This window comes from Macrotis lagotis, chromosome 3, assembly GCF_037893015.1.
Source record: "Macrotis lagotis isolate mMagLag1 chromosome 3, bilby.v1.9.chrom.fasta, whole genome shotgun sequence".
Lineage (NCBI taxonomy): Eukaryota > Metazoa > Chordata > Mammalia > Peramelemorphia > Peramelidae > Macrotis > Macrotis lagotis.
This window is the reverse complement of record NC_133660.1, coordinates 294705748-294848738: the sequence shown is the minus strand read 5'-3', so window position 1 is coordinate 294848738 and position 142991 is coordinate 294705748. Positions and strand designations below refer to the sequence as shown.

At 44.5% G+C, this 142991-nt stretch overlaps 4 protein-coding genes across 10 annotated transcripts in view; 1 reads left to right on the top strand and 3 right to left on the bottom strand.

Annotated features, from left to right (window-relative positions):
* The window catches only part of APLNR (apelin receptor), a 3729-nt gene extending 3053 nt beyond the window's left edge, over positions 1-676 (bottom strand). For both annotated transcript variants that reach the window (XM_074227739.1, XM_074227738.1), the window contains exon 1: positions 1-676. This exon is cut by the window's left edge. In XM_074227739.1, coding sequence (XP_074083840.1) covers positions 1-285 — 285 coding nt within the window. In that variant the 5' untranslated portion in view covers positions 286-676.
* A 56380-nt stretch (positions 677-57056) lies between these two features.
* TNKS1BP1 (tankyrase 1 binding protein 1) lies at positions 57057-80503 on the bottom strand. 6 transcript variants are annotated; one of them, XM_074231511.1, is made up of 12 exons: positions 80109-80383; positions 79120-79227; positions 77244-77919; positions 75152-75233; positions 72597-73814; positions 69153-71350; positions 62736-63090; positions 62258-62405; positions 61761-61897; positions 61228-61385; positions 60723-60798; positions 57057-60137 (listed from the first exon to the last, which is right to left on the bottom strand). In XM_074231511.1, exons 2-11 carry the CDS (start codon positions 79211-79213, stop codon positions 60738-60740), a joined length of 5127 nt encoding a protein of 1708 aa, XP_074087612.1. In that variant the 5' UTR covers positions 79214-79227; positions 80109-80383; the 3' UTR covers positions 57057-60137; positions 60723-60737. The 6 variants fall into 6 exon arrangements, with proteins under 6 accessions (XP_074087612.1, XP_074087613.1, XP_074087611.1 ...); XM_074231512.1 differs by lacking the exon at positions 80109-80383 and adding an exon at positions 79462-79619; XM_074231510.1 differs by lacking the exon at positions 80109-80383 and adding an exon at positions 80469-80503 and having other exon boundaries at positions 57058-60137.
* A 410-nt stretch (positions 80504-80913) lies between these two features.
* SSRP1 (structure specific recognition protein 1) lies at positions 80914-91994 on the bottom strand. Its single transcript, XM_074231507.1, has 17 exons — positions 91871-91994; positions 91609-91710; positions 91093-91278; positions 88239-88344; positions 87860-88050; positions 87519-87749; positions 87267-87370; positions 87055-87183; positions 86272-86493; positions 85613-85685; positions 85032-85170; positions 84828-84873; positions 84061-84190; positions 83442-83612; positions 83243-83337; positions 82127-82310; positions 80914-81180 (listed from the first exon to the last, which is right to left on the bottom strand). Exons 2-17 carry the CDS (start codon positions 91660-91662, stop codon positions 81103-81105), a joined length of 2139 nt encoding a protein of 712 aa, XP_074087608.1. The 5' UTR covers positions 91663-91710; positions 91871-91994; the 3' UTR covers positions 80914-81102.
* Positions 91995-98778: 6784 nt separating this feature from the next.
* On the top strand, positions 98779-137670 carry P2RX3 (purinergic receptor P2X 3). Its single transcript, XM_074231508.1, has 12 exons — positions 98779-99097; positions 112242-112377; positions 113081-113152; positions 114105-114168; positions 115470-115563; positions 115931-116008; positions 119421-119562; positions 120680-120816; positions 134265-134358; positions 134782-134847; positions 135771-135848; positions 136631-137670. The coding sequence occupies exons 1-12, from the start codon at positions 98979-98981 to the stop codon at positions 136751-136753; spliced, it is 1203 nt and encodes a 400-aa protein (XP_074087609.1). The 5' UTR covers positions 98779-98978; the 3' UTR covers positions 136754-137670.
* Positions 137671-142991: the final 5321 nt, after the last annotated feature.

Below are 142991 nucleotides of genomic sequence, written 5' to 3'. Positions count from 1 at the left end.
GGTGTAGTCTAGGTAGGCGTAGGTGGCCCACAGGGGCAAGGTGACGACAAAGGTCAGGTCGGCCATGGCCAAGCTGGCAATGAAGGTGTCAGCCGAGCGGCGCTTCTCCCGGCTGCCCCGCAAGATGGTCCAGAGCACCAAGCCATTGCCAGTGGTGCCCAGGAGGAAAACCAGGATGTAGATGGCAGGGATGAGAGAGCCGGAGGATTTCCAGTCTGTGTACTCACATTCCAGGGTCTGGTTCTCCCCTTCATAGTAGTTGTCAAAGTCGGCTCTTTCTTCCATCCTGGGGTCCCCACCAGGCCGAAGGAGGTGCTGAAGGGCAGGAGACAGGAGGGCGAGCCCAGCCTGTGGGTGAGTCACCCCCTCAGCACTCTGGGTCCCTCAGCTTGGACTCAGCTCCCAGAGGCTTGGCTGCAGGGAATGATTCTTCAGTGGCTGGAGCCCTTCCGCATCTGTCCTTCCTTCCCTGGGCAAGGAGCTCGAGGGGCCAAATGCTGAGGCTCCAGAGCACCCCTGGATCTGAGCAAACTTGGCGAGACAACAGGCTCCCCCTCTTGCCTCTTCCTCTCTCCTCTCTCCTCTTTGCCTCCTGTCTAGTCAAGGCTCCCACAGATGTGGCCAGAATTTCCTTACTGCCTCCTGTTTCTGTCTCCTCCTTGGACAGCTGCTCCCTCCTCCCACCTCCAACTCAGCCCCTCACAAGTCAGCCTTAAGATCTTTAAATGAGACACCCCCTCCCTTTTTCCCTCCCTGTCACTGGGTAACCCCTGCTGTGCTGGGCAGAAGTTTTATCTTCAACTTTTGTACAAACTTCTCCCCACCGCTCCTTATCTGCCCCAGCCATCCCTTCTCCTTAACATTCTGCTCCCCGGTCATAGACACCCCTTCACACCTTTTCCTATTCCTAACACCCCTCTGTTTTCTCCCAACCCATCATCCTCCACTACCCCCACCCCTCTAAATTGGGGAAATTATGTAGATTCAATCCAGCCAGAGCCAGAAGGGAAGAAAAGGTCCAGGGGGAGGAGTGGGTGTGAGATTTCACAGGATCCTCCGAGGTTTCTGGCAAGCCTAGCTGCCCTCCTGGTTCAGCCCTTCTACCCCACTCCACCCCCATAGTCTGTTCTCCAGGGATTTGGCATTACCCCTAGCCCTGCCCTCACCACGGCAGAATCTATGGTGTGTACCAAAGACAAACTAGCGAGAGTCAAGAAGCTCCCTGTCCCTGGAGGCACCGCAGAGGTCGCCATAAGATGAGCACCATGAGAGACTTCTGAATGTAGAATGTAAACTGGGGGAGAGAACCTAGGATGGAAGGAAATAAGCTATGTGCTAAGTAAATCACTTTACACATATAATCTCATTTGAGCTTCACAACCACCTTGGGAGATAGGACTCTTATCCCAATTTTACAGCGGAGGAAACTGAGGCAGGTAGTGATTAAATGCCCTTCCCAGGGTCACACCTAGTAAGTATTGAACTCTTGATCTAGGTGGCTCCAAATCTTTATCCACTTCACCACCCAGCAGAACTAGACAATAGGATGTCAGAATTGGAGAAAACTTAGGACAAAAAGATGGAAGGGACCTCAGAACATAGAATTTTAGGGTTTAGAGAAACCTCAGAAGAAAGAATGGCAGAACATACAGAAAAGCCAAAAGAGACTAGGTTGGAATTTTAAAGCTTGGAAGTTTTCTAGTCCAATCTTTCATTTTACAAATGGGCAAACTAAGGCATGGGGCTTAAATGAGCTGCAAAAGGTCACACAGAGAGGGTAACAAGCAGAGCTAAGGTATGACCCCAGCTTGCCTTCAGATTCCACATGCTTTCCGTTAATGATGATGATGATGTTTTTGGTCCTTACTTCCCAAAGAAGACCATGACATCTTAAGGAGGTGATGCCATGACAAGCAAGTGAATTAAACTGAGTTGGGGGGGGGGGGCTGTGCTAAGTCACCAGCCTCACTTTCTCCTCTGGAGACATTTGGGTCCAGTAGCCAGATGTGGATCAGGATGACTGGAGATGGCCCTGGATGAGAGGCAGTCAGGGTGAAGTGACTTGCCGGAGGTAAATGAGACATGTCTGAGGTCAGATTTGAACTCAGGTCCTCCTGACTCCAAGGCTGGTACTCTATCCATTACCACCTAGCTGCCCTGCTTTCCATTAAACTGTTCTGCTGGCTATAGAACTTGGAGAAGCTGGGTGACTCGGTAGTTAGCCTGCTTCATCTGGAATCAGAAAGATCTATCTTCCTGAGTTCAAATCCAGTCTCACACATTTACTACCTGCGTGAACTTAGGCAAGTCACTTAATTATGTTTGCATCAGTTTCCTCATCTGTCAAAGGAGTTGGAGAAGGAAATAGAAAACTATCGCAGTATCTTTGCCAAGAAAATCCCTCCAAATGGAGTCACAAAGAGTCCAAAGGACTGAAATGACTGAACAACAATGTAAAATTTAGGTTATCAGAGCAGAAATGAACCTTGGAACATAGAACATGGAAGGTCAGAGGCAGAAGGATGAATATATCACTAAGAGTCCCTCTATCTCATCTTGGTCTCCAGATGTCCTTATGGACCAGGGAGGCTGGATTAAGTCAAAGAGTTTGCCAAGCGATCAACACAACAGGAAAATGAGGCATGAAGGGTGGATTCAAGAGGGTATGGCCACCTTCCAGGGCCAGGGTCCGAGAACTTCACCCTACCCAGACTGGTCAGTATTGAAGATCACTGGAAGTCAGAAGCACTGCTTCTGGGAGAGGAAGGGAATGAATAAAACTGGAATCTTTTGTCTGCTTCCTGTAGGAAGAGGTTTTTTTTTAAGAAATATTTTATTTATTTTGAATTTTATAATTTTCCCCCTAAGTTTGCTTCCCTCCCCCCACCCCCCACAGAAGGCAGTCTATTAGTCTTTACATTGTTTCCCTGGTATACATTGATCTAAGTTGAATGTGATGAGAGAGAAATCATATTCTTTAGGGAAAAAATAAAATACAAGAGATAGCAAAATTACATGCTAACTTTTAATTTTTTTAAAAAATTAAAGGTCTTTGGTCTTTGTGCAAACTCCACAATTCTTTCTCTGGATACAGATGGTATTCTCCATCGCAGGCAGCCCAAAACTGTCCCTGATTGTTGCACTGATGGAATGAGCAAGTCCATTAAGGTTGTCCATCACTCCCATGTTGCTATTAGGGTGTATAATGTTATGGTTCTGCTCATCTCACTCAGCCTCAGTAAGAAAAAGGGTTGGGTTTTTTTTAGATTTTTTTTTTTACAAGGCAATGGGGTTAAGTGGTTTACCCAAGGCCACACAGTTGGGTAATTATTAAGTGTCTGAGGTCAGATTTGTACTCAGGGACTCCTGACTCCAGGGCTGGTGCTCTATCCACTGTACCACCTAGCCTCCCCAAGAAAAAGTTTTTTTAATGAGAATTTCTGAAGGACAGTACAGGGGGAAGGGGTCAGAGGGCTGGAAAGAGCAGACTGAAGGTAAGAATGATGATGCTGATGGTATACCAAGACAAGTTGAAAACTGATATCTGCCCTTTTAGATCCCTCCTCCTCCACCTGGCTACCTCTAATTTACTCATTCATTCAGTTTGTCAGAGAAAAAGGGCAATTCTATCTGGTTTTTGTTGTTCAGTCATTTTCAGCCATGTCAATGCTTCATAATCACATTTGGGGTTCTCTTGACAAAGATTTTTGAGTGGTTTGCCATTTCTTTCTTCACTTCATTTGACAGATGAGGTAACTGAGACAAATAGGGTTAAGTGACCTGTCCAAAGTCACACAGCTAGTGTCTGAGGTCAGATTTGAACTCAGGAAGATGAGTCTTCCTGGGTCTAAGCCAGGCATGCTATTCACTGTACCACTTAGCTGCCCTCAATCTTTTCTTCCAATTATATACAATGTCTACCAATCACTTTTTTTTGCAAGGTTTTAAATTTTACAATTTTCCCCCTCCCTTCCTTCCCTCCCCAAACCCTCCCCAATCTGATATAGTCTTTACATTTGTTTCCAAGATATGCATAGATCACAACTGAATGTATTGAGAGGGAAAAAAAATATCCATACGGAAGAAAGAAGACATTAGAGATGGCAAAATTGTGTAATACATAAGACAACTTTTTAAAAATTGAAGATAATAGGGGTGGCTAGGTGGTGCAGTGGACAGAGCACCAGCCCCAGGTTCAGGAGGATCTGAGTTCAAATGTGACCTCAGACACTAAATAATTACCTATCTGTGTGACCTTGAGCAAGTCACTTAACCCCATTGCCTTGCAAAAAAAACAAAAAAAAATTGAAGATAATAATCTTTGGTTTTTGTTTAAACTCCATAGTTCCTTTACTGGATACAGATGGTATTTTCTATCATAGATCCCCTAAAATGGTCCCTGATCATTGCACTGATGGAGTGAGCAAGTCCATCAAGGTTGATCATCACCCCCATGTTGCTGTTAGGGTGGACAATGCTCTGGTTCTGCTCATCTCATAAGTTCATACAAGTCTTTCCAGGATTTTCTGAAATCCCATCCCTCCTGATTTCTTATACATCACATACATATACCACAATTTATTGAGCTGTTCCCCAATTGATGGACATCCCCTCGATTTCTAATTCTTAGCCACCACAAACAGAGCTGCTATGAATATTTTTTGTGCGAGTAGAGTTATTACCCTTTTTATGATCTCTTCAGTAGGGGTATTGCTAGATCAAAGGGTAAACATGGTTTTATTGCCCTTTGGGCATAGTTCCAGATTGTTCTCCAGAAAGGATGGATCGGTTCACAACTCCACCAACAATGCATTAGTGTCCCTTTCCCACAGCCCCTCCAACATTGATCATTATCATTTCTGGTCACATTAGCTACCCTCAATGTCATCTTATGGAGTTGAGTAAACTGAGGTTCAATCAGAAGAAGGAGTTAATCAAAGAGATCCAGCAAATCCATGATAGTGCAGAAGAAACACTTGTCTTGCATCATCTGTCCAACATTAGACTCAGTCTTGGGTTGTCTCTTGAACAGAACCCTCTAACGTGTCCAAAGCATGGTCCTAACCGTGGAGTTTACTCACCTTCCTTGGCTTTGAGGTCACGGTCAGTAACTCTGACTCAGTCAGATACAACTCCCAAGGTATCTTAGTTGAGAAAATGGGTGGCTGTGGGTATGTACCCTAAAACTGGTGTAAGAGGACTTAAGTTCTACTACTCATGATATATGTGGCTTGGAGCAAATCATTTCTTTTCTCCGGGCCTCAGTTTCCTATCTGAAAATGAATCAACAAGCTTTTTTAACAAGGCACTGTCTTAAGGTGTGACGAAGACAAAAAATGAAGTTGTCTGAATTCCAGGAACTTCCATTATCCCTGAAGAGAAGAAAGACACATATAATTATAAAATATATACAAGAGACATATACTTACTAGCTGTGTGACCTCGGGCATGTCACTTAACCCTGATTGTCTCACATCCAGGACCATCTGATTCATGTCTGGCCACTGGATCCAGAAGGCTCTGGAGGAAAAAGTGAGGCTGGTGACTTAGCATAGCACCCCCTTACTCAAATTCAAATCATAAGCTTGTCATGGCAACACTTCCCTGATGTCATGGTCTTCTTCGAGAATTTAGGACAAATTTTATCAGCCCAAGGGACATCCAAAACAATTCAAGATAATGAGGGCAGAGGTGGAAGAAAATAAGGAGTTAAGATAAGAATCTTATAGGAGGTAGTCCTTGGGCTGAACTTTTAAAAAAGCCAAAGATTATAAGGGACTTCGGAGACAAGGACAATATGCCTTCAATGGGTTGGGGATAACTAATATAAAGAAAAGGGTAGCTAGGTGGCACAGTGGATAGAGGACCAAGCCAAGAGTCAGGAAGACCTGAGTTCAATTTTGGCCTTACTAGCTGTGTGACCATGGGCAAGTCACTTCACCCTGTTTGCCTCAGTTTCCTTATCTATAAAATAAGCTGGAAAAGGAAAAGACAAGCAACTCTAGTATCTTTGTCAAGAAAACTCCAAATGGGATCATCCAGAGTCTGTCAGGACTTAAAGGACTGAACAATGCAAAGACAAATGAGGGGGGTCATTAGGCTTAATGGCCTCTAAGTTGCATTCTCAAAGTCAGTGATAGGTAGAGGAGAGTAATGGAAAGTGTACCACGTTTCAAGGCAGGAGAGCTGATTTTAATCCATATTGCCATCTATTAGCTGAATCCCCTTTACATCTTTAGGACTTGGTTTCCTCACCTAGAAAAACACAATAAAGATTCTTATGCTACTATGGTTTAGCAGTATTCTAAGACATAACATTGTATTTAAGAGGAAAATCAGGAAGAACGGGGATAGAGTCTCCCAACTTCTGTCACCTAATGGCATAGGGATCTTGAACCAATCACTTCACTTTATAGTGTCCCCAGGAAACTAAATTTCTAAGTGGGGGGGTCTCTACTGCTAGGAAAAAACCTCATCACCCAGCCTGATGAATCACTGTCAAAACTAAACCAATACTATTCCCACAACAAACACAGCCAATATTTTACCATAGTGTTGGGTAGTTGCAATTTGTTAACCAATTGATTGAACAACCAACTCTAAAGATGTTACAGAAAGGTCCTTATTTTTATCAGGAATGAATCCACACAGATGGATCCAAGACTTCTGGGGGGGGGGGGGGATAAGAGAGGCAGGGATACTTTCTATGTCTCAATCAAGGTTGATAAGTGAAGTTTTGTTCCAGGAAGGATTGCAATAATAACAATACAAGGGTGGAGCAGGGTGGGCAGACCAAGACCTGAGCCTTCCTTTGGGCTCACCCTTCCCTATTCCTTCAGAAACCTTCAAAAACAGAGAGATCCTAGCAGCAGGGAAGGTTAAACTCCTTGGAACAAAGGAAGTGGGGTGGGGGAGGATTCCAACAGAAGCAGTATCCTTCCCCTACCCCCTTCCCTTAAACCTGTCTTGGCTTGTTACCAGAAGGAGGTTGGAGCCTGGACCCTCCATGTGGTATGAAAGGATATGAATCCCATTTCCTAATCCTTCTAGCATTAGGGCTCCAGGCCCCAGAGGGGGTTAATGGATAAATGAGGCCTCCTAAGGAGCTGGAGTTGAGAAGAGGCTGGGAAGACACCATTTGAGGCAAAAGATGGAGAGAGTGATAATAAGATCTGGCCTCCAGCCAAGAGCAGTCTAGGATCACCCCCAGGAAAGCCATATGGTCTGCCCCCGTTAAGTCAGTCGTAACTTGGAACAAGGCAGAAATGGGTTTATTCTTTTTCCAATTCTTCAACCCTTCATCACAGTAGAGAATGAGCCTAGTAAAAGATGGTGGGGTCACAACGGGATGTGAATAAAGCAGCCCCTAGTCAAATCCCAGTTTTGGAGATTCCTTCCTGGGCGACCTGAGCCAATTGATTCTCCTCTCTGGGCCTTAGCTTCGTTGTCTGTAAAATAAAAGTGCTGGTCGACATTAGGATTGTTTGGTTTTAAGCTAAAGTTCAAGAATTCCAAGAGGCCTGTGAACTGGGAGGGAAAATGACATCTCTAGCTTTGCTAAGCTCTGAGATCATTTCCTTTCCTTATGAGTATCGGTCACAAAATAGGATTCTAAAAAGCAATTCCTAGGCTTCCCCAGACAAGGCCAAAGGGGCTCGTAAAAGAGCCTAAAATTCCATGATCCATAAACCTTTCAGTTCTGAACCCAATTATGCTATGACTTAAGATCATATTAAGCTGAAAGGGAGCTTGTCAGGCTGGGCCCAAACCCAAAACTCCCACCTGGTTTACAGATGAGGAAAGCGAGATTCTGAAAAACTGCCTGAGCTCGTTGGTCATTTCTCCCTATCATGCCCCCATCACACCTTAGGGAAATGGTGGTAAGTGTTAAGCTTGAGTCTCAGGACCTTTTGGTCACAGATAAAAGCAGGAGATGAGGGGGGAAAGGAAGCTTTTCCCATGAGGGAAGGTGAGAAAGCCTGAATCCTTGGTTGTGCAAAGGTAGGAAGGGATAGTAGAAGGCGCCCTGCACTTGGCAATGGGTACGACAGAGTTTAAGTGGTGTCTCTTCTACTTAGGCTCTTGAGCAAGTTGCTTAACCTTGAACCTCAGTCTCTTCGTCTTAAACAAGGATGATTAACCCATTTACTGCAAAGAGTTATGGAGCCGGGATGGGGAAAGCTTTGGAAACTTTAAAAATGTGAGCTCTTCTATCCATGGGGGTCCATTTGCAGACCTCCAACTGGAGAAGGCCACAGGATGCCAGCTCATAAAGGCCGGAGCAGAGATGAGCAGACCCAGAGTGTGTGGTTCCTGCTGGAGAGGGGGGGAGTCAAGAGCGTCCCGGCCTTGGTCCTCAGCCCGGCAGAGGGAGGCTCTGGGGTATTTTGAAGAGATGCCATCCATAAGCTACCTCAGATTTAGTAAAATACCAAGTATATGGTTGTGTTTACATTTGTGTAGGCACACATATACAAAAAGACAACCACCCTCAAAAGCACAAACGCAACAATGCATATGTATGTATGTGTGTGGTTGTGGCTGTCTTTTTAGATTTATGGATGTGGCTGTGCATCTATATTGGGATGTGGTGAGGTTGTGTTTACGTATGTAACTGTCCTTGTTTATATTGTGGTTGTATGTGGCTGTGCATATTTCTAGATGTGTTTTTATATGGAGGAGTTTGTATTTTGGCTTTCTGTTTGGGGGTATGGCCGGGTCTAGATTGGGTTAAATTCCTACATGGTGTGGTCTGTACTTGAGCATGGTATCGTTCTAGTCATGAGTGTGGCTGTATCATCCATTATGTCACCTTGTATGGGATAGTCACATTCATGAACATGGTTGTATCACACATTGTGTCACTGTGTGATTGTGTGAGGTTGTATGTCTGTAGTTGTAATGTGGTGCTTATGTACTTTTATGGGATATATGAGTGTGGACTTAGTGAGATTGTCACTTCCATTCATGTTTGTGTTTATATTTGGACCAGCCTGCCTGTCCCTTTGTTTTCATTATAAAATATACATTATTGGGGGGTTTGTGTATGTATGTGTGTATATATTTATGTATAAATACATAAATATAAATTGCTAAATAAATGTAAACATCTAAATATAAATGTGTCCATATAGTATACATCTATACATCCATGTGCTTGTTCTGGCTGTGTATGTGTGAGAGTCTGTGTGTGTGTGTGTGTTTGAGTGTGTGTGTGTCTCTGTGTGTGTCTGTATATATGTGTGTGAGTGTGTGTTTGTGTGTGAGTCTCTGTGTTTGAGTGCCTGTGTGTGTGTTTGAGTGTCTGTGTGTGTGAATCTGTGTGTTTGAGTGTCTGTGTGTCTGTCTGTGTGCATGTGAATCTGTGTGTTTCAGTGTGTGTGTCTGTGCATATATGTGTGTGAGTGTGTGTGAGTCTGTGTGTTTGAGTGTTTGTGTGTGTTTAAGTGTGTCTGTGTATGCATGTATGTCTGTGTGAATCAGTGTGTGTTTGAGTATGTGTGTGTTTCAGTGTCTGTGTGTGTTTCAGTGTCTGTGTGTCTATGTGTGTCTGTGTATATGTGTGTGAGTGTGTGTTTCTGTGTGAGTCTGTGTGTGTTTGAGTGTCTGTGTGTCTGTGTATGTGTGTGTCTGTGTGTTTGAGTATGTGTGTCTGTGTGTGAGTCTGTCTCTGTCTGTGTGTGTTTGAGTGTGTGTCTGTGTATACCTGTGAGTCTGTGTGTGTGTGTGCCCCTGTGTGCCGCCCTGTCATGGCAGCACCTGTACTTGGGGGCCGCCCCGCCACACGGCCGCTGTGGCGTGTGACCGGCCCCATGCGGCTCGGCGTCCTGTGTGCCCGCTCCGGGCGGCCAGAGCCCCAGCCGGCTGTCTCAGCGCACGTCCCCCGTTCTGTCTCTCTCTGAGTCTCTGTCTCTCCTTTCTCTTCTCTGTCTCTGTCTCTGTGTATCTCTCTATCTCTGTCTCTGACTCTATCTCAGTCACTATCTCATGTCTCTTCTCTTTCTCTTCTCTGTCTCTGTCAATGTGTCTATCTCTCTGTCTCTGCCTCTATCTCTGTCACTATCTCATGCCTCTTCTCTTTCTGTTCTCTGTCTCTGTGTCTCTGTGTGTCTCTATCTCTGTCTCTGCCTCTATCTCTGTCACTATCTCATTTCTCTTCTCTTTCTCTTCTGTCTCTGTCTCTGTGTGTCTATCTCTCAGTCTCTGCCTCTATCTCTGTCACCATCTCATGTCTCTTTCTCTTCTCTGTCTCTGTCTCTGTGTCTATCTCTCTGTCTCTGCCTCTATCTCTGTCACTATCTCATGTCTCTTTCTCTTCTGTCTCTGTCTCTGTGTGTCTATCTCTCAGTCTCTGCCTCTATCTCTGTCACCATCTCATGTCTCTTTCTCTTCTCTGTCTCTGTCTCTGTGTCTATCTCTCTGTCTCTGCCTCTATCTCTGTCACTATCTCATGTCTCTTTCTCTTCTGTCTCTGTCTCTGTGTGTCTATCTCTCAGTCTCTGCCTCTATCTCTGTCACCATCTCATGTCTCTTTCTCTTCTCTGTCTCTGTCTCTGTGTCTATCTCTCTGTCTCTGCCTCTATCTCTGTCACTATCTCATGTCTCTTCCCTTTCTCTTCTCTGTCTCTGTGTCTCTGTGTGTCTCTCTATCTCTGTCTCTGCTTCTATCTCTGTCACTATCTCATGTCTCTTCTCTTTCTCTTCTCTGTCTCTGTGTCTCTGTGTGTCTCTCTATCTCTCGGTCTCTGCCTCTATCTCTGTCACTATTTCATGTCTCTTCCCTTTCTCTTCTCTGTCTCTGTGTCTCTGTGTGTCTCTCTATCTCTGTCTCTGCTTCTATCTCTGTCACTATCTCATGTCTCTTCTCTTTCTCTTCTCTGTCTCTGTGTTTATCTATCTCTGTCTCTGCTTCTATCTCTATCACTATCTCATGTCTCTTCTCTTTCTCTTCTCTGTCTCTGTGTTTATCTATCTCTGTCTCTGCTTCTATCTCTATCACTATCTCATGTCTCTTCTCTTTCTCTTCTCTGTCTCTGTGTCTCTGTGTGTCTCTCTATCTCTCGGTCTCTGCCTCTATTTCTGTCACTATTTCATGTCTCTTCCCTTTCTCTTCTCTGTCTCTGTGTCTCTGTGTGTCTCTCTATCTCTTGGTCTCTGCCTCTATCTCTGTCACTATCTCATGTCTCTTCTCTTTCTCTTCTCTGTCTCTGTGTCTCTGTGTCTCTCTATCTCTCGATCTTTATCTCTGTCACTATCTCATGTCTCTTCTCTTTCTCTTCTCTGTCTCTGTCTCTGTGTTTCTCTATCTCTGTCTCTGCCTCTATCTCTGTCACTATCTCATGTCTCTTCTCTTTCTCTTCTGTCTCTGTCTCTGTGTGTCTCTATCTCTCATTCTCTGCCTCTATCTCTGTCACTATCTCATGTCTCTTCTCTTTCTCTTCTCTGTCTCTGTGTCTCTGTGTGTCTCTATCTCTCAGTCTCTGCCTCTATCTCTGTCACTATCTCATGTCTCTTCTCTTTCTCTTCTCTGTCTCTGTGTCTCTGTGTGTCTCTCTATCTCTCGATCTTTGCCTCTATCTCTGTCACTATCTTGTTTCTCTTCTCTTTCTCTTCTGTCTCTGTCTCTGTGTGTCTCTATCTCTTGGTCTCTGCCTCTATCTGTCACTATCTCATATCTCTTCTCTTTCTCTTCTCTGTCTCTGTGTCTCTGTGTGTCTCTTTATCTCTGTCTCTGCCTCTATCTCTGTCACTATCTCATGTCTCTTCTCTTTCTCTTCTGTCTCTGTCTCTGTGTGTCTCTATCTCTTGGTCTCTGCCTCTATCTGTCACTATCTCATATCTCTTCTCTTTCTCTTCTCTGTCTCTGTGTCTCTGTGTGTCTCTCTATCTCTCGGTCTCTGCCTCTATCTCTGTCACTATCTCATGTCTCTTCTCTTTCTCTTCTCTGTCTCTGTGTCTCTGTGTGTGTCTCTCTATCTCTCGGTCTCTGCCTCTATCTCTGTCACTATCTCATCTCTCTTCTCTTTCTCTTCTCTGTCTCTGTGCCTCTGTCACTCTCTTTGTGTTTTCCCCTTTCTCTTCTCACTCTTTTCTCTCTCTCCCCCTCAGTAACTGCTTAAAGAATCCATCCATTCCTTTTGAAAACCAAAGGCCCAGGGCGGCTAGGTGGCACAGTGGATGGAGCACCAGCCCTGGAGTCAGGAGGACCTGGATTCAAATGCGGCCTCAGACACTAGTGACCTAGCTGGGTGGCCACTCAACCCCACTGCCTTGCAAAAACTAAAAGAAAAAGGAAAAAAAAAACCCAAAGGCCCTGCTTCTCTAAGGCAACAGAGAAATTCCCACAATCCCAACATCTAAGGGCAAGAAACACAGAATGGAGACTTTCAGCCCTGGAAGGGATCTTAGAATTTCTGGTTTCCGATGGTAGAGCCAAGGGGCTCTCAGAATCCAATACGGAGCATGCCAGAGTTAGAGAAGACCTTAGAATATGGACCCTAGAAAGTCAGAGCACGTCAGAGCTGGAAAGAGGCTTGGGATCTAGAATTTGGACCATCAGCCCTCACTTAACGGAGGCCAACAGCAAGGTTCCACAGGCCCTTGTACAGTTAGCCAAGCTGGTTAGGTGCCCCAGCCTGGGACCTCCCGGTCACATACTAAAGACTACACCCCAACCCACCCCTACCTTTCCACAGATAGGGTGCCCCACAAACTCTGGCTACCCAGGAGGGAGGGGTGGCAAAGTTATTCTCCCCCGCCCCAACAGGACCCTTCGGCTCTAGGAGTGAGTGTGTCTTTGTTCAACTCAAAGGAGGTGTTTGGCAGCAGGCATCATGGGCAGGAAACAGAGAGGAGACAGGAAGGAAGGCAGGAAGAAGAGAAGGGGACCCAGCTCATACCCGGCCAGACTCCTGCTCAGGAGAATTATACAGTATTTCCAAAAATATTTACAGTGGCTTCAATTAATTAAGTCCTATATCTGCCTGACAATAGGAGGACGTGAGGACAAAGATCAACACAGGCGGCCGGCATGCTGGGCAGTCGAGATACAAGGGCCTGGATAAATGCGGCCCCTTAACCCATCAAAGCGACAGGCAGCTGGGAGAAAAGGATTAAGGGGCGAGGGCCAGGGCGGGGAAGCCGTAAACTCTGCAGGTGACCTGGGTGCACTTCCCAGATTTTATATTTATCCAACAAAATAATAAATTTGAAATGCTTTGCAGATCTTAAAGCATTATGTAAATGTAAGTTAGGATGATAATATTAACTTGAACGTGACTTCACTTTAGACCTCAGTTTCTTCAACTGCCAAGTGAGGCAACGAGCAAAAAGTTTTGGTTTCCAAGGTCTCTCCTGACTCTAAATCCTATGAATCTGTTGTGATACATCTGCTGGCCTGGGCCCCTCTGATCATCCCCTTGCAGGCTTCATGGGAAGACGTCACAAGGCCAGCTCCTGGACGGACTCCCCAATTACCCCCGTTACGTATGACATTCCAAAATGTTACCCAGGTGCGTTCTTCGAGCATTCCCAAGGACCTTCCTCTTCAGAACCAGAAGAATCCTGTTATCTTGGCTACATTAATCCCTTTAGAGAAGGATACAACTCACAGAATCCGAGTGATCCAGGAGGTTATTTTGACTGATCTTCCTAAGCATGAATACTTCTAATGACAGGGAGCTCACCGTCTAGAGGTAGCCGGTCTACAGTTAGAAAATTCTATTTATTTAAGGTTTTTCTTTCACTTGAGATGAAATTTGCTTCCTTATTTCTCTACTTCTACCTACTGGTCCTCTGAACGGCGGGAGCAGCAGCCCAGCCATCTCATTCCCCTGTCCAGCCATGATGGGGAAAATTGACTACTTAATAATAAACTTAATAATTCCCATAAGTTGATAAAATGCCTTGCACCCTGACAGGACAGGGCAATAAAGGTCAATTTACCCTTAATACTTCTCTCAAAATTCTCAAAGCTTTTACTTTTCTTTCCCCTATCATATCCAATCTTTGTCATCTTCTGAAATCATTAATGGTCAATGGAAATGACCATTTGGGACACCCAATTTTGAGAATCAAAAAAAAACTTTAGAACATAAAGAAAATAATGTCAGAGATGGAAGGAACCTTCAAACACAGAAGAGACTTTTGACTATAGAATGACAGAACTGGGTGGAAACTTCAGACAGATTAACAGGGTCAGGAAAGATCCGATAGCACAGAGTATGGATTGGCAGGACTGGAAGAGACATTAGAATAGAAAATGGTGGAGCTTGAGAGAATTTATCATGGGACAAAGGGCTGAGAGAGCCTTTCCCACACCAAATGTCAGAAGTAAGACCTTAAAATTTGGCTAATCCAGAGGCATCTTGTCAAATTTGACCTCAGTTTCTCCTGCCTGAGCCTAGGAAGCAGATTGAAATGTAAATGAGAAAGGTTTAAGAAAATAAGTAAGCTAAAAAAAAAGAAAAGAAGTAAGGGGAGGCTAGGTAGCTCAGTGGATAGAGCACCAGCCCTGGAGTCAGGAGGACCTGGGTCCAAATCCGGCCTCAGACCCTTAATAATTACCTAGCTGTGTGGCCTTGCCCAAGTCACTTAATTCCATTGCCTTGCAAAAACTAAAAAAGTAAAATAAAATAAAATAAATAAGTAAAATACAACACCACATGAATAATGTTAATTTGGATGTGCGAGAGACAATCTGGGTTCAGTGACTTGTCCGGGGTAACACAACTGAATTTGAATTTGAACTTAAGTCGTCCAGACTCCAGACTTAGTACTCCATCCACCACACCACCTAACTGCTTTTAAATTGGGATTTTTTAAGTCACTATGGACCCAAAGAAATCCATTTCTATTTGTGTTTGACATCACTGACTCTCATCTCATTTTGCAGCTGAGGATCATTGACTATATAATTTTCTTTCTAAGTGAATCTCACCAATTCAAATATAAATTTCTAAGGAACAAAGAACCAGGCTTTCTACTCTATATTCCCAGTGGCTGGACAGTTCAGTTAATGTTTTGACACCGAATGTATAGGCATGGGGTTGGGAAAGTCATCTTCCTGAGTTCAAATCTGGTCTCAGTCACTTATTAGCTATATGACCCTGGGCATGTCACATAATGCTGTTTGACTCAGTTTCCTCATCTGTAAAATGAGCTGAAGAAAAAAATGGCCCCCCTTTCCAGTATCTTTGCCAGGAAAATCCCAAATAGAGGTCATGAAGATTCAGATATAACTGAAAAGCTACTAAACAGCAAAACAAAACAAAAAACTTAGGTTGAACCTGCCTTCAAGTTCAGACATATGTGGAAATTTTTGCTATCGAGTGTACCCAAGTGGGGAGGGGGATGCCATTGTGTCAGACTTGGGCTTAATGATTCCAATTCATTAACAGGGGGATTTTGAGCACAGTAGGAGCTCAATAAAGTCTGAGTGAATGAAATTGGATGGAAATCTTTATGGATTTGAATTCAACAAGACCCTCAATGGTGTCAACTAAATATGACCTAGCTATGAGCCTTAGAGGGCATTGCTTCAGACGTGTACTAGGCTGAGAGACAGGAGATCCGGACTTTGGATATGGACTCCCTAGGCTCCCTCTCTGTATTGACACTGAGCTTTTTATGCCAAATTTAGCATGCCACCAAAAGAAAAGGGGCTCTGAAGTCAGCAGACCTTGTGACCTTGGATAAGCTACTTTCTCTCTATGGGCCTCAGTTTCCTCATCTGACCCTCTGGACTAGAATGGACTCAGAGGCAGCCTTGGCAATGCTGCCCTCTCGCGGTAATAGTGACTCAATACTGTTTGAGAGTCTAAGAGCTGAAAGGACTTTTTGTTCAGTCATTTTAGTCATGTCTGACTCTTGCAATCCCATTTGAGGGTGCTCTTGGCAAAGAAGAGTAGTTGGCCATTTGCTTCTCCAGTTCCTTTTATAAATGAAGAAACTGAAGAGAGTTAAGTGACTTGCTCAAGGTCACTCAGCCAGTCAGTCTTAAGATCAAATTTGAGCTCAGGTCTTCCTGACCCCTTTAGGAATCACCTAATCTGACTTCTTTGGACAGAGAAGAAAACTGAGGCCCGGGATGGAAATGCAATTTCACAATAGCTAGAAATAAACAGATGAGATGGGAATTTCTCATTTTGAAAACAAGGAGAAAAAGTTGGCTTCTGCCTACTCGTGCCAAACCAGCCCTCTCCAGTCTGCAGACTCAGCTGGTCTAGTCATTTGGCACAGTCTGAATCCTCAACCTACCCGCCTGATGGGTACATTAGAAAGAGTCTTGAATTTAGCATTTAAGACTTGGGTTCAAATTCTGACTTTGCCATTACCTGTGTAATTCACTTCATTTGTCTTTTAGTTTCCTCAGCTATAAAATGAGAGTTCAACCCTCCTGGCTCTACATGCACAACCATGATCCAATATGGTCCTCCAGGGCAATCTCATGGCTGTGGATTCTGAATATAATGAAACATCTTAAATAAGGTGGGGATTGAGAGATAGAAGAAATTAACTTTCTTACTAAAATGTAAAGAAAGATGTTGGAACAAGAAGCATCCTTTTAAAGAGTATTGGCCTGGGGCTGCTAGGTGGAGCAGTGGATAGAGCACCAGCCCTAGAGTTGAGTACCTGAGTTCAAATCTGACCTCAGACACTTAATAATGACCTAGCTGTGTGGCCTTGGGCAAGCCACTTAACCCCATTGCCTTGCAAAAAAAAAAAAAAACCCTAAAAAAAAGAGTACTGGCCATCTCTGTCCTTCACTGGTTAGTTGTGTCACGGAAAGAGCTATGACCTCGGGAGTCCTGGGAGGCACTGTTTCTAATCTTGGCACAACCACAACAATCATCCCTTCACTCCCCATCAAATCGGAAGATCAGACTAAACAAAAATCCTTTTCTAAAGTTCCAAGACTAGATTATGAATTAAGATACATAAAGGAGTCTTTGGAGTCAAAAGATCTGAGTTCAAATCTGGATCTGGTTCTTAAGACCCTTTTGGATCTTGACCAAGTTGCTTCATCTCTATGGGACTTGGTTTCCATAATTGTAAAATGAAATGGTTAAACGAAATGATCTCCCTTTCCGCTCTAAATCTATAATCCCATGAACCATGAGGACCAGACATCCAGATAAGGCTGCCCTCAAGTGGCATTTGATGTGTATTGGCCCTCCACCTCTGCTGCCTCCACCTCCCTGAAAATCATTCGGTTCTATCCCCACACATGCTTCCTAGCCTATCTCAGAACCTTGAATTGGTTGAATGAGGTAGAAAAAAGGAAAACTTTTCCTGAACCCCTTATGTAAGCTACGTCAGAGGACAAGGGTCAAGGACAAAGCCCTTCCCTTCAGAGAAATTGTATATTTTATGGGAATCTTCTCCCACTCCAACACATTTGGCCTCCGACATTTTTCCTCGGTCTCTTCATATCCTAATGGCCTCCCTGGAATACTCACTCTTAAGACGTAGAATTGAATGGGAAAGTAGGGAAAATAAATTCTACTGCATTCTTGGATTTTTATATGCCCCCAGATATAAAGAAAGTCAAGTTATAGAGATCAACTGGAGTATGTAGAGCTAGAGCTAGAGATAGAAATGGAAATAAAGAGATAGATAGATAGATGTGCAGATGCATGTGTGTGTGTGTGTGAGGATATGTACGTTTTACACATTCGTATATAAAAATGTGAATAGCTATTGTCTCCAGCCCAACCTGAGGCTACCAAACTCCTCAAGGACAGGAATGGCATCACTTTTGTCTTTGACAAAAGCATTTAGCACCCAGGCCAACACATAGCAGGCTCTCTATATTTGCTTATTAGAAGCAGCTAGATGGCACAATGAATAGAGTTTTAAACTTACCAGGAAAATTCCTCTTTCTGAGTTCAAATCTGACCTCAGACACTTCCTATCTATGTGACCCTGGGCAAGTTACTTCCCCCTATTTGCCTAAATTTCCTCATCTATGGGATGAACTGGTAAACACTCCAGTCTCTTGCCAAGAGAATCCCAAACAAGTCACAAAGAATCAGATACAACTCACCAAGAGCAGTTTTCTTACGGAGTGGTGGGCTATGCCAGACCTGCATAACCTTTTGTGTTGTGAACCCCTTTAGCAGTTTGGTGAAACCTTTTTCTCAGAATTTTTTAAAAATACATGGAATTACAAAGAAACAAATTACCTTGAAATAGAGGTTGTTGCTTTTTTTCATATCTAAGTGCAAGGACATCCACCCATGGAAATGCAAGTTAGTTCTGGTGATCTCCCTGGGAAAGAACTAACAGGGAAACCCCAGATGGATGGGGAGGGGGGGTTCTAGAGTTTTCTGTGTCTTCTTAGGACCATTTAGAGAAAAAATGGAGATTTTTGGCCTAAAAAAGAAAAACAACATATCTTTAAAGGCTTGTTGTATTGTAAGGAAAATGGAACAGATCAATCCAGAGGGTAAAACAATGAAAAATGCTCTCCAGAGAAGGAATGAATTCATAGCAAGTAGAGAACCCTAGCCTCAATGTGGAACGGGCTGCCTAGGGAAGCAATGAGATACCCGCTTGTCAGAGATCTTAGAAAGGTGATTGAGGCTCAACTATAATTCAGATTCTGGGTCACTCAGGTGCCTTTCTGTTCTCAGCCTGTACCTTTAACATTAGTCTACAGTCAATCCCAAAGGTTTTTCCCGCACAGGAGGGTCTGGAATGAATCTCCACCACTTTCCCTCCACTACTCAGCCCTACCCAGCCTCCTCTACCTCCATCCCATCAGGGAAACCTCGAGGATAGTGCCAGAGACTTCAGGACTAGCCTGGGTCCTGTCAATGTAAGCCAGAATCACAGAATTTTGTTATTATTATTATCAGCATGACGACGACTACTAATAATATGAGGATATCTTCCTGTGCTCTCTGTGTTGCCCATGTCAATTAGAAAAAGAGCTAACATTTATAAAGCACTTTAATTTTGCAAAGAGACGTGTAAATTATTCCATGTGATCCTCACCACAATCCCTCCGAGGTGGTTGAGAAATGTCAGGTGACTCGCCCAGATTCACATAGGGAGTAAGCGGATGGATCAGAATTTGAACTCGGATCTTCCTGGCTCCATGTCCAGATGTCCACCAAAGAATCATCAATTCAGAACTAGAATCGATCTCAGGACCCCGCTCTTCATTTTACAGATCAGGAAACTGAGTCCTAGGGAAGGGTGGAGGGGATAAATTTTGGATGCAGGACCTCTGGCTCCAGTAGAAAATGCCCTTTCCCTGGTGCCCACCAAGCCCCACTGTGGGTGTACTTTACCCAAGGATGGAACAGCCCTACCTGAATGCACCTGAGACATCCAAGTGGCCCAGCCCTTGCTATCAGCCCCCTCCTTGATGAGCTCATAGCGACACCTTGTGGCACATCCATGTCACACCAGCCTCGACTGGTCCTGTCCCTCCTTGGATCAGGGTCTGTTAGTTTTTTCCTCCCACTCCTCCCTAATTAGAAGTAATACGTGGGGGGAAGGGGGGAATGGAGGCATTCTTCTACTTGGAAGACGTTCCTGCTATTCTGGGCAATGACAGCAACTCTTATATATATATGGAGCAATGGGATGACTACTGCAATCATGTGAAGACGTCCTCCAAGTGGAAGGGGTGGATAAGAACAATTCATTCCAAGGCCAAGAAGGTGGCTGAAGCAGGTGCTGGGGAGCACTTAAGAGCGTGGCCAGATAACAAAGGTGCCAAGGTCATCCACCGCATCCCGGGTCATCAACAGTGGTCTGGATTTTTGTCTTGCCACTAAATATTGATAGCTCTGGAAAAGAGAATAAGGCTGATGATTTTGTGTAACTCACTTCACTCTGAGTCACAGTATTATTATTATGGCAGGAGTGATATGTGAACCAAGGTTCTCTGATTCCAAATCCAGGGCTTTTTCCCTCTGGACCTCATTATGAACCTCTACATGTCATTGCGTGGTCTAAGATTCATTCTAATGCTAGCATTCTTTGTTCTAAAGTCTCTTCCCATTCTAACAACCCATGTTTTCTTTTTATTCTAAAGGCTTTTCTAGCCCTAACAGTCCCTATTCTAAGTTTCCTGGGAGCTCTAAAAACCTCTGTTGCAAGGTCCTTTCCAGTTAGGGATGTGCTAGAGTAGCTCAGATCAGCTTACAGGAGAGCCAACCCTTAAATTTTCAGTGTGAGCATTTACACCTGAGAAATAAATACAACAAATCAGGACTTGATTGCTTGTTTTGCCCAGACATTACAAATTGATGAAGAAAATGTCACTGATGCAGATTAAATTTTAAAGTGTGTCATGGCTTTTTGTGGGGTAGCTATGTGGCACAGTGGAGAGAGTTCTAACTCTTTACTCTAAAAGACTCCTCTTCCTAAGTTCAAATTCAGTCTCAGACACTTACAAGCTGTGTGACCCTAGACAAGTCACTTCACCCTGTTTACCTAAGTTTCCTCATCTGCAAAATGATCTGAAGAAGGAAATGGCAAGCCAGTCAGCCAAGAAAACCCAAATAAGGTCACAAAGAGACAGATACAATGGAAATGACTTAAAAAAAAAAAACTTTTCAGAAAACTGGTTTTTAAATACTTATCAGCATATCTGCTTCCAGTTCTGATATTCTTTGTTCTAGGGACTTTGGTACCTTTTATATCCTTTGTTCTGATCATATTCTTTGTTCAAAGATACAGTTCTAACCTTTGGTGTTCTAAGATTCCACCTTTTGTGTTCTAAGGTTCTTTCTAATCTAACACCCTCTGACCTAAGGTCCTTTCATTCTCTGATATTCTATGATTCTGTAGTTCTAATCCAGTCTCCTTTGATACTCACTGTGACTCTCCTGCTCAAAAATCCTCCCTGGTTCCCAGTTGTCTCTATAGTAAAATACAACGCTCTCATCTTGCCATGTCAAACCCTTCACAATCTGGCTCTAGTCAGACATTTCCAGATTTATTTCCAGTAACCTACTACATACACTATAAATTCTAGCCACTCTGGTCTCTGATATGCCCTAGAATCCTCATTCCATCTCCTTCCTCCATGTCTTTGGCCAGGCTGTATCCCTTCCCTGATATTCTCTCTTTACCACTAGCTCTTAAGCTCAGAAACCTAAAAGGCAATGTTAGTGATAGATGAGATGGAGCTGGAAGCTTATAAGGAATGACATTCGCCCATTTTCTGGGCAGGAATGTTCAAGTCCCCCTGCCAGTCCATCCCTCTTTTACAAATGGGAAAATTGAAACCAAAGAGATTCAATGATTTTGCTATGATCAACCAATCCATCAGTGGCAAAGTCAGGACTAGAATTCAGAAACACACACACACACAACCCCTAGATCACAATGTGTTTTCAGGGAACAAGTCCCAGATAACTCCACATCCTTCATGGTTTCCTGAACGTCTGGAGGGATTCATCATCTATTTCTTGAAAGTGAAAGAATTTATGAAGGCCTAAAAATGGTCCACAAAAACAAGAACCAAGAAATGAGTATAAAGGGTCCAGAGTGGACAAAAGTGAGCTCAGATGATTCAATGTCCATTCACCAAAACTCAGGAGTGTACTACTAGGAGAACCTAATCACCGCTAGCCTATAAGCTCTTATTTTACACACAATTCTAACAGACTTTGTTTTCTAGTTTTGTTTATCGTACATGAAAGAAGGGCAGTTTGAAAAAGATCAATATTAAAAAGGGTCGCACAAGCAGCAGGATCAGTGCCAGCAAGGTGGTAACACTAGGGTCAGAGGATTGTTAGGTGGTTGTTGTTCAGTTGTGTCCAACTCTCTATCACCTCATTTTGGGTTTTTTGTTGTTGCTTGGCAAAGACATTGGAGTAATTTGTAATTTCCTTCTCCAGATCATTTTACACATGAGGAAACTGAGGTAAACAAGGTCAAGTGACTTGTCCAGGGTCACTAGTAAGTTGCATAGAGGCAATATCAATAACATATAGTATCTGAGGTCAGATTTGAACTCAGAAAAATAAATCTTCCTGATTTTTAAGTGCAGTGCTCTATCCACCCAGTCACCTGAATTCAAATCTAGTCTTAAACAATTACTATCTACCTGACTCTGGGCAAATTAACAGTTCCCTTACCTTAAAACAAAAAAAAAAAAATGAGCTAGAGAAGGAAATAACAAACCACTCCAATATTCATGCCAAGAAAACCCAAAATAGATTCAAGAAGAAAAAGACATGACAAATCCACTAAACAATAGCAATGTCCTTCACAGTCTGATCCCAACCTACCTTACCATCTTTGCCCAACAGCCTGCACAAACTCTCTAGCTCAGTTGAACTGATTATAGTAACTGTTCCCTGAGCAGATCTTGTGCTTTCCCATGAAAGAGCTTTTGATCATTTCATTCTAACTGCTTGAAAAGCCTTCAAGTCTTTCCCTCCAGCTAGTGAAACCCTACTCCCCTAAAAGACCTAGGTCCCATACCTAGGCCCCTCCAATAGCCTGTCCCCAAGGGAAAGTGAATTCTCTTTCCTCTGACCTCCTCTAACTATTGTCCACAGTTAATCTGGGAGCCAGTCAGTGATTCATTTCACTGCTGCCTTGAACCGTGCCATGAATTCCTTTTTTTATAGTTAATTTCTCACATCCTTTTGATAAAGCAACATGACTGTGAGGTCCTTGAAAACACTCTTTTCTTCATCACATTTGGCAGGAGGCAGTTCCTGATAGAGGCCCCTACACAGTCATTTTATTCACAGGTCCTTCATTTGAGAATTTTCTTGATGCAGGGAGTGCCCTCCTCCCTTTGCTCCTCCTCCCTTTCTTCTTCCCTTCCTCCTCTCCTCTCCCTTCCTTCCATTCTCTCTGCTTCCTCCCTTCCCATTTCCTCTCCCCCACCTCCTCCCCTTTCTTCTTCTTCCCTCCCTTTTCCCCTACCTTCCCTCTTCTTCTCTCTTCTTCTCTCCCTCTTCCTTTCCTTCTTCCCTCCCCTTCTTCCTTCCCTCCTCCCCTTTCTTCTTCCCTCCCTTCTCCTCTACCTTCCCTCTTCTCCTCCTTTCTTCCTTCTCTCTTCCTTTCCCTTCTTCCCTCTTTCCTCCCCTTCCCCTTCCCTTTTTTCTTCCCTCTTCTTCTCCCTTCTCATTCTCCCTCCCTCCACATTTACTGACCAAATGACCTCTAACACAAGGTCTCCCCAGACATCCCCAGATAATAAGACCTTTTCACCCCCCAAAGAAATATCTTGCATGTATTTTACACATAGTTTTATCTACTTCTATTTATACGTATTGCTTTTGCAATTATAAGAATAGTTGGTATGCTGTCAGATCTATGGAAAGGGAAGCAGTTTATGACTAAGGAAGAGATGGAGAACATCACTAAAAACAAACTAGATGATTTTGACTACATTAAGTGAAAAAGCTTTTGCACAGACAAAACCACTGTAACCAAGATCAAGAGAATTGTAGTAAACTGGGAAACAATTTTTACAACTAGTATTTCTGACAAAGGACTCATTTCTAAAACATACAAGGAACTGAGTCATTAAAAAAATAAGCCATTCCCCAATTGACAAATGGTCAAAGAATATGCAAAGGCAATTTACAGATGAGGAAAACAAAGCAATCCATAGTCATATGAAAAATTGCTCTAAATCATTACTTATTAGAGAAATGCAAATTAAAGCATCTCTGAGATACCACCTCACACCTCTCAGATTGGCCAATATGACCAGAAAGGGCAATGATCAATGCTGGAAGGGATGTGGGAAATCTGGGACACTAATACATTGTTGGTGGAGCTGTGAACTCATCCGACCTTTCTGGAGAGCAGTCTGGAACTATTTTCAAAGGGCAACAAAAATGTGCAAACCCTTTGATCCAGCAATACCACTACTGGGTCTATATCCTGAAGAGATGATGAAAAAGGGTAAAAACATCACTTGTACAAAAATATTCACAGTAGCCCTGTTTGTGGTGGCAAAGAATTAGAAAGCAAGTAAATGTCCTTCAATTGGGGAATGGCTTAGCAAACTGTGGTCTATGTATGTCATGGAATACTATTGTTCTATTAGAAACCAGGAGGGATGGAAATTCAGGGAACCCTGGAGGGAATTGCATGAACTGATGCTGAGTGAGATGAGCAGAACCAGAAAAACACTGTACATCCTAACAGCAACATGGGGGTGATGATCAACCTTGATGGACTTGCTCATTCCATCAGTGCAACAATCAGGCACAATTTGGAGCTCTCTGCAATGGAGAATACCATCTGTGTCCAGAGGAAAGAATTGTGGAGTTTGAACAGGCCTCTAATTTAGAAAAAAAACTGCTATGTTATTGTCTGATCTTGCTATCTCTTATACTTTATGTTTCTTCCTTAAGGATATGATTTCTCTCTCATCACATTCATTTTGGATCAATGTAAACCATGGAAACAATGCAAAGACTGACAAATTGCCTTCTGTGGGGGTGGGGGGAGGGAAGTAAGATTAGGGGGAAAATTGTAAAAATCAAAATAAATAAAATCTTAAAAATAATAGGTGGTATGTATTTGGTTCTTTAAGGTTGGCAAAGCACTTGATGAATGTTAGCTTTTCTTAGCCCTGTCAGATTCTTGATAATCTCAATTGGGATTGTCTAGGCAGAGACACTGGAGTAATTTGTCATTTCCTTCTCCAGTTCATTTTTAACAAATGAGGAAACTGAGGCAAACAGGGTTAAGTGACTCGCCTAGAGTCTAGTTTTGCCTAGAGTCCGATAGTAAGTATCTGTGGCCACATTTGAACTTGGGAAAAGTCTTCCTGATGCAAGTCTGGCACTTCACCACCTGCCTGTGCATGCAGGTGCTCTATTATCTCCATTTTACAATTGAAGAAACTCTGATTGAAGACGGTTAAGTCACTCACCCAGTATCACACAGCTAGTATCTGAGGCAGCATTTGAACTCAGGTCTTCCTGAACTCTAACCACTGTTCCAATGAAATAATACAATATTAATACGACTTTTTTTGACAGAATATACTCTCTTTAAAGGCAGAGACCTTTACTTTTGCCTTTGTATTTCCATTGTCTAACACAAAGCTTGTGCTTAATAAAGCTTATAATTATTAACCAAGTTTTTCCTGAGCAATTTCTAACATGGGCGTGACAGAGCAAGCCAGAGACAGAGTGCCAGTAAAACAGGTAGCAGTTTATTCATTATTTTCTTTGAAAAGAACCAATTAGCAAATTCATGGGATTACTCCTTCCTTGGAACTCCACTGTGCCATAGTTAAAGCGGAGAATAATATACAGGACAAGGCCACCATTCAGAACAATACAATAATATCACTTTGAGTGCTGTGGGAATGTCTAAGTTGATTATATAGTTTTGTACAGTAAGGGACTTGGGTATAATTCCCAATACATAATCCCCATAATACCCAATAATACAAGTTATACGACAGACTTCACTTAACACAGACAAGTACAGGTCAGGGAAGAACAGAGGACCTGTCATGATTGAAAGCTGACTTTGTTTTCACTATTCTCCCAGACCCAGAACCTGCCTATGAAAATGATCTCTAGAAACTACATTATTATTATTAAATTCAGTACACATATCAAATTAATCAATATAAAGATCATCATGATTGACAGAATTAACTGATTAGGTCAATCTAGGCAGTCAACCTACAGGTGATTAGACTCTCCTTCCTTAGTTGGATTGGTCCTCAGGCTAAAGATACACAATCTATCACCAATCCCATAACCAGGGTCTTGAAAGCTTGGTTGAACCATGACCCTCAAGAGTCATCTCCACGGCACCATGACACATCCTCCACATTAGTGGAGGAATGATTCAGTAGCTTAAACACAATCCAATATTTTGTCATTTCTGACAAATCATCGAAGTTTTCGGGGGCTCAGTGTATTTGTAAAATGGGAATAATAAAAGGTCTTAGCTCCCTGAAAGCAGAGAGATCTACCAAATGATCTTTTTTGATCCCTTCCAATTCTAAGCATCTAGGAAGTAGAAGAGGGAGTAGGTCCAAAACAGGAAAAAAGAAACCTTAGGCCACTGACTAAGTATTTGGGGGATGTCATGCAAAAATTTGACTTGTTTTGCTTCAATCCTGAGGACAGAACTAACAGCAATGGGTGGGAGGGAGTCTCAGAGAAACAGATTTAAGAGAAAAAAACAACCATAGCTTTCCAAAAGTAGAAACAACTCCAGTGGGGAGTGGGGGGAGGATGAATTCTTCCTATTGCCTACAATTGGAGGCTAGCAATCAATTACTGGGACTTTTTTAGAAGGGATTCCCCCCCAATTCCTGGAGACTTTTAGAAGGGATTCCTGTCAGGCTGAGGTTGGGGTAGACAGTCTCTATGATCTCTCTATGATCTTAGTTTCTAAATTTTCCACTCTAGAACCTAGATCCCCACTTGTCCTCTTGTCTGAGAGCATGATGTCAGCTCTGGGTTAAGAGTCCACCTCAGACACCAAGCTAGCTGAGGGACTCTGAGAAGTCCCATTGCCTACCTGTGCCTCACTTTCCTCATTTGTCAAATGAGAGAATTATACTCCATGACCTCTGAGGTCTTTTCATAACTCTAAATCTATAACCTTATGATGAGGGAGGAGAAGAAAGAGGAAAAGGCAAGACAAGCAGAGAGGAAGGAAGGAGATAGGGAAGGGAGAGGCAAGAGAAGGAACAAGGAGTAGGCAGCTGGGGGTTAGAGGGTGTGGATGGAGGCAGAACAGGAAGAATAAAAGGCCCTTCCTTTAACTGTATTTCTATGGAAAGTAATTGCAGCATATCCTGTCCCACCCCTAAGGCTCTCAGTCACCCCTGCCTGATGCTGCCCCTCACATCTACGGGAGACCCACCCACCTCCCTCCCTAAATTCTGTATCTGTTGGCTGGGCTAACTACTTTTTAGAATTAATGACTAAGAGCTTCCACCTTGCCCTCTACCAGATAAGACAGGCTTTGAGGTTTAATTGGGAAAAAAGCATTAGGCTAAGAGCCAGAATGCCCAGCCTTTCCTTAGAATTATAACATGTTATATGGCTTTGGCAAAATCACTGCCTCCTCCCCCAGCCTCAGTTTCCTCATCTGCAAAATGAAGGAATTAGACAATATCATACCTGAAGAAGTCTCTCTTCTGAGGTCCTGTTCTATGTCTATGATTTCCTTTTTCCCATAAGGAAAGAGAGCTCTCTCCTACCAACTCTTCTGCCTCACCTCTGATATTTATTCCACTGAAGCATGCATCCTAGATCTGGAGACTGGAAGACCCCCAAGTTCAAATCCTGCTTCTAATACTTAACACCTGCACAGACAAGGCACCAGACCTGTTGAGTCTTGATTTTCTTCTGTGTAAAATGGGAATAAGAATATTTGGAGGTCCTAAAACTTGTCAGGTGTATTCTAGTGGGGATTCCTTTCATCTGGAGGTCAGACTAAATCTTTGCTCAGGTTCCTCCCCTCTCAGATTTCATGATTCTGTGATAACCTCACAAAATTATTAGGTTCAAAGAAGATAAGGCAAGTGAAGTACTATATAGATGATATGATTCTTGGCTACATATAGTTAACCATCTTATTCAGGCATAGAATTTAAGGCGATAATAATCTTTGTTGTTGTTGTTCTGTAGTTTCCCTCATGTCTGACTCTTCATGACCCCATTTGGGGTTTTCTTGGCAGAGATACTTGGGTGGTTTGCTGTTTCCTAGGAAAATAGGGCAAAGAGGATGAAGGGTCACACTAGTGTCTAAACTTAGGAAGATGAGTCACTCTCTAGAGCCACCTAGTGACCCCAAGAAGCCAGGTATTCAAACACCTAAATGGAAGCATCTCTTCCCACAATGAGGTTGCAGACCTCTAGGGAAATATAATCTGTGCCTATTAAATAGGTACAAGACAAACACAGACTACGTTTGATGCAGAGAAAGCCCTAAACCCTGGGGTGGGGTGGGCTGGGAGTGATCAGACAAGGTGTGGGAGGTGCCTTAGGTGTTAGATGCTTTGAAGCAAGGTGGGGTCTCTTTGAGGTAGAGATGAGGAAAGGGAACATTCAGGCATGGGGACAGCCTGTGCAGACACAAAGACAGGAGATGGAATGTTGTGTACTGGGGGAAAAGGCAACTAGGCCAGTTTGTCTGTAGCATCAAGTACAAGATGAGGAATAATGGGAAATCAGCCTGGAAAAGATGGGCGGGAGCCAGATTGGGAAGGGCTTGAAATATCAAACAGAAGAGTTCGGATGTTTCTCTCTAGAGTCTCTGCAAAGAGTGTTAGAACTGAATCTAGAAGACCTGGATTCAACCTATGACACTTTGGAAGAATTATATAACCTTTCTAGGACTCAGTTTCCCCATTTGTAAAATGAGGATTTTGGCCTAGATCTTCTTAATCTTTTTTTTTTTTAGGTTTTTGCAAGGCAAATGGGGTTAAGTGGCTTGCCCAAGGCCACACAGCTAACTAATTATTAAGTGTCTGAGACCAGATTTGAACCCAGGTACTCCTGACTCCAGGGCCGGTGCTTTATCCACTACGCCACCTAGCCGCCCCCTTCTTAATCTTTTTTACATCATGGATTTCTTCTCAGAGTAAGGTTTTTAAATTAATAAAATACTAAGGGTTACAAAAGAAGTCCATTATGTTGACAGTTATCCAAAGCAAAATTGTTTATAAATTAATAGAAGCTAACTTAATCCTGGTTTGGAGGATCTCAGAGTTCGGTCCCAATTCTAAATTAAGGTTGCCAGAGGGAACAGTCAATTGATCTACTTTAGGAAAGCCCATAGGTAGTTATTATGATTGTTTTAATATACATGGAGGGGTGTGATGGCTTGAGCACTAACTAGTCTTAGAGACAGAAAGACCTGAGTTTGAGCCCTGTCTCACACACTTACTAGCTGTATGACCCTGAGAAAGTTACTTCACTTTCCTCACCTTGGCTTCCTCATCTGTAGAATGGAGATCACAATCATTCCTCACAAGGTTGCTGTGGGGTTTAAATGAAATATTGTTTAGAAAGTGTTTTGCGAATTCTGATCATTCTGATGACTATTTTTCATATTCTCCAGGTAACGCTAATCAGAGAACACCGCAATCTCCAAAGAGTCATATTGGCAGATAACACAAGCAGTAATATAGATGTGCAGTTTATATCAGTTACCAACAAACTGAATACAATAAAGAGAAGGAAATGGGAAAAGCATTTTTTAAGCACCTATGATATACCAGTCTTGAGTGTCTTACAAATATTATTTCATTTTATCCTCAAAACAACCCTGAGAAGTAGATGTTATTATTATTTCCATTTTATGGAAACTGAGACAGAGAGAAATCAAATGACCCAACTAGTAAGTGGTCAAGTCTGAATTTGAACTCAGGTCTTACACACTATTTACCACACCTCCCAACTGCAGTAAAAGTTGCGGGCTGTAATGATTTATTTTTCTGTATGATGATGAAAGGCTTGAATGCCAATGTCCCTTCCAGATCTGACATCAAAGTTCTATGTTCTGTGGTTCCCTCTTGGCTCTGATGTTCTATGTTCTGGATCCTAACATCCTGCCCAGTTCTGGCATTCTATGCTTTCTATTTCTGAACTCCAAGGTTGCACACAACAGAAGGTTACTAAGAGTGAGAACCAGAGGGGAAGCTAAGTGGCACAGTGGATAGAGCACCGGCCCTGGAGTCAGGAGTACCTGAGTTCAAATCCAGCCTCAGACACTTAATAATTACCTAGCTGTGTGGCCTTGAGCAAGCAACTTAACCCCAATACCTTGCAAAAAAAAAAATGAATAGTAAGAGTGAGAACCAGGGCAGTTGGTTGATGCAGTGGATGGAGCACTGACCCTGGAGTCAGGAAAACCTGAGTTCAGATCTGAGCTCAAATGTTTGATTCATAGTAGCTGTGAGACCTAAGTCACTTACCCTCATTGTCTCATTAAAAAAAGTGGGGAAGGGGAAGGAGGGCAGCTAGGTGACCCAGTGGATAGAGCCCTGGAGTCAGAAAGACTTGAGATCAAATCCGGCCTCAGACACATAACACTTACCTACCTGTGTGACGTTAGGCAAATCACTTAACCCCATTGCCTTGCAAAAAAAAAAATAGAGAACCTAAGGTGAAGATGAGGATGACATGGACTAACTGACCACAAGATCCCTGATGACACAAAGGGACTTTTCTAATGACTTAGAAACTCTAAGTTTATCCCATTGTTTTTCTATTGGTTGCCAGGTAAGTGTGATTCTTGGGAGAGGCCCAAACCCATAAAGAGACTACCAGCGTCAAGGCAACAGCCACCACTGACTTTAAAATGTTCAAATATTAGAATACATAATATCAGAGTCGTTTGGTACTGAACATCCTCAATCCCAAAGTCCAAAGGAATGGGAACCCCTTCTTACTGGTGGGGTTCAAAACCTGTGCTTGCATGATGAGAAGGGCTGAGTTGATGATAACAGGAAGTCACTCTCTTTCCTCACATCAGTCTCTTCCATTATCTTGACTCTCTTCCAATCTCCTAAGTCACTTTGAATACTTCTGACTTCCAGCTTCAAGAAATAAGTTGGACAGTGCCAACCCCATTTCAGGTTGCTGAAAGGAAAACAAGCTTCTGGGAAGGAGTTGACATAAGAGGACCTAACAGGCTGCTACTAGAGATTTCTGGGAATCACCCCTTGGATGACATCTGAGATTCTCTCTTTTAGTTGAATTATCTCACTCCCACTGGGACAACTCCTTCACTCTGTATTGTATGGTATATATTCTCCTATGTAAATTGTACCACCAGAGCCTAATTCAGACTCCTAATTGGGTCTCCCTGCCTCCAGAGAGGCAGCTAGGTGGTGCAATGGATAGGGGCACTGGTCTTGGAGTCAGAAGGATGGGAGTTTGAATCCAGTCTCAGATACTAGACACTTATTAGCTGTGTGACCTTGAGCAAGTCACTTAACCCCCAATGACTCACATCCAATCATCCTGGAGGAGAAAATGAAGTGGGTGGCTTAGCACAGCCCCCCCAATTCAAATCAAATTCATGTGTTTTTCATGACATCACCTCCCTGGTGCCAAGGCCTCTTCAATAATGAAGGACAAACACCATCTTCCTATCTCCAGCATCTCCCCTCTCTCTAATCCATCCTCCATATAACTGCCACATTAGCAAAAGGCTAGCATCTTGGGCAGCCAGGTGGTGCAGTGGATAGAGCACCGGCCCTGGAGTCAGAAGTACCTGGGTTCAAATCCGGTCTCAGACACTTAATAATGACCTAGCTGTGTGGCCTTGGGCAAGTCACTTAACCCCATTGCCTTGCAAAAACTAAAAATAAAAAATTTTTAAAAAGGCTAGCATCTCTATTGAAGAAGCCTCAAAGACTTCATAAAGTCTCTAGGATGGAATATAAACTGTGCTCCTTGCCATTGACAGACCTTGGTCATCGTGCTCCAACTTACTTGTCCAGAATGGTTATGCATTACTCGATCCCAAGCCCTAGACTTCTCACCAAACTGCCTTGCTCACACACCATCTTCCTACTCCCATCTTGAGCATTCCTAGAATACTCTCCCTCTTTCTCTTCTCTTAGAATCCTGAGCTCCCTTCAAGGTTCTATTCAAATTCCATCTTTTTTCAATAGATTTTTCCTAGTTCCCATGGTTACACAGAATCGCAGATTTTGAGCGATGGAAGCAACTCAAAAATCACCCTATCTAACCCATATCTGAAAAGAATCACCATTGTATCATATCCTCAACAAATGGCATCCAGCTTGTACTTTGAACTGCTCTGTGAAGGGGGAATCAAGCACCTTCTGAGGCAACCCAACCACTTTGATTATACCAACTCCCACCCCAATATCTGGCTAATTGGCATAACTTCTGCCCTCTACATGGGGACACCCCAGGGGGTCCTAAGCACAGTCATGGGAAGGGCAGGGAGGCTAGGAATTCACTGGAGAGGCTCAAACTGGGAAATTAAACTACAAAACCTTCCAAAGTTCAGCTGTGTGAGTGGTCCCTGTTGCAAAGCTTCTGAATACGATAAGCAAAGCATCCCTTCCCCTGTGACTGGCCTGGAGCAGCTAGACCACTCCTTGATTTCTCTCTCTGTCTCTCTCTTGCTGTCTCTGTCTGTCTCTCTCTGTCTCTGTCTCTCTGTCTCTCTCTCTCTCTCTCTCTGTCTCTCTCTCTTTCTCTCTCTCTCTGTCTCTCTCTCTGTCTCTCTCTCTGTCTCTCTCTCTCTCTCTCTGTCTCTCTCTGTCTGTCTCTCTGTCTCTGTCTCTTTTGCTTTCTCTGTCTATCTGTCTGTCTGTCTCTGTCTCTCCCTCTCTTTCTCTCTGTCTCTCTCTCTTTCTCTCTCTGTCTCTCTGTCTCTGTCTCTGTCTCGCTCCCTTTCTCTCTCTGTCTCTGTCTCTCTGTCTCTGTGAGTGTATGTGTATTTCACTCTTTTTTTATTTCCCTCTGTTTCTCTTTCTTTCTTATTCTGTTTCTATTTCTCTGTGTGTTTCTTACAGTTTTTTCTATTTTCCTCTTGGTGTGTTTCTCTTACTCTTTTTTTCTATTTCTCTCCCTCTGTCTCTCTCTCTCTCTCTCTCTCTCTCTCTCTCTCTCACACACACACACACACACACACACACACACACACACACACACACACACACACACACAGAGAGACTCTGCAGTTATCAGATCCAAAATCAAAGTTTTCCCTGCCTGGCAAGCCAAGAGCATGCTCCTCCCCCCCCCCCAGGAGCTAGCAGAGCTTTCAAAGACTCGGGGTCACCTCCAAATTACCATGAAGCAATAAGAGAAGGACATAAGGTGGAGCTCACCACCAGAAAAGTAAATAATAGCATGTTTTGCTCAACTAACATCCAATCAGGCCACAAAGTAAGGGAAAACAATGTCATGGCGTCCTTCCAGTGCCTTCTCTCCCCTCCCCCTACCTCCACACCATGCCCTTGACTTTCCCAAGCTTATTTCAATATTGATTCAGCACAGTTCCGGGGGTTCAGCTCTAACACCAATTGCTGAAGGATACAAAAAAGATGTGCAAGATGTCTAAGGGTCTCTGCCATAGGGCTCACACTCTAACTGAGAAGAGACAGTCACCAGAAAAGTAAAATAAGTCATCTAAGTGATATGACATGGCAGTGTCTACAATAAGCAAAAAGTCATGGGGCAGGAGGCCAGTCAGGTGACAGAACTATACGTTCCTGTCTTCATTGTCCAATGTTGGCCCTGCTGACCTGGGCCCAGCAAGCCAAAGCTAATGGGCAGCTTTATTTGTGGCTTGGTAGATCCCACTTCATTTTGTGGGATCAGGTAGGATGGATACAAAAGATGGGAACAGGACTCCCAGCTGGTCCAGGGAAGGTAGTGGCCACCTCCAACTCTAAGGAGTTGATCTCGTTCCTCAGTAGACCTGAAGTGACCCCTCACAGAATCATAAATCTTGAGCTGGAAAGGACCACAAAGCTTCTCTAGCCCAATCTCCCATTTATAAATCAGGAATCTCCTACCCAGAGAAGTGATGTGACTTGTCCAAGGTCTCACAGCTAGAAGAGCTAGATCCAAATGAAGGTCGTCTCACTTCAGATTCAGTGTTCAAATGCCAAGCCACCACTGGGCCATTGACATGTCACGAGGGCACTGGGAAGCAACAGTGCAAGTAAAAGTAGACTTGACTTTAAAAGTACAAGACCAAATCCAAATCCTGGCTTTGCCTGTGCAATTTGGGGTCTCAATTACCTCATCTGAAATGAGAGGGTGAGACCACATGACTTCTGAATTTGGCCAAGTTCTCAACCTAGAACCTTATGATCCCATTATGAGGCCCTGACTCACCTCCAATATCCCATCCCCCAGTCACAACATTCTAAGGTTCTCCAAGTGCTTTCTTTATTATGAGGGAAATTGAGACCCATTCAAGCAGCAAATAGAGCCAGTATCTGAAACCAACTCTTCTAATGCCAAGTGTACCCCTATCACATTAAAGCTTATATTATGGAGAACTCACAGAGGGCAAGCACTCTCATGGGAATCAGAAAAACTACAGGGACATTTCCAAGGTCTCTCTTATGAATTTTGGAATGGATTACATGGCATGGGAAACAAAGGCAAAGGACTGCCCAACACGACAGGCCCTCAGAGAGGGTGCCATGCTCTATTAGCAAAGAAGGATTGAAGTAGCCCAAAGGAAACATGAGATCCACAAATTTAGAGAACCCACCCCAGGTGTTTACATGGACTCTTTGTGCCTGACCCAGGGTAGAGCATTCAGAAGTCATAGTGGTCTGATCAGCCAGTCAGACTGCAAGACTAACATAGTCATGTTGTTTTGGGTCCTTTTCGAGAACAAAAGACAACAACCAGCCAATATGACATTGAAATATCAAGAGCAGTTACAGTGAATAAAATATTGGCCTTGGAAGCAGAAAAACGTCTTCCTGTATTCAAATCTGGCCTCAGATACCTACTAGGCTGTGTGACCCTGGGCGAGTCTTAACCTGGCTTGCCTCAGTGCATCATCTGTAAAATGAGATAGAGAAGGAAGTGGCAAACACTTCCAGTATCTTTGCCAAGAGAACTCCAAATGAGGTCACAAAGAGTTGGATACAACCAAACAACAACAAAAGAAGTCAGTCAATCAAAAAACATGTACTAAGAATTTATTAAGGGCCAGGCACTATGCCTAATTCTGGTATCTTTTGATTTGGTGTCAAGAGTTTGGGTTCAAGATAGGCAGAAGAGAAACACAAAGAGCCACTCAGAGATAAGAAACCCAATCCATCCTCTTCTCGTCTCCCCTTCCGGAGAAGACAGAACCCATTGTGGCTAATTACAGGGCCCGTGTCACCCCAAAAAAGGACTTTCACTTCTCTGACTTAATCCTGCTGTCTACTCTCCCTGCTCCAGCTCCAAGAATAATGGAATGCATTGTTCACAGCTGCTAAATCAAACTGGATTGCAGATCCCTGCCAAGCTCTGGCGTCTGCTGCCATCCTGGGGCCATTTCCTGGCACACCAGGACAATTCTGAACATGCTTTCCTCCTATAATTTAATGTGGGAAAAAAAAGTGAGCAAAAAAGTTGGGAAGATGAAAAGAAGGTCCTTGAAGTTAGGGGGTTTATGCTGGTCCTGAAGACAATATCAAATAGATTCGGTCGTTCTTGGCCTCTCAATAATGTTAACTCTTGCCTTTACAAGAGCTGCCAACACTCATTGTCTCCACTTCCTCTCCTTTGCCCAGCCCTTGGAAATCTGGCTTCTGACCTCATCACCGAATCGAGACTCTTCTCACCAAGGTTACCAAGTATCTTTATGTGCCAAATCAGATCCTTTCTTTTCCGCCCTCATCCTTGTGCACATCTCTGCAGCATCTGACACTGTTACTCACCCTCTCTTCTTGAGGACTCTCTCCCCTCTGACGTTTCATTGATACTGTATTTTCCTGCTTCTCTTCTTACCTGACAGCTCCCTCCCTGTCTCCTTTGCTGAATTCATCATCCATGATCCATGCCCCACCCCTATGAATGAATGTTCCCCAAGGCTCTCTCCTGGACACCTCCTCTCTCACAGGGACTTTTTCAGTTCACATAGGAATGACTCTCAGAACTATATATCCACTCTCTCTTGATCTCAACCAGATTGCAACCTAACTATTGGACAGTTCCAATTGAATATTCCACAGGAGTCTGAAACTCAACATGTTCAGAATGGAATTCGTTATCTTTCCCCCAAAGCCCTTCATTCTTCCTAATTTCCCTACTTCTGCTTATGGCACTACAGTACTTGTCACCCAGGTCCAAGTCATCCTCGATTCTTTACATTCATTCACTACCTAATAATAAATCAGGTTCCAATGGATTGTTTTTACCTTCACAGCATCTCTTGCATACCTCCCCCTTTCTCTGCATCAGACCTCCAACATCCATCATCTACCAATTAGGCTTCTCTTCTCATTCCTCTTCATACAGTTGCCTAAGTGATGCTATTATTAATCATGTTGCTTCCTATTTCTAAGACAAACTACAAATTCCTCTGGTTTTTAAAGCTCTGGTTTTAGCCATTCTTCTTTAGGAACCCTACAATCTAGTCACACTGTCCTTTTTCTCACACATGATAGTCTATCATGTAACTGTTCCCATGTAAAAAAAGCACCCCCCTCCTCATCTCTGGATAATTTCCTTCAAGGCTTAGGTCAAGGGCTGTCTCTTAAAAAGACATTTATTAATTTCTACCCACAGTTGTTAATGAATCCTTTCTTCTAAGAATTATTTGAACCTGGGGCAGCTAGGTGGCGTAGTGGATAAAGCACCAGTCCTGGAGTCAGGAGTACCTGGGTTCAAATCCGATCTCAAACATTTAATAATTACCTAGCTGTGTGGCCTTGGGCAAGTCACTTAACCCCATTTGCCTTGCAAAAACCTAAAAAAAAAGAAAAAAGAAAAGAATTACTTGAACCTCCAATTAATTAAGTCATTTCCCCCCCCCCCCCCATGCATCTGATGAAACTACAAGTTGTAAGAACCAGGTAACAGATGAAACAGTATTCAAGAACTAGTATGGTATGTGAATAGAGAGGGGTCTAGAAATCAGAAAGAGTTGCGTTCCAGTCTTGCCTCTGATATAACTGGTCCAAAAACAAACATCTCTGAACTTGCTGTCCCTCACCCCTTAATAAAACGTAAGCTCAAATCTGGTCTCAGTTCTTGTCCTTCATTATCAAAGAAGACCAAAATGATATCGCTGTATTTGAAACAAATTGCAGTGTGTCCTATTGTGGCTGATCAGACCAATACAAGTTCCGAATGTTCAACCACAGGTTGGGCACAAATAGTCCACGTGAACATCTGGGGTGGGGTGGGATTCCCCACCTGATAAAGACCAGCTTCTACCATGTTTCAGAGGGGTGAGCCCCATACAGCTAAATTTGGTCTCAGCCACCTGATGGCTGTTTGACCCTGTGCAAGTAATTTAACCTCTCTGTGCCTCAATTTCCTCACCTGTAATATAGGGATTATATCAAACACATACTTCGTGGAGTTCTTGTGAGGACCAAATGAAATAGTATTTGCAAAGCATTTAGCTCAGTGGCTGGCATATATTAGGTGATTAATAAATGCTTACTTTCTTCCCTTTCCTCTCCTTGAGAGCAGGATATTTCATTGTTGTCTTTGATTTCTCAGTGCCTGGCATAATGCTTTAATAAATGATGCTTAATAATTGCTTATAGAGGGGCAGCTAGGTGATGCAGTAGGTAGAGCACAGGCCCTGGAGTCAGGAGGACCTAAGCTCAAATCCAGCCTCAGACACTTAATAATTGCCTAGCTGTGTGACCTTGGCCAAGTCACTTAACCTCATTGCCTTAAATAAATAAAATTTTAAAATATATATATTTAAAAATAATTGCTTATGGAATAAATGGATCAATTTGTTGACAATTTAAAATTTTAAAGTACTTTCCTCCCAATAACCAGATTAAACAAGAATTTTTTTTTTTTAGATTTTTCAAGGCAATGAATAGGGTTAAGTGGCTTGCCCAAGGCCACACGGCTAGGTAATTATTAAGTGTCTGAGGCTGGATTTTAACCCAGGTACTCCTGACTCCAAGGTTGGTGATCTATTCACTGTGCTACCTAGCCACCCCAAGAATTATTCTTAATAATACTTTCATTTAGGGGTGGCTAGGTGGCACCGTGGATAGAGCACTGGCCCTGGAGTCAGGAGTACCTGAGTTCAAATCCAGCCTCAGACACTTAATAATTACCTAGCCGTGTGGCCTTGGGCAAGCCACATAACCCCATTGCCTTGCAAAAACTAAAAAAAAAAAAAAAAAAAAAAAACCTAAAAAAAAATAATAGTTTCATTTTACAGGAAAGAAAACTGATTCATAGAGGGAAAGTGTCTTGCCCATAATGGCACAGTAAGGAACAGAACTGAGACTCAAAACCAGATTACCTGTTACCTGGTCCAGTGTTCTACCAATGCATCATGTCATCCCTCACAAACAATATTCTTTTAAACCAGTCCAAGAAACATTAATTAAGCATTTACTATATACAAATGGTAAAAAAAAAAAAAACCACTACTCAGTGGCTGTCTCCTACAAAAGGCTTTCCTTGATCTCACCACCAGATCCCACTTTATTTCTAGAAATCACTTTTTGTTGCATTGAACATGCTGTGATTTTGCTTACATTAAAGTATATAGTCTATCTTTGAGTATATATTAAATGGGTAGGGGGCATCTCATTCCAGTAGAATGCGAACAGAGTCTATTTTTTCTTTCACCTTTGTATTCCCAGAGCCTAGAGCAGTAAGTCCCTGTCCTGAAATGGAAATTTAAATGTTTGTTGGACTGAAATTAAAGAAAGCAGAGTCCAGAAAGGGGAAACAGAAGGGTTGATAAAAACAAGAAGTGGTTACCCAGGGAAATTTGTTTAACCACAGGAGAAGTGGAAATCTCCTTTCCTCAAGGTCTTTTAAAATCAATAGAGAGCTATTTGCAGGAAGTAAATGTGTTCCTATTGGGAGAGAGAGACAGCACCATGAACTAGCAGAGATGGCACTGAAACATTCTGGAAAAAGAGGTGTCCAGTCCTATTAAGCTCCCATTGGGCAACAGATGGGGACTAAGTCAATGTCATCCATTTGCCAAGAATCAGAGTGACTTTGCCAACTCAGTGAGTGACCAGTTTGCCTGTCTGTCTGGGTCATAGTGAAGACTGGAATGGCCAGGGGTAGAGGACGACTGAAGTTCTCCCCCCTTTTACAAATAAATACACACAAGTTGGGTTGCTGGTCCCTGACCACAGATGCCCATCAAAGCAGTACTGCTCAGACCCTGGATCACCAGGAATGGAACCTGGATTCATGAAATATTTCTTTGGAGGGCCAGATCATGGCAATGGGGGAAAGTACTGGCTTTTGAGCCAGATAACTATTGCTTGACTCTGCCACTTAATCATGACTCCCGATTTTTACATAGTGACTCGGGGTTTATGAAGTATTTTATAGACCTAATCTTATTGAAGTCCCAGATTCTCTGAGATATACACCTAAGGTATTTTTAGTTTCAGTTTTCAGATGAGAAATTTCAGGGTCATAAAGATTAGGTCACTTGCCTATAATCATATTGCTAGGAAATGTTAGAAGCAGGATGCAAACCCAGATCTCTGCCCTATTCTCTCAATCTGTTCTGGCTTACTTTGTCCCCTTCACTGTATCAAGCCCATGGCCGACCAGCGCAGGGATGCCCTGCTTCTCTCCTTATCCAGGACTCCATTGGTTGCAGGTCATAGTTGGCCAAACTCCAACCCTGATTAACTCTCACCATCTGCCTTCTCCACTCCTAATCTCATACTATTGGATCCTGATGGAGAGTGACACAGTCATGCTGACTGGGTCTGGTATAAATTAATATCATCACGTCTCAACTGAACTCTCACTACTATCTTCCAATCCTTTCATACTTCTTTGATTATCTCTCTCACACACACACTTTCCACAACTAATCCAAACCTTCTCTTCTTCCCTTATGTCTCCTACTTCCTTCCTCATCTCTCCCTCTCAACAGAGACTCTTGGTTCTTTCCTATTGAGAAAATAAAGGCATCTATCCACCATGTTTTATACTCCCCAGCTTACATTTATTCATCATCCCTTTCTCTCCTTTCCTCTAGTCTCTTAGAAATAAATGGCCCTGCTTGCCAAGGCCAACTCTTCTACTTGGGCCCTTGATGCCATTCCTTCCCAAGTACTCTGGGGACTTGCCATCACCTTTTGTCCTTCAATCAAAAAATAACTATTAATTGTTCCCTATATGTAGCACTGTGCAAAGGCTTGTGGAAACAAGGAAAGGTGAAAAACAGTCTCTACTGTTAATGAACTCCCATTTTATGGAGAAGACAACAAGTAAATAATAAAGTACATACAAGGTATTCATGTTATATATATTCTACATGATATATATGTGTGATAGATGAGAGAGAAAGAGAGATACAGACATGTAATCTCAGAAAGGCAAATCTTCTCAGAGATGGTAGAATCTGAACTGAGTCTTAAAGGAAGTTAAGGAAACAATCAGAGCAGAGGGACAAACACACTGGCTATGTGCACTAGCCAGTGCAAAGGAAGGGATGTACAATGATTAGCAAGTATGCTAAGATAGCTCAATTATAAAGAGTAAGAAGGTCAAAAAGGTATAAAATCGAAGCTCTAAATTCCAGAGGATTTTATATTTAATTCTGGAAGCAATATAATAATTTATTTTAATTCTGGAAGTCACTGGGGTTAATTGAGGAGAAAGGTGATGTATTTGGAGCTCCACTTTAAGAAAATTCATTTGGAATTACAGGAACTGATGCTGAGTGAAGGGAGGAGAACCAAGAGAACATTGTACACATTAGCCACAGCATTGTGCAGCTGCTCTCAGCAGTTCAGAGAGCTGGGACAACCCTAGGAGACCAGCTATGGACAATGCTATCCCCATCCAGAGGAAGAAAAACGTCACAAAACAAACAAAACAAAAAACCCTACAGAATCTGAATTAACACTATATTCACTTACTAAAAATTTTCTCTTATGTATTTTTCCCTATCTGCTGATTTTCTTTCTTTTCCCTTAATCCTAATTCCTCATCTGGAAAATGACTAATCTGTAAACATGTTAAACACAAATGTTTGCTGCTGAGGGGAGGGGGGTGGTGAGAAAGGAGAGTGGAAGGAAATTATATAGCTTAAAAATATGCATATGCATGTAGATGAATGTTGAAAAACTTTCATAATCTGTGATTGGAAGAATAAAATAAAATAAAATATCAATAGAAAAAAATCAGTTTGACATTAACAACAGCATTGTAGGTTGATAGATCACCCTTGATGGATACAGCCCTTCTCAGCAGTTCAGAGATCAAGGACAGCCCTAGGAGCTCTGTTACGGACAATGCCATCCATATCCAGAGGGGGAAAACCCCACAGAATCTGGAAGTATAATCTGGTCACTTTTTTAAAACTTCTCTTTCACATATATAAATTCCTCTTACACATTTATAAATATGTTAACCACAAATGTACATGTACAACTTTTACCAGACTATTCATTGCCAAGGAGAGGTGGGAGGGAAGGGAGGGTGGTAGGAAAATGTGTAACTTACAAATTTGCAAGTACATGAATGTTGAAAAGCTACCATAGCATGTAATTGGAAAAATAAAATAAAATATCAATTAAAAAAGAAAGAAAGAAAATCGGTTTGGCAACTGAAAAGGATGAACTGGACCTTGAGGCAGAGAGACTAACTAAAAGAACATTGCAATTATCCAAGTGATGAAACCCTAAGATCTTTGATATTTCTTTATCCGTTGGCTTATCATCACCTACAAAACATTCAGCATTTCTCCCATCCTTAAATTTTTGTTTGTTCCAATCACATAGCTTGTAACTTTTATTCTTAGAAAGAGATCACCACACTAGTCATTTCCTTACTTCCTCTTCATCTCTCTCAATCTTTTGCAATCTGGCTTCTCTTACTTTTTCAGTCTCCTATAATCTGGCTTCACTTACCTGTAACTAGTAACCTAACCCTGTTTGACTCAGTTTTCTTATCTGTAAAATGAGATGGCAAAGGAAAGGGCAAACCATTCTAGTATCTTTCACAGGAAACCCCCAAAACTCATGAAGTCAGACATAACTGAAACAACTGAACATCAAAAATATCCAATCGTAATTTTCCAGACCCATCAATATAGTAATCCTGTCTCGAAAAAATAAAAACAAAAACAATCCTATCATAGTCATGAAACTGTTCTCCCTAAGGTTACCAGTGACCCATCAATATAGTAATCCTGTGGGGCAGCTAGGTAGCGCAGTGGCTAGAGCACCGGCCCTGGAGTCAGGAGGACCTGAGTTCAAAGCTGAACTCAAACACTCAATAATTACCTGGCTGTGTGGCCTTGGGCAAGTCACTTGACCCCATTGCCTCGCTGAAAAAAAAAAACCTACAAAAAAAGACAAAAAATAAAAACAAAAACATCCTATCATAGTAATGAAACTGTTCTCTCTAAGGTTACCAGTCTTCATTCCACTTGGTCTCTGAGACTTTTAATCCTGTTGGTCACTTTTGCCCTGGATACTCTTCCCACCCCTAATTTCTTTTTTTTTTAAGGTTTTGAAGGATTTGAACTCAGATCCTCCTGACTCCAGGGCCGGGGTTCTATCCACTGTGCCACCCAGCTACCCCACCCTCCCCTAATTTCTCTGATGCTGCTGTTTTTCTGTTTTTCTCTCCCAGTGTACTTTCCCAGTCTCCTGTGCTACATAATCATGCTGTTCCCACAGTCTAAATGTGGGCATGCCCTCAGGCGTGTTCTCCTGGGTCCTCTTCTTCTCAGTATGTACCCTCTGTCTTAGTGCTCTTATAGCCTCCCATACATTTAATAACCATCCATATGCAAATGATTCCTACATTTATATATCATTCCTAATTTTTTCTCTTAAATTTCAATCCTGAATTCCCTATTTCCCACTATCTGCTAAATTTTTTCACTTAGAAATCCTTCCCATAGACATCTCAGTTGCAACAGATCCAAAATGGAACTAATTACCTATTCTTGCCCTAGACTTGTGACCTATTTCTGTTGAAAGCATTATCATCCTCCGATCAAACAGGGTCACCGCTTGAACTCTTCCCCTTACCTCCCATCCATTCTCAATGGATGACCAAGTTGTATTGATTCTGCCTTCACAGTATCTCACTTTCCTCTCCCTTCCCCTTGCACAGCAACCATCCCAACAGCCTCATAATTGGTCTCTCTATCTCAAACATCTTCCCTTCTCAGTCGATCCTTTAAAGAGCTGCCAAATTAATTTTCTTAAAATGGAAATCTGATTATGTCACTTCCTTGTTCAAAATTCTTCAGCTGGCTCCCTGTTGTCACACTGGAGCAAAACACAAGACTGAGACACAAGTTTGGACAAACAAATAGAATTTATGTTATTTGGTTATGTTTATTCATTATTATGGTTTTGGTTCTGTTTTTCTTTTTTTCCAATAGAAGGGGAAAATATTTGTTAATTAAAAATAAAGTCAAAATATAAACTGATCAGCTTGGCATTTAAGGTCTTTCCAATATTCTTTTACCTTCTTTTCTAATCTAATTTTATGTAACTTCACACTATGCATCTTTCATTACAGTCAAATCAATCTACAATTTCCTATATGGGACATTCTTTCTCTATGGCTTTTTTTTTTTAGGTTTTTGCAAGGCAAACGGGGTTAAGTGGCTTGCCCAAGGCCACACAGCTAGGTAATTATTAAGTGTCTGAGACTGGATTTGAACCCAGGTACTCCTGACTCCAGGGCTGGTGCTTTATCCACTACGCCATCTAGCTGCCCTCTCCTATGGCTTTTGAATGGGTTGTCCCTCATATAGAATGGTCTCCCTCCTCTACTTTATCTCAAGGAATTCCTTCCCTCCTTCAAAGCTTTTTCTGAACCTTCCACATGTTGGAATTCTTTTACTCTTAAAATTATTTTTATTTGATATTGATTTATCTGTGTATATATTGTATTCACCACAACCTATTCCCAGTAAAATGTAAATTTTTTGAGGGCACTTCCATATCTCATTCTGGCCTTTGTAAGCCCAGCACCTAGCAAAGGGCCAGCAAGTCCAGGACTCTATTCTCTGAGTCATACTTCCCCAACTCTGATTCAGTTGTAAACCAAGAAGACGCCATGTTCTCTAAAATCTCCTCATTTCAATCCCATGAATTCTGATGAGTTGCCAAAGAGTTCTAAGTTGCAAAGATGATTATCTGTTTATATTCCTTCATGCTAAAGTCTAGCCCAATCCAAGGTACAATAGAACTGGGGGATGGGTCACAGGGCATCTGGCTGGTTTCCCAATGGGATTCTGAACCTGGACCAAGATCAAAGTGGCTTTCTTGTTGAGAAATAAATTTGAATAAAGAGGTAGGGGTTGTTGCAAAGAAAATTTCTGGCTGGCTTCAAATCCAGTTCTCTTTCCTCTACACCAATGGTTCCTATTTAGTGGTTTACAAACTCTTCTGGGATTCACTAAAATAATCCAAGGAGTTTAGGCTAAAAATTCTTCATAATGATGCCTTAAGTAATAAATAATTGCCCAATTATGTTCCAAATATAATTTTCCTCTGTGACAACAAGCTTATGCATGTTTGAATCATTACAGTTTTGTTTCTGCCATGATTTGGGACCTTCATGATTATGTGCCCCACAATTTTGGTGTCTGCAATGATTTCATCAAATTCTGTTTCTGACTAAATGAAACATGGCCTTGCATTTTCTCAACCTGCCATCAAGTGGTTTTCAAACATCCACAAGGGTCTAGCAATTAAGTATAAATCAATTCCCAATGCATAAGCTGATTTTCAATTGTGTTCTGCATGCTACACCAGAGTGGCGACTTTGTCATCTTCTGGTACCATGTAATTATACCTCATCACTTGTGAAATCCTGTGATCAAAATGTTACATTCTTGCAGGAAAAAAAATGTCAGATTGTTGGAAGACAAAGATCCCTGGACAAGGACATTACCAGCCATCTTGAAACCATCATAGATCATCACATATATTCTGTGGAAATAAAACTTATACGAATAATAAACTCAATAAGGCTATTTTCAAATTTAAACTTATCCTCTGCTTATGTTACCATTTTTCTATTTGGAGGATTTTCAAATGAAGTTAGCAACACTGGTTAGTCATTCAGTAGAGTTTCTATGAAAGTTTAGCCAATATGCCAGGGCTAAAAGAAGAGTATTGTCTGAAGATATTCTTTCCTTACAAAGGTTAGTCTATATATAAACACTGTTTAAAATGAAGTTTTATTAAATTGAACTTCCAATATGCTTATCATTTCATAAAAGCTGTCAGTAGTCAGTAGAAAAGGGAAGATTTGACATTGTAACTATTTATTTTCATTGTTTAGTAGATGACTAAAAATAAAAAAGAGAGCTTGTGAAATTCCATCATTTTTCTATTACATCTTTAGGTGAGCAAGCATTTTTTCATTACATTCAATCAAAATATAGAACAAACTCTATATTTAAGCCTGCGTTTGTCTGTTATTGCTATTCAATCATATTTGACTTTTCATGACCTCATTTGGGGTTTTTATGGCAAAGATATAAAGTGATTTGTCATTTCTTGCTCCAGTTCACTTTCCAGATTAAGAAACTGAGACAAACTTGCCCAGGGTCACACCACTAGTAAGTATCTGAGGCTGGATTTGAACTCAGGTCTTCCTTCACTCTATCCACTACTGTGTCATCTAACTGCCTTATCTAAACCAAGGACTTGCTAATTGGGGAAAGTCAAATGAGTCTGACCTAACAGAAAGTGTTAAGATTGGGGGGTCAAAAGAGTCTGAGTTTAAACTTTGTCTCTGCCACTTATTACCTGTATAAATTATAGGAAAACCCCTTCTCATTCCTGCCTCTCAGCTTCTTCCTCAATAAAATGGAGATGTTGGACAAAGAAATTTCAATGGTCCTTCAAGATCTAGAATCTATTATCTTGTTTTACAGAGAAAGAAGGTAAATGAAATGATACATGCGTAATGTTGGGATGAATGAAGGAATGAATAAAAAAATCAGGTTTTAAATATCCAGATGTGTCCTTAGTTCTGAGGATACAGGAAGAAAAGCAAGACATCCATCTCTTTCAAGGAGCTCACATCATAACAGAAGGGGACAACATTCACAAGAGATTTCAAATGCAAGTCAGATGAATGGGTGTTGGAGTCCTTAAAGTATAGAAGCAAAGCAAGTGGTGGTAATACATCTTCTTTGATGCCATTGCCATTGATAAAATCATATCTGATGTTGAATCATTGGACAGTGCAAAGGATTTTGAGTAATAAAAGACTTCTATAATGTTAGAAGGAAGAGTAGATAGCAATCAGAATAAGTCATATAATCTCTGAGTTTTGGTTGTTCAGTCATATTAGATTCCTTGTAACCCATTTCCTTCTCCAGATGAAGAAACTGAGGCCAACAAGAGGCAATGACTTGTCCAAGGTCACACAGTTATTTAATGAAGCCAGATTCACTAGCAAATGTCAGATGTTGGCTTTGAGCTCAGGTCTTCCCGACTCCAGGTCCAACACTTTAGATACTGTATAACCTAGCTGCTCCAGTCTATAAGTATAATCATCCTAATAATATTGTGAGCTCCTCTGGAGGATGGGCAGCACAGTGTAGGAAGAAAAGTACTGGATCTGGAGGCAAGGGGCCTGGGTTCAGCTCTTGGAGGCAGAAAGAACTGAGTTCAAATCCTCTTCAGAATCTTACTAGCTTTGTAGCCCAGTTTGCCTCAGTTTCCTCAGATAAAATAGAAGTAATAATGTTCCCACTTCATAGGGTTATTGTGAGGATCAAATCAAGATAATGCTTGTAAATTGTCTTGTAAACTTTAAAGCATTATATAAAACTAGTTCTTGTTGCTATTTCTTAGTCCCTCTGTGATTGATTATCTTTATAAACGGTTCCTCAGCCGTAAAATGAGGCTGAGGGACTAGATGACCTCTAAGTCCTTTGCCATTCCCAATCTATGATCCTCTGACTGAATCTTACTGAACTAGCACACCTTCAGCCCAACCAGAATATAATGCACACAGTAGGCCTTTGGGTGACTCAATAGATATGAGACCAAAAGTCAGAGAGACTTGAGTTCAAAACCTGCCTCAGACACCTATTATGCGACCCTACACAAATCACTTAACCTCTCTCTGCTTCTGTTTCTTCAGTTGTAAAATGGAGATAATAATGGTACCTACCTCCCAAAGTTGTACTTTGCAAACCTTAAAGCACAACAGAAATTCTAGTTTTATTATTATTGTTATTAACTGTTTTAATGGTTAATTAAGGGAATTGAATGATGGATGGGAGTCAACTTCCAGCGAAACAACTACTATCAACGAGACCATGCATGAAACTATGTTCTTTGGATGTGTCTGAGGTCTCAAATGCTAGAAAACAGAATTCTGGGAGAGTTACAGGTCTGGGGGCCCTGTTCATCACTTAAGAGACCTTCAATAAGACACCCCACAAAATACATGGACAGTTTGGAGTTTAGATTTTCAGGCCAAGGCCTGAACAGTTAACTCAAACAAGGTCAGCAAATGCCTCTGAAGGAAGCATTCCAACTGCTGGAATAAGTCACATCTCACCTCTCCCTGGCAAGCTTCCAGTACAAGGAAGAGAAGAATTCTTTCAACTTCACAGCTGAATAGGACAGGAAAGAATGGAAGAACTGAGCCTAAATTCAGGCTGCCATTTCTCCCCCCTTCCTCCAGCCCCATTTCATATCTTTGATATAATAACTGATCTTCATATAGCCCTCCAAGCAAGTCTGCAAGATAGGAAGTGCAAGCCAAGATGGAGAGAGGAATCTAGAGATCTTTCCATTATAACACATTGGGTAAAAGGAGTCTGAGGACGAATGTATCTGCTTCAGAAATTGTTGACTTCCAATACTAATATCAAAGGTCATTGGCTGTGCCAACATCCCAAGGAGAAAATTCACATTTGTGGAGGTCCAGATAAAGCATCAAGATTTTGAGTTGGGAGGAGCCATCCTTCCTGGCATGGCCTACTGAGAGTGCATGTTCCAGTCCCCATCCTAGGTTGAAGGTGCTTCCTTTTGATGGACAAGCCAGATAGATTTTCAGATTCCATCTTCTGTTTGTGGAAGGAATAATAAAAAAAAAAAAACCCTTTTCAAAGTTGTATCTTTGAGGGTTTGGTTGTCTAGTCAGACCCACCTGGGTAATCTGCAAATTTAGAGAAATATAAATGTAAATGTTAACCTAATTCTGTCTTACTCTTTGTAGGACAAACTCTCAGAGTTAACATATATTTAATTATTATCTTTATGGTCAAACTCATTGAGGACCAGCCCCTCCTCATTTTGTAGAGACCCCTTCACAGGTTCTGTGGGCAAATGTGTAAAGACATCCAACTCATTTCTCTTGCATGGCTTATCCAGGGGGACATTCAATGGGGGAAAGAGGGAAAGGGGGTTTCTATCAAGTTCCCTTCTCCCCTTCTGGGAAGTGCCATAGTGCATAGAATACCAACCTGGAGTCAGAAAGACATTTTCCTAAGTTCAGATTCAACCTCAAAAGTGAACTGTGTGACCCTGGGCAAATCATTTCAGTCTGCTTGCTTCAGTGTCGGCATCTGTAAAATGAGATGGAGAAGGAAATGGCAAACCACTCTCGTATTTTTGCCAAGAAATTTTTGCCAACCTCAAATGGGATCGAGAAGAGCTAGATATGATTGAATAGTCATGAGAGATTTAGAATGGAAAAGAACCTTAGAGGTCTTCTAGTCCTTCAGCTTCATCTTACAGATGAGGAAACTTAGTATTTGTTAAACTGATTAGTCACAGAGAGGTGAAGAAATAATAATGAAATTAGTAATAACATATTCACTTTCCAGGTGTACTCCAGTCTGTTGTGTGACCTCGAGCAAGTTGTTTCTCCTCTCCAGGTCTTGGTTTCCTCATCTGTAAAATGAAAGGGTTTGAATAGAACCAAAGATTCTTAACCTGAGGTCCATGAACTTTAAAAAAAAAATTTATAGCTGTATTTCAACATATACTGGTTTTCTTTGTAATCTTAGATATTTTATTTTATGAATTTAAAACATGATTCTGGGAAGAAGTCCACAGACTTCCCTAGATTGCCAAGGGGTGGGAGATCCATCTATGACACAAGAAAAGTTAAGCACCCCCAATACTAGATAATCTCTAAAGGCCCTACAAAGCTCTCGATTTATGATGACTAAAGTCCCTTTCAGCTCCAACCTCCTTTGCTTCTAATTTGCTTGACTAAATTCTGATTTGGAATCAGAGAGCTTGTCTCCAAAAGTCACCTGTTTGACTTACACCCTGGGTAAACTTAGGCAAGTTACCTCACTTCTTTTAGGGTGAATTTCCTTATTTGTAAAATGAGGGGATTTTTAGGTGAGTTATAATGCAAAATGTCATCTAAGCAGTCACCATAAGGCTAGGGAATTCCCCCACACTCAACGTGATGAGATTACAAGGGTTGGGTCAAAGTTTGGAGGTAAATCCACGGCACACCCTATAATCTCTTTATGTCGAGGGCTGGATTTCTCGGACGAGGAATGACTTTCTTTCCAGATCACTCCTCTAACTCCAAGGTAAGACACCAGCCTTAAATTTCTCCCTAAAGCCAAATCAGGATCCAAGAGTGACTGCTTCTTTCCCCTCTGAGTCAATAGAAAACAAATAGATTCAGTCTCATCTTGGGCCAACCCACTTTTCTAGCCTTATTGAATGAATAAAAAAAAATTTTTATTTACTTTACCTGATATATTTACTGTGAGCCAAGCACTATCCTGGGGATACAAAACAAAAAAAAAAAAATGTAAAGACTGTCCCTACTTTCAAGGAGTTTACACTCTAGGGTATTCAATAAGGAAATCATGGCCAGGAAGGGCATTTTAATGTGGAAATTTACTGGGATGGTGAGTGGATCAGCTGGGTGAGGTGACTGACTCACCCCTTCCAGGGGCAATGCTAGAGTTGATTTAATTATAATTTGCCATCCAGTGTGGTATAGTGGTTAGAGAGCCAAGAAGACCCAAGGTCAAATATTGACTGACTCTACAAACAGTGACTTAATTTCCCATTGTTCTAGACAACTCTCAAGATTGTAAATGGGTAGACAACTAATGGGTAGTGAAGTGGATAGAGACTGGCCCTGGAGTCAGGGGTACCTGAGTTCAAATCTGGCCTCAGACATTTAATAATTGCCTAGTTGTGTGACCTTGGGCAAGTCACTTAACCCCACTGCTTTAAATAAATAAAAAAAATTTTTAAAGATTTTAAATGGGAGATAAGCTATTAATCTGTTCAGGTAGAAGGGTATTCCTCCTCTGGGAGTTCCCTTTAATAGATGACATCACAGTTCCCAACCTCATCCCAGACTGAGAATTACTGGGAGTGGGGAAAAGGTGAAGAAGAGCATTGTAGAGAAGAATGCTGGGAGGTGTGGGGAGGAGGGAGCTAAAGAAGGGGGAATGGGATGGGGTGGGGGGCAAATAAAGAATGCTTGGAGTCTATGAGGAAAGCTCCCATCAGGACCCAGGGGCTCCAGGCCTAGAGTTCCAGGGATGAAAGAGTAGAATCCTCTAAGGCATGGATGATAAGCCAAATAGCCAGGCTGAAGAGGATGGCACAGAAATAAATGTCCAACCATGCTGGTCTTCATACTATTCCTCATAGGGAAGTTAGGTGGCACAGTGGACAGAGCACTGGTTTAGAGCAAATTCTGCCCAGATTTGGGCAAGTCACTTCACTCTGGTGGTCTTGCATCCATGACCATCTCCAGTCCTGATTCATATCTGGCCACTGGACCCAGATGTCTCTGGAGAAGAAAGAGAGGATGGCGATTTAGCACATCCCCCACCCCACCCTCTCAAATCCAATTTACTTGCTTGTCATGGCATCACCTCCCTGATGTCCTTGGAGAATAAAGAACAAACATCCTCATCATTACTCCAACTGACTAGGGTAATCAGATATTGAGGGCCTTCTTCTGGGTCCTGATTTGACCATAATGCCTGCTGCCTATAGAGAAAATTCTTGATTTTGAATAAAGTGATTTTTACATAATTCAAATTTGCCTCATGAAGTACAAGCACTTGGTTCAAAGGATACAAGGCCTAATCTGACCAGGGAGTAAGAAGACATGGAAAGGGAGAAGAAAGGAAAGCTGTGTGGATGGGTGGGTGGGCTGAATACTCCTAGGGTCTCAAGCCAAACCCCTGATTCCACGGCTGCTGTGATTGTTGTCTCTTCTCAATCTTCTGCTTTCACTTGGAAGTGTGTTTTTTTAGGGTTTTTTTTGGGGGGGGAAGGGTTGGGGGCTTCCATGAGGAACAGGAACAGAGAGAAACAGTACTGGACAGTCCTGCTAATTCAGGTGTTTTTTTTGAAAACTGATTTCTTTCATAATTCTTTACATAAAGTCATTTTTGTTTAATGTGAATATATGTATGTATATGTATATACATATAATGTATATAAAAGAGAACTGTATATAAAAATGAAAGGTGACAAGATGGATGGAGTTGGTAAGGGTTGAGCAACTATTAACTGGAGAAAATAGAATGTAGCACAAAGGCTGAACCTTGAAGGAACTAATGCTTTGAAGAAATGTCAGGGAACGTGCAAGAGAGGGCAACAAGATGGTGGAAAGGCTTTGAGATCATGTCTTAGGGAGATCAGTTGAAGGAACTGGGCATGTGTAGCAACACTGGGCATGGGCAGAGGAACTTAAGTGATGTGTCTTCATGTGATCTATGCCCTGGAACACAGATTAGCATCTAATAGGGTGAAGAATCATATGTAGGGGAGTGATGGGGAGGGAAGAACTAATGCAATGGTGGCTCTTATGCTGCCGTACCTCCGAGAAAAGAACTAGGAGCCCTAAGTGGACATTGCAAAGAGGCGCTTGTGCTGTGTGTTGCACAAGTGTGCTGGTGTGGGATTCTTAGCCTCTTTTGGATTCTAATCCCCTTTGACCCTCTGGTGAAGTCAATGGATCCTTTCTCAGAATGTTTCTAAAAACATGATTGCCACTAAAGTCCCTTCCACAACTCTTAAAATATGAGTCAAAATTCGGTTGTGTTTTTTTCCCCTATTACTACAGAGAGCTTGTTTTGAACATAGAAAAGGACCAGAGAAGTGGAACGTCCTTAACCAAGTCTCTTCCTCTTTCTGGATCTGTTTTCCCTTCTGTAACATTAGATGATCTCACTAGATAATCTCTAAGGCCCTCCCAGATCTAAATCTCTTGCTGCTAAGAACTAGTTCTCTGGTTTCCAATAGCCTTAATCTCCAATAGTCTTTCAGAAGTATCAGATGGACAATCCCTGGTGCTGAGTTTCAAGCTGAATATAGACCTAAACGTTATAATCCCAGCCTCTTTAGGGAGGGAGGGGCTGGAAATCCCGGAGTGTTTTCTACTCCCAAAGTGAAGGACAATACCCTGGGTTCTCTCACCCTGGGTGGAGCACCCCAAGCTAATCTAGAAACATTTCCTGTTCTTAAGCAGCACAATCTTGCAGGACACAATACCCAAGAAAGCAACTAGAATAGCTGGCTGTACTCAGAACTACAGAGAGGACTTAAGCCTAATACAAGTCTTTCATTTTACAGAAGAAAAAACTGAGACTCAGAGGAGGGAAATTCAGTTTGTGCTGACTCTTGGTGACACCATTTGGGGCGTCCTTGGCAGAAGCACCACAGTGGTTTGCCATTTCCTTCTCAGATGATGAAACTAAGGCAAGCAAGATCAAGGGACTTGACCAGGATGGTATAATTAGGAAGTGTTTGAGGCTGGATTTGAACTCACAAAGGTGAGCTGTCCTGACTCCTGGCCCAGTATTCCATCTGCTGCAGCACCACCTAGCTTCCCTTCCAAAGAGGAAGGAAGGGACGGTTCAAAATCTATTAGCTGAGGCAGCTAGGTGGCACAGTAGATAGAGCACTGACCCTGGATCAGGAGGATCTGAGTTCAAATTTGAACTCAGACTTTTAATGAATACCTAGCTGGGTGACTTTGGCCAAGTCACTTGCACTTTGCAAGGCAATTGACTGCCTTGCAAAAACTAAAAAAAAAAATCATGAGAATGATAGACAAGCAGGGCTAAGTGACTTACTTGCCCAAGGTCACACAAGTGTCTGAGGTCAGAGTTGAACATAAATACTCATATGACCTCAGGACCGTTGGTCTACCCATTGCACCTTCTAGCTATACTACCATCAAGGAGCTCACAATCTAGAGAGACAAGTATGTATAAATGAGGATGATGATGATGCTTGTCCTTCATTTTCAAAGAAGACCATGAAATCAGGGAGGTGAATTGGATTTGAGAGGGGGGGTGCTGTCCTAAGTCACCAGTCTCACTTTCTCCTCCAGAGCCATCTAGGTCCAGTGGCCAGATACTGATCATGATGACTGGAGATGGCCTTGGATGTGAGGTAATCAGAGCTGGTGGTGCAGTATAGAGCATCAGCCCTTCAAATTTGATCTCAGATACTTGATGAATAAATAAACTATTATCCAAGCATTGGAGATACAAGAAAAATCAAGACACTTCCTGCCCTCAAGGAGCTTACAATTTAATGCAAGACAACAAGCAAAGAAATATACACAGACAGGATAAATAGGAAATAATTAAAAAAGGAAAGGCCCTGGAATTGAGAGAGGTTGGGAAAGGCTTTCTATAGAAGATAAGATTTTCCTTGAAAGAAAGTCAGGGACAAAGAACACCAGAAGGCAAATATTGAAAAGGGAGAGAATGGCCAGTTTGGAGAACAGCCAGAGAAGCTTTTTTAGAGCTACCATGATATATGGTGCAAAGTGCTGGTTTGAATCCAATTTCTCCCAGTCCGCTTTCCAGTTTTCCACACAATTTTTTGTTGTTGTTGTTTTAATGTTTGTGTTTGGGGGATTTTGGGGGGGCCAAATAGTACATATTAAGCCCAAAATTAGCATCTTTGGTTCTACCAAAGGCAGAGCTAATAGGTTCACTTGCTTCTTTACCATAGTGGATCTCATCTGTTTCACTAACCATTCTATTTTTAAACCAATACCAGATCATTTTTGGTCATTTCTGCTTTGTAGTACAAATTATGATCTGGTACTGCCACATATATATTTTGAGTTTAGGTTTCAGTGTACAAGTTGCATACCCACAAGACAATGTTAGAAGGGGCTGGTTTGTTTTTACCTTTGTATCACTGACTTTCACCTAGGTGCTCATCTCTTAACAGGCACCTAATCATTAATTGAAATCAGCCAATCAGCATTTACCAAACATAGGAGATAAAGTACTGAGGATAAAAAGAAAAGCAAATGACCGTCCCTCCCTTCAAGGAGCTCACATAATTAGGGAGACAACCTGCTAACAAGTAAGCTATTTTACTGGATAAATAGAAATTACCCACTAGAAGTAAAAGAGATTAGAAAAGACTTGCTGTAATAGGTGGGGTTTTAGTTGGGACTTTAAAGGGAAGGAAGCCAGAAGGTAGAGAGGAGGGCAGAGTGTTCTAGAAATGGGGATGGCCAGAGCTCACAGAGCTTCTTGTTCATAGTAAAGCAAGGAACCCAGTGTCATTGGATTAAAAAGTATATGATAATGAGTAAGATACACATTTCAGCCTTGGAAATTGGATTTCTAATTCAGATACTTTGAATCAAAATCCAGGACTCAGACTGCTAGAGAGGAAGCCACCTCCCTCAAATGTCTGCCTGTGAGATGTGTGGTAGAAATGAGCATTTTTTTTCTGATCAGACAGAAGTATTCACCTCTTTTTACTCTTCTGTCATATTTATTAGCTTATCAACATTCTGGATCCTTCTGCTCCCCGAATCCCAAATGGCCAGGCCCTCTCCTAGAACCTTGCCCTAGAGAGAAGAAACTGAGGACAAGTTGGACCTGTGTTTCCAATCCTCGGTTCATTGGTTGGAGGAATAAGGGGGCCTCTACCCCGTCACAGGCAGATGATTTCTCGGAAGTTCTTGGGACATATTTAGGCAGCCCCACAGCAAACTGGGAAAGTCTAGCCCAAGCCAAGGCTGGGCTAGAGGCCAAGGCCAAAGGAAGAAAAAGCCTCTCAGATAGGTCCTCATTGGGGTTATTGGCCAGAGGGATATGTTGCTAGATTCCCCATAAACAGAAGGCCCATGACCCTGAGAGCTGTACAGACTAAATATAAATTCACAGAAGGTCAAAGCAAAGAGAGGCCTTAGAACATAGAGTGTAAAATGTTCTAGCTGAAAAGGAATTTAAAACAAAAAGTCAGGACTGGAAGGAACCTTAGAGCAAAGAAAATTGAAATATCAAAGCTAGAAGGGACATTAGAACATAGACTATCAGAGCTGGGGAGAGAGAATATTTTTTAAAATGTAGATTGTAAAAAAAAATAAGCCATCAGAGCAGGAAGAGATCTTAGAATATGGAATGTCTGAAATGGGTAGAATTTTAAAGCATAGATGTCAGAGCTGGAAGGAACCTTAGAACAAAGAATACTAAAATATCAAAGCTAGAAGGGACATTAGAACATAGAATATCAGAGCTGGGAAAAATTTTTTTAAAAAAGGAGAATGTAAAAAAAAATAAGCCATCAGAGCAGGAAGCAATCTTGAATATGGAATGTCTGAAATGGGTGGAATTTTGAAATATAAATGTCAGAGCTGGAAAGAAACTGAGAACTTAGAAAATAGAATTCCAAAGCTAGAAGGAACTTAAGAACATAGACTATCAGAGGTGGGGAGAATGTATGAAAAAAAAGAATGTAGACTATAGAAAATAAGTCACAGAGCTGGAGGAGGTCTTAGAATACTACAGAACCTCTGAAATGGGTGCAATTTTAAAACAAGTGTCCGTCAGAGCTGGAAGGGGCTCTAGAATAGTGAATGTCCTCTGAAAAGGGCCTTAGAACATGGGATATCCAGGGGTGGAGGGGAAGACTGCCCTTGGAAAGCCCATAGAGCATGTGTTGCTGTTCTTTGTCTGCTGTATGTATGAGGATGCTTAATGGACAGGTCCTACCCCCCCCCCCCAGTCGAACATATACAGGTATTCCAGCTGTTTCCTGAAGGCTTACTTCATGGAGATGAAAAGTCTTTTATTTGCATACTGAGTCAGAATTGTGGGTACAAAGAGGAAACTTCTCACCTCCTTATGACTTTCAATCTAGGAGGAAGAAAAGCCACAAACCTTGGAGTGTGGGGGGAGCCCTTCCTGTACCCAGGTCACCATATGGCCTTGAATACATGGAATTTGTGTTTCTTCTTATCTATTCTTTATTTAGTTGGAGGTAAATGGGGGCCCAGTGAGCAGTGGGACTGGACCCATCCACTGTGTAGCTGTGTAGCCTCTGAGGAGTGACCATATTGATTCAATCTAAGAGGGGATCAATTCAGCGACTGAGATACCACATACAGAGGGTTCTCTGCACCAGGAGGTGAATTAAGTGGGAGGAATACATGTAGCTAAGTTTGAGCTCACTCTCCCTAGGGTCTGAGGGGGGCAAGCAGAATGTGCCCCACTTTGGGGAGATTACTGTGAACCCCTTCTTCCCAGAGATCAAGGTGTAGAGGGGAAAAGAGTACCCCAGTTAAGGGGATTTTTTTTTGGTACTTTAATCCTTGCTATACTTCTCCATCAAATAAAATATCCCTTTGATGCTCAATGGTTATCAGTGATTTTAAGAACATTGGTTCAGCAGGGGCAGCTAGTTGGCACAGTGGATAGAGCATCTGCCCTGGATTCAGGAGGATCTGAATTCAAATCCAGCCTTAGACACTTAATAATTGACTAGCTATGTGACCTTAGGCAAATCCCTTAACCCGCCCCCCCCATTGCCTCAAATAAAAAATTTTTTTAAAATTTGGAAGAAAAGAAAAAAAAGAACATTGGTTCATCGGTACAGAGGGGCAGGTCAATGATAGATGATGAGATGTTAACTGGTTAATTGATATTGTTGAGGGGAGGGAAATGTACAGGATACAAGGTATTAGAAGAATCCTATAACCCCTAGAACCTTCCTCTAGTCATCTAACTTGGCAAGAGAGTTGGGGTTAGGACAGCCAAGAATCAGTGTCAGGGTAGAGACTCCCTCTCCCCAATTTGCTTTCCTGCCTCCTTTTGCCTTCTTAGATTATAAACTCTTTGAGGACAGGGATTATCCTCTTTGTTAAATGAATGCCCCCATGCTTAGCATATGAAGCAGATTCTTCTTTTTGGACTGAATTTAGAACATAGCTGGAAGAAGAGCTTAGGACCGAAGACACCAGGTGACTGAATTGGGATCATCTCTTTCAAATAATAATTTTTGTAAAACCACCAAGCATCATAGAATGAGGAGTTATGGGTAATAAGAATGATAAACACGAGCTGACATTTGAATCTGGCTTCCCAAGTTTCCTTCTCATGCAAAAATGAGGGAGCTGGATTAGATGACCTCTAAAATCCTGTGATCCCGAGAAAGCCCATCCAGTGATTCCTTCATTGGATGACTGATCATTGGCATGGAGGACATGGAGGGGTCCTTTTGTGGCCTGGAGGGGCACAGAAGCCCCAAAGTTCCTACTGTTCCAGTGGCCTCTCCTTGGTGTGGACAGTAAAAGTCTGAGGGATCCCAGCCCAGTTTTTAGGAAGGCTGGGAGGACTCCAGAATGGATGGTGCAGAGCCCTTGAGAGATGCCAGGGGAATAGGAATATAGAGATAATTAGAACCTGTGCCCAAGTGTCTATTAGAATATACTCTTCTTTCAGGTTGGTTCCTGGTCAAAGCATGGAAGGATTTTGCAGTTCTGAAATCTGCCAGCATGGGGGGCTAGGGATGGGAGATAAGGGGGCTGGTGGGGCACTGCTCACCTGCCCCACACAAATTGATCATAGATGAGGAAGAAAAGATCATAGGACTTAGGGCCGGAAGGGGCCTTTGGTATCATGGAGTCCAAAGCCTTTTATGACAGATGAGAAAACTGAAGTGGAGGAAAAGGAGAGGTTAACTTGCCCAGGTTCCCACTGTCTGCTCTCCTCTGACTTTGCCCTGTCGGGGCCTGGTTGAGTGGCTTAAGGGGATATTTCAGAAGGACAAGGAAGGCAGGAAGATGTCAGGAGGAAGGTGGCCAGAATGATGAGGGGTCTTGAGAATACATCCTCAGAGGAATGAGGGGGAAAACTGAGGATGATTGCATGGGAGGCAAATGGGAGGGGGACAAAGCAAGACAACTCGTCCTCCAGTATTTGGAAGATGGTCACAGGGGTTAGAAATTCGACATTGTTGGTCCCCAAGGGATGAACTGGAGCACAGGGGGGAAATTACAAGGAAGTAAATTTAGAATTGATCCCCCAAGGAGTCTAGCCATGTTTGGGACCATGGTGGCATTCTTGGAATAAGGATGTAGCCTACATAAGGAACAACTTTAAAGGAAATAGCAGTGATTGAGATCTAAGTTCTGGTCCATTTGCAAAAAACTTAGTGTGATCAGTATCCTGGGTGACCCTAAGTCACAACTTCTATGTCTGCTTAGTCCACTGTAAAATAAGGGGGCTTGGCTAGATGATTCCAAAGCTCTGCCTCTAGGATCCCATCTGACCCCCCAGGATGGGCAGAGGTACCCCTTGCCCTTCACTAGGGTGCTGTTTTCTTCCAGTTGCTCTTCCCAAGCCGGAGAAGCCCATCCCATAGTAGCAGCAGCAGCAGCCCTAAGCAGATTGGGTTCCATGTGTCCCACTAATGAGGCTTAAGTGTTTGATTTGGGCTCCTGCCAGTGCTGGTGAGGAGAGAAGAGAGATGCGTGGCTCGTGCCAACCACTCTGCAGCAGTCCTTTCTAGGGCAGGCTGAACTTTCAACCCACAGCCCTGCTCCCCAGACTATGGGGCATGGGGCAGGGAAGAACAGCCTCCAAGTCCCATGTCCCTGCCCTGGGCCCCCTCCCCCTACCACCCATCCTTCTTGCATCATACCAATGGAACACGTGATGGGCCCTCTGAGCTTTATTAGACCAAGCACCCACGTGATGGGGGGAAAATAAACTGACAACCTGGGTTCGAGTCCCAACTCTGAGCAAGCCAAAAGTTGTTTCATCATTTGTAAAGTGGAGGGGTAGGGGGCTAGAAGACTTCTAAGGTGTCTCTTCACACACACACACACACACACACACACACACACACACACACAAACAGTGCACACATACTCATCATTTTGATAAAAGTCAAAGTTCCTCAGGATTCTGAAAAGGAGTCTCTGTAGACTAGGGCTCTGACCCCTGGGATTAAGGACATCCATTATGCCAGTGACGTCCTGTGTGACCTTGGGTGAGTCTTTTCTGTAAAAGGGAAGGGGAGAGGTGTGTCCCTCCTCAATGCTTGCTGAGCTCCTACTCCGGTGTGAGGCACACACCTGCCCCCTGCCCAGGAGGGGGTTGTTGAGGGTCAAGAAGACGGAGGAGCCTGGCACCGTTGAGCTGGTGGAGTTCGATGGAGGGCCAGAGGGGTGGCGCTTCAGCTGGGGTGCCCTGAGTATTAGGGCTGCAAGGACCTGCCAGAGGACTGGGATCCAACGCCTCCATTCTACAGATTAGCGAACTAAGGTCTCACGGGCAGAGAGCTTGTCGGCTTCACGGTCAGAGCCAGCCAAGAGCTCGGCTTCCTCGCCATGGCAATGCTGCTTTCGCCACCCCACCAGGAGACGACAGCTCAATAGCAGGCCACCCACTGGCCGGGACCATGGCGGTCCAGATCCAGGGCAGCATGTGTGGATGTGGGACGGATCAGAGGATCCTATGGCCAGCTGTGGTTCTCCACCTGTGGGGCATCCTCCAGTCAATCACTGCCCTCTCTTGGAAAATGGGTCAACTAGCCCCGCCCTCCCAAGAAGTCCTCAATGGCTGATGCTTTCAAGCAGTTCTTGCATCAGAGCACATCCCCACGAGTAAAAAGGGGGGTTGGCGTCAGTCAGGTCTTCAGCCTCCCTTCTCTGTCCCTGGGGTTGGCACACGCTGGGCTGGTCCCCCACAGCTTGTAAGCTCTGGGAAGGCAGGGCCAGCCACAGGCCTGCTCTGCAGCGGGGTGAATGCCTGAACTCGACAGAGCCCAGGAGAGCATGCTGCTTGGGGACTGGGGGCCAGAACACACACAGGGCAGGGCCTACATCACCAATCCCCAAAAAACTTTATTGTTTCAAGTGACAAAACGTCCTTGGTCTCCACAGGGCTCTTGGGGGGGGGGGTGCAGAGGGGGAGGCCCACTGCCCGTTACAAAAAATCTGAGGCTTTTTATCAAAATGTTATAAAGTGGTATCAAAAGAAAACCCAAAGGTGGGCAGGGAGGGGGGAGGGGGCAGGGTGTGGAAGAATGCTGGGAGGAGGGCCTAAGGGGGGGGGGCCAACACCAGCAACCACTCAAAGGACTGCATCCCAAGGGGGTGGGGAGGACGTGGGGGTACAAAGTGCATAAATGTGCCTGGGGGTGGGGCGGGGAGGAGGCCAGGGAGGGGCAGGCCCAGCCCCAACTGAGGCCCTCCTCCCTGGTCCAGGGCTAGGCGCTCCAGAGGATGGACACGAACCACCTGGAAGGGAGAGAGAGGAAGAACTGATCACTTCAGAGAGGGGAGAAGCTCGGGCCCTCTCCCAAACACTGGCCCTTCTCAAGCATTCCCTGAATCCCCAGGTTCCCCGGACGGCTTCAGGCAGATGGACAGAATGGTCTTTTTCCTCCTCCAAAAACAGCAGCTGGGACAGGTGCACTCAAGGCGCAGACCCTGGGCAAGTCACTGACACCTTGGGGGATCTCTCCTCTGATGCAGATCGCCCTCCCTGGTGAGGCGTGCCCTCTCTACCCTTCACCAGGCAGGGCGAGGCAGCATTCCAAGCCAGGCTTTGGGGGTACATGCCAGGGAACACCCTGGCTAGTGGTAGGGATCCTCCAGCCACCAGGTCCACTACGGGGGGGCGTCCACTCCAGGGGAGGCCCTCCTCCAAACCCAGGCCTGCAACAGTGCCCAAGCCTAGAGCCTTTGGAGGCCACACAATGGCCAGATCCTTCCGTCTGATGCTGGGAAGGCTTGAGGTTCCTAGAGGCTCTCGCTGAGGGTCCCCAGGGATAGCAGTCAGGGTGAGCATAGACCCCCAGCCCTGGTGAGACCCCCGCTCACCTTTTAAGCATCACCTCAGACCCTCTTCTTCTTCAGCTTTAATGCTTGTAGCCAGGTGGGTGATGAACCTTCAGACCTAGATAGTGGACAGAGAGAGAGCGTGAGCCACCAGTCTTTCCTGGGCAGGACTGAGGTTGTGAGGTGGCCATCTGTGGGTAACCCACAGATGAGGAGACACTGGATGGGCTGGAAGGAAGGTCAAGGGAAATGGATTCGAGTCTCAGCTTTGCCCCCGACTCCCTGGGTGATGTCAGCAGTGTCACACCTCTGGGCCGGAGGGCCGCAGGCAGAAGAGCTAGTGGGGGTCTGGGGAAGAGGAAGAGAGCCCAAGTCTGCCCCTGCAGAGCCAGCTAACACAGGGGCTGTGTGGGGTTCAACTCAGATGAAGATGTCATTGGAAAATAGCGAACAAAGTAATAAACAGCCAGTAAGACAGCCGTTCTATGTCACCCCAGAGTGCCTGGGCCCTGGAGCAGGGGGGGTAGCCCAGGTCCTTCCCACCTACCCTGAGGATTTCTCTGGCTTGGGAGGTAAGACAAGGGGCTTCCCTAGGCTGGGAACCTTGCAGGATTTGGAGCGCTGGACGGCAGATTCCTTCTGGGTTGACTTGCTCTCCATCTGCTCCCCTTCCTCAGCTGAACGATTCCGGGGACGCAGCTTAGCCTGTGTTTCAAAAGATCGAGTCACAGGTAGAAAGGGAAGCCCATGAAAAAGAGGAGAGGAGGAAGGGGAAGGGGACATCCCAGTGGGGTCTGATAGAGCAGCACCATGGACTTGGCTGGGTGACCCTGGTCGAGTAACTTCTCTGGGCTAGGTTTCCCGCTCTGTGAATTTAAGCGATGGCGGAACAGCTAACTATGGGAGGGGTGACGATTCCCAGGAGGGAACAGCCAGGACGCCGAGGACCAGAAAGCATCTCTCTCTCTGATCATTCCACCCGTGGCTCCAGGCCTGCTTCATCTTCTGTGCCCCCCCCCAGTTTTGTGGCCACATGATAGCCCTGCCCCCTCCCTACTTCTGCCAGGATGCTGCTGGTACCTTAAGAGCTGAGGGGCTGAGACCAGGGAACAGGTTGACTTTCAGGCCCTTGGTTCCCAGGGACATCCGCGTTCGGCGACTCTGTGGCTCCTCCACCACCTCGTCGTCTGAAGACGGCACCCGAGAAGCTCGAGGCTCTAAAGGAGGATGACAACAAGGATGAGGCTCCAACTCGGCCCCAGCCACCCAGATCCCTTCCATGCCTAAGGCTCCAGGAGCCGTCCACTCAACCTAGTCGCTGAATCAATCTCTCCCACCCCCTAGGGTCCTGGTAAACTGGTGTCCAGAGTGGGATGATGGGGGGGGGGGGGAGAAACATGGTAGCCATAGCTTGGTCCAGAGACCTCTCCAGGTCTGTTCTTTCATCCAGCTGAAGGGGCAAAATCCCTTAGCTATTGCGCCTCCTCACTTCATTGGATCCTGCTGAGGTGTGATCCTCACAACCCCACCTCAGGTGAAAGCCCTGCTTTCCCCCCCCCATCCCTCCCAGGCCATACCTGTGGAATCCTGGAAGATCCAGGCATCAGACTCAGCCTCTGAGAGCCCCAGGGTGCCCCCAGGCCGGATGGCTGGGGCTCGATGCCCCCGCTTGCGACCCAGATTGGCACGGCTCCGAAACATGGCACTGTCTAGAACTTCTGTGTCCTAGAACCAGATGAAGGTAACTCAGCCCACCTCACCAGATACCAGCAGCAACAAAGGGGGGAGGACTAACCCCCAGCCCCACTTGCCCATCTCTATCTCAACCAAGGCCACAAAACTAATACGTGTTAGATCCCTGGGGGATTCCCCAAAAAAGGCTTAGAGAGGGTGTGATGGGACACAGCAAACAGAAGGCATCTAATAGATGTCTACTTGAATTTTTGATATGATGTTTAGGAGAATGCATCTGACCCCATCTGAGGACAGTAGACCCTTCCCACCTAGAGAGTCCAACCCAACTGACCCTAGCCCAGAGCTCTGGCTTCCACTGACCTCTATAAAGGAGAAGTCCTGGCTAGACACCTCGGAGGGAGAACTGGGGAGCAGCCTTGGGGCTGCGGGGCCATCCCCATGGGAGGCCCAGTTGCCATCCATCTCCTCTGTCCAGCTGGCCTCGCCATCAGGCTGGGGCCTGCAAGAAGGCAGAGGGGCCCCTCTGAGCTCCGGTTCCTCTTCATCATCATCATCCGCTATCATTTCCTCTTTCTCCTCCTCCTGCGGCTGGCCCCTGGGCCCCGAGGCCGACCTCTCTCTGCCAGCGGATGCTCTGAGATTGCTGGTGGCCAACATGTCTTGCAACAGGCCCTGAGAGCCAGAAGGTGGAGACCGAGCAAGGCACCCACTGGGGCTGTGAGAGAAGGTGGTGAGGAGAAGGTCACAGAACACAACCAGAGGCTGGAGGCAGCATTGCCCACTTAGGGCCTCCATTCTCCCCCTGATCCTTCCCTGGCTCCCCAGCATCTTTCAGCATCAACATGTGAAGAAAGAATGAGAACCTTACAAGGAAAAGAGAAATAGATGTGGGTCTAGTCCCGTCTCTGCCCTTACTGCTTGGGGGCTTTGGATGGTCACCTCAGAGGCCTCTTCCTCACCACTAATATGAGGAGCCTAATCTTTGTGTTGACTCTGTGGTCAAGCTGGTTGTAAGAAGCACTTTGGAAATCTTCCAGTCCTAGCTAGGAAAGAGCAGCTTTGGTTTGTCATTCTTCAAGGGACCGGGCACCCTGGGGTCACCCACCATTCAATGTGGGAGACAAAGGGAGTGTCAGTTCCAGTGCTGCATCCATGTGACATTGAGCAAAGCCATGCAAGCTCTCCAGACCACATATCTGAACAATGAGGGGCTCGAAGCAGAGGGCCTCGAAGGTCCTGCCAGGTGCCCTCAGGCCAGTTCATATCACACCTACATCCTCTCTAAGCACAGACACAGACACAAACACAGACATACACACACACACACACACAGCATCCAGGATGGACACAGGCCACAAACAGCCCACAAACAGCCCAAAAAGGGGATCAGAGATTGAGTGTACTGCTAGCTGCAGTGGCAGCCCAAATCAAGGCCAGGAGGCTTGACACAGGGTCATGTCCTTGGCCCGGGGGGCTATGTCTCAGTTTCTCTGGGGAGAAGCAAACAGAAGTGACCAGAGACTAGAAAGGTGAATGTCCATGCAGCTTGTGGTTCCACCTCACAGTCAAACAGATGGAGAAGGTGGCAGGGAGGTTCCTCATGGAGGAAGGACTCAGAGGTCCTTGAGGGCCAAAGCTGACTTCACCCACAGGCCAGCTTCTATGCCTTCCATCCAGTGGATGGCTGGGCAGATGGGCAGCAGAACCAGGGCCAGGCCCAAATCTGAACCCAAGGGGTCCAACACTCTGGAATCTACATTGAATCAATGCTGCCTAAGGCTGCTGGAAGGGACAGGAGGTGCTATGGGAACAGACCTATGGTATAACAGGATCAGGGGCTGGCCAATCCATTTGGGAGATGGATAGCCTGGAGAAACCTCTTCTCTCTTTGGGGCTCAGATTCTGGGTCATACAAAAATATCAATTAAAAATTAGCCTGTTATTTTTGGTCAAACATTTAATTAATTCACCCCCCAAAAAGGTCAATTTACTGAACTTTTGAGTCTCACCTGCAGTTGCCACAGCAGCACCAGACCAGATGATTCTGTGAGTCACAGGGGCCAGACATTTCCTACCTCTGCTCTAGAAGACCCCTTCTAGATCTAACAGTTGGTGAGGCTATTAATTAGGCAATAATAATAATAATAATAATAATTTACAAAGGACCTTAAGATTTGCAAGCACTTTACATATATTATTTCATTTGATCCCTGCATCAATCTAATATCTGGTCAGCTACAGGTTCTACTAATTAGACCATTTTTTCCAGATGAGGGCACACAGAGGCTGGGAGATTAATGACTTGCCCAGGAACGTGTCAAAGGCAGGACTCAGCTCTTTCTTACTTCAAGCCCAGCACTACTCACTATTTCCGCTGGTTATCGTCAAGTCTGGTTCTACCATGTGGCAAATGAGGAAACAGACCCAGAGAGTAGAGATTCCAGTGTCAGTTAGCGGGAGAGCCAGACCTTGAATACAATCCCTGAATCCTGATTCCCAAGTTAGGACTCTTGGCCAGACTGGCACACATGGGGGGCCTTAGGAGGAAAGCAGAGGCACCAGACCCAGAAAGAAGCCAAGGTGAGAGAGAAATCCCCTGCTGGGTCTGGGGATCTACCATCAGTCATGGTCATAAGGAAATAGGGAAGATTCTGAACCAGAGACCCTGGATTCAAATCCCAATACTCCTACTTCCTGCCTTCTCTGGACAGGACTTGTGCAAGTAACTCACTTTCCTCCTCTATAAAAAGAAGCCCTTGGGGTGGCTAGGTGGCACAGTGGATAGAGCACTGGCCCTGGAGTCAGGAGTACCTGAGTTCAAATCTGACCCCAGACACTTAACAATTACTTAGCTGTGGCCTTGGGCAAGTCACTTAACCCCATTGCCTTGCAAAAACTAAAAAACTAAATAAATAAAATAAATGCTTACTATGTGACAGCACTGAGCTAAACCCTAGGGATGCAGAGAAAGGCAAAAATAGTCAGGGAGCTAATATGCTCATGAGGGAGGACAAGGAAGGACAAGGACAAGGAAAGGTCTGTGTATATGCAAATGTATATACAAATGTATATACAAGTATATATGAAGCAATAGAAGGCAGTCTGAGGGAGGAAGGTCAGAGCAGCAGGAGTCTGGGAAAGGTCTTCAGAGGGAGGGAGGGAAGGAGGAGGAAAGAAATCAGGGAAGTTGGAAAGTGGAGGTAGGGAAGGAGAGCATTCTAATTTGGGGGAAAAACCTAGCCCAGACCCAGGAGATAAATTGCTGGGTGCAAAGAAGAGCAAGACCCTGGATCCCAACATATAGAAAGCAGTAAGACAGAGAAAGGCCGGGGATGTGAAGGGCCTACAAGGGATAGAGTTCCTGCAGTTTAGGAAAAGACTGGTCCCAGGAGGCCCAGATTTGAATGGAGAGCACTGTGAGGCAGAAAAACTAGTGAAGAGGCTCCCATAGTCCAGGCAAGAGGTGGGGGGAGGGGGAGGAAGAGCCCACCCCCAAGTGGAAGCTTCAGGAGGCAGGAGAAGCAGAGAGGACCTGATGGAACACAAGCTGAGAGCAAACATCATGTCATGTCATCTCTGTGACTGGGGAAGCTGAGAAAAACTTGACCTGATCAAGAGTCTGGACTAAGTCTGGTGAGACCCAGGGCTGGAAGGCCACCAGGTTCCCTAAGAAGGAGCAATGTGTCCCAGGTCAAAAAACTATAACAGATTAAAGTTTCCGAACTGACTAGCACAAGATCAGACCCATGAATGAAGGGCCATTCTACTTCCAGTTCTGGGAGAGGGAGACAGAAAGGAAGAAGTGGGGAAGGAGGAAGGAAAGAGGGGGAGGAGGGAGAGAGGGGAGGAGGGAGAGGGGAGGGAGAGGGTGAGGAGGAGGGAGAGGAAGAGAGGGCAGGGAGAGAGAGGGGGTTGTCTGGGAAAAGGATAGTGCCCTCAAACTGTAGTAAGGAAAGTTGGAAGGGGCTTGCTAAGTTTGAAGTGACTGGTCCACCATCTCAGAGGTCCAAAGGCACCTGGTAGAGCAAGCCTGACCCTCAGGAGAGAGCCTAGGACTGGCTAATCTGGGAATGCCCTACACAGAGATCCCCAGTGGAGATGGTCCAGAAGAGAGTAGAAGGTGCAGGACAGAGCCAGACATGACAGCACCTTCAGCTAATGTAATCTTCTGGTCACTCAAGCCAGGGCAATGATGGGGCCCAGACCTGGGCAGAAAGGGCCCTTGGATAGGGTACACCCAGCCCTTCTGAGGGCAGCTCCTGCCACACAGAGGCCCAGCCATCACCCAGGAGCCATCTCTCAATGCTGCCCAGGTGCTCCTTCTGCTCAGGTCAGTATCTCCCATTCCCAGGGTGAATTTTAGATCTCTTTCAGTCCCTGTTGGGAAGCTGCTCCCCTAATTTAAAGGGGAGCCCCAGAAGGACCCCTGAATGACTCTTGAAAAGAAACCCACTCTGAAGAGATGATGAAAAAGGGTAAAAACATCACTTGTGCATCACTTGTTCATAGCAACCCTGTTTGTGGTGGCAAAGAATTGGAAATCAAGTAAATGTCCTTCAATTGGGGAATGGCTTAGCAAACTGTGGTATATGTATGTCATGGAACACTATTGTTCTATTAGAAACCAGGAGGGATGGAAACTCAGGGAAGCCTGGAGGGATTTGCATGAACTGATGCTGAGCGAGATGAGCAGAACCAGAAAAACACTGTACACCCTAACAGCAACATGGGGGTGATGATGGATCTTGAAGGACTCCCTCATTCCATCAGTGCAACAATCGAGAACAATTTTGGGCTGACTGCAAAGGAGAGTACCATCTGTATCCAGATAAGGAGCTGTGGAGTTTGAACAAAGTTCAAGGACTATTCCCTTTAATTTAGAAAAAAAACCAGATATCTTATCGTCTGATCTTGTTACCTCTTAGACTTCTTGTCTCTTCTTTAAGGCTCTGATTTCTCTCTCATCACACTCAATTTGGGTCAAGGTCCAACATGGAAACAAAGTAAAGACTGACAGATTGCTTTCCGTGGGGGTGGGGGGAGGGAAGTAAGATGAGGGGAACATTGTAAAACTCAAATAATATCTTTAATAAAAATAAATTTAAAAAAAAGGAAAAGAAACCCACTGCACAAGCATAGGCATTTATGTGAAAGCAAGAGGGAACCAGCTGCTTCAAAGACTCCTCACTTTCCACATGGACCCCACCCCCACCCCATCATTTCCACAATGAGATGCTCCCCTGCAGAAAGCAAGAGACCCTTGAATCGCTGCAGCTCTGGGTTTGGCAGCCCCTGGGCTCCCAACACTTTCACCTCTCATCTAGACAAAGAAAGAGCTGAATGAAGATAGCATCTTACGAGTCCTGCCACCCAGACATTAGGGATCCTCTAAAGTCTGCAATGGTTCCTATTGCCACTGGTCAGATGATCTAACATGAGGAAAGGATGGAGGTGGCAGAGATCAAAGCCAGCAACCTCGAAGGAAGGGCTGACCTGGCCCGGGTGACCTCTCTGGAAGACAAGTCCTGTCCTTTACCCCTACCTCATTCCACCCTCCCCCCAACCCCTCCCCATGCTGACTTTGGCCCTCAGCCCTTCCCCATTAGAGCAGAAGCTCCCTGAAAGCAGGGACTGGCATCCTCAGAGTTGAACAAAGCAGTCATCTGGCCTTTCATTCCTCTGTCCTGGGCCTCCAGAGGAAGCAGGCCAGGAGGCTTCTGGTTTCTCAGCCCTAGCAGAATGAATGACAGCCATGACCAATACTCTTTATGCCCAGAGCCTGTCCCACTTAGGGCACACACATACATTATCAGCTGGGTGGCACAGTGGATGGAGCACAGGCCCTGGAGTCAGGAGGACCTGAGATCAAATCCAGTTTCAGACACTTGAAACTTTCTAGCTGTGTGACCTCAGACAAGTCACTTCACCTGACTGCCTCGCACCCAGGGCCCTCTCCAGTCTTCCTGATCCGTATCTGGCTACCGGACCCAGATGTTCTGGAGGAGAAAGTGAGGCTGGTGACTTACTCAAATCCAATTCATATGCTTGTCATGGCATAATCTCCTCTAATGACATGATCTTCTCTATTTGGAGAACACCCTCACCCTCATTGTCATCATATGCCATCATCCATCTCAAAGTCTCTAAGATCACCTTTGTTCACCACAAAGTGCCTATGCCCCACCAGAGGCAAAAGATATCACACACTTAAATTGACCTGCCTTGGCCTACCCAACTCTTCTATGATCCAACACTGGGGAAGTTTTACAGAAAATTCCTAATGATAAGTTTTGTCAAACCATTTTGAAGGACCTTAATATAGAACATCTTATCTTAGAGGCAATCAGGTGGCAGATAAGAGGGTTGGACCTGGAACCAGGAAGACCTGGATTCAAATCCAATCTCAGAAACCTGGACAACTATGCTCTATCTTCCTCAGTTTTCTCATCAGCAAAATGCAGATAATAGTATCTCCCTCCCAAGGATGTTGCAAGGATAAAATGAGGTGAATTTGTAAAGCATTTTGCAAATCTTAAATCATTACATAAATGTGAGCTATTATGGTAAACATGTTCTAATTATGCTTTCTAATGCTGTCATAAGCCAGTGTTCACTCTTCCCAAACTTTAGGAGAAAAAATACAATAAAATCTTTAGAAAAAAGTGGTGGAGCAGAGAAAGACAAACCAACCTTTGGTAAGCAGGCCTTCCTATCTCCACCTGAACTCCAGGGCAAGGGTGACAGAGCTGCCTCTGCCCTGGATCAGGGCTCCCTTACCTGTTTCCTGAGTTTGTAGTTTCTTTCGCATCCATCCCGATATCAGACCCATTGTTCTCCGAAGGCTGTGAGTGGTCCCCACCACACTGGCTTTCCGAAGTGCTGGGACGGCTCACCTCTCCAACTCCCAGCTCCCGGGTTTCTGAAAGCTCTGTGCCCTCCAGGTCACTGGATAAACTTGGGCTTCCGAGGTGCGTGTCGCGAGCCCAGTCCACCTGGCCGACCCCGTGCTCTCGGGCTTCACTTGGACCTCTAAGATCCAAGCTCCCTGAAAGGTCAGTGTTCTGGAGCCCCAAATCATTCTGCCAGTCCATCTGGCCAACTCCACATTCTCGTGCCTCTCCAGGCCCCATGGTCTCCAGGGGACTAGATAGCTTTGTATTCCTAAACCCCAGATCCTGAGTCCAGTCCGTTTGCCCCACACCATGCTCTCTGAGGCTACCCTCCGCCCCCAGGCCTGTGTTTCTCAGCTTGGGATCAGGGCTCCAGTCTGCCTGCCCTACTCCATGTTCCCTTGACAAAGGAGGATCTCCAGGTTTCCTATCACTGGGTACATCCACATCCGTCACCCCAAGGCTATGAACCCAGTCTGTCTGGCCTACCCCACACTCCCTGGTCTCACTGGGCCCAGCTGACTCTGGTACCACAGAGACATCCATGTCCCTCAGTCCTAGGTCTGGGCTCCAGTCTTTTTGCCCCACTCCAAGCTCCCTGGATTCCGCAGGCCCTCCCTTCTCTAAGCCACTGGGCATTTCCATGTTTCTCAAGCCCAGATCGGAGGACCAGTCGGTCTGTCCAACTCCATGTTCTCGGCTTTCACTAGACCCTTCTGATCCCACACAACCAGAAACATCTAAGTTCCTAAGACCCAGATCATCAGTCCACTGGGACTGTCCCATCATCATCTTCCCAGATGACACAAAGTTGGTGCCTCCCATCACATCTGAGCCACTCAGAATGCCCAAGCCTGAGCAGTTGCCTCGATCAGTCCCAATGATGCCAAATTGGTCGCTCTTCTCTGTGCCTTCAATTCGGAAGTCACTGGTCCAATCTCGTCTCCCGAGACTGAATTCCCTCTCTGTCTGACTCATGTCTCGTTGACCAAATTCACCAGACCAGTCATTCTTCCCAAATTCCCTGGACTGGCGGTTGACATCATTGCTCCTGTAGGTCCCAATTTGGTCTCTCTTCCCAAATTCTCCCTGATGGTTCGAGTCATTGCTCTTGGACCAACTGCTCAAGTCTCTTTCCCCAAGCTCTTGGTCCTGGAAATTGGAAGTATTAGGGCCATACATGCCCCCTGGCTCCTTCTCCAACATCTCCTCCCGGTGTGTCTCTCTAGAGCAATAGTTGCCACTTTGATCTTTCTTCCCAAACTCTTGATCCTGCTGCTCTGAGTGTCCCACACTGAACATCCCACTCGGATCTCTCTCTCCAAAGGCTCTTTCCAGGCAATCTACATCGCTCTTCCTGCTGCCGCCATATTCATTCATCCAGTTCCTCTTCTCAAACTCCCGAGCATGTAAATCGCCATCCTGGCTACCGTAAGTCCCAAGGGAGTCTCTCTTCCCAAATTCCTGGTCTTGTAATTCAACGGCATGGCTGTCATAAGTGCCAAGGGAGTCTCTCTTCCCAAATTCCTGGTCTTGTAATTCAACGGCATGGCTGTCATAAGTGCCAAGGGAGTCTCTCTTCCCAAATTCCTGGTCTTGTAATTCAACGGCATGGCTGTCATAAGTGCCAAAGGAGTCTCTCTTCCCAAATTCCTGGTCTTGTAATTCAACGGCATGGCTACTGTATATTCCCAGTGAGTCTATCTTCCCAAATTCTCGGTCCTGTAATTCAGCAGCCTGGCTACTGTAAGTCCTCAGCTGATCTGCCTTCCCAAACTCCTGGGCCATAACATCCCGTCCTAGGATATGCTCCTTGGTCTGGCTTCCACTGCTGGTATCAAACTTTTCCTCTACCCCTGGCTGGACAATGCTGTAGGTGTTGCTCCACTCCTGGTGGCTCTGGGCTGCCCCTCCGTGGCCATCATTGATGACCCAGTCCCTCTCACTGGAACTTGAATCCCCAATGCCATAGCCCCTGGTGCCCTCTCTGGCCCAGGTAGAAGAGGAGTTGAAGGTGCTAGGGAGGGAGTCTGCACCAATTCCAAATTCACTTTTCAGATCCTTCTGAGCCCATCCCAAGAGCCCCTGCAAAAGCAGAAAAGATCAAATTAAAAGGCTGCTTAGAGTTAAGATCCAAGTCACACACAAACAGGGTTCAAGTTGAAGCTATTTTACTCTTAGGAGACTCCTTGGAGAAGACTTGACTGAACCCAGTGGGAAAGAGGCAAAATTGAAAAGGCTGTCCAGGTTGGGAATGGGGGGGGCGGGGAGAGAGGAAGGAATCATGTTACCGAGCCAAGGAGTCCATGCACTGTAGAGCCCCCATTCCTAAAGATAGTTCTACTTGTACAGAATCTCCTTATAGTCTAGGCAGTACAAAGCGGTCCACAATCTAGCCCCTAGTGAGTCTCAGAAAGACCCTTACCCCCCTTACCCTCTGTGCCTGGCAGACCTTAGCATGTGGATGAGGAGTCTGAAGATGTCTTTGTCTTCCCGGGACACACTTACCCCCCCAGGTCTGCTGGCCCGAGCCACCAGCTTGGGATCTGGACAGCGAGCCCGCCCTGCCTCTTCCCACAGGGCAGCATTGGCCAGCAGGCGCTCCAAGATCGACGTGCTGCTCTCTTCCCTGCTGTGAGCCATGAGCCCTCCCCACCCCAGGGTGCTGAGTGAGGCCTGATAGGGGCAGGGGGCCCAAGGAAGGAGGGTGAGCCACGGCTCCCTTGTCCCAGACTTGTCTGACTCCTGTCTGCTCCCTGAGACTCAGGCTCAAGCTGCGCAGCTGCAGCCAGCCCCTCCCAGAACCAAGTTGAGTCACCCAGATCCCAGGGACAGACACACCCACTGGCCGGCCCTTAACCCCTTCTCCTCCTCTTCCTCCTCCCAGGCTGCATGCTCCGGCCCCACTCCTGGCTCAGCAACCTGAAGAGCAAACCTGAACCTGCGCCTCTCCCTCAAGGGCAGGAGGGGTAGCTGAGGAGCCCTAGGTTCTAGCAGTGCTTCGACCATGCTCTGGTGATGTGGCCTGGGCCAAGGTGCCCCCCCCCCTTCTCCAGGCCTTCCTTTACTTCTTCACAAAATGAGGGTTTTGGACGACTGATGGAACTCTGATGTTCCACCTTCCAAGGCCCTCCCCGCTCTCAGCCGCTTCCCAGCTCTGACCACCCTTCTAGTCCTGGCACCAGAGCCCCAACATTCTAATTCTCTCTTTGCAGCCCCCCCCCCCCCGCCTCTGCTGGCACCCGGCACAATTCTAGCAAGTCTCTGTACAGGGTCTGATAACCAGGTTCCAATAGGCCCAAGTCCACCCTAGGACCCTGTCAGGCCTCACCTCAGGGCTGGCACTGGGCATCTGAGTCTCACACTGCTCAGGTACCGTTGCTTTCCGGACACCATTGGCACTGGGAGGGGGCGAGGCCAGGAGCTTGTCCAGCCAGCCAGCATCGTTTACAGGGGCCCTGAGGTCAGGTGACATTCTCGGAAGGTCCCCTTCTCCTTCAGGTCTGGTCAGATGGGTCTCCGCTTTTGCCAGGTCCGGGGCACCTTCCTGGGAGGGTGTGGCCTGCTCAGGGCCAGGAGCATCGGCAAACAAGATGCAGGGCTGAGCGAGGGGAAGGGGGGGCTCCTGCTCCCGAACAGGCTCCAGGACAGGCAAGGCTGCCTCTTCCTCTGGAGTGGGAGGGAGGGGAGTCTCCAGGGCAGCCAGGGGTTCCTCAGTTCCTGCAACTTCTTCTGCTTGTAGCAGCAACAGTCTTGGTGAATCCTGGTCTTTGGGCGGAAGATCAGATGGAGGTTTGGTAGAAGCTGAACTCCTGCCATCTCCCTGCTGGTTCTGGGGGCCCCCACAGGGAACTCTCTGATTGTGAGTCCTGACCAGCTTGGAGCCACGATCCCCAGCAGCCTCGTCCCCCTCTCCCTCAGAGAGACCGGAGTCATCCGCCTCGGTGATGGGGGAGGGAGGTGGGGACTCTAGCCGCCACACTCCCAGGCCTGAAGGTCGAGTGGGGAAGGTCCACTCAAAAGACTGTGACAAGCTCCAGTTGGACTCTGTCCCACTCCCAAAGGGCTGCTCCAAGCCACCTCCTTCTTGACCCTGAGGCAAGGCAGCCAGAGAACCCCCGAGTTTCCTCTGATCTTGGCTGGGGGGCCGAAGTACACCTTCTGAGAAGCGGCGGTGTTCTAGGTTGGGGGGCCGGAGGCTTAACTCTCCACCGCCCTCCTCCTTTTTCTCCAGGGGAAATGTTCTTGCGGGCTCCAAAAGGTGGCCCCTTGAAAATGGAACCTGGGAAGAGGTCACCTGGTAATGCTCTGAACTGGGGGACCCTGGGGCCTCTGGGGTGGTAGAAGTTTTCTCAGGAGAAAGGACTGAACTGAGGGACTTAGGGGTTTCCTTTGATGGGAAGGATGGGCTGAACGATTTCTGGGATTCAGGTGACTTCTCTGTGGGGAGGGCTGGGCTCTGGGATCCTGGAGCCGTCAAAGGGCCAGGAGAATGATCAGGAAGGACTGGAGAAGGAGCGTAGTGTGGCTGGGCTGAAGACTTGGAGACCTAGAAAGGAAAAAACTGTCATTCCCCATCATAGCACAATGGAGGGAGCATGTGGGACAGGCAGAGGAGGTCTCCAGTTAGCTCTTCCCACTCCAAGCCATTGCCCTCCCCTGGCTGAGATGGCAAACAGGGATGGAGGGAATCTGACCATGATTTTGGGAGGCTGATGGGCAAGGGGGAAGGGAAGCTACAAATCCGATCAGAAGCACTGAGGTCTTTGGACAGACTCCTTCCAGAAAGTAGGGAAGGGCCACTCCAAAGCCCGAGACAAGCTCCAGCAAGACTCCCAAAGGACTCCCACTTGGGTTTTGTCATCTTTGGTGCAGCTATGGAAAGGGTTAATTTGGGGATCTGAGGACCACGGTTCAAATTCTGGTTCTGCCATTTACTACATGCAGGACCCTGCCCAAGTCATTTTACTTCCCTGTACTTCGTGTTCCTTATCTGTAAAATGGGGGGGGGGGCAGCCTAGCTTTAACATCCTATGACCTCGAGTCTCATCTTCCTCATCTGTAAAACAAGGAGCATGGACCAGAAGGCTTTGAAGAGCTCTTTCAGCTCTGCATCTGGCCCTATGCTAGCTCCACTAAGAATCCCCACCGGGAGCAGCTACCACCTCCACCTGAGAGGAAGCAAGAAAGTCAGGCCCTCAGAAGAAAGGACCCTGAAAGAACAGCTGACTTGGTGCCAGGACTACAGCAGAGGACACAGGGAAGGGGCAGGAGCTGCCTCCCGCTCGGGCCCCAGCCGAGCAGCCCCACCCATCCCCTTCACCACAGGCAGTGTTGTGAGTCAAAGGTTTCCTCACCCTACCCGCCAGACAGACACCAGCCCAGCAGCAAGGAGGGGCTGAAAGGGGAATGGCGCAGGAGAGGCCAACCCCATCTCCTCAGCCCTCCCCATGCACTAGCCCTGGAGTCCAAGGCAGACTCCCATCACAGGCCTAGGTTGGACCATGGGGAAGGGGCTGGCCAGAAGATGTGAAGCCTGGCTCTCCCCCTAAACTTCAGAACCTGATTTTACTTTGTTGCCTCAATGTCTGGGAATAGGGCCTGGGCTAGGAGTGAGAACATTCTCAGTCCTGCTCTTTGACTCTATCTTTAGGCTCTCAGAATCTTGAAACAAGTCTTTCCTGTCTCTGGGTCTTGGTTTTCTCTTCTGGGAATTGGGTGGGCTGCCTGGAGCAGCTCTAAGGACCCCTCTAAGCTCAGATGTTGCCAATCGTTCTAAGTCTTTTTGGGCCCAACGTTATACCTTGAGATCTGACATTGTCTCCGCTAGGGTCCCTCCCAGGGCTGATGTTCTATGACACTATTCCAGGACAAGGGACAACTTACTTCACAGGATAAAGCTGTGCTTGCCAGGTCACCATTGGATGCCAGGTCTCCATTGGACGTCAAGTTGGAGGAGACATACCTGCTGGGGATGAGGGGATAGGAAGGAGAGACAGACTGTTGGTGGTCTGTTACAATGGGGAGAGAGGAAGCTGAGTCCACAAGGGGCTCCCCATCTATAGTACGATCTGGCACAATTCCTAAGCAGCCAAACGACAGGTGCTTTCAATGCTCCCATGAAGCTAGTCTCTCTTGGATACTGCTCCCCATTTTCTATTCCCAACATCCAAGGTGAAATCCTTTGAGGACAGCCCCACCACATTGTTTTCAATCCCACTTGGGGTTAAACTTCTGTTCTCTAAAGAGGAAAAAACTTAATTCCTGTTCGAAATAATTTTTTTAAACAAATGCTGAAGATAGAGGACAAATGAGTTCTTGCATTTGTTCAGTCGTGTCTGACTCCGCAACCCTATTTGGAGTTTCCATGGCAAAGATAATGCAGTGGCTTGCCCTTTCCTTCTCCAATTCATTCTACAGATGAGGAAACTGAGACAGAATGAAATACTTGTCCCGGGTCATATAGCTGGTATCTGAGGCAGCATTGAAATTCAGATCTTCCTGACTCCAAGCCTAGTCGGTGCTCCCTAGTTACACAGTTGCTCGCCCCTAGTCACTCGCCTTCTAATCCTGGACAAGTCCACTGGACCTCAGTTCCTTCCCTCTTCTATAAAATGGGAATTAATACTCAAACAACATAGCACCTCCCAAAGTGGTGGAGAGGTGGTGTTTTGTGACCTTCAAGAGCAATGCAAATATAACATTAAGTCGGAGGTTTCCAGGGATGCAACATTAAGGGGCCCTGCACACAGCAGGAAAGGATGGTCCTCTCACCTGCGGGGGAGACTGCTTAGAGCATTTGGGAGCAGAGTGGGAAGGGTTAACTTTGCTGCCAACAGCACCGCCCCCATCCTTTCCCCAGCCAGGTGAGAGAAATGCCAAGCTGGCTGGGCAGGTGTCTCCTCCTTCCGGGTCTGGCTTAACTGCCGGCGCTGAGCCCCACCCTACCGCGCTTGGCCCGACAAGAGACGGGTCTAGGCCCCAAAGGGGCAGCTGTACCACAGGCTGGTTCCCTGCGCCTGGAGGAGGGGCCTGAGTCACAGCTCCCATCTCTGATGGGCTCAGCTAGGGCCCCGAGGGCTCTGTCCATCCCTCCCACGGAGAGGGCCCACAATGCCCTGCCAACACCCATCCCCACAGGCAGGCACTGCCCACCACGGCCTGCATTCCTGCAGAGGAGTGAGCAAGTACAAGTCGAGATTTAGATGCCTTGGGTGGGGCTGGGGGGGGGGGAATGGGTAGCAGGAATCTATTTAAAGAAACCATACGGTGAAACCATCTGTAAAATAAATCACCAACTCCTTAATTGAGTTATGTAAGCAGGGGTTCTTGCAGCTCGTGGGAGATGTCCAGCCTCAGCTGCCTCTCATACCTGCATGTGTCCCTGCTTCTGTCTCTTAAAGGTCTCATCACAGGAACACAGATTAAAGCCTGGAAGGGACCTTACGAGGTCTTTAGTCCACCCCTTCCTTTGCCAGATGACCCTGGAGCCCAGGATGCTCAGGATTCAAACTCAGGTCCTCAGTCTGCAAAGCCCCGCCTGCCCCTGGCTCAGAGGAGGCCGTGCCTGGTGAGTGCCCAGGTGAGTGTCCAGTGGGGCTCACCAATGGCCCAGATACTAGCAGCCTGCAAAGGGAGGGCCCAGGCACAGTGACATTAGAGACCCTGGACCCTGGACCCATCCCCCCACAGCTAGGGAGACCAATCCAACAAACAGTGACCATCTGCTGCTCGTCTCCTCCAAAGTCTTGCCTGGCTTTCAAGCTCTGATCTCCTGGCTTTGCATCTCAATGCTCTTACTTCCCACCAGAGGCAGTTTTTTACCCTAAAAAGCAGGGCTGGGCCTCGCCGCCCTCCAAGGTTCCTTCAAACTCTAGATCCTGCGATGGGAAGGGGAACAGCAATAGGAGCCGCCAGGCCCCTCGAGGCAAAGGTGGAGAACCTCTCCCCCACCCTATCTCCTCCTCCCCCTCCTCACCTCTCCTCGAGCATCCTGCTAGCTACTTCTGACTGGTCCTCTTGGGCTTCGCCAGGGCACTGCCCAGCTGGGCTCTGGCCTCCTTCCTGGGGTTTTGCCTGTTCTTCCTGAGCCAGATCCCCAGAGATGCTCTGGGTCAATGTCTCCTCATCTCTAGGGCTCTGTATTGGACCATAGGCCCTTGGGCCATAATGGGTGCTGCCATCCTGGCTAAAGCTGAGGCGGGAGCCCCAGAGGCGGTCAGGGCTGGAGGGGCCTTCTTTACGGGGCTGCTCCATCTTGGCCAAGATCTCTTCCACGGTGCTGGCAGAGAATCGATCGGACAACGGGCGGAAAGGAGCCGGAGCCTTCCGGACCCCGGCTGGGACTGAGCATCGGGGTGGAGGAGTGGTCACGGGCCCCTCGTCCTTGCCGGCCTCCCGTGAGTTAGCTCCAGTCGAAGGTGCATCAGGGGCTGGCCGAGGAGAGAAGGCCAAGGGGCGCTTGCTGCCACCGTAGGGCTGGGGTCCGGCCAGCATGTTCATTTTCCTGGCAGAAGGTAGCTCGGCCAAGGGCCCTCGGGGGGGTCTTGGCCCCACTGGCACCAGCAGGCTGGGCTTGGCCGGCAGAGCTGGCTTGGCAGGCAGTGTCCGGGGCTCGGGTTTGGGTTTCACTGGGGGTTTGGCCTTGGAGTCCCCTACAAAGAGGAGGCAGATAGGAGATGATGTGGGAGAGGTTGAAAAACCCATCACTGATTCCCTAGTCAATGAAAATAATACAAACGGGGTGACCAGGTAATGCTGGCACATTCAGAGGCCCACGAGTGCTCTGCAGACACTCGCCCATGGGCTCTATGGCTCCCTCTTGGTTCCTCTGATGTAAAGGCTCAGCTCCAAAGCTACCGAACCTGGACTGTCCCAGGCCCCCAGGCCGCTGCCACCTTCCCCTACCTCACTTGAGAGTCTCGACCATTAGAATGGATGGCTCCTGAGGGCGGGGGGGGGGGGGGGGGGGGCAGTGTGGTAGCCTTCCCCCGTTAGCCTCAGAGCCTGAACAGGCTAAGGAAATACCTCCTGACGTTCTCTCATGTATCCTCTGGAGTAAAGACTGCATCTCTTGGCTGGGCAGCCGGCTTACAAGGGCTGGGTCCAGAGTCAGGCAGGTTTAGGTTTGCACTGACCCTCAGACACGCACTTATTTTCCGTCTGGCTTGGTTTCTTCATGTGTAAAACGTGCCTGCCTTGCACGTGGGGTGGTCATAAGGAAGGACCAAATAAGACAGTATCAGAGAACTGCTTAGCCAAGGAGCAGAGTGGGCACTGCCTAACGGTTAGCTACTTTATGGAGGAGGAGCCTGGGGCTCAGGGAGACCGAGTCCATCGCCCACGGTCCCCACCGTTCAGTGGCACAGCGGGACTCAAAGAAGGCCCGTGTGGTCTCTGGCCTAAGCCAGCTGCTCTTATCCCAGGTGCCCCTGAAACCTCCTGGGGCTCCTGGCTGCCTGAGGAAGGGGGACACAGGCTCTCGAGGATCCCCATGGGGTTCACCAAAGGAATTCTTCATTTGGGCCTGGCTGAAGTCCCCACACCATCCACACATGCCCAGGGGATTTCTAGGCCGGGCAGGTCTGCCCGCCCCCAACCCTCCCCAGAGGCAGCCAGGAATCTGCCAGGGGTTTTCTCAGCCCCCGCTCCCCGAGGACGTGATTCATCCTGAGTCACCTGGACGTCCCTAAGGCAGGGCCCTCTCCTAAGGAGTGGAGGACTCCAGAAGCAGGACCAGAAGCACTCTCCAGCTCCCAAGTTCTAGCGCTTCCTGTGTGGCTCGCTCCCCTCCCCACTTTCCCATCGTGGGCTCCCTCCCCAGGCACCCAGCTCCACCCCGCTCCCATCTGTACCTGGCCCGGGGCCAGCCGGCAGCAGCTCCTCCTCCATCTCTTGGGGGGGCCGGGAAGCCATGGGGGAGCTCTCCCTGAGAGCCGAGACACTCATCGCATGCGGCAGACCTAAAGCAGGGGGGGAGGAGAGAGCAGGGGGCAGTGGGGGAGAAGACCCGCCACGATTAGGGGGGCCGAGGGACGCTACACTTGGGCAGGGAAGGAGGGAGCGGGGCAAAGAGAACGGGGAAAAGGGAAAAACCTTGCAAGGAAGAGTGGGGTGCCAGCGGTGAGCCCGGGCCTGGACCAGTGCCCCGGGCCCCTTGGCAGCGGCTCGGGCCCCGGAAGCAGGGCTCCACTCACCTTTCCCACGGTCACAGCTGCGCCCCCCAACCCCTGGGGGTACCCACGCGCCAGAGGAGGGCACCAGGCTGGGCAGGGAGCTCGGGCCCGGGCCGAGCTCTCCTTCCAATCGCTTCACCTCGTGGGGGACGGGAAAAACCCGCTCCACGCCAACCTGCAGCCGCTGCTCCGCCCCGGCGCCCCAGCCCCTTCCTGGGCTCCCTCCCCGGGCTGGGAGTGGCTCCCACCCCCGGCTCCCCCTCTTTCGCCTCCCCAGCCCTCCCCCAAGAGCCCGGCAGAGCCGCCTCGGCCAAACACGGAAAAACAGGGAATAAAAAGTAAACATCTGGAATACATTTTTCCTTTTTTTTTCAAATTTCTCAATCGCTTTGGCGTCGGGCTGGAATTTGATGAGGTAAAGCCCGGGCCTGGGCCTGTTGCCATGGCAATGGCCTCCCACAGCAGTGCCAGTCTTTGCCAAGCACAAGGCCCCGGCCCAAGGGGCACGCTGCGCCCGGAGAGGCCCCGCTGCCCCCTAACTGTCGTGGCACTGACCGCCTCGGGCTGCCCGGCGCCTCCCACGCGCCCCCACTATGGCCCTGGCATGGGCCTGGCACGGCCCCGACTGCCCCTCCGCGGGTCCCTCTGCCCGCCCGGCACCCACCTACCCGATGGGGGAGGGGTCGCTGCCCTCCCGGCGCCCCTTCCTCTCCTGGCCCCGGGCCCGAGGTGCCACCCCCCCGGGCCAGGAGCCGAGCGGGGGCCGCGGCTGCGGGCCCAGGAGGGGGGTCCCCGAGAGGGGAGGGGTCGAGCCCGGGACTTCCTTCCTGTGGGGCTTTTCCGGCCGGGGAGGAGGGGCGCGGCGGGGCGCGGGGTCGCGGCCGTCTTTGTATCCCGGCGCCATCACCCCGCGCCCCCGGCCCCGGCCCGGCCCCGCCTTGCTCCCCGGGTGTCTCCGGTTCCCGGGGCGCCGCGGCCTTCCCGGCCCCCCGCGCCCCCCGCCCCGCGGCCCCGCGCCCCCCACTCACTCACGCGCTCCCGCCCGGTCCGGCCCAGCCGCCGCCGCCGCCGCCGCCGCGGGGACCCCGCCCGCCCGAGGCCCCGCCCCGCCCCGCCCCCGCCCCGCCCCGGGAGCCGCAGCCGCGCCGGCGGCCGGCAGGGGGCGCAGGAGGCCGGGCCGGGCCGGGCGGGGGCTCCGGCCCCTCTGGGCGCGCTCTGCGGCCCCGCCCCGCCCCGCGCGGCTCCCGCCCGCCCCCCGCCTCTCGGGCCCGCCTCAACCCCCGGCCCCGCCCGCAGAGGCCGCGCGGGGAGCCCGGGGCCGGGCACAGAGGGAGACAGGGAGGTGAGGTCCGGTCCGGCCCGGCCCGGCCCGGCCCCGGCCCCGGCCCCCCGGCCCCGGCCCCGGCCCCCCGGCCCCCCGGCCCCCGGCCCCCGGCCCCCCGGCCCGCCCCATCCACCGAGCCCGTCCGAGGCGGCTGCACAAGTCGCTTTGTTTTATTAAATCTGATGAGGCTGCACTGACCAGAAATACAAAATACAAGTAGAAAGCGGCCCCGGGGCCGCGAGGCCGCAGCTGCGGGGCCCGGCCCGGCCCGGCCCGCGGGGCCCAGTCACTCAGTCCACAGGCGGGGCCGCCGGGAGGGGCGGGGGAGGGGCGCTCCTCTACTCCTCGTCTGAGCCGGAGCCGGATTCTTCGGAGCTGGGGGGGGTGCTGGCCAGTTCCTCCTCTTCCTCAGAATCCTGGGGGGACCAGAGAGGACTCCTTGGGGGCCGGGTCTCCCAGCACCCGGTGCAGCCTGCCACCCCACTGACCCCTCAGGACCCCCCGTTACCCCGCAAGGCCAGCTTTCCTACTGAAGCGGAGTCTGGTCCGGACCCCCCCCCCCCCCCCGCACTACTCCAGGCCGTTTCCATCACGCCCCCCACATTTCACTCCTTCCCCATTCAAGTGTGAGCTCCTTGAGGGAGAGGATGCCAACCCCCACGTGGTATTCTTAGCCCGGGGGCTGGCACACAAGACATGTCACATCTCGGGGCATTCCACCCTCATCTCAGCCAAGGCTTGCTCTGCTGGACACCACCAACAGGCTGCAAGAAGCTCAAACCTCCCACTCCACAGCTGCCTCCCCTCACCACAAGCTTCTGAACTTTGCTCAGCAGTCAGGGTGGCACCATCCTCGGGCATCCTCAGCTCCCCCCCCAGCCCCCCCCAGCCGCCAAGGCAACTTTTCCAACTATGTTCCCAGCTCCAGGTTCAAATAAAAAACTCCAGTTTGGCATCTCAAGCCTTCCCGCCGCAGCCTTTTCATACATTTCCTTCTGACTTTTCTCCGTTGCTCTCTGCTCCTGGGGGGCTGGGGGAGCTGCCCCTCAAAGAGGCCACTGCCCATCCTGCCAGTGAGTCTGTGCTGGCACCCAGGCCAGGAATTCTAACTCCTGCTCCTCTTCCTTCCTCTCACTTTCTCTGGCTCAAACCCCACCCTCAGAGGGGCCTCTCCTTGGCCCCCTCAGACCACCTTCCTCCGCTCAGCAGACGCCTTGCATAGTCTGGTTCCGAAGTTCTCCACTCTCACCCCTCAATGTCAGCCCTTAAATCAAGGTTTCTCAAAGGGGACAAAGCTCCAGCCCAAGCCTCTTCCCAAGGCTTCCCCCACATCAGACCCCCCAAGCCCCTAGCCTGTCCCACCTCACTCCTCCTCCTCTTCTTTTTGCTCTTGTTCTCCCCTGAAGAACTCTCATCGCTGGACACAAACTCTCTGCTCTTGAAGCTCTCGCTCAGTTGTTTGGATGAAGGCTTGGAAGAACCCTTGGAGGGGGTGGATTTCTTCTCCACCTTCACCTTTCCCTTCTTCTTCTTCTTTGACTTGTCCCTGTAAGTGACACAGCTTCAGACTGGAGGCTCTGTGCACTGGCCACCCCTGGAGCCCCAGCAGAGGCCTTTCCTCCCCTTCTCAAGCTCCAGAATGGGTTTTCTCACCTCATCCCTATCTCCTGATTCCCTTTTAAAAAAAAAAAAAATTTTTTTTGAGGCTTTTTGCAAGGCAATGGGGTTAAGTAGCTTGCCCAAGGCCACACAGCTAGGTAATTATTGTCTGAGGCTGGATTTGAACTCAGGTACTCCTGACTCCAGGGCCAGTGCTCTATCCACTGCACCACCCAGCTGCCACCCCTCCTATCTCCTGATTCCTAATGCAAGTTTTACACATGCTAGTTTTTTTCCAGTAACCAGCAGTGGTGCCTGCCATACTTCCCTGCAGATTCTTTCCCCCAACCCATCCCAGTTCCCATCCAAGCCTCTTCAGGATGGTGATGATGGAAGAAGGGGCCATACTGCAATCAAGCCCTACAAGGTTCCTTAAAGCCTGGCTCTGGGTCCAGACTTTGACTAAACACTCCGTAACCTCTTAGTATGCTTACATGAATGAGCAAGGAGCAGGTTACCCCCAGAAGAGACCTAGGAAGCACATGACTAAGTTAAATTGCCCCTCTGCAGCAAGGCCATATCAGAATGGCATCCAACCTCTGGATCCTTCCACCGAGAGGGAAAGCCCCCCTTCCCACCCACCCCCCCCCTCCAGACATAACCATTTGGAAGTTTTCTCTTTCTTGGAGACAAACTGTCTCTCTGAACCTCCCCTGGCTCTGTCCTCAGGGCCAAATCTAATTTGCTCTTCCACATTACTTAAATAAAGTGAGTGCTGCCTCTCCACTCTCCTCCCTTTTCCTGGCAGGCCACATGGTCTCACCATTGTGTTTATCTCGACTGGGGAAACAATTTCCAGTGCCCACAGTCAATACTTACTTCCTGTAAGAAGACTCGGCTCGGCCCCCTTCGCTGTATTCCTTCATGGCCTTCTCATACTCCCTCTTGGCCTCCTCAGCCTTTCGGTCCCATTCCTATCATCCCACGAGAAGCACCCATAAGTGACAACGGCTGGTCTCAATCCCTGGGATGAAATCACCCTCCTCACACCCACCCTGTTGACGTGGCTGCTCCTTACCTCTTTCTTCTCTTTGCTCATCCCCTTCCAGATCTCTCCTGCTTTCTTAGAGAGATCAGTGATGCTGATGCCCGGGTGGTCTGACTTGATCTTTTCCCGACTAGCATTAAGCCACAACATGTAGGCAGACATGGGCCTCTTGGGGGCATTGGGATCTTTGCCCTTCTTGCCCTGGAGGAGGAGGAGGGGAAAGCCCAAATGTGTCATTTACCCTGATCCCCCAAGTGTTACCATCTCCCTTGGATTCCAAGGTGCTCCACAGGGAGACCCGAGAGAAGTCCTACTAGCCCAGGTCTGCCCCAGTTGCATTCTCCCACGAGCTAACCCTCAGTCTGAGGAGAGGGGAGACTATGAGCAGACAGCCTGCCACCCACCCCACTCAGCTCTTAATTTTATTTTTAGTTTTTTGCAAGGCAAATGGGGTTAAATGGCTTGCCCAAGGCCACACAGCTAGGTAATTATTAAGTGTCTGAGGCTGGATTTGAACTCAGGTACTCCTGACTCCAGAGCCAGTGCTCTGTCCACGGCACCACCTAGCTGCCCCTAGCAGGAGCTTCTACATGAACCTGGAGAGGTCCTCAGAGCTCTCATGTCTTGCTCGCTAGGATCCAACCCTCACCTCCACAGGCTTCTTCCGAGATTTTCGTTCCTTGACGACCTTTGCTTTCTTGGCCAGTTTCTTCTTCTTTTCATCCCGGTCACTGTCACCCTCATTACTGGAGGAGCTGGCAGAGGCATTGCTGTCAAACCTGGGAGGAAGAGAGAGCTCAGAAAGGGAAGGAGGGAGGGAGAGAGGTCAAGAGGAGCCTCGCCTCCCAGCTCTGACTCTTCCTGGACATCTGAGCAGTCAGGAAAAGCAGTGGGGCTTTTTCTTCTCAAGCTCCTCACTGCCCTCTGACCTTCCCATCTGTGCGTATCCAGGAAGTTATCCAGGCCTCAGTTATCTGTCTGTTAAAAGAGGAAGCTGATCTAGACCAAATCCCTTCTAGCCTCAAATTCTACGATTGCTCTCCAGAATAATATGGGGGGACAAGGGAGTATTGCAATCTCTTTATGGATGTATCCTAAATCAACCTCCAATATCAACGCTCAGATTGATGGTAGACCTAAGTTTTAGTACAGGAAAGACCACAGAAATCAATTAGTCACTACTTCAGCCACCTCCTTTTAAAGCTATAGAATCTAAGGACCACAGAGAAGTCAGGATTTGAACTCAGTACCTCCAAATCCAAGGCCTCTCTTTATTGCCACACAACCTCATGACTGATCCCCAAATATGTGAGGTCCCTTCATGCTACTAGTCACTCACTAAAGCTAAAACAGAGAACATGTAGACACCTGCTGGGCCCAAAGACCTCACCCACATCTGGCAATGCCCATACTCACTCTTCTGCAACGTCGTCCTCCTCATCCCCAGGATTGAATGACTCGTCTGCAACAAATTAAGAGAGCGTGTCAGTGCACGCTGCCCGAGAGGGGATATAACCACACCAGGCCCAGTCCCCCATCCCCACCAGGCCCGGGCCTCATCCCCAGACCCGCTCCTCCAGGGTGCGAGGCAGAGCACCTGCCTCAGGCTCCTTGTCTCACCAGTCTCGTCTCCTGAGTCGTCGCTGCTGTCATTGGCATTCTCCTCACGGATCTTGCCCTCTTCCTTCATCCGCTCAAGGTAGGCATCATGCTGATCTTCATCTGAGTCAGCATATTCATCATAGCTTGGATTAATGCCCTGGAAAAAAAGAGAGGGAAGACTAAGGGGCCAGTTCACCAGCTCCCCAAAGCCCTCCACTCACTAGTACACTCAAGAAATTTTCCAGCATGCTTGTGAGTTAAGACCAAATAAGCAGCTCCCAGAAGAACCTAGCATCAAACTGCACACACGACTACCATGCGGGGCCTAGGGCCCAGGCACTCCTATCCTGAGTTAGAAGAGACTACGACTCTCCCAGCCCTTGGGAGGGCTCATGCTAGTTAAGGAGGCTAAACCATAGCCATGCTGAGGAAACCTGCACCAGGAGGAAGGGGGAGAGGGGGTCGCACGCACCTCTTTTTTCTATAAGGGTAAGGAGAGAAGAGAGAATAAAAAAGTTGCCGGTCTGTTAATCCCCCTACCCCAGCACAAGTGATGTCAGGAGAGCAGACGGCCCCCACCTGCCCAACCACACGAGTACCTCTTTCAATCCTCGGTTTTTGATGTTGAGTTTCTTGGCATTCACAAAATCAAAGAGCTTCCCATATTCTTCCCTGCAAGGAGAGAAATTACAATGGTACTGGGACTGTCTGGAGAGCCAAGGGAAAAAGGCCAAGGGTCACCAATCTTATGAGATCAAAAGACCTTCAAGGGAGTATCCGATGTAACCCCAAAGTGGATATGCCCAGTCCCAAGCTGCTCCCTTCCCCAAAGTCATCTTATCAATATTCGCTAGACTCTAGTCAGCCAAGATCGCAAAAGAATGAAAACCATGGATTACCCAAAGAGAGGAGGAGAGACAAAGCAGAAGTCTAAGTAGGCTGCCACATACTACAATAACATCAGAAACACAGAAAGTCAGATTAAGTGACATCATTAAGAAATGAGCTCGTTTCTTGGAGAACAAGAAGAGATGGGAAGCCCAAGTGCTGCAGAAGTATTTGTAAAAAAGTTTAAAAAGGAACACATCTATCAGACTGTTTATGGAAGCAAAGTAGATGAGAATCTAAAACCAAAAAGGGGAGGATGGGAAGCATTTTGAACCAGAGGAGAGATTACCTATGTCAACAAGAGCAGATTCAAGGTTTAGGAGCAAAACATGGAAGAGGATGCGTGTCAATCAGGAAAGGGGGTGCTCACCTCTCAATACTGCTGAAGGTGTACTGTGTCCCCTGCTTGGTCTCGATCTCAAAGTCGAAGGAGCGAGTGGTGGTAGTGCCACGGGCAAAATTGACAAAGGAGATCTCATCAAATCGGATGTGCACCGGCGGCTTATGGACATAGATAAAACCCCGCTCCAAGGGGTACAGCAGGCCCGAACTTGCCTTGTAGGAGCAGGTGATGCACTGGGCCCCCGAGTGTCTGCATGGGGAAGAGGGCTCAAGTCAGTCACAGATGTTGCATGGGCTCAGGGGCACCCGTGCTGGTGAGGAAAAGTAACACAATCTGGAGCCTGAGGTCAATTTAATTGTTCCCCAACTCTTTTATTATTACCCCCCCCCCCAAAATTAGGAGATGAGCTCCTTGAGGACAAGGAGACATAAAGTTCTTGCCTTTCTTCATAGCCCTCAAGCTGGCAAAAGTATCTGACACAAAACACGTGGTGGGCAAAGTAACACAATAGATACATGTCAAGGCATTCAGCACAATCCATGGGACCCCAGAAAAAAAGAGGGGACCCATCGGCAGTATCGGGTGGCACTAGGAGTCACCAACATCAGACCACAGTAATAAGTCTTCTCATTTTGTAACACTTGTCTATAACATTCTTGTTACTAAGGAGGTGACCACAGTATCATAATTCCCATGGTACAGATTCAGAAAGGCAGTGAGCCAGCCAAAGTCACAAGGGAAGCATCAACGCCAGACACCAAGACCCTAGTGCTGGGAATCCCCCTCTCCCCCCAAGTCTCTGCACCTCACCCCTGGAAGTTTCCGGGCACCGTGATCTTGCGGTTCACTAAGGCTTTCATGACGCGACTGACCATCTCATAGAGGGACCCAGACATGTTCTTGGTAAGACGACCCTCAAAGCGCTTCTCTACCTCATCCCTACAAACACAGAACACAACTAATTAGACATCTCCTTGGTACCTTCAGTCCTCAAGCAGTCTTGACATGGCTCCCTAGCTTACTCATTCATGTTGAGGGTCAGGGAGATGTCCTCATCCTTGGAGAAGAGAAGGATCAGGAAGTGATAACGGGTCTGGCCCTGCTTGATGGGCGGGTCCAGGCTGATCTGATAGAGAGAAGGCCAAAGTAAAGACTCCGCAAACAATGGTTGACTGATTCCAGCAAGCCAGGCCTGATGGAGGGCCCAGACCTACCCAAATCCAACAACAGCCCCAAACCAAGAAAAATCTTCTCATCTAGATCCCAGAACTCACCACAAAGAACATCTGGCGCTGGTCCTTATGAGGTAGTAGGAAAAGTCGTAAGACAGTGGTATAGGGGATTTTGTAATCAAAGGTCTTGCCATGGAGGTGCAGGAAGGTCGGGTAGATGCGGATATCATAACGACCTCGAGGGGTCAAGCACTGCAACTCCCGGAAGATACAGATGGCATCTCCAGTGGCCTGGATCACATCTGCCTTGGACAGCACATTCTGGGCAAAAGCCTGGCAAAGGGCAAACCTGCAATCAGCTGCCAGCCCCTTTCCCTTTCCCCAGCTGGACTGCTACCTGCCAGTTCTCAAGGGGCTCAACAATCAGCATCCCCAACTCTTACCTCAACAGGGTCAACTCCATCCTCCTGAGTAGGTGGCACATAGAAGCGCACCTCCATCAGGGAGACCTCCGCGTCATCGTTCTGGTGAAATTCAAGGGTCACCTCGTTCTTGCCCGTGGTGCACTGGGATACATTACTGAGAGGGATCTCAAAGACTGGCTGCTCACCAATATCAAAAGATAGGAGCTGCCCTGCAGGAGGGGAACAACTATATGGTAAGCTCTACTTAGGTCTCATATCCCCAAGCACCCAGTTTTGTTGGGCAACTAAAAGCGGCAGAAACAACAGGAGTTAAGAGTTAAAAACAATTTGATAGAGATCATAAAGACTATGGAAATTCCTAATTATCCCCCCCCCATTCCAAATCTTCTGGACTCACCACCAAACTTTACTGTCCCCCAATTCCAGCCCTTCACACACAGGTCCTTTTCGACCAACTCTAAACGATAGTGGGATTTGAAGAAATCTGACAGTTTCTCAAACTCCTGCAAGGGAGAGAAAAGACCCAGTGAGCCTAGCTTAGTCATCCCTATATGTTATGCCCAAAAAGTAATCAAGTAGTTCATACTCATACCCCCAAGATAACCTACAATGGAACTAAATCAGAACTTATCCCTGGAGAATTGTACAAAGGGATGGAGTCTGGAAGGTAGAGGCAATATGAGGAAAATGACAAAGCTACCGAAATTAATTTATTCTGTGTCATGCCCATCAAACCACCAAAGGATTACTTTACAGAACTATAAAAAACAGGGAAACTAATCTCTAAGAGTAAAAGATCAAGACCCTTGAGGGAAATAAGAAGACTGAGCAGTACCAAATAGCAAACTATACCACAAAGCAGTAATCATCAAAACAAATGAAGTGCTAGTTTAAAAATAGAGAAGTAAATTAGTGGAGCAGATTAGGTTTACAACACACAAAAGCAGAAAACCTAGCAGCCTAGTGCTTGATAATCCCAAAAACCTAAACCGCTTGACTAAGAACTCACAATGTGGCAAATGATGTTGAGAAAACTGAAAAGCAATATAGCAGAACCAAGATGTAGACAAGCTTCTCACACCATACACATACCAAGATATGCTACAAATGGATACAGAATTAAAACATTAAGGAGGACAACACACATAATTTAGAGGAAACTACTTTTCAAATTTCATGGCTTGAGGAAGTATTTAGCTCTAAGGGTAGGGGAAGAGGTTTGTCCAAGGGCTAAAAGAGGCATCAAATAGCTTCATGAATAGAAGGGTAGGCCTGGAATTAGGAAAATCTGAGTTCAAATACTGCCTCGGTTTCCACATCTGTAACATGGCAATAATCATAGGACTTGCCTTCTACTGTTGTTGTGAGGATAAAATGAGATAACATTTGTAAAAAGCTTTGCAAACCTTAAAACATTAAATAAATGCTAACACTGAGGGCAGCTAGGGGGCGCAGTGGATAGAGCACTGGCCCTGGAGTCAGGAGTCCCTGAGTTCAAATGTAGCCTCAGACACTTAATAATTACCTAGCTGTATGGCCTTGGGCAAGCCACTTGACCCCACTGCCTTACAAAAACCTAAAAATAAATAAAAATAAATAAATGCTAACATTATTATAAGGGATAAACAAGAAAAATAGGCAATTTTGTTTATATCTAAAATCAAAAAATTTTGCAATAAGTTTCACAGCTAAAGTTAAACTCAATTCTCAATTCCAAGATCCATGGGAACTGATTCAAAGGATAATCAATAAACATTTATTAAGGGACTACTATGTATGGGTCACGCCCAGCACTAAGCAGTGGGATTTAAAATTTTCCAAAGATAAATCCCTACCCTCAAGCTCACAATTAATGAAGAGGACAAGTCCAATAACCAATATAAAACAAGTTAGTTATGGGATAAATAGGAAATAATTAACAAGGATAAGAATTAAATGGTGATGTGAAAGGTTCCAAAGATGGGATTTGAATTGAGATATAAAGGAAGTCAGGGAACCAGTATAGAGAGATAAGGAGAGTACCTCAGGCCTGGGGGACAGAGCCAAGAGATAGGATGTGGGTCAAGGAATAGCAAGGAAGTTGAGGCCAATGGATGGAAGATGGCCTGCCAAGGAATAAGATGTAAAAAGACTGCAAAAGTGGGGAAAGCTAGTTTTAAAAGGGCCATTCCCCAAATGATAAATGGTCAAACGCTAGAAATAGGCAAGGAAAGCAACCCAAGCTATTTACTGCTAAACTGAAGGTAAAAACTGATCTAAATCACTAATAATTAAAGAAGTTAAAATTAAAGTAACTCATAAGGTTCCAAGTCACACCTATCAAATCAAATCAAAAACTGAAAGTGACAGATGGTGGAAAGGCTGTGAGAAAAAGCACATTAATGTATTACGGGTGGAAATAGGAACCGATTCAGCTGATCTGGAAAGTAATCTGGAACCATACCCATAAATGGACTAAATTCCCCTTTGGATGTGGTGATACTATATTAGATCTATACTTAGGAGATCCAAGAAAGAGAAAAAAAGGACTTATCTAGCTTTAATAACAGTCTGGGTTTGGTATATATATATTTTTTTGGTAATAGCAGAGAATTGGAAACTAGGGCTTTCACCCATCAACTGAACAAATAATGACATATAAATATAATGGAAAACTAGTATACTATTAAAAAAAATGATAAAGGGGACGGTTTTAGAGAAACCTGTGAAATTTATGATGCACAGGAAAGGAAATCATGACAACAATTTACATACTAATAATACCACTGTTAAAAAAAAAAACAAATTTGAAAGTTGTAAGAACTCTGAGCATGCAATGACCAACTATGGTTTCAGAGGACAGAAAAGCATGTTTCTGATGAACTCATTATATTCAGGACATACATAGTCTGGACACAGTCAATATAGGCATTTGTTTTGTTTGACTATGCACATTGGGTTTAAGTTTTGTTTACCCTTCTGCTCCAACTCTGGGGGTAGGGACAGAAAACTGATTTTGAAAAAAAAATTAAAATAAACAAAGGGACCAAGTAATTCAATAGAGAAAAAAGGAGAAGAAACTGATAGGTCAAATGTATATGCCCCTAAAAACCAAAGAAAGGGAAGGTGACGGCCAGGTATCACTAAGAGTTCTGCCCCTTGCCCATAGAAGAGACTAGTTATCTTGGGAAGGAATTCAGGAAAGACACAGACATGTGAGACGGGCTTAGCCGGGGTACAGGAGGAGGTAGTGAATGAAAACCCAATCTCACCGATTCCCGGAAGCCATCATACTTATAGAAGTGGCCGTTCTTCGTAAGAAGCTTGAGGCCGTGGCCCAGAGCGACCCGTCGCCAGATGCCCTCCGTCAGCTCCCCGGCCTGAATGTTGTCCACTTTGCCCGTCTTGCTATTCTTAAATATTATACCTTGGCGGCTCAACCGAAGACGACCGTCATTCTGCACAAGAGGACCGAACATTCAGAGTGAGCATCCGTAAAACGGACTGTGGTTTCCTATGACCCTGCCAGAAGGCACAGCGTGGGCAAACTGGAGGTAGTGGGGCACTGCGCCCCCTCCTCCAGTAAGCCGGTCCTACTTAAGGGCCAACAGGTTTTCCACCTGCAGCATCAGGGGCACTAGAGAAGCTCCAAGGGTGTGGTGTGGCTTTGAAGTCGGCCTTCCCCACACGTGCAGGGCCCAGCAAGGCCCCAGACTCACTCGGTGTCCCGCCTGGCAGCCTCGGCTGCCAGGGGGCACGGGGCCAGGCCCCCTCCCCCGCGCCCTTACCATGGAGCCTTTCACCTCCTGGTAGATGTCGTTGAACTCCAACGTCTCTGCCATGCTGGCCCGGGCACCGAACACGCCGACTCCGCGGGGGCACGGGACGAGCTGGAAGGGACGCGGCCGGTGAGGGTGGGCGAGAGGGGTGCGCCGGCGGCCCCCCGGCCTCGGCCCCCGGGCACCCCCGGCCGCCTGTGGCCGACCCGGGCCCCCTCCCCCGCGGGGCCCCCTCCCCCTGCCGCCCCTCCCCCGCCCCGCGCCCGCTCACCTCCTCAAGCCCGGGCTCCTGCTGGGGGCGCGGGCGCGGGCGGCGGGGGCTCGGGCGGGCTCCGGGGGGCGGGGAGGGGGCTCCGGGTCGGGAGCTTTTCCCGCGTGCGCAGCCCCGGCTCCCGCCACCGGAAGCCACGCCGCCACCGAGCGGACGAGCGGGCTAGAGCGGAGCGCGCAGCGCCCCTGGCGGCCGGAGGCGGCACCGCGGCGCGGCGGGGCGGCGCGGGGGCGGGGCCGGCGGCGCGGGGGGCGGGGCCGGGGCCGCGCGTGCGCACTCGCGCCGGTGGGCCGGGCGGCCCGCCGCGTCGGGGCGCACGTGGCCGCGCCCCTCCCCCCGCTGCCCGGGGCCCGGGCCCAGGAGGGAGCCCCCAGCCCGGCCCAGCGGCCCCCCGCGGCCCGGGACGCAGGGCCCCGCGCCGGGCGCAGTGCGGGCACCGGGCCGGGCAGCGCCCTGGCACGGCAGCAGCGGCGTGCCCCCCCCCCGTGCCGCCAGGCGGCCAGCCACCCGCGGGGGGGGCTTTGTGCTCCCGCGGGCATTGCCTTTTTTTTGTCCTTAAAGACTGTATTCATTTTGAGTTTTACAATTTTCCCCGATCTTACTTCCCAGTTGGCATTTTCTTGGCAAAAACGCCGGACTAGTTTGGTTTGCCATCGCCTCCCCGGGTTCGTGTGACAGATGAGGAAACTGAGGCACACGTGCTTAAGGGACACAGCTAGCGGCTTTGGACTCAGGCCTTCCTGGGGTGCCCACCCTACCAAAGACCACCCCCGGCCCCGGTACAAAACAGAGAAGGTGCAGAGTCCTGGACTTGCAGTCAGAGGACCCAAGTTCATGTCTCAACTCTGCCATCTAAAACCTGTTTTAAGAGCACGTGGCTAAGTCACTTCCCCTCTCCTTCGCATTTTCCTCATATGTTAACTTAGGAAGTTGAACCTAACCTACCCAATACTGAGCCCACAATCGAAGACATGAGAAAATAGTTCCACTGAGGTTAAATGTCACACAATAAGATTCAAAGGTAGGATTTGAACCCAGACCCCCAGCATCCATGCTCAATGTTTTCTCCATTCAAACCACTCCATCCTTCCGACAGTGTCTGTTGACATGATTTTCTCTTGGGCGTATTTGTGATTATTAGACCATAGCGTTCAATACCACCTAGCCCAAGCCTTCATGAGAAATTTGCCCGAGGTCACCCAACTGGGAAACATCACAGCTGACATTTAGACTCAGGTCCTCTGATTTCAAATCAAGCCTTCTTTACTTACAGACAGGATGCAGGAGTCCAGAACTGGGACTGTTCCCCACACTGAAAATCCTGGGACACTTCTGGGAATAATGGTTCATCTTTATACAACCCTCTAAAAGTTTGCAAAGTCCTTCCTCAACAACCTACTTGGGTAGACAAAACCATGTGAATATCTTTTACATTTTACAGAGAAGGTGACTGAGGCTTCATTTTTTAAAAATTGTTTTATTGTTAGTTCTTGTGTTTTTATTTTTCCCCCAATTGCCTGTTAAAACAAATTTTTAACATTCTTTTAAGTTTTGAGTTGCAAATTCCATCCCTGTCTCCCTCCCTACTTCATCTCTCAGCTCTCAGCCATAAGTTATACATATGCAATCACATAAAACATTCCCATATTAGTCATTTTGTACAAGAAGACTCAAATAAAAGAAAAAGAATGAAGGAAAGAAAGTGAAAAATAGCATGAAAAATAGTTTCCATCTGTATTTAAACTATCAGTTCTTTTTTTTTTCCTGGAGGCAGATTATCTACTTCATCAATCCTTTGAGATTGTCTTAGATCATCGTATTACCAAGAATAGCTAAGTTATTCACAATTCTTCACGGAACAATATTGCTGTTGTTGTGTACAATGTTTTCTTGGTTCTGTTCACTATGCATCAGTTCATGTAAATCTTTTCAGGTTTTTCTAAAATTATCCTGTGTGTCATTTCTTATAGCGTAATAATATACCACAGCTTCATCAGCCATCCTTCACTTGATAGGCATTCCTTCAATTTCCCATTCTTAGCCATCTCAAAAGAACTACTATAAATATTTTTTGTATAAATAGGTTCTTTTTCCTTTTTTTAGAAGCAAACATTTCAATGAATCAAAAAAAAATTCACGTTATTGAACTTAGATATATTGTTTCTTAACAAAATGTTACTTTTCTTTTTTGAATGTTATTTTTCCAATTACATATAAAGATAGTTTTTAACATCTTTTTGTAACCTTTTGAGTCCCACATTTTTCTACCACCCTCCCTTCCCTCTCCTCTCCCCATGTCAGTGAGTAATCAGACATAGGTTATACCTGTACAATCATGTTTAATATATATCCATAAAATGTTTGTTTTCTATAGGAGCTAGGTGGTATAGTAGATAGATTGTTAGGTCTGGAATCAGAAAGACCTGTATTCAAACTTAGCCTCAGACATTTGCTATCCATGTGATCCTGGACAAGTCACTTAACCAATAACTGCCTCGGGTTTTTCATTTATAAGATGAGAATAATGTTATTATCTGCTTCCCAGGGTTGTTACAGAACCCAGTGAAATTTTTCTAAATCACTTTATAAACTTTAAAACTCAGCAAATCAGTATCAAAATGGCTCCATTTCTTGTGTTCCTCTTTTGCACTTTCTTTTCTTCTGTGAATTTAAAAAGATATGTTGTTTCTCTTTAATTTCCTTGTTGACTTGCCATGGTTACTGAGCAAAAGGGAAGGAAATGGGATTCTTCTCCTATACTCCTAACTTCAAATCCAACCAGCTTTCCACTGCACCGTGAATAGCAAAACAATTTTTAGGATTAGTAAATCAAATATCAGAGCCAACTTTTGTTTCCCCAAGAAAATCATCCTGGTTTTTTCAACTGCTGCCTGTCTCTCCCTCTCTCTCTTAGAAAATTGAATTAAATGCTTTCTGCCTCCCCACTCCTGGCAGAGAAATAAATAGGATATAAGGTTGTATACTGTCAGATATGGATGCTGGATCAGATTTTTCTTTATTGTCTTTCTTTGTCGAAAGGGAAGGGTCACTCTGATCTGGTGTCAGAAATGTTAGATATAAAAAAAAATGCATCTGTAAAGCATCAAAAAACTATTAAATGTCTTATCGGAAACAACTCTAACTATGAATACATAAGTCTCAAGTTGCTTACTTATTTAATTTAAATAACTCATTTCAGTGCATTATAATATTATGTCACTCCTTCCCTCCTCTAAGGTTCCATTCTTTCTCAGGTTCTTTTCCTCATAGCATTATTATTTGTATGGACACCATTGCTCTGATCTTTTTTCATGACTGTATATTATTTCATAGCAATTTCTTTGTCTTCCTCACACATATCCATAATTGGATTTTGGTATCGTATTACGTGAATATATCACAATTTGTTGAACTCAGGGGAGGACTAATTACAGGACCATTGGACTTACAGCTACAATGATCTATCTACTTTATAGGTCCTTTGGTTCAATAATTGTGGAGATGAGGAAACTGAGATTCAGAAAGCTTTAGGGACTTATACAAGTAGGGGCAGAACTGGTGCAAGAGCTAGGTCTCACTAATACACAGAACCTTAGAGTTTGAAGGGACCTTAGAAGTCACCTAATCTTACCACTTACCCTTTGGCTACACAGGAAGTAGCTTGGTGGGGTGGAAAGAGCAGTGAATTAGGAGTCAGTCACAGTACCTGAATATACATTCCCGTCTTGCCAGTTAGTACCTATGTAAACCTGGGCAAACCACTTCAACAGCCTGGGCTTCAGTTACCTCATCTATAAAATGATTGTAATGTCTAAGTTGGTATTCCTCCTCCTGAGGCCACCTACACTTTCCTTTACATCAAGCCTAAATCTGCCCCCCTGCACATTCCACTCATTAGTTATTGTACTCTTCTTTGGGACCAAGTGACATCAGTGTCATCCTTCTCCTACCTGGTGATTTTTATCTCTTCAGCTACTTGAGGAAAGCTTTTGGGACCTCCTCCTCCAGTCTTCTCTTCCTCAGGTTACCCCTTCTATATTCCTCCAACTCAAATAGTCTCCAGACCCCCCCGTGTCCTAGTCACTCTCCTCAGAATATCCTCCAGCTTGTCAATACTCTCCCTAAAAATGTGATATCCCAAATGTAGTTTGATCTGGGCAGAATGAGGCGGGATTATTAACTCAATTATTCAGGAAATCAGAATACAGTCTGAGATCATATTAGCTTCTTTGGCAGCTAGGTTACACCATTAGTTCTCACTCCATCATCCCCAAGATGTTCTTAGGATTTTTTCCCCCATCTTATACTCAACTCATAATTTTTTTTTTGTCAAGGCAATTAGAGTTAAGCGACTTGCCCAAGGTCACATACTTAGTAAGGATCAAGTGCCTGAGACCTCATTTGAATTCTGCTCCACTTGCCTCCAGGGTACCACTCTATCTACTGCACTACCTAGTATCCCCTTATACTTATAAAATTGCCTTTTAATCCAAGTGTGGAATTTTACATTTATCCCACTTTGATTTCATCTGATTAGATTCTGACCTACAGGGCATTAGCATCTTTTTTAAAATTATTTTTTGCAAGGCAGAGGGGTTAGGTGACTTGTCCAAGGTCACACAGCTAGGAAATTATTAAGTGTCTGAAGCCGGATTTCAACTCATGTCCTCCTCACTCCAGGGCTGGTACTCCATCCACTGTGCCACCTAGCTGCCCCAGGATCCTTTTTAAAACTTGACTCTGGCATCCAATCTGTAAGTTATCCCTTCCATATCCCATTTTTATAGATGCCATTGAATCAAGTATATTGTCCAGGACCACACACAGACACCTACAGACTCCACCAGATAGCTCCCTGAAAGTAGATATTGATCCATTCATAAATATTTGATTCGATCGATTGGTGATTCCTATGGTCCAGCTCTTCACCACCACTGACTTGGTAGTCTCATAGATGAAGAAGTCTGAGATGCAATTCATGCTGAGAAAGCACCCAGAAGCTGTTGGGGGGGGGGGGGGAGCCAGTTGGCCTCATCTTGTAGTCTCTCCTTAATCCTCCATGTTGACAAGGCCTTCACCATCTCATCTCTCAGTATCTTCAGGGCCCTGGATTGCAGTTCATCACTATTGCACTTCACTGAATTTATATATCTCTCTTGATATCCCCTCACATCATAGATTGAAAGTCCCTTTTAAATAAGAATCTTTTCTTCCTGCTCTAAGTATTTCATTTTTTTTTGCAGAGAAAAGAAGTTGATAGTTCTCCCTTCTCTCTGTCATCCATTACCATCATCTGAGTAGGATCTTTATCCCTTCTTTGACACTCTGTATATCCCCAAATAAGTTTAAAAGCCCTTTCTCTTGCCCTTTGCATTTATTAGCATCATCCTTGAGGCATTTTCACCTTTAGAATTCTGGATACTCTTCCCACAGATTCAATCCAGTCATACTTTTCCATCCCTAGTTACCTATCCTTACTCCTATCTCCTGTTCATATCTTTTTAAAAAAAATCAAAATTGATTAGAGAATTCTTCATGTATCTACCACTTGTCTCTTTAGATAGCATTTCCTTTTCTTCTGGGTTACAATCATGTTTTGCTTCATTGGCAGTCAAATTTGCATCCTTGCATTTGGTTCCCTACTTTACCCTATTTATTATCTATACTTAGCACATCTGTGTATAGATGCCATATTGGGCTCTTGCTGCAATGCATTCTTTTTTTTAATTTCAATTTTAATTTCAATTTTTTAGGTTTTTTTGCAAGACAAATGGGGTTAAGTGGTTTGCCCTAGGCCACACAGCTAGGTAATTATTAAGTGCCTGAGGCCAGATTTGAACTCAGGGACTCCTGACTCCAGGGCTAGCATTCTATCTACTGTACCACCTAGCCCCACCTTGCAATGCATTCTTCTTGGGCACACTTAGAACACTTAGTCTCCTATCTTTTGTTAATCTTCTTCCTATGCCACACCTACTCTTCTCTGTAGTATCTAGCCAGACAGATCTATGGGAATAGTTTTCTCCCTTACCTTCAGTTTTCAGTTTGAAGCTTGTTTGATTGGTTCTAGAAAACTACAGATACACATATTTTTACTGTACCCCATTAGTATCCCTCCATCCCTAGTCAAGAGCCTAGCCTTCCTATATCCCTCTATTCAGAAACAAAGATCTGGTTCTAGGATAAAGTCTTCTTATTCAGTCAGTCATTTCCCAAATCCAATCCTAACTTCTATTCTAATTTCTCTATATATATTCTATATAGACCCTTTGCATATACATATATATGTATGTGTGCATATATGGGTGTCTGTATATATACATATATATGTGCATATATATATATATATATACATCTATATATAAATAATCTCGAGGACTTCACAATCTTTAGCAAGGCTTTCTGGGTTTCTTCTGATGTGCTTAAACACTAAGATAAGGGAGCCTACAGGGTAGAGAATGAAGATTATTAATTTCATTTAGAGTTTCAGGGAGATGAGGTGTGTAGAACAAGATAAAGGACATGAAACGTTCATTAATTCATTCAACAGATATTAATTAAACACATATTATGTTCAACCCACTATACTAAATACTTGGGGGAGATGGAAAGATAAATTAGATATAATCCTTGTCCTCATAATAGTAATAGGAATCCAGAACTGGAATGCAGGGAGGCTTATGGGGTAGGAGAGAGAGGCACTAGCAGAGCTGCCAAGGATAGAGAAGAGGCAGTATACAGTGTGGATAATTCAGAAGTCCCAAGGGACCAAGGCCATCAATTCAGAATCCAGGAATGGAGATACTTCAGAACCCACCCATCCCACTGTGACATCACTTGATGGGGGTGGAGATCGAATAAAAAGAGGGGTCCCCGCCCGGGCTCTAAACAGCCAGAGTGGCCAGGGAGCTGTTACAAGGCTAAGTATTAGGGTTTCCTGGCTTCAAGGGCTTCCTACCCCACTGAGCTGGCCCCTCATTAAACTATCCTTTTAGATTTTCTCCTTCAACCTCTCTGCCCTGAGACTTCACTTTCCAGGGGGTTGCTATCAGTCTCTGATTCAGAGACAGTTGCTTCCTTCCTAACAGCTTCTGGGTGCTTTCTCAGCATGAACTGCATCTCAGACTTCTTCACCTATGAGACTACCAAGTCAGTGGTGGTGAAGAGCTGGACCATAGGAATCATCAATCGAGCTGTGCAGCTTCTCATCATCTCTTACTTTGTGGGGTGAGTATGTGTTACCAACCTAGTGGGGTGAGGGCAACCCCATCTCTACCAAATTAGGGAGGGGTGCTCTTTTTTCTTCTCTCTTCTCTTTACCCCATTGTTTCAATTCATCCTTCAAGGTTTCTCCTCTTTTAGGAGGGAAGTACTTCATTCCAGGAGGCAGATTTTGAAACAAAGAGTCCCATGCCCAAATTGGAACCTTGTTTTCTGCACATTTTTTGAGGGGATGAGGTTCAAATTGTGCCCTTTCTCTGGGACTAGAGTTCATATACGTATCATGTCTTATCCCTTCCTCATCTCCTGTACCAGAAAATAGGCACAAACCCCCCAACTCCCTCCTGTACAGGAAAAAAAAGAAGTCCTTGGTGAATAAGAAGTGGGGAGGAATACCTAAGATATTTCCCAAGGCCAGGCCAGAATGTTAGGCATGCAATAAGACAGCAAGAGAGTGAGGCAGGGATGAGAAGGAGCCAGGACTGAAAATCTAAAGGAAAGAGTTCTAAATAGCTAGCAATTGCCTTCTCTGCTAAGAAGCAAAAATGAAGGGAAAACTGCTGAAAGAAAGGGAAACTGGGGTTAGAAGTGTAATGAAGAGGAAGGTTGTGTTAAGGAACTAGGGGCATTATTTGCTGGAGAGCTGCCCCTTGGGAAAGACATGTGTGTGGTAAGGCACACATGCATAATAACCATTAGGCTGAGTTGTTAAAAGGGGGAGGAGGGAGACTGGGTTGGAGAGGCAATTTCCTTAGTTATTCCTTTGGAAATAGAAAATTATCATCCTTATCAAAAAAGCATTCATCTAGTAGATGCTTTTCCCAGGATCTGTGTTGAAGAATATATTCAGGAAGGATTGCTGGCAGAGTTCTGATCGATCCCCCTTTGGGAGATTCAAGGTCACAGGGAGGTAACCCCACCTCAGACGAAAGGGCTCTGAGCAGACTGTGTGCCATCCGCCTGCTCCACAGGGTTGCTGATCTCAGGAGCATTCCCTTTGAGGTTGGGTGGTCATACATCTCAGATGTACTGGACTCTTCCTCTTTGGGAGGTGAGGAGATGGGGGGAAGGAGTCTTGAGAAAAATTAATAGAAGTCAAAGGAGGAGATGAGAAGGCCTCTAGGGTTGTGTATATTCCTATATGTTCAGATGGTTGGAGGAATATGTAAAGTTGTTGGGACATATGTTGAGGAATCTGTGGTCTGGGGGTACGTGTCTGAGGTGATCAGTATGTAAGGTCAGGTATGTATGTGAGTAAGTGCATCTGAGTGTATATGAGAAACTGCTCATCCATCAAAGAGATGTAGTGGTATGAGTGCATTTTGTGTTTTTGTGTGTGTGTGTGTGTGTGTGTGTGTGTGTGTAGAGCAACTACTATACCTAGCGGGGGGGAGGGGAGAGCACTGGACTGAGTTATATTGATGCATCTAGAATGGGCTGCTCCATAGGGATCTGTCAAGGCCAGAGATGGATGGGGCTTGATGTGAAGAAGTCAGAACCCCTCCCCCTCAGGAAGAAACCAGAGGAAGGTCAAATGAACTCTCGCCCTTAAAAGATGATGATGGAGAAAGGAAGGAAAGATCTAGAATCTGGGAGTATGAAACATCTAATGACCCAATGGATACAGCATCGAACTTGGAGTCAGGAAGATCTAAGCTCAAATCTTGCTCCTGATACTGCCTAACTGGATTATTCTGAGCAAGTCACAATTCCTTGGCCTCAGTTTCCTCATCTGTATATCAACTAAAAGAGCATATATAAAGTGCTTCTCAACCCTTAAGGCACAAATAGTGTCATATTTAAAGAAAATCCTAACTATTATTGTGAGGACAAAGAGGACAGCAGGAAGGGCAGAGTGGTCAAGGATGGCATTTGTTTCTACCCTCAAATAAAGAATAGGACTTAGCCTGGAAGACCAGCTCCAAAGACAAAGTGAATCAATTGATAACCCTAGTCCTTATCAAGAATATTTTTTTGGTAAGGTTCTGTATTTCACATTTTTCTCCCCACCTCCCTTCCTCCCCCCACCTCTAATAAAAAGCAATCTAATAGAGGTTATATTTGTACAACTGTGTGAAACATATATCCAAATTAATCATGTTGTGAAAGAAGAATCAAATTGAAATGGGGGAAAAACATTAGAGAGAGAAAAAATAAGATGGCTTGAAAACCGGAAGCTAGTAAGCTTTGGTCTGCATTTAATCTCCACAGATCCTTCTCCACAGTATCAATAGAAGCGGTACTTCAGAACTGTATTTGATTATTGCACTGCTGAAGTGATAAATCCATACTTGATCAGCCCAGCGTTGCTGTTGTGTGTGTAATGTCCTTCTGGTACTGCTCATTTCATTCAGTATCAATTCATGCAAATCTTCCCAAACTTGGACCTTATCCAATAAATAATAATAATTTTCCCCTTCATTTTTTAAGAAGACCATGACATCAGGGAAGTGATGCCATGACAAGCAAATGAATTGGATTTGAGTGAGAGGGATGCTGTGCTAAATCACCAGCCTCGCTTTCTTCTCCAGTCTTCTAGAACCAGTGGCTAGATATGAATCAAGACACTGGAGATGGTAATCAGAGCAGATGGTAATTGTGAGGCAATCAGGGTTAAGTAACTTGCCCAAGGTTGCACAGCTAGTAAGTGGCAAGTGTCTGAGGCTGGATTCAAACTCCCATCCTCCTGAATCCAAGACCAATGCTCTATCCACCGCACCATCTAGCTGCCCTCTATCTAGTAAATATCTATTCTTTGTAAGGCAGAGAGTCAGCAGGAGAGTTAATAGGCCAGACTTGGAGTCAGGAAGGCATAGGTTCAAGATCTGCCTCATACATACTGGCAGTGAAACCACAATCCTAGTGCCTAAGCTGCAGAAGACTCAGTAATCTGCATCAAGGGAAGGAGTTTACATATCTGGAGTTCTCCATACGCATGAACTCACAGGTCTGGATCTTCCTCAAGGGAGTATTAGTTGAAACACAAATGATTTAATCTCTGGACCTCAGTTCTTCATCCGAATTTGGGGGAGAGGGAGAGAATGGAGACTTAGAGGTTTAGATGACTCTAAATCTTACAGTATAACATATGGCTATGTGGTATCCCTCCCACCGTTCAAATTTAAGCTGCCTAAAAACTGGGATACTGTCTGCATAGTCATTCCATCTCCTTTCTAGGGAGCTCTTCTCTTAAGGAGCTCTTCTCTTCATGTTTTCTTTTTTTTTTTTTTTTTGGAGGGGGTGTCTTCAATTTCCCCAATGTGAAAGACTTCAATTTGGATGCTCGTACACTGGGGAAGCTAAGCAATCCTAGACCATAACTTATACTCTTTAGAAAGTTTCCCTAAGCCCCTAGGAGGTTAAACAACTTGTCCAAGGTCACGCAGTCAACATATGTCAGGGGCAGGATTTGATTTGAACTAGATTTCCCATTGCTAAGACTGATGCTCTACCCTCTATGCCAGGCTGCCTCTCTGATGTGCAAACAATAGGCATTTAATAAATAGATGCTGAATAATGGAATGAATGAACTCCCTGGAAACTGCCTCACACCCACCTCGGCATCTTGAGAATTCCTCTGACCCACTTGGGTAGAAAATCTTCCATCTAACTATATAAAGTTTGTGAAGTGCTTTACATATTATCTCATTTTAAACCCTACAATAACTCAGAGAACCAGGTGCTACTGTTATTTCCTATTTTCAAAGAAGGAAACTGAGGCAGACAGAAGTGAAGTGATTTGTCCAGGGATATATAGATTTGAGCTTGGGTCAGCCTGACTCCAGATCCACTGTTCTATCAAGGGGCCACCTAGCTGCCACACTGCCCAGGTGTCACATCTCAGAGCCTACTGCTACAAAGTCCTTCCATCATCACTCCATTTACCAAAATAAACCACAATTTAACCCAGCTGGCTCTTGTAGCCTTTCCTTCCCTGCTCCATTTTCTATGTTTTCTGTCTTGCTTTGAACCCTTATCTTCTGTGTTCCACCTTTTCCTCTCTTGAATCTCAGATTCTCTGTCTCCCCAGACCCCAGTTTCCTAATACATTCTCCCTAACCTCCTCAGATCCACACTGGGAAAGGGATAGAAGGGTGCTGAGTAGTCTGTTCTGAGCTGCTTCCCGCATATCCACCTGCCAGAAAGCTGCCACCATCTTCCGCTCTATAAATAATAAACCAGGAACATGAGAATAAAATATTAAGTCAGAGCAGTGGGGGAAATTGCAATAACCCTATACTCAGACCTGCACTATCTCCTCACCCTCTGTCTTTAAGGGACAGGATCAGTCTCTCTGTCCTGGAAATGAAACACTCCCAGATTTGGAATTGCTTGGCTGGCACCCTGGGTCCCTGTGGGACCACTAAAAGTCTTCCGTTTGTTATTTAACAGCTAGCTAGTGATGGCAACCAGCCTTGAGCACTAAGGCTCCCTTTCCACACACCCCTCTGGGCCATTTTGAGGTGCCCCAGAGGTAGAGGGCGATGAAAGCTATTGGTAATTACAACTCAGAGTCCCCAGGCTCTGTCTCTTGAAACATGGTCATGCCAAGGAGATTCTCTGTTAGATAGTAAAGGGAAGCCAAGAAGAAGGTGGGGACCAAAGTGGGTCCAGGCCCTCACCTTGAACTGTTACTGGTCAGAGGGTAGGATGAAGACTTTGTAGGAATGGGTGGGTATCATTGGAAGGCAGATAAGCTGGGTTTTATTCCTGTCTCTAGATTCATTTACTAGCTGTGTAACCTTAGGAAAGTTACTTAACTTCCCTGAGCCTCTGTTTCTTTATTTGAAAATGGTGGAGAGGACTGATAACACCTATAGTATCATTCTCATGAGGAGGAAGAGGAGGAGAATGAAAGAAACGGGGCTTTATTAAATATTGGTGGCCTTGAGCTAGGCATTGTGCAAAGTGCTTTACAAATATAGCATTTGAACGTTTATAATTTGGGGTGATGTTTTACTGTTTTTCCCTATTTCACAGATAAGAAAACTGAGGCAGACAGATCAAATGATTTGCCCAGGATCACCCACTTGGAAGTGTCTGAGACTAGATTTGAACTCAGATCTTTTTGACTCCAGGTCCAGCCCATCTATCCAGTGCAGGGCCTAACTACCTCTAAAATCATTATGGGGCTCTAATGAGATGGTTTTTGTAAAGCAAAGGATATAAATGTTTAATATTACCACACCCTTGGTGATGGCCGTGATGTAAAACCACAAATTCAAAAATTGTCCAAATATCTTCATGAAATCCTGAATGGCCTAGGAAGGTTGTTCAAAGGAGATGTGGGGCAGCTAGGTGGTGTAGTGGATAAAGCACCGGCCTTGGAGTCAGGAGTACCTGGGTTCAAATCCGGTCTCAGACACTTAATAATTACCTAGCTGTGTGGCCTTGGGCAAGCCACTTAACCCCATTTGCCTTGCAAAAAAAAAAACAAAAAACCCAAAGGAGATGGGAAGAACAGGCAAAAAAAAGCATTGAGGGAAACAAACAAAAAAGCAACAGTAAATTTAAATAACTGACTACCTTTATTATTAAACCTTTTTGGATCATGGAAGCATTTGACAGAATGGAGAAACCCTTCTGAGAAAATTAGGTTTTTGGGTCAGCCAGGTGGCACAGTGGATACAGCACTGACCCTGGAATGAGGAGGACCTGTATTCAAATTCACCCTCAGATACTTAATAATTTCCTAGCTGTGTGACTTTGGGCAAGTCACTTAACCCCACTACCTTGCAAAAACAAAAAGAAAGAAAAATAGGTCTTTCCCTGCCCCCCTTCCAATTCATAAGAAAGTGCTAATTCAAGAAAATGCTAAATTTCAGTTAGAGATCAGTGAAAATAAAGATATGATTTACCTATCCATCTTCATCAACCCCTGAAATACTTAGACCCCCAAGTTAAGACCCCTCCCCATCCTAAACCCCCCCACCCCTCCTACGCCTTCCAATTTCTACCAGGGACATTACTATTCTTCCTCTCACTCAAGTTAGCAAATTAGGAATCATCCTTAATGTTTCTCTCTGGCTCACTCTTCATACCCATTCATTTGCCAAGTCTCATTTTTCCACTACATCATTGCCATCCATCTCCTCTTTCCACTGTTATGAAAACTACCCCGATTCAGGTCTTTTTTCCCCTTATGATGTTGATTATTGGTGTAGCTTCTTAACCAGCCCCCCCCCCCCCCCAGCATCCAGTTTATCCCTTCCATCATACACCCGCCCTCCTGTTGCCAAAATGGTATTCTTAAAATATAAGCCTGGCTATTTCTCCTTTCCCTGCTTCAGAAAGTAGTTCCAGTGATTCTCCCATTGCCTCTAAGATAGATTACAAATTCCTCTGTTTAGCATTTCAAGACCTTTGTAATCTGGCTCCAGTTTATCTTTTCCCATTATTACATATTACTTTCTCCCACACACTCTACATTCAGCCCGACTGGCCCACTTAACTGTTTCCTGTATAAGACGTTCCATCTCTCTCTCATCTCTCTGCTTTTTGCATAGGCTTCCGCCCTACTCAGTATGTTTTACTTACTCACCTCTGCTTCCAGAATCTTTAGTACCTTTTTAAACAAATGTTGATTAAGTATCAGGCTCTTGACTGAACTCTGAGGACATAAGACAAAAATGAAACATTCCTAATCCTCTGAATAGCTTCTCTTCTATCAGGAGAAACAAGTATAAATGCACATCTATACAAAATGTATGTAAAGTACACCCAAACTAATTTTTCTGGATGGAATGGTACTAAGGGGGGTATGAAATGTCCTTCCTCCTCACTTCAGCCATTTAGAATTGTAAAAGGTTGAAGTGAGAGGGAGGGAGTACATTCCAGCATGAGGGACAATTTGAGAGTGGATGCTGTTCATAAGCAATGGGAAGAACATCACTTTCTCTGTTCTGTAGAATTCCTGAAATTCAGTCATGAGAAATAATGAGTAGTAATGAAAACAATGAAGTAAGTAAATAATAATAATGAGTAATAGATGGGAACAAGGTTGTAAAAGGCTTTCGACATCAAACAGAAAAGTGGGTATTTCATCCTAAAGTTAATAGGGAGTTATAAGACTTTGTTGGGCAGGGGAGTGACATGATCAGATCTGTGGTTCAGCAATATGACTTTGGCAGCTGTGTAGAAGAAGGATTGCAGGGAGAAACTCCTGCTTGCTACAAGTCTGATTTCCACCTCCTTGCAATTATGGGCCCTGCCTCAAATTAATTTGTTTCAAACATGAGTACGTTTTGTATTTTCTTATCTATCTATACCTTTTCCCCAAAAGGTAAAATAGAACTTTGAGAATAGGCAGGGTCTATTTCTTATATCTTCAGGACCAAGGACATGCATGCATTTGCTCGATGCGTTCAATTGAATAGAAATAAGAATCAGGAATGATGTATGTTGTGAAGATGGAAGACACTGTTGAAGGAAGGATCTGAAATCAGGAGCACTGAAGCATCTCAGTTGAGTGTTTGGGGTTTTTTAATGATGAGAATTTTCACTATGTATCATAGCACCAGTAGTTTGAGCCACTGTGGGCAGCGGTTTCTCCACCACTTGTTGTCCTAAAAGGTGGGTGAAACTCTGTGGGCAGGAAGTGGGGGGGAGGGAAATAATTTCAGGGGAGTCCCTCCTCCAGGCTGATCTTTCTGAAATCCATCATCCATTTTAAGGGAGGGTGGTCACAAGCCAAAATGAAGATGAACCCGATCAGTGGAGGTAAGTGATCACTGGGTGGCAGCACTGACCAACAAATCAGAGCTTTGCACACTGAAGCTTCCTGAAGCTTGTCTCTGCCATCCTGGAGCCCCTTACCTGGGCACCCCTTCAATTTGTCAAGGTAAGGCCAAGTCTCCTGCCCCTTCCCTCTGTGATCCTGGTCACTTGGCCCTCGGGCAAAGTTCTCCATCTCCCAGATTTCTTGATTTTTTTCTCCCTTGCTGCCCATTTCCCAGGCCCTGCAGGAGAGTTTTGAATGTGTTGAATTAGGAAGACTTAGGCCTAAGTCCTTTCTCCCTTTTTCTCCTGCTTGCAAGAAGTCAAGAGATCTGGGAGACGGAGAATAAGCGATCAGGATCACAGAGTCCCAGAATATGGATTCTAGGGGAGCCCATATCCTAAAAAAGAATAAGACACACTATACAGAGATCTTAGAGGGCTGCTTTTCTCTGCATTCAATGCTAGAGTCAAGAAGTTATTGTTGAGTTGTTTCACTCTTGTCCAACTCTTCTTGATTCCTTTTGGAATTTTCTTGGCAAAGATACTGGAATTGTCCATTTCTTTCCCTGACTCTTTTGACAAATGAGGAAACTGAGGCAAACAGGGTTAAGTGACTTACTCAGACTCACATAACTAGTAAAGACCTGAAGCCAGATTTGAACTCAGGTAGATCTGAATTCAAATCCTGTCTCAGATACATCCCAGCAGTGTGACATAGGGCGAATTGCTTAATCTCTTTGGGACTCAGATATAAAATGAGGGGGGGGATACAAGACCTTGGAGGTACCCTCTAGCTTGAGATGTATTTCTGGTCCTCTAATGTTTGTCCTTCATTTTCGAAGATCACAACATCAGGGAGGTGTTGCCATGACCAGCACATGAATTGGATTTGAGGGAGGGAGGGTGTGCTAAGTCCCCAGCCTCACTTTCTCCTCCATAGTCCTCTGGGTCCAGTGGCCAGATATGAATCAGGACGACTAGAGGTGGCCTTGGACGTCAGGCAATGAGGGTCACGCAGTTAGTAAGAGTCACTTAGGGGCGGCTAGGTGGCATAGTGGATAAAGCACTGGCCCTGGAGTCAGGAGTACCTGGGTTCAAATCTGGTCTCAGACACTTAACAATTACCTAGCTGTGTGCCCTCGGGCAAGCCACTTAACCCCATTTGCCTTGAAAAATAAATCTTAAAAAAAAAAAAGAGGCAATTAGCTAGTAAGAGTCAAGTGTCTGAGACTGGATTCAAACTCTTATCCTGCTGACTCCAAGGCCAGTGCTCTATCCACTGTGCCACCATGCTGTCCTCTAGTCTCAGATGAAATCACATCTCCAACATTCTATGTTCTGTTGTCCAGTGCTGACATGCTAGAAGGTCTGCCAAGACATTGTTCTTTGAGATCTTCTAGAAGCTGAACTTTGATCTGCCATCCCCATTCTTAGCTTCTTATATACCAGTACATTTACATAAACTCGTTTGGTGAGCCTCAATTCAATCCATTTCAGTTCAGCTCTCACTTTTTAAATGGTTTCCCACGTGCAAAACAAAGATGGCCTTGGGGTCAGAAAGACCTGGGTTCAGCAGATAGGAGTTTGTGACCTCAGATAAGTCACTTAACCTCAGTTCTCTCAGCAATACACTAAGACTACAGACTAAGTGTAAAAAAAGGTTCCCATCTCTGGGGAGCCTGCCCCTTTCATGACCTTACATATTATACCCCAAAACCATGTACCCCACAGCAGTCCAGTTGGGCTCATTTTTCAAACCACAACTATTTTAAACTCTCTCAACTGTTCTATTTTCTCTGGGCTAGATAGATGCCTTCCCAGCCTCTCTGTCGATAGACTAAGAGAAGCAGTTGAAACTTTCAGCATTTATCCTTTTAACACAGAGACCTCCAACGCGTAAGCAAACAATCAGAAGAAAGATTTGAAAGATAACATATTGTGATGAGAAGAGATTTGAGTCGAGAATCAGAAAATCTGGATTCAAATCCCCATCCTGACACTTTCTACTTTGTGACTGACTGAAGGCCAGTTCCTTATCCTCTATGGGCCCCAGTTTCCTCATCTATTAGCTAACAGATCACCTTGAGGGAGATCAGGCCTCAGTTACCGATCTAGAAAATGAGTGGGAAGGAATGATGAATCAGACCACATGGACCCTAGATCTAGTCAGACCCCAATCTGGAATATTGTCTTCAGTCTTGAGTGATATTTTAGGAAGGTTGCTATTGAACAGGAATGTGGTACTCTGGATGTTGGGTCCAGGCCTGGGTTCAAATCCCACCCTGTTCATGGTGTTCATCTTCATTTTGTAGTCTCCCGGGATGAGCTATTCCATTTCCCACCTCCCTTCCTTTGCCCAGGCTAGGAATGCTCTTGTTTTTCACTTCCACCTCTTAGAATCCATAGCTTTCTTCAAAGCTCAGCTCAATTACCACATCCTATATTCAGTATTCTCTCTAAGTGGTAGAAAGGATGAAGATTCTGCTATCCCCATAAGTTCTGAAAGTCCTTTTGAAAAGAAAATAAATTCTACTGACATCTTGTTTTTACTTTGTCTAAATTTCTTCCTGTTTTCCTCCCACTTACCTTCCTATAGAGCAGGTATGTGCATCTCAGGGCCTGTGGGACACATGTCATCCTCAAAACCCATTCATGCAGACATTATTACATTTTATTTTTATATTCATTGGAAACACAGATTACATTATAGACATAAATAAATATTAAATTCTAAATGTGACCCTCAACAAGGTTTTGTTGGACAATGTGTCCCAGGGGAGCTAAAAGGCTGGACATCCATGCTGTAGAGCCTTCTCTTAAAACCATTTTTTAAAAGAAAAAGAGGGAGGGGGGGGTGGGGAGTTAGTCAAACCAAGCAACATGTTGGAAAAAAACCTGCAATAGATGTAATGTTCTATACCCATGGATTCCTTCCCCACCTCCCCACCCATTTCTGCAAAGCAAAAGAAGTATTTTCTTCTATCTCTTCTTTGGGTCCAAGCTGGTTCTTTTAAATTTTACAATACTCAAAGTACTTTTTTTATCTACTTTGTAGATATTTTAAATTTATCTATATGCAATGATGTTTTACTGCAATAGAATGACTTCAGGACAGGGACTGCTTTTAAAAAAGAAGCTTTGTATCCCCAGTGTCTAATACAAAGTAAATGTTTAATAACTGTTTGATAAATTGAAGTAGAAGAGAGACAGATATAGTCAACAAGCCAACAAGCCTCTATTAATCATCTACCACATGGCAGGTTCTCTACTCTGAGAATACAGAAGGAGCTTTTAGGGTCACTCCCCGAGAATAGACCATGGCTCCTGCCCTTAAGAAGTTCACATTTTGATGGGGAAAACAACATTTAAACAACTATGTAGGGGGCAGCTTGGTGGCATGGTGTAGAGAATACCAGTCCTGGAATCAGGAGGATCTGAGTTCAGATTTGACATCATATACTTAATAATTACCTGTGTGACCTTGGGCAAGTCACTTGGCCCCCATTGCCTTGTTAAAAAAAAAACCAACTATACATGTAAGGTATAGATCGGTCATCTAAGAAGTAATCTATCCCAGAGGGAAGGCATGACTAACATTAAAAATGAGGGGCTGAGAAAGATTTAACCTTTTGGGACCAAAGGAGAGTGTCTATTTTTTCAGAGCTGCCAAAAAGTGGTGTGGCTATACCAAGATAAGATCCAAATGGATACAGGATTTAGATATGAAAAACAATGCTATAAGCAAACTAGAAGATCAAGGACTAGTCTACCTGTCAGATCTATGGAAAGGGAAGAGTTGGAGAACATCGCTAAAAACAAACTAGGTGATTTTGATTACATTAAATTAAAAAGCTTTTGAACAGACAAAACCACTGTAACCAAGATCAAAGGAAATGCAGTAAACTGGGAAATAATCTTTACAAGTAATGTTTCTGACAAAGGACTCATTTCTAAAACATACAGAGAACTGAGTCAAATTTTTTTTTAAAAAGCCATTCCCCAACAGACAAATAATCCAAGGATGCAAAGGAAATATATAGATGAGGAGATCAAAGTAATCCATAGTCATATGAAAAATTGCTCTAAATCATTACTTATTAGAGAAATGCAAATTAAAGCTTCTCTGAGGTACCACCTCACACCTCTCGGACTGGCCAGTATGACCAGAAAGGGCAATGATCAATATTGGAAGGGTTGTGGGAAATCTGGGACACTATTACACTGTTGGTAGAGCTCTGAACTCATCCAAGCTTTCTGGAGAGAAATTTGGAACTACACCCAAAGGGCAACAAAAATGTTCATACCCTTTGATCCAGCAATACCACTACTGGGTCTATACCCTGAAGAGATGAGGAAAAAGGGTAAAAACATTACTTGTACAAAAATATTCATAGCAGCCCTGTTTGTGGTGGCAAAGAATTGGAAAGCAGGTAAATGTCCTTCAATTGGGGAATGGTTTAGCAGACTGTGGTATATGTATGTCATGGAACACTATTGTTCTATTAGAAACCAGGAGGGGTGGGAATTCAGGGAAGCCTGGAGGGATTTGCATGAACTGATGCTGAGTGAGATGAGCAGAACCAGAAAAACACTGTACATCCTAACAGCAACATGGGGGTGATGATCAACCTTGATGGACTTGCTCATTCCAACAGTGCAACAATTGGGGACAATTTGGGGCATCTGCAATGGAGAATACCATCTCTTATCCAGAGGAAAGAACTGTGGAGTTTGAACAAAAACCAAGGACTATTACCTTTAATTTAGGGAAAAAACTGATATCTTATTGTCTGATCTTGCTATCTCTTATACTTTATCTTTCTTCTTTAAGGGTATGATTTCTCTCTCATCATATTCAATTTGGATCAATGTGTACCATGGAAACAATGTAAAGACTGGCAAATTGCCTTCTGTGGGGGTGGGGGGTATAAGATTGGGGGAAAATTGTAAAACTCATAATAAATATTTTTTAAAAAAGTGGTGTGGGCTTCCTGGGAAGAGTGACTCTTCCCTTCCTGGAAATCTGGACACAAGAGCTGGATGAACCATTTGTTGGGTATATTGGGAAAGTGATTCAAGTCTAGATACAGGTGATTCTTAATGATGGAAATTACTTTCCAACTCACATTCTGTGATTTTATGACTTTCTGAAATTCTCCAGTTCAAAATCTTTATGACCTCTTGCTTAATTATAAGGTATAAATCTTCACATGACAGTCTTGTGAAGGGGCGGGGCGGGGGAGGCTTTATCTGGCATTTCTTCTGACTTTGAAAATTAAAAAAAAATCCATTGCAGGTTTAACAGTAAAAATAGATTGGCTTAGTAAAGTGGTCATCTAAGCTGAGATTTCTTTGAGGGTATAGGGAATTTAAGGGGCTCCAGATTTGTTGATCTTGGTACCCCCTTCCTCTCCCTCTCTCTTGGCCTCAGGTGGGTGTTCTTACATGAAAAGGCATACCAGGTACGGGATACAGCCATTGAGTCTTCAGTGGTAACCAAGGTGAAGGGCTTTGGACGCTATGCCAACCGAGTCATGGATGTATCTGACTATGTAATCCCAACTCAGGTAAAACCCTTTATGAAGGGCATGTGGATGGGAAAGGTCAGAATGGGGTGGTCTGGGAGGAAAAAAGAGGAGAAAGAGGCAGAATACTAGTGGACTCTAAGCCAGAGACTATGGAAGGTCTTGAGGTTGTTGAATTAAGATACCCCTAGAACACTAAGATTTGAGGGAATGATAATTACCTATCAGGATTGAGGAGTAAGCAATGATTGTAAGCAATCTTGTAAGCAATGATCTGAGAGTAAGGAAAACTGGGTTTCTAATTATATAATTCTTGCCTTATATTTCCCAAGTGAGTCACTAAACTTTTCTGGACCTCAGTGTTTCCCTTACTACTAGAAAGAGACAAGAATGTTACTCTACCTGATATGAACAGCAGCAGTAGTAGACATTTACAAAGGACTTTAAGATTTACAATGCAACATAAATATAATTATTTGAGCCTCAAAACAACCTGTGAGGCAAATATCTCAGGTATTGTTATTCCCATTCAGCAGAAGAGGAAACTGAGGCTCAAAGAAGGAAAGTAAGTTACTGATACTCTTGCAGCTAGTAAATACAAGAGGTGGAATTCAAAGTCAGGAATTTGGAGAGGATCAAAAGCAGGGATATCTATAAGAACTCTTTAGAAACTATAATGTGAAAGGTTACAAAGAGGGTTTTTTTCTAACTATGATTGCATTTTTTTCTCTCACCTATTCCTAAGGGGACCTCTGTCTTTGTCATCATCACCAAGTTGATTATCACAGAAAACCAGAGGCAAGGTTTCTGCCCAGAGGTAAGAGCAGGTGCAGGTGGAGAAGGAAAGGAATAGAGATAATTACAATGATAATAAAGGGAGGAAATTAGTGTGCTAAGGGAGGAAGGGTATGTTTAAGTTATCTGAATAGGGACAGTAGTTCTGCGTAGACTGGAAGAAGGAATAAAATTGGAGGAGAGAAGTTCCTGTAAATGTAGATACATGTGAGTAAAGCAAGACTAAGGACTTGTCCAGATGCACTGTGAAGCTGAAAGGGCCAGAAAAAGCAAGAGGCAGGGGAAGAAGAGAAAACATTCAAAACCAAGAAACCACAATAAGGTATAAAGGAGATTATAGAGAAGCAGGGTACAGGATTGAATCTACAAGATGCAGTTACTTCAGTTTGCCACATTTATCTCGACTATAAGCCTGTGAGCTGTGTGTGTGTGTGTGTGTGTGTGTGTGTGTGTGTGTGCGTGTGCGTGTGCGTGTGTGTGTGTGTGTGTGTGTGTGTGTGTGTGTGTGCTAATGACATCTATGAGTAGCCATCTTCTGCTAGGATATGACCCATAAGCTAGCTTTTAAAGGAAATGAGTTCAAAGAGGCAGAGGTGAGGCAAGAGATCATTGAAGCATGGTGGCCAGTCCATGAAAAGGTGCAGAGGTGGATGATACATGAAACAACAAGACCAGTCTGGCTGGGATGCAGACTGTAAAGGAAGCATAAAATTAGTCTTCAAAGAGTGATTGTAGCCTAACTCTGAAGGGCATTAAATACTGAACGGAGACCATAAGAGGACATTGATATTGCTTGAGCAAAGGAGTAACACGGTCAAACATATAGAATACTCGTTGCTGGCTATATGAAGAATGGATTGGAGAGGAAAGTGAGGAGCTGGTCACCGACTCCTTGAGGGGTTCTGAGAGATAGCGGGAAAGGAGGGATAAAGGGGTGTTCCATCAAAGCATCTGCCTCCTGATGATATCTGCAGAATGAAGAGAAGTACGCCTGTACCACGGACAAGGACTGCCGGGCAGAGAGCTTCACTGATGGAGGTGAGCGGACCTCCCCAAAATGCTGCTGCTTGGGGATCCTGGGGAAGTAGGGCTAATGGTGGGGAGACCCTAACCAAGCATAGTTTTCACAAGCTGGGGCAGAAGGGGATCAGGTAGTAAATTATCCATTTTTTTCTTTACGTTTTAGATTTTATTTTTCCAACTATATGCAATTATAGTTTTCAACAGTCAGTTTTTACAAGGTTTTGAGTTGCACATTTTTCTCCATCTCTCCCTCCCCTCCCCTTTCCTCTGACAGAAAGCAATCTAACATAGGTTATTATTTTTATATATGTACATATATAAAACTGTCAAACATAAATCCTTATTAATCATGTTGTGAAAGAATAACAAAATTGAAATGAGAAAAAAATGAAAGAGAAAAAAATACATAAGATAACTTTTAAAAATTTGAAAATGGGGGCAGCTAGGTGGTACAGTGGATAGAGCACCAGCCCTGGAGTCAGGAGTACCTGAGTTCAAATCCGGCCTCAGACACTTAATAATTACCTAGCTATGTGGCCTTGGGCAAGCCACTTAACCCCATTTGCCTTGCAAAAACTAAAAAAATTAAAAATTAAATTAAAAAAATTAAAAATTGAAAATATTAAGCTTTGGTCTGCATTTAAACTCCAGTTCCTTCTCTAGACATAGATGATATTTTCTCATTTTCTAACAAAGTTAGAAAAACAGGGAAGGAAGAGACAGATGTGAAAATCTCCTCAGTTATAATTCTGCTTCCTTCTGATGCCCAGCTTGTCTTCTTATTATAGAGACTCTGTCCAATGGTGTCCTGATAAATGTTTAACAACTGGTTCTCCACAACATTATATGTGTGTGTATGTATGCACACACACACACACACACACACACATATTTATGACGAACTTTTTTTGTTGCTTTTGCAAGACAGTGGGGTTCAGTGACTTGCCCAAGGTCACACAGCTAGATAATTATTAAATATCTGAGGCTCGATTTGAACTCACTTTCCTCCTGACTCCAGAGCTGGTACTCTATTCTCTATACCACCTAGCTGCCCCCCGCCCCATGACAAATTTTTAAGTTTAATCTATATATTAGTATTTTCTAAGGGTTAGGCAATCAATAAAACAATTAATCCAGTCCAAATTGTAGCTTTGGCCAATTTCTGAGGTGTAAATACAAATGAAAATTGAGCAATTATTTTTCTCCAGTGGTTTGGCTGGTTCTGGTAATTCTAATTAGCTCAAATAGTGGGGGGTAGAGGTTGGAAAAGGTAAGGGAATGGATCCCTAGGTGATGTGATCATTATTCCTTCCTAGGTATTCTCACTGGCCGCTGTGTGAACTATAGCTCGATGATGAGAACCTGTGAGGTCCAAGGCTGGTGCCCTGTGGAGATCGACACAATCAAGATGTAAGAGCTGAGCTTCCTGATCCCCTTGAATGAGCTGGAAGAAGATGAGCTGGCCCCAGACATATCTGACTTCCAAGCATGCAGTCTTGTAGATGTTCTGGGTAGTCCCTGTTCTTGAGGCTTGGGGAACAGGAGGGCTTCCCTTGCCTGCCTATTGACTTTCCTTCATTTTCCTCTCTGAATACTACCACCCCAGGGCAGAGGTTCTGAAAGGTTTTTCCTTTAGGACAGAAATGCCCCATTTCTACAGGGTTGGGGCCATGTCTGTCTACCCTTTGGGGGATCGATTCCCTATCACTATCCAGGTAAGGGGATGGGCTTCCCTACTTCTCTAAGAGGCACTCAGGGTTCTGCTTTCATCCTGCAGGCCTGTCATGATGGAAGCTGAGAACTTCACCATCTTCATCAAAAACAGCATCCGCTTCCCTCTCTTCAACTTTGAGAAGTGAGTCTTTGGTGTATATCTAGAACCTAATCAGCAGCTTCCTCACCTTATCTTCCATACTTAAAACCAAGTCTGAAGTTTCATTCCATCTTTTTTCTTATCATTCCTACCTAAAACCCCATAAACAGATTTCTCCCTTCTTCCCTTTTAGCCTTCCCCCTAAAATTTGATCCATAGGTTACTCTTCCTTCTCCTAATTTTTCCACCTAGATTACAGTCCATCCTCTTAATCATCCCCCTTAGAATTGATCCATAGCTTCCTTACCCAACTCCCTCAGGTATCTAGAAAGTTGGAGCTAGATAGGACACAAGAGAAAGGTACACCTGGACACATTCATTTTGCTTCCTTTATCGTGCTTTTTGCCCTTTCTTGTCATTCAGACTGAGTAAGGGAGGCCTTTCTCACATCCTTCTCCAGTCTAGGCTTCCCTTGGGGCTTTTGCTCAAACCACCTCTAAATGATTATCAAAGATTTGGGGACCCATAGTCCTGATTTATATATAACAACTCACATTTACACTGGATTTTAAGATTCATTTTTCACTTTATCTACAATTTCTCTGTGAAGAAGGTAGTGAAAGTATTATTGTTCCCATTTTAAGGATGCTTTGACCACATAGCTCAGAGCCAGGATTAAAATCAAGACCTTCCAACTCCAAACGAGATAGGCTTCAAATTGCCAAAGTATTTAATCAAGGTAATAACATTAATATTTGTTACTATATATATATATATATATATATATATAATTATATTTATGTATATACATTTGATGGGGCAGTTGAATTAAGCAGTAGACAGAGCACCTGGATGAGGGAAACTCATCTTTCTGATTTCAGATCTGATCTCTGACTCTTACTACTTGTATAACCCTGGGCAAATCACTTAACGCTATTTCCCTCAGTTTTGTCATCTGCAAAATGTGTTGGAGAAGGAAATGGCAAATCTTTCCAGTGTCTTTGCCAAGAAAACTCCAAACGGGGTCACAAAGAATCAGACATAAACTGATAAATGATAGAACAACAAAAAATTATGGCTGTATATAATATATATTTAATAAATATACATATATCTATATATGTGTATATATATATAGTCTGCATTGATCCTCAAAATAACTCTGGAAGAAATTACCATTTTAAAACCTGTGAAACTAAGGTTAAATGATTTGCCTATGGTCAAGATTTGAATTCAGGGTAAATAAGATTTGAACTCAGATCTATCCTGATTCCCAGTCCAAAGCTCTTACCCACTGTGCCAGCTCTAGCTATTTATGGAAAAGAAATATATAGATATGGTCATGTTACATGTTATCTGATATGTGACATGATGGCCAAGAAAATTCTTATGAATCTCTAATGGTTCCTTAAATTAGTGTAATAAACATTCAGGGCTTAAGGATAATGATGAACTCTGCTAAAGGGTTTATGATAGGATTCTGATAGGACCTTTCCTAGGATGCTTTCCTAGAATTTTCTTAAATTCAAGCCTTATGGGTAGAGGCATAACTAGAAATTCTTGTATCCTGGGGGTAATTATGACTAGGGTAGGGAATAGGGAGTGGTCCATTAAAAGAGCATTCAGCCAGGGGTGTAGTCATTCTAGGAGTGGGGGCTGGATGATCTTCTATTCAGTTCAGTTTGGTCAATGGCTATTTGTACTCAAACTTCAATTACTGAAAGCAAGAGAGGGAAGTTAATCAGAGAACTGCATCAAGCTAAAGGACTTTGGGAGTATAATTCCAGGGCAGGAAAGAAAGTGGCATGGTCTCATGTGAGGTGGAAAGTTTTTGTTCATTTGTCTTTCAGTGTCTGACTCTTCCTGACCCCATTTGGGATTTTCTTGCCAAAGATACTGGAGTCACTTCCTTCTCAGTTTATTTGACAGATAAGGAAATGAAGGTAAACAGGGTTAAGTGCCTTGCCCAGGGTCACAAAGCTAAGTGTCTAAGACTGGTTTTGAACATTATAAGATGAGTCCTCCTGATCCTAAGCCTGGCACTCTCCACTGTACCATGACAAAAAAAAATTACTAAGAGGAAGAATGGAATCCCATGTCCTCATCAAGAGCAAAGTTGTGGTCGTCCTTCCCCAGTTGTAGCTATTCTTGTGAGCTATGGGACTAAAAAAAGGCAGTGACTATACTTACACATTTTTCCCCAAATTTATTGAATCACAAACACATCTTCACAGACTATTTTGTTTCAGATAAATAAAGCCAAGAAATTGGTATGAATTATCTGTCCATGGTATTGACTGCTCTGACTTGATTTAAAAGAAGACTGTGTAGCATAATGAAAAGTACTCTGACTTTAGAAAAAGAGAGGATTTAGACTCAAATCTGGTATTCATAAAGTATGACCTAAGTCAAAAGACTTTCCTCGAGAAGACTCACTCAGTCCAGTATGGTGTTCCATGTTCTAAGATTCCTTCCAGCTTGGCATTCTAGATTCTAGGTCTTGAATCTCTTCCAGATTATTCATAGAACCATAGCTCTACAGTTGGAAGGGATCTCAGAGATCATCTAGCTCAATACCTAAAATGATGATGATTGATTTTCCCAGCAGAGAGGCAACCGGACAACAAGGAAATTGAGAGACTTGCCTCAAATCACCCAGCTAGGAAACTTCATAGGAAAGACTGTGAACCTATGTCCTCTGACTATTAAGCCAGTATATTTTCTGCTATATCAGACCCTGACATTTTGTTCTAAGGTCCTTCCCAGGTCCAATGCTCTGCATTCTAAGATTCTTCCTAACTTTGATGTTCAGTGTTCTAAGGGTCCTTCCAACTCCAATATTCTATATCCATCCCATCTGTGATTTATTCTTGTCTTTAAATTGACTGAAAATTTGTACAGTTGGGGGCAGCTAGGTGATGAAGTGGATAAAGCACTGGCCCTGGAGTCAAGAGGACCTGAGTTCAAATGTGACCTCAGACACTTAATAATTGCCTAGCTGTGTGACCTTGAGCAAATCATTCTTAACCCCATTGCCTTAAATAAATTTTTAAAAATCTACAGGTTACCTGCTATGACTACTCACATCTATTTTCCTTTTTTTCCCCCCTTCCATTCTCCTGAGTCCTGAGAAAGAAATTGAGAGGGGTTGGGGTGGGGCTCTGATTTTTACTCCTTCCCTAGCTGGTCTTTATCCCAATGTGATAAGAGTAGGAATGTTCTCAGTCTCAGTACCCACCCAATATTTCTGTCCTCTGGTCTCAGGTCTTTTGCTAGGAACTCTTTTTCAGACTGCATAGCAGTCTCTGGTTTAGTCTTATCATATGAATCCTTTAGGATACCTCACACCCCAGGAAATATTAAAGTCAAAGTCCAATTTTTCCCTTTGTGCTTTGTCAAACCACCCCTGATTTTTCTCTTTTTTTCCCCCCCTCTTTTTTTCTTTTCTTTCCAGGGGAAACTTGTTACCCAACCTCACCTCTGCAGACTTAAAGAAATGTCATTTCCATCCAGAAACTGCCCCCTTTTGCCCCATCCTTCGAGTGGGCGACGTGGTCAATTTTGCAGGGCAAGATTTTGCCAAGCTCGCCAACACAGTGAGGACTCTATTCTCTTAACTCATGTGGTGTCAGTACTTCCTCTATTGTCTGGAGCCAATGACTTTATGGTTCAATGGGTTTCTGAAGAGTGAAAGTGGTCCAGAAACCCGGGACAAGAGCCCAGCCCGACCTCTTCCTTTACTCTTCAGGAATCTTTCATCCAGATCATTTAGCACTCCTGGGCCTCAGCCTCTGATTTCCAAACTGGGCAGTGGGGACAGGAACAAGACACCTTGTCTTGAGAGTGGTTGAGTCATTAAAAATGTCCAAGAATATTTTTAAAAATATGGTGCTACAGACAATGGAGGCTAATCAAGAAACAATTAAACACTTATTATTTGCTAGGGATTATGCCAGATTATACCTTGGTATTATATCCTGTGTCTTTTTCTCTCATATAATATGGATGGTAGACCAAGACCTCCAGATCTGTGAGCTGGGGAGTCATGAAGCCTCTGCTAGCTATGGGACTTTTTTATTGAGGTCCCTGTGATAAATTATTTCCTTTTCTTACAATTTGTCACCTAAAGAAAGGAGAGAAGATGCTGCCTAATTACTTCCAGGAGAGCTGGGAATCTGGGAGAAAATATGAGGAATGCTCATACTATAAGAGACAGGGGTATAGTACAGAGCTGACTATGGAGCCAGAAAAATGTGAGTTCAAATCCCATTTCTGACACACATTGGTTATGTGACCCTGAGTGGGGGCAAACTGTATTTCCCTACCTGAATGTTCTCTATGCCAAAATAATAATAATAATAATAATAATAATAATAATAATCATTGGTCTAGTAACAATTTCTTATTTTATACATATATTTAGGGTATCTAAGTGCCGCAGTGGTTAGACAGAGCATTAGACATGAAATCAGGAAGATCTGGGTTTGAATTCTGGCTCAAATACTTATTTAGTTATGTGAGCTAGAACCAATTATATAATCTCTCTCAGCCTCAGTTTCCACATCTGTAAAATAGACTAGTAATAATGGAGTCTCTCCCACAGGGTTATTATGAGGATTAAAGTAGATAACATCTCTAAAGTGTTCTGCCAACTTTAAACACCATATAATTGTTGAACTCCTTGTTATTCTGATGTCTGGTTTCTTTCCTCAGGGAGGAGTCCTGGGCATTAAGATTGGCTGGATCTGTGACTTGGACAGGTCCTCAGATCAGTGCATCCCCAAATATTCCTTTACTCGGCTAGATGGCATCTCTGAGAAGAACAATGTCTCTCCTGGCTACAACTTCAGGTAAGTTTGTGGAGGGATCGGAACATAGCTTCATCCTCATTGACAATAGATAATAAAGGACCCTCTAACTACAGGATCAGAGGAAGGTCTGTGGGAGGTAAAACCTGAGATCGATTTCCATTTCTCTTATTAGTGATTTGGCACCGTCTCTCATATGGCTGCTGATTGTTTATATTTCTGCTTTTGAAAACCATCAGTGTCTTTTTACAATTAGCTATTGGGAATGTCTTATATATTTGTATTTGGATGAAAAGAATGATGCTCTACTGATAGAGAGACAGACAGATAGACAGACAGAGACAGAGAGAACAGCGAGAGAGAGACGACAGAGACAGAGAGGAAAAAGAGGGAGAGGGAGAGAGACAGAGAGAGAGAGAGAACCAAGTACTTCTGTGTAACTTCTTAGGATACAGATGTAAGCAAACAAGGAAGTTCCTACCCTCAAAGAACTTACATTCTAAAGGGGGAAGATAATACTTGCGGTGGAGAAGGTCAAAGAGAGGAAGAGGCTAGGGCTCATCCATCAGCAGGCCCTAAGGCAGGAGATCTTTTCAGTGGGGCCAGGTTACTGGGGAGTCCTGGAGAGTGAGTTAACCTGGGAGTGAAATGAATGTGACTTGGTTCCTTTGTAAAATGAAAGATCAAAATACTGGATTTGGAATCGGAAAAACTTGAGGCCAAATCCTGCCTCAGACACTTAGTGGAAGGGGACCCTGAGAATGACACTTGATCCCTCTGAGCTTTGGTTTCCTAATCTATTGAGTGAGGATAATCATAGCACCTACCTCATAAGCCTGTGAGGATAGAATGAACTCATATATGTACAACACTTTGCATACCCTAAATCACAATTATAATAATAACTACCATCTATTCTACTCTAAGGTTCACAGAGCATTTTACAAATATCATCCTATTTTATCTTCACAATGACCTTAAAATTATAGTAATTATAGTCCCCACTTTATAGATGAGAAAAGTGAAGCAAAGAGGTTAAATGATTTCACTAGGGCGACTCAGAGAGTAAGTGTCTGAGGAGGGATTTGAACTCAGGTCTTCCTGACTCCAGCTCTAGCTGGTTCTACTCTTTCATTTTACAGAGAAGAAAAATGAAGTTCAAAGAGGAAAATCACTTGCTCAAGGTTGCACCATTTTAGAGGACAATCATGAATTAGGAATGTTGAACCTAAAGAAGAAGAAATGCCTTGGGGGTGGGGCTGGGCTAGTGAACTCCAAATAGTCAAAGAGGAATTAGGTTGATTTTACTTGACTCTTGGTTCACATAACTGAAGAACCCAGGCAATTTTCAGACTCCTCTCCCCTTAATTGTCCAGAGCTTCCTAATGTTTTGGCTCCTCAATGACCTCAAGGAGATGTTGGATAACCCTTTATACATTCTACAAGAAAGATGCTTAAGATATTGAAATCATAGTATTATGTTTCCTAGTAATAAGAGCAACAAATTATGTGGTAGATAATGTCATTTCTGGAAGTGAAACTTCAGTATGATTCTCCCCAATCTCAGTGATAGCATGGAATATATAGCACCACTACCCATTCTAATAAATACAAAGGAAATTAAATTGGGCTAGCTAACCAGGAGCTCAAGGAGCTTCACAAACATTGTCTGATTCAGACCATATCTAGTTATAAAGGAAAGTCCTTTTTTTAAGAATGCTCAGCAGCTAGTGAGAGAGCCAAGAAACAGAGGCCTGCCTGCTAAGGTCCCTTCAAGCTCGAAATGTCTGTGATTCTCTGCCATGAAGATGTCAACAACAGACACATATAACAGCCTCCAGAAAGCCTCCCGTTAACTGACACCCTCAAGCAAGACTAGCCTGGGCAATCAGCTAGCTTTCTGTCATCCTGGGGCCTTTTTCCAAGTGTTTTGGTAGGGATCCAGATGGGAAGATTTGTGGTTGGAGGAGTGCTGTGCTAAAAGTCTAAAACTGAGAGATTTGCTAAGTCGGATGTGATTGTCTTCCAGGACTCTCTAGATGTGGGTCACTTCATCCCTATGCCATGCTCCCTTCAGTCATGGTCTTGACCATTGTCATTATCTAAATGTATTAACCCTTGGTTTATGGAACCATTTGGTTAGTTAGAACACCATGTTCTTCAATCATCCCTCTTAGCTGAGGTGTTATTGTGTGGGTGTACGGGTGTGTGGGGAGATAGGCATAGAGATGATGGATGGATAATAATAGGAGTCTTGGTGAACTTCAAGCTTTCTCGGAGTCAGTAGTTTGACATGGAAGACAAAGAAGCTAATTTGCTCCCTGGCTGTATGAAGACTGGACTAGTGTCCAAAATAAAGGCCCCTATGGTCCTACACTCCTCTGCCCTAGCCAGACTACAGCAGGAGAGCTGAATTCCTTTCTGGAAGTCACATTTTAGGACACTGATGAGCTGGAGATTATCCAAAAGAAAACAATTAGGATGATGGGGTGGTGAGGGGGCTCCCATTCCGATTAAAGCAGCCTGGGTGGTGGTGGGGAGATATGGTAAGTCTCTTCAAGAATTTTAAGAGTTGTCCTATGGAAGAAGGCTTTGACTTAGTCTACTTGGTTCCAGAAGGCAGAATCAGGAGCAAGGGTGGTGTGGGGAGTGGGGATGCAGAGTCAGACATAGCTGTGAGATCAGGAAAACCTTTAAAAAGTTCTGTATTTGGAGTCAGAAGGTCTGTGTTTTAATCCCAGCTCTCCTACTGTAGAATGGTGGATAAGTCAATCCTCCTCTCTGTGTCTCAGTTTCCTAAAGAGAGGGGAAGACTAGAAGATCCATTTCTGACATTTTATGTTTTCTGTTCTGAGGTCCCTTCAAGCTTTGACATTCTATGAGACCACAAAGGGAAGAGAATTAGTTTAGCAGAGATATGGGAGACAGGGATTGATTTCTTTTTTTATTTTGTTTTTTGCAAGGCAGTGAGGTAAAGTGACTTGCCCAAAGTCACACAGCTAAGACAGTATTAAGTGACTTAGGTTGGATTTGAACTTGGATCCTCCTGAATCCAGGGCTGATACTCTATCCACTGCACCATCTAATTGCCCCTGTAGGAATTTATTTCAATGAGAATTCATCTATATTATAGAGAAATTAGGAGTGGAAACCAGAAGATAGGGGTTTTTCATCTGGTTCCACCAATTCCTACTTGATTTCTGCACTTTGGTTCCTTATCAGTAAAAAAATCAGGGCTGAACTAGAGGAATTACTCTAAATCTTCTGATCCTCCAAGGTGTTTAGGATAGCTTTTCTTCTCCTTCTTGGGTATGGAACAAAATACTTCCTAGATCTTGAGCTCTCTTTAAGAAGCAGCCATGTGTAACAATGTTGTGTCAAAGATGAGGAAACTGAGGCACAGCAAAGTTTGTATGGGCTGCCCATGGCTACTAAGTGTTCAAGGTACGATCCATACTCATGTTGTCATAATTCCAAGGCCAATGCTCTATAACCATTATGCTAGGTTTGATTAGATTAGAATGGTATGCTATCATAATAGCTTATTCTTGTGCATAGCTTTACAATTTGCAAAGCACATTTACATTCATTAGCCTATTTGATGGGACCAACTAGGCAAGAATATTAACTCCATTTCTTTTCCTTTCTTTTTTCTCCTTCTCTTTCCCTTTCCTCCCTCTTCCTTTGTTGTTCTCTAGCTCTCTCCTCTCTACTTTCTTTTTTCCCCCCTCTCCTTTTTCTCTCTCATTCTTTAGCTTTGTCTTCTCTCTCTTTTCTTTTTCTCTCCTGTTTCTTTCTTTCTTTCCTCTTTTGTTCTTCCTCCCTCCCTCCCTCCCTCCCTCCCTTCCTTCCTTCCTTCCTTCCTTCCTTCCTTCCTTCCTTCCTTCTTTCCCTCCTTTTTCATTGGACTAAGAACTCCTGGTGGAGGAAACCCTCCTTTAAAACAAATCACTGTTGAACAGTTTACAGAATTGTCATAGACCAGTGGTGTTAAATTCAAATAGAAGCAGGAGTACCTAAATCATTCATAAGAATTCCCAAGAAGGGTATATTGACTTAGAAAAACACATATTAGTATTATCTATTTTCTGTTGTGTTTTTATTTTGATTCCCTGTTATTTTATACATTTTATAGTTAATTTGGAATGACATGTGCCTTTCTGTTATTGCTTCTTGTACCTTTTTATTCATGTTGTTAAATATTTTCCAATTATGTTTATTTATTTTTTGTTTTTGCAAGGCAATGGGATTAAGTGACTTGGCCAAGGTCACACAACTAAGTAAATTTTAAGTGTCTGAGATCAGATTTGAACTCAGGTCTTCCTAACTTCAGGGCCCATGCTCTATCCACTGAACCACCTAGCTGCCCCTCCAATTACATTTTAATTTGGTTCAGGTCACACTAGGGAGTACCTCATGTTTGAGGCATAGAGCCCTGAGTTTTAGTGAGGTGTTCAGGGTCACACAACTAGTATGTGACAGAGACAAAACTTGAGCCCTGGTCTTACTAGCTTTGTGACTACCTCTCTATGCACTGTGCCACATTGTCTTTCTCTGTAGTTGAGAAAACAGGCATGGGAGGGATTAAGTGACTTTGCCAAGGCTATAAGTGGCAAAACCAAGACTTCAAACCCAGATCTCCTGACTCCCAGCCTAGGCTCTCTTCCCCTATATCTTCCCACCCCCACTCCAGGGATAGAGTTCATTACAGCTGGAATGTCCTCCAGCTTTAAAGGTAATAGCGGCCAGATGAGGGTGAAATGAGATCTTGGACCCATGTAGGCCTGGCACTTTCTGCAATAGTACCCAAATCGGTAGCAGCAAAATCAGGGTCTAATTTCTTTATTCTTCAGACTCTAATTTTCACAGGTAGAAAAAAAAATATACTTGAAATTTTGGATTCCTTTTCTTGATTTCTGGGACAAAACTCGCATCTTCTTCTTGGGTGCTTCATTGCTTCTTGTGTGATCAATGTTTCTAAAGCAATGTCTTTTCGCCAGAAGCCAACCATAGCAGCTTTGATGAGGCAATAAAGCTTGGCACTGCTTGGTTTCTCTTCGAATACATCCCATTCAGCAAGATCTAAGGCCAATTGATAGGGAGAAGAAAAAGTTTGCCCTTTGCTTTGATTAGCCTTTTTGTAATCTGGGTTTTTCTTTCTTTCTTCTTCATCCAGCATCCATATTGTCTGGGTTAAGAGCAGTCATATGGCTAATTTCCATGAAAATCACATCCAGGCTGTTTTTACCAGTGAGCAGGCTACTTTTAGTATGGTCTTGCAATCAGTGCCTGCAGTAACCTTTGTCAGATTCAAATACTTGTTAAAAAAAAAATTTAAAAAAAACCCTGGATGGTCTAGAAGACTTGGCAGAAAACAAAATAGAACAAAATAGTCCAGTTTCATTTAATTTCCTGTAAGATAATGGATGAGCCAAAAATCCTATTTGGTTTCAACTTATTATTGGAAATATTTCTAAGATGCCCCAGGTCACTTTCCTGCCTTATTAAGCACAATGAACATAACAGAATCCTACTTTGTTTCTTGGGGAAATTCACATATCCCCAATTCAGCACATGTCAATGTTTTATTCCACAAATATTTATTAAGCACCTACTTTTTGCTGAGTACTGAGTATACAAAACCAAAAACAAACACTCCCCTCTCCTCAAGGAGTTTACAATTTACTGGTAAGGAAACCATATCTATGCAGATTAGTAAATTTCACATTTACTATAATACTCATACTATATAATAGTTACTATAATCTATACTGATTAGTAAATGTGAAACTTATTTAAGGTAAATATAAAATAAGTTTGGTTGCTGGAGTTTGGGAAAGCATTGGAGGAATCAGAAATAGTATCTTTTCAGAGATACTTTTGCACCAAGTCTTGTAGGACTTGAGAGGTTCCAAGAAGTGAAGGTCTGAGTATTCCAAGCACAGAGGGAGGAGAGGTATGCAGAGAACTTGTCTGGAATGGAGAGTCCATAGTAGGGGGTGTGGAGAGGAAGGTGCATCACTCTGGAAAGAGAGGCTGCAACAGGGTTGGGAAGGTCTGTAAAAGCCAAAGAATTTGTAATTGATCCCATGAGATTTAAAAAAACCCCTTGAGCAGACCAGTAGCATGGTAGGTAAGATAAGCTTTAGGAAAACCAATCTGGCAACTAGTTAGAAGATGCATTGGAGAGCAGAGACATATAGTCCTAAAACACGGTCTAGAGAATAAAATGGAAATGGACAGTCAACAAAGTATAATAGATTGAATTGCATGAGCATAGGGTGTGCTCAAGGCAGTTGATGGACTCTTCTGTTTAATGAAGATGAGTTTTTCCTTCTGATTTGCTTCTTTTCTCCTAAAGTTCTCCTTTTAAAAATCCTCAGTTTCCTCTCTCTGTAAAATGAACTAAATAATTTCTAAGATTTTTTTCTCACTCTCAATCTAGGATCCCATCAGTCTTCCCCTTTTCCCCCATCTGTAAAATGAAGGGGTTGTCAAGACCATCTCTGAAGGTCCCTTACAGCTCTGAATTCTCTTCCACCAATGACAGTGGGGCTCACCCATAGAGAAGTGAGTGAGGGGCAGCTAGGTGGTGCAGTGGATAAAGCACCAGCCCTGGAGTCAGGAGTACCTGGGTTCAAATCCGGTCTCAGGCACTTAATAATGACCTAGCTGTGTGGCCTTGGGCAAGCCACTTAACCCCATTTGCCTTGGAAAAAAACCTAAAAAAAAAAAAATAACATTGAGAAGTGAGTGAGCTGTTTTCCTATGACTTCATGGGTACCCTTCACTTGGAGTATTTCTCTAAGGCAAGGGAGTCAGCAGCCTGTTCTTCTCAAAGCAAATCACTCAATCTTAGAGCAGTATATCTTTTTTTGCTGTTGTACTAGCAAGCCCCAAAAGTGTATTCCAAATGACAAATTTCCTTTTCCAAAAGGCAAAAGCTTTGCCGTGAATGACACCTCGTCTGCTTGGAGACACCAGCTCAACGCCCAAGTTTTCCCTTGAAAGTAGAATATGGCAGCTTGTTACCACCTCACATAGCAGTTTTCTAGGCCCAAGGCACCAGGCTTCGAGTAAGCACCCACACACACATACACACACATATACCACTCTTCCCCACCACACATCGGGATGCTCACCTGATGGAACATTTCTAAACAGATGTCGGGAATCTTGCAGGGAAATTCACAGAATGATTTTTATTTACACGGTTCAATACTTCCAGAATTTGTGATTTCATCAGCATGGGTATTTCCTCTGCCAGAGAAGATTGCAGCCCCCCTCAGTGACATAAAAGACAAGTTTGGAGAGTTTCTTGGCTGATAAGATTCTAACCTTGCTGGGAGCCTTTCCATGTTGAGCCACAATCCTCTGATGATAGGTCTGTACTTGAATGCTTTCCAACTTTGTAGGATCTGCCAGTGTTTGGGATTTGTGGGTTTATCCATCAAGGAACTAGGATGAGGTAACAGGAGAGATACATAATCTCTCAAAGCCTCATTTTTCCCATCAGCAAAAAGGGGATTCAAGTATTTCACCTAGGCACTGTGATATAGAAAAAAATAAGGTACTGACTGTTTAGGAAGCCTGGCATAGTAAATATAGAACAAAACTTGAAGTCAGGAAGACTTGGGTTCAAATCTTGTTTTACATGCTCACTAGCTTCTGAGCATGCCTCAGTTCCTTCATCCATAAAATAAGAGAATTTGATCACTGGAGTGATGAAAAATTAGATCAATAACATTGCACATATTTTTGAAAAGTACTTGGGACGGGAAATGGTTAAGCAGATAGAAATGAAACAGTAGGGAACAGCAAAAAAGAGCATTAGATCAGAAATCAGGAGACGTGAGTAGACCCAACTCTACAACTAACTGTTGGACTTTGAACTTTTCCGGGTTCAATTTTCTCATCGTGTAGTGAGAAGAGAAGACATAATGATTTGGAAGAAAGAATTCTGAACATGGCTTGAGATGACTTCAATTTGAATCCTAAACTTGTCATTTTTACCTTGGGCAAAACATAGTGTCTCCTAGCTCTGATGTTCTAGGTTCTAGACTTTAGGTTCTAAGATCTTTTGCCACCCTAACATTCTGTTTTCCATGAAAGGCAGCATGTCAGTAAAGCAAGTACCAGACTTAAAGAGTTAGAAAGACCTGGGTTCAAATGTTGCCTCAGTTCACTGTTACCATGCAAATTATTTAATCTCTCTGGGCCTCTGTTTGCTTCTCTGTAAAATGAGTGAGTTGGACTTGACAGCTTCTAAGGTTTGTTTCAGTTCGAAATTCCATCATCTAGGTTCTAAAGTCCCATTTAACTTTGTCATGCCATGTTCTAAGGTTCCTCTTAGCTCTAATATTCTACATTGTAAGGTCCTTCCCAATTCTGACATTTCATCCACCCAAACAAATACTTTATTCCATATTCCATGGCCCATTTCAGCTCTAAGAATTCTATATTCCAGATTTTTGAAAACCTTCCAGTTCCGAACTTATATGATTTTAAAAGTGTATATGTTTATTAGGATATATGTTTATTAGGAATTCCAGGCCCTTAAAATGGCCGTCATGTATAGCTCTATTATTTTAAAATCATATTCAGCCCCACAAGACTGAGGGGTCTGTTAGAAGGACTTAAAAGGCTTTGCAGAAGAATGAGATGGACCAGTTAATGCCATGGACCCTTTTATTTGAAGGACTTAAGGGAAGATAACTGACTTAACTAGAGATAGCCAAGGGAGTATAAGGGAGGAAAGGAGAGACAGTCAACAAAGGAAAGGTTTCATGTTAACCCAGTGAATCAATCTCTCTCTCTCTCTCTCTCTCTCTCTCTCTCTCTCTCTCTCTTTCTTTTACAAACACACAGAGTCACAGAACCATTATATAATTATGATACATAAATATTTATGATTAATTGTGTCATAAATAGCATAGTATATAATATTATATATAAAACATTAGTTGGTGATCTCTAGCATTTGATGCTTCAAGGTTTGTAAAGTATTTTACAAATATTATTTTATTTGATCCTCACAACCCTATTAGCTAAGTGTTATTATTATTCCCGCTGAGAATAGTGAAATGCCTTGCCCAAAGTCACACAGTTAAGAAGTGTCTCAAATAGGATTTGAATTCTAGTCTCCTGGTTCCAAGTCCAAGTCTCTCTCTATTCTGTGGGCCACCATGCTGCTTCATTCAATGAATGATTTATTATTTCAATTAGAATTTTTTATATTATTACATACATGTACTACTAGTAGCATGAGAGGCCCCCAACTTCTAAGGCTCTAGAATTGCTAAACATAGCCCCACTTTAGTATCCTCCAGGGACCCTGCCTGGGTATAGAAGGGTTAAAAGAAATGTAATTGCTGTTTACTTTCCCCAGTGTGACCGCCTACCAGGCCCAATTTAGCCCTGGTTTGTGGGTCCTGGTGAGTTGGACAGCTTCCAAGCACCACTATATCCAACAGTGAGGGCTCCCAACCTTCTGTAGCTCCAGATACCTGCTGTGGGCCCCTCAGAAGTCTTCCTTCCCTTCATAGGACTCTGTCTTGGCAAGCACCAGTCTCCAGTTCTCTGCCAACAGTGGCAGCTCTGTCCCATTCACAGCCATCCCACTGCTTCTCTCAATAACATCTCTGGGGTTGTCACAAGTCCCTACTGCAAGGGCTCTCCCACCTCACCAGGTGATAAGAACAGTCCTTTTTCTGGTGCTCACTAGGAGCTCCCACCCCTACCTCACCAACTACCCCTCCTATAGCTCTCAATTTATGGTATAGCCAGCTGCTTCACTCTTCCCAAATATTTTGCCTTGTCTGGGATCCCAGAAGGAATCAATTTCTCTCATATTGGATTTTCTCATAAAGAGTAGCTCAGAGGAAATCAGAAAAGTCACCCCACCAAAAAAAATGAAATCTAAAAAGGGGGAATACCAATGTGAAGCATTCAAGAAAAGTGTGGAATTCCCTCCTTGGTCATTTTGGTCATCAGATCATAGAATGTTTGTGAAGGGAGGAGCCTTAAAAATAAATTTAGAATTGGAAGGGATCTTAGAACACAAATTGTCTGAGCCTGGAAGGATCTTAGAAAATGTCAGAGTCTGAAAAGAACTTAGAAGACATGATATCAGACCTAGAGTGACTTTAGAACCAGGAATCTTAGACTGGGAGAACACTGAAAGGTTACAATGCTTAGCACTCTCATTTTACAGATCAAGAGATCAATGATCAGAGAGATCACACATCCCTTCCGTGATGGAGCCTGGAACTAGCACCCAGTTAGCTTTCTTGATGAAAAAAGTTTGTTGCTTAACTTGTCTTTTTGGGTCTCTGTGCTCTGCAGTTTGAAATTTGGGGGATAGCAAGGGAGGGGTAGAAAACTTGAATTACCATGATCACTGTTCTTGGAAGGGAGGGCAATAAAACCAAGCTGACATATTGTCATGGCTCCCCAACCCAGGGCCCAGTCTGGGGCAAGAAAAAAAGTCAGGAGGCAGACAAAATGATTGGACATGTGCAGGCCTTAACCATTTTTTCATTCATGCTATCCCACAAACATTTATTATTTTAATTTTTAATGTTTTTCAATTTTATATAAAAATAGTTTTCAATATTCATTTTTTTCTAAGATTTTGTGTTCCACATATTTTTCTCCTTCCCTCTCTTCCCTGCCCTCTCCCCTTGACAATGAGTAATCTGATACAATCGTGTTAAATATATTTCCATATTAGCCATGTTCCAGAAACATTTATTAAGTGACTTCTATCTTCCAGGGACAGCATTAGAGGACACAGAAGCAAAAGCAAAAAAAAAAAAAAAAGTTCCGGCCCTCAGAGCCTCTTATAGTCTGGGAGTTAGAAACCACGCATTCACAGCTAAGTTGCTATAAGATATACACATGTAAGATATATAATTTTATATATAAAGTTACACAAGAAAGTGGGTGAGTCAATAAAGATCCTTCTGGCTCTGAGCCTTGAAGGAAGCTAGTGTTTCATTTCTTATCAAAAGAAGAAATATTTTTAAGGGAAGGAGGAAAGGAGTGAGGTAGGGTACAAAAGACAGTCAAAGAAAGAATAAAAGTTACCTGCTCTCCCTGGAAACTTGGCATCCCCTCCCCAATTTGTAAGCTAAGCCTGATTGATACTCCCCAACTTATTTCTGTGATCCTGTGATGTCAACATAGGGTAATGGAAAGAACCCAGGCCTGGGAATTATGAGACCCAAGTTCTTTTCATCTTCAGTCACTAATATGCTGTGTGATAGTGGCCAGTCACTTCCCCTCATTTTTCTCCTCTTGGAAAAAAGTACTAGATGGTTTCAAATATGCTTTCAGCCCTGACATTCAGTGAACCATCATCCCCGCACCTCCTCCCACCAGGCCGAACAGAGGACCTTCCTTCCTTCCTCACTCAATAGTATACTGTTCGCTCTCCCTCTCTCCTTTCCCTATAGGAGGATAACGCTTCCTGCTAACTTCTCCCTAGGGTGGGAAGAATCAATGAAGGCATGACTTTAAAAGAGTTTCTTGGAAGACAGGTACTAGAGAAAAAAAAAAATCTCCCTTTGATGTTTCTCCTCATTCCTTTCCCATTACTTGCCAGGCTAAATTTAGCTCACCATTCTTCACCCTGTTCTGATAAACAGTGTCCAGGCCACTGACAGATTCATTCAGCAAGTCTGAAAGCTGGGCACATGGCCTATTTTTATGGCTGTATATATATATATATATATATATATATATATATATATATATATGTACACACACACACACACACACACACACACACACACACAGCCTAAGAGTCTGCAGGTCTAACTCCTAGTCTTATCTCCATCATTAACTGTCTATGTTGCACGGTCTCCCTATTTCTAACAGAGGGGGAAAAAAATCTTACCTCCAACCTCTCCAATGCAGTGGACACTGAATTGAGAGTGCTTTGAGATCCTTAGATAGCATAGCTCAAAATTAGGTTTCTCAAGGTTGGTTCAGCCAAAATGCTGAATCATTGAATGTCAGAGCTGGAAGGGCCCTTGGAAAAGAGAATATTAGAACCTGGACAGCAATTAAGAACACAGAATGTTAGGGCTAGAAGAAGATCCAAGAGCAGAAAATTCCAGGCAGGGGTTGTCCATAGAGAACATGAATGGTTAGAGCTGGAAGAAGTCTTGGAATATAAACTATATGAGCTGGAAAAAGATCTCAGAACATAGAATGTTAAACATTAGAAAGGAGCTTATTCTCAAGCGAATAGAACCTTAGAAGCAGGATGTCTAAGTTGATTAGATCTTGGACACTGTTTAATCCAACATCTCTTCCCAGAAAAGGAAGTAAATAGATGAGTTAAAGCCTAAAAGCTTTTCCTAAGGGAAAAAAACGATCTATTGCATATCTCCAGGATGGAAAAATTGCAACTATTGGAGTGGACTCCCATCTCAAGTTGGCAACCACTCAATAAAAATAAAAAAAATATTCATTATTTCCTCGGTTCATCTTGAGAGGCATGTTTTGCCTCCTTTGTTCTGGAGACTGTGCCTGGGGACAAGCACTTATAAAGTACCTACTGTATGTTAGACACTTTGCTAAGTACAGATAACAGAAATAGAAAATGTGAGTTAGTCTTTGCCCTCAAGGGCTCACACTCTAAAGTGGGGGAAGGGTTAAAGCATATTCACATATAAATACATTCAGGAAATATAAAATAAATACAAAATGATTTCCTAGTGGAGGGTATGAATAATTCTGTTCCCTGAGGGAATCAGGGAAAAGTCTACAGTGTTCTTCTTCGGACTGAGAACTATGGACTACAAACACGATGCCAATGGAAGCTCCTTTTGTTATTTAGGTTTTTAAAACACACACACACACACACACACACACACACACACACACACACACACACACACACATTTCCTCCTGTGCTGAGGTACCTTGCATAAAAACACTGGATGACTAAGGAAGACAGGGAACTCTAAGATATGGGAAAAGCACAAGCTCTAAATATGAATTTCTCTAGCTTCCCAGGTCTCCCTGGGACTGGCAGAGATGCTTCAACAAACACTCATTCACAGTTCCTATTTCCATAGTGCTTAACTGTTTATCAAATACTTTCTTCAGTTGCGGAGGTAAGTGGTGTAAATATTATCATCCCAATTTATAGGAATCTGAACCCCAAGGAGCTTAAGTGACTGGTTTAGGTCTAAACAACAGTCTTTGGATTTCAGCTCAGATCCATCTGATTCAAACTATTTCTCCTTCATATAATACAAGGGCACATTCTTTTCCATGATGTCCGATGACTTGTAATGTTTTCCCTTACGGCCAAGAACGCACGTCGTAGAGTTCTCTTCTATATTGGCATGACCCAGGATGAGGAGGACCTCACTAAACAGAGAGAAATATTTTGAGAGGCCTGATGGCGGTCAAAGAAGGGTGTGCCATTGAGTCCATTAACTTTTTTTTTTTTTTTGCTTCTTCTTGGACTGTAGGTTTGCCAAGTACTTTAAGATGGAGAATGGTAGTGAGTACCGGACGCTCCTGAAAGCATTTGGCATTCGTTTTGATGTACTAGTGTATGGAAATGTGAGTTTTCAAACCAGATGAGGGTGGGAGGGTGAGGGACGATGCTCAAGGACTATGGGAAAAAAATCAAGAGGATCTTCAGGGGGCGGCTAGGTGGTGCAGTGGATAGAGCACTGGCCCTGGAGTCAGGAGGACCTGAGTTCAAATCCGGCCTCAGACACTTAATAATTACCTAGCTATGTGGCCTTGGGCAAGCCACTTAACCCCATTGCCTTGCAAAAACAAACAAAAAAAAAAGAGGATCTTCAGGAAAGGAGTATAATAAACCTCTGGATAACTCAGTTCCCCCCGGGATTCCTGTAGTGGGATCTAAACTCTGTTGAATTCTATATAGGATTGTTCTGAGGAGAGGACCTCTTATTAAATACCCTCTAGCATTCATTTTTTTCCCCTTGAGCTCACCATTTCACATTGTGCCCGCAGGCTGGCAAGTTTAACATCATACCCACCATCATCAGCTCTGTGGCAGCCTTTACCTCAGTGGGAGTGGTAAGTCAAGGCTACTGCTACCTGAGCATTCTCCAAAGGTTCTGGTTAGGATGGGAAGAGAGCCTCTGTTCTGGGGCTTCATGGTGGCATTAAAGCAAACAAGTAAGGCAAATTTTCAACTGTCCTCTACGCATCTGTCTGTCTTAATAGTGGCATCTCACATGGCAGTCCTCTCTGTTGACTGGGTTGTCATTAGAATGAGTTTTGGTAAGATGGGCATGACCCTTCTTTCCTTGCCTCTACCCATGTTTATCCTTTCACCTCCATAAACAGACATAGGACAACTAGACGGCACATTGATAGCAATGGTCTTGGAGTCAGGAGGACATGAGTTCGAATCCAGTTTTCAGACACTTGACTCTTACTAGTTGTGTGACCTTGGACAAGTCACTTAACCCTGATTGCTTTGCTTCCAGGGTCATCTCCAAGCATCCTGATTCATATCTGGCCACTGGATCCAGATGGCTCTGGAGGAGAAAGTGAGGCTGGTGACTCAGTACAGTCCCCCCCTCACTCAAATCCAATTCACATGGCATTACCTTTTTGATGTTGTGGTCTTTGAAAATGAAAGACAAACATTATTATTATTAGATTTAGAGTCAAAAAGAAATCTCTGCCACTTTATAGCTCTGTGCCTTTTATTATTTTATATCTCCAAGTTTCCATAAAATGGGAGCACGAATACTTGCATTCTCTGCAAGTTGGGAAGAAAGAGCTTTATCAATTTGTCACTCTGGAAAGGAGTTGCTATTAATCAAATAGGATTCTGTGGTGGTCTGTTCCTTCTGTTGTTTTCTACCTGATTTTTTTCTGTCCTCCCCATGCTCTATCCCTGCCCTTGCCTCTACCTATACTAGGTGTAGATTCTAGGAGCAGGTGTAGATTCTGGGAGCTACTCTCATCAAAATCTCTCTTCCCTCCAGGGCACCGTTCTCTGTGACATCATTCTCCTTAACTTCCTAAAGGGTGCAGACCAGTACAAAGCCAAGAAGTTTGAAGAGGTAAGAACCTCAAAAGAGGCTAGAGGAAAGCAAGAGATGAGAGGAGGGCCAAAGTCAAGGATTGTTCCTATCAGAGCCTCTCAAAGACCAAATCACAACACAATCAGGCCAAGAGAATTAGGGGACAGGGAGACAGTAACTACTGCCAATAGCCTCAGTAAGGCTATCAACTTCTCCCCCATTATCTGTGAACAGAAATTAAAATCAAAGAGCCCCAAGGTTTCTGGTTAGTATTTCCAAACTGGACTGCCCTAATACTATAGTTGTCAAATTGAATTTATCGGCAGAAGGGAAGGTAAAAGAGCCAGGTGAGAATTCATCATGGCAGAGCAGTAAAACTGCTTTCCTGGTGTGTGTCTCTCTGTGTGTGTTTCCCTATATTGTGCAAGTTCCTAGAAAAATCTTGAGAGTTGCATTGTGCTATAATTTACCTGGAGCTTTCAGCACTGAAAAAAACTAAGACTTGGGTAAATGTGATTTTATGCCAAAAGGTCAATGAGTTACATCCTTGGCAACATCTTCTGAACCTTGTCCCCTACTGTCTTGGGAATGCTGGTGTAATATCTAGCTTTAGGACCCTGATAGGAGAACATTCATTGAGAGGAAAGAAGAGGTGTAATTATAGGTGGGTCATGACAAAGAAAAGGATCTGCAAGGAACTTTGAAGGTTATATGTGCACTATTGGCATTATCAACCAATCTTCCTATTAGATCCCTGGGCTCAGATGTATACTGTACCAAAAAGTTATTAGGTTCTTGTCTTCTCCTCCTATCTTCTCCAGGTGAATGAGACAACCCTGCAATCTACCAATTCTATCAACCCCATGTACCCCAGTGACCAGGCCTTGGAGGGCAGAGAGGAAAAGCAATCCACAGACTCTGGAGCCTTCTCCATTGGACACTAGGCCTCCTCATTCCAGTTTATCATTAACCTTATGCCCCAGGAATTTATACCTCATAAGTGAACTTTCCACTGGGGAGGAGGCAGAATGGGGGAAGAGGCTCACTTTAGGACAGACAGTAACCTAGTTCCTAGACCTCCCAGTGTGGCAACCAATAGGCAATGCTCCCTGCTAGGGCTATGTACACTCTCACTGAGAGTTTGTCATCCCCCAAGGCTTCTTCCATGCTAGTACTACTCCCATCTCAGAGGCTGAAGTCTTTCTCACCCCACTGCCTAAGAACACCTTCGATCCCCTTACCCATTCTTGTGTGAAGAATATCTAGTTGGTTTGATTGTGATGTTCTTTTCTGTTTTCCCTATATGTCATGAGGATTATTATGCGCTCATTGTGGAAAGGAACTGATAATAACAAAGAAGAAATACTGGTGCCCAAGGTGGACTCCTAGAACAATAATGAAGTTTTCCAGGTCATTCCCTTAGCTTTAATTTCTCCTTATTGCCTCCAGGATAAAATACAAACTCCTAAGTCTGTCATTTAAGGACCTCTACCTCCCTTCTCAGTTTTTATTTTACTCCTTTTCATGCATACTACTTTCTAGCCAAACTGGACTAATAGCTGTTGTCTCAACTTGGCATCTTCTCTCCCACCTCTGTCCTTCATACGTGGGATATACTTCTTCCTCATTTCTGCCTCTCAATATTTTTTCTCTTCAAGACTTATCTTGGGTGACCCCTCCACTATGAACTCTCCCTTGATTCCCACTTCCCCCAGTGTTGGTATTCTCTCCCTGCTCATGTTACCTCGTATTTACTTATCCTTGTGCATGTTGGATCTCTCAGTAGAATGTAAGCTCCTTGAGGGCAAGGACTGTTAGCTTTGTCTCCATACAGCCAGTACCTAGCACAGTGACTTGTATATTTTAGGTGGTTAATAAATGTTTGTTGCATTGAATTATCCAAACTTTACTTCTGATCTCCTTTCTAGACCAAGCATTTATTCCATGTTTCAGTTCCACAGGTTCTTGCCCTCATAAGGTTCTTATTCCATGCCTGAATGGGTCAGCAGCTGATGATAATTTATAGTGATCCTTCCCAAAGGTTGATAGGAGATTCTTGAATATTTTTAAAGTCTTTAATAGTCAAAGGAGTGATTTTTGAATGGTGAATTTCCAGACATTTTGACACTTGATAGGGAAGATATTTGGGAGCAGGGATCACTAACTAACATCATGAAGATCATTTCTCAGGGCAATAGGAAAGAGGGAAGAGGCCATTTGATTCAGCCTATACCTGACCAAGAGGTTTCTTGTATCAACATCTAATCTATATATATTCCATTAGGCCAAACAAAGTTCAAACCCCTGGAGTGTGCTAATGACCCTCAGAGTCTTGGAGGCAGTCTTTATAAGGGTTCTGGTTGGGAATCTATGGACATTTGGGACACCTTCACTGTAGTGTCTTGAGGAAAATGGTTTTCCTGTCCTGATTCCCAACCTAGAGCAAGAATGTTGTACAGAAAGTACTCTTACCTCTTCTCTTTCTTGCCCAGGAAAGAAGCAATAAGTTAAGTCACTAGACCTGACCAATGTTGCATGGCTGGGCAGGTGATGGGGATATATATCTTTTGGTTTTTTAAAGGAACCCAGAGTAGAGGAGATAATCCTAGGAAATCACTCGTCAAACTGTCTTCTAAGATAAGTTTCCTCATTTGGCTGCTTGCAGAAAAGTGGATGTTCCAATGCCCTTACTTTTCCCTAGTCTATCACTCCATTAGACAGCATGCCATAATAAATAAAAACACTAGCCTTGTACTTAGGAATACTCAAATTCAAATTATGCTGTGTGATCCTAGGCAAGTCATTTAATTTCTCTGAGCCTCAGTTTTTATCTGCTAAATTGGGATAATGATGTCACTTATCTACCAGAGTTGTTATGAGGAGCAAATGAGACAAAGTGAGGAAAGTTCTATGAAAATCTTAAAGTGCTATATAAATGGCATCTGTTATTTTCTAGAAATTAAGGCAAGTAAGGTGGAAAGAGTGTTCAACCTGTAATTAAAGGACTTGAATTCAAATTCTAATTCTTCTGTGTGACCTTGCTCAAGTCACAGGTGTGACAAATACAAAATTCCAAGAGATATAACTTTCTATGTCATTTAATAATTTTATTAATAAAGCCAGCACATTATTAATAAAAGGATGGTCATTTGGTTGCCTCTCTTAGACCAAAGACAATCACAGTTAAAATACCCCACAAAGGTGTTCCTCAGGGTAGCAATCAACTATGGTTGAGTGGCACAAGGAAAAGTGGGCCTGAGAGTGATATCATGTTTCCTTTGGACAGATCATCTATACCCAGACCACTCCCAGTTTTGGGCAATCAATTCAAAGAATGTATACCCCACTCAAACCAAGGAAGCACATAATAACTTCTTCTATGGTGGATTCTAAAACAAGAAATTTCATCTCATCTCATTATCTGTTTTCTCCTTCAAGAAACTGAGCTTTATAAAACCAGAGCATTAGAAGAAAGGCAAGAACTCTGTATCTTTTTGACACTTGATGGGGAAGATATTTGGTTTTTATTGGTTATTAATGATTATCCTATTGGTTCTTATTAGTTATTATCTTTTCTATCACAGGAATGGGTCTGCTTTTGTTTTGGTCAGACCTGTAATTGTATCAGTGTAGCAAACTCCTTCTGTGTGTGTAGATCAATATTATTCTACAATCTGGAATTTTATAGAGTTGCCTTTGGATGCTGGGAGATTATGTGATTCTACTGAGATGATAGTGCCAAGATGTGTCGGAGGTGACATTTGAACAGAGTATCCTAAATGTACCTATTTTACCCACATTGCATTCTTTTAAAAAGATGACCAGATTAGAGATTTTGAGATAGAAGAGACTTCCCTCATTTTATAAGTGATAAATTGAGACCTGAGATTTAGCAAATTGTTCAGGGTTAGACAAGTAATAAGTAACAAAGGCAGGATTTGAACCCATGTTCTTTCACTCAAAATGAGTATCATTCTGATTCTCTTCTAGTGTTCAAGTCTCAGAGGGTCTTTGTTTTCCCTTTTGTAAGCTGAGGATATGGTTGATATGAGCTCTAAGGTCATCTCTGGTCTTAAACCCCATGGCCTAGGTAGAGCAGCCTCCACTACTGAGGTTGACCCTTCAGTTCCAAGCAACCCCCAACAACCTTCTTGGTGACTTCCAGAAAATCCCATGTAACTGTTCTGACCTAGTCGGGATACTGGGGGTATGGGGCTAGTTTGAATTGATGGTCTTCATCCTGGCTTCAACAAACATTGACTCTGGAACCAGAGGATGTAAATCCAGATCCAATCTTCTCTCCCATTAAGTATGACCGTGGGCAAGTCACAATCTCCCTGGGGCTTGCTTATTCTGCTTACATGTGAAAAGAAAGATTGGATAATTAATTTGGATATATGTTTAGCATGATTATACATGTATAACCTATAGTAGATTGTTTTCTGTCAAGGGGAGGGAGGAGGAAAGGGAGAGAGGGAGGGAGGAAACTCTAAAAGTCAAAACCTTGCAAAAAATTTTTGTTGAAAGATGCTATTGCAAGTAGATGGAAAAATAAAATATTAAAAAAAAGAAGGATTAAGCTTCCATCTGTAGATCTAGGATATTATGACTCTTCTCTACAAAAGCTTCCCAGTCTACATTCATCCTCAATCCAAGAAAGATGAAAACCCCTTTGATCTGGAAAACGTTTCCCAACTATAACTTCCAATGCACCATTCCCAGTCTTCTTCAGAGTTGACCAGTCTCTGAAGTATAGTCACTTGATGCCAGACCTTGGCAGAGCCTCTAGAGGCAAACATCTCATTTACCCCCCCCCCCAACTTACCATGTAAACTAAAGGATCTCAAATACACAATCACTTCCTCATTGGGAATTCCCACCCCTGGATTCTAATTATATCCAAAAACTAATGCAGGTTTAGGATCCATTAGTAAGAGGATAGTGGTAGTTATCTCTCATACTCTTTTCTGATCACAGAACAACTCGAACATTCCAGAACACCTGGACACCACATTTTAGAAAGAAGTTTGACAAACTCTAAAACAGTCAGAGGAAGGCTAACAGAATGGAGAAGAGAATGGCAAATAAGAAGTTGAAAATTTTAAGAATGATACATTTGGGAAGGAAAAGACCCTTTCTTTTTTATAGTACCACTTTATGAAAGAGAGATTGATTCTGCTCAGTCCCAATGGGCAGAATTGGAAGTAACAGAGAGGGGGGGAGTTGAAGAGGGGCAATATCCCAACAATGAGAGCTATCCCAAAATACAATCACTTCCTTTAGGGAGAAGTGACTTTCCTCTCTTAGAGATCCCCAACACAGTCTGCCAGGGGGCCAGTCACAGAATCTTAGTTAATAGAGGACTTCAGAGGCAATCTCATACAGCCTGCACTGAACAGAGAGATCTCCTCCTCAATAAAAGGGGCAGGGAGAAGGCCCACTCCCTTCTGAAGTAGTCTGAACAGCTCTCATTGTTGAATGTGTTTTTCATAAGATTTCTGTTCAAGTTGGAATGAAACTAGATAATCTCTGAGATCTCTTCTGAGAAATTCTGTAATTCTCTAGTGTATAATGGATTCTCTTTGCCCTCTCCTCTCCCTTCTATGTCTCCATCTCTCTTATTCCTTTCTCTCTTTCTCTTACCTCTTTCAGTTTCTCCCCCTCTCTCTCTTTGTCTCTGTCTCACTTTATCTCTGTCTGCCTATCTGTATCTCTCTCTCTCTCTCTCTCTCTCTCTCTCTCTCTCTCTCTCTCTCCCTCTCTCCCTCCCTCCCTCCCCATTTTGATCTTCTCTGTCTCTTCAGTCACAGAATCCTGTCACTCTGACCATAACTAAAATGAGCTTTTTGCTTGCTCTCCTATTTCCAAACTCCCATTATTTGCCCTGACCTCATTTTTGTTAGCAGACTTTGCAATGCTCTTTGTATCAGAAGTCATTCAGATACTGTAGTGAAGTGTCAACAAACAAGGAAGAGACAAAAGGGGATGTCTCAAAATTAACTGAAATAGATAATTCTCTCTAGCAAGCAACAGGTGGTGATGCTCTACAGATGGGAGTCCATGCTTTTAACTTTCAGATAAAGTTTAAATTGGAGCAGACCTGAGCTGGAAGGAATCTTACAATCCAGAAGCCAGGCAAGGGATAGGCCTAGAGGCTATAACTCACAATAATGTCACTTTTTTTTTATTACATCAGTGAAAGAGACCTAGAAAGAAATTATCTTCTTTTTTTTTATTAAAATTTTTTTTATTAATTTAAGGCAATGGGTTCAAGTGACTTGCCCAAGGTTACATAGCTAGGCAATTATTAAGTGTCTGAGGCCATTTGGACTCAGGTCCTCATGACTCCAGGGCCGGTTCTCTATCCACTGCACCACCCAACTGCCCCAGAAATTATCTTCTGATAATATCCTGATAATCTCCTCTCCCTCCTCCTCTCTCAATGCCCCAAGAAGATAAATAGCTGGTAGCTCAATATTATATCTATTATGCTAACATTCTGTCACCAATCATCCTGACTTTGAAAGGCAACATGATTCAGAGACTAGTCAGAAGACACAAGTTCAAATTCTTCCTAAGTCACCCATTAGATGAGCAAATCAATTCCCCTCAGTTTCCTTATCTGTGACACAGGAATAGTAGTAACTATACTCTCTGCTTCATAGGGAGGCAATAAAATTCAAGTGAGATAGCACATGGAAATTGCTTTGTAAATTTTAAGGAGTTATGTAACTGTTGGTTATTATCACTGGCTGCTTGACCCTTTGGAAAGTCACATCATCTTTTTCCCTATCAGCTAATAGGATCTCATAATCTTGGCACTAATCTCCCTGAAATGGTTGTAAGGGATACACTTTATAAACTCAGACATAGCTATCAGTTATCATTCTGAAAACTATCTGAGACTCTATATTGAAAATAAATAACCATGAACTCTCTAATTTCTCCCAGAAAAACCAGAGCTTACTAAAGAAAACTGATCCACCTAGTTGTGTGACCTTGGGCAAGTCACTTAACCCCTTTGCCTTGCCAAAAAAAAACCCCAAAAAACAAAAACAAATGAATAAAACTGATTTCAACCCTAAGGAATGCTAAAGGGCTTTGACAGGACAGCAAGACCACCCTTTCTCCCCCATGTAGAGCTACAACTAAATTGCTCAGGTGTTCCTTTTACTTCTGTAT

Excerpts from the sequence above, each read along its gene's own strand:
- TNKS1BP1 (XM_074231509.1), bottom strand. The coding sequence starts at position 78,031 with ATGTGCCAGCATTACCTGGTCACCCCGTTTGTATTATTTTCATTGACT. Across the intron at positions 63,091-69,152 it reads ACTACAAACTCAGGAAACAG|CCCCAGTGGGTGCCTTGCTC; the intron begins GTAAGGGAGCCC and ends CTTCTCTCACAG. Across the intron at positions 61,386-61,760 it reads TCAGCCCCTCAGCTCTTAAG|GCTAAGCTGCGTCCCCGGAA; the intron begins GTACCAGCAGCA and ends TTTGAAACACAG.
- SSRP1 (XM_074231507.1), bottom strand. The coding sequence starts at position 91,662 with ATGGCAGAGACGTTGGAGTTCAACGACATCTACCAGGAGGTGAAAGGC. Across the intron at positions 85,686-86,271 it reads ACCTTCAGCAGTATTGAGAG|GGAAGAATATGGGAAGCTCT; the intron begins GTGAGCACCCCC and ends CTCTCCTTGCAG. Across the intron at positions 85,171-85,612 it reads AAAACCGAGGATTGAAAGAG|GGCATTAATCCAAGCTATGA; the intron begins GTACTCGTGTGG and ends CTTTTTTTCCAG.
- P2RX3 (XM_074231508.1), top strand. The coding sequence starts at position 98,979 with ATGAACTGCATCTCAGACTTCTTCACCTATGAGACTACCAAGTCAGTG. Across the intron at positions 116,009-119,420 it reads CCTCTCTTCAACTTTGAGAA|GGGAAACTTGTTACCCAACC; the intron begins GTGAGTCTTTGG and ends TTTTCTTTCCAG. Across the intron at positions 135,849-136,630 it reads AAGCCAAGAAGTTTGAAGAG|GTGAATGAGACAACCCTGCA; the intron begins GTAAGAACCTCA and ends TATCTTCTCCAG.